The sequence below is a fragment of the Nycticebus coucang genome, chromosome 9, assembly GCF_027406575.1.
Source record: "Nycticebus coucang isolate mNycCou1 chromosome 9, mNycCou1.pri, whole genome shotgun sequence".
In the NCBI taxonomy this organism is placed as follows: domain Eukaryota; kingdom Metazoa; phylum Chordata; class Mammalia; order Primates; family Lorisidae; genus Nycticebus; species Nycticebus coucang.
The window spans coordinates 107,602,877-107,710,920 of record NC_069788.1 but is presented as its reverse complement, the minus strand read 5'-3'; the positions used below and the strand labels follow the sequence as shown (position 1 = coordinate 107,710,920).

Below are 108,044 nucleotides of genomic sequence, written 5' to 3'. Positions count from 1 at the left end.
CTTTTACTATCTGAGTTATCTCAAGAACTTTGTCTTCTACCTCTGAAATTCTTTCTTCTGCATGGTCTAACCTGTTGCTGATACTTTCCATTGCATCTTTAGTTCCCTAATTGACTGCTTCAGTTCCTTCAGCTCTGCTATATCCTTTCTATATTCTTCATATCGTTCATCTCTTATTTGATTCTGTTTTTGGATTTCCTTTTGGTTATTTTCCACTTTATTAGCAGTTTCCTTCATTGTTTCCATCATTTCTTCATTGTTTTCATCATGTGTATTCTAAATTCCCTTTCTGTCATTCCTAACATTTCCTTATAGGTGGAATCCTTTGCAGTAGCTACCTCATGGTCCCTTGGAGGGGTTGTTCTGGACTGGTTCTTCATGTTGCCAGGAGTTTTCTGCTGATTGTTCCTCATGAGTGATTTCTTTTATCTGCTTCCTTGCCTTAATTTTCCTTTCACTTCCTCTTGCTCTTTAATTTCCCGTGCCTGTGGACTAAGGTTTCGATGAGTCCTTTTGGTATAGGACCAGAAGGATGAGAAGGCTGAAGAGCAAGAAGGATGAAAGAAAGAAGGAAAGAACAAAAAGAAAACAGAGAAAGGAGAGGGGGTGGGTAAAAGGAATATTGACAAAAAGAAGAGAGGCACAGAAAGAGGGAGACAGAGCAATATAGGTGTACAGTAGGGTACTTTGACACAACCTTAAAAAAACCCCCAACCTCTGGGGGTGCCCGGTTGAGTGGTTCCCTTGAGGTCAGCAGCTCTTTGCTAATCTGATCAGACACAGTACCCCACCTCCACCAAGTAGAGAGGAAAGACAAAAATGCTATAAATCAAACCAAAACAAGCAAACAGAAAACTTTACGGGATAAAATTGGGTGAAAAACCTAATAATAGGGGTAGAAACACTAGCAAAAATGAAGTTCTAGTTATTGAAAAAGGCAGCAATGGGAAATTGTATTTAAACTAGAAAAATGGAGAAAGAAAAGAACAAATCTGTATGGAAAAGGTTGAAATTAAAAAACAAAACAACAACAACATCAAAATAAACAAAAAACAAACAAATAAACAAAACCCCCAAAACAAAGCAGTATATATATCTTGTTGAATATTATCTGGGCAACAGGTGGTCTTCTGGGGTAGGGTGTGAGATGTTTATCACAATGCTGATACAACTGGAGGCCTCCGCTGATTTCTCAAACCCCACAGGGTAGACACCCTAAATCTCTCTTCATCCCTCTGAAAAGGCACTTTAATTTTCTAAACTTGCTAAGCAGAAGCTTTCCCAGGAAAGTGCTTGTCACTGGAATCACTGCTGAAGTGGCTATCCAGTTACCCAGTGTGCCAAAACTGGTCTCACTCTGCCCCTGAGGGTTAGGGCTGTAAGGCAGCTCAGTCCCTGCCTTTAGGCTGCTCAGTTACTAGGTTACTAGCTTCCTCCCAATCTTTGCTCTGCAACCCTGAGGGCGGACCTTGCTGGGGCAGTTCTCTCTCAATGGCTCCCTACCATCCACAACCAAACACTTTTAGCTCTGTCCGGGTCAGCGGCTCAGTCTGGGGCCCTAGACAATGCCCAAAGTTCTCCGCACTCCTGCTCAAGCTCTCCCCAAGGCAGTTTGACTGAGTGCCAAGTCCAAAAACACCAAAACAGTTCACAGGTAAGGCCTTTCCGTTTTTCAGTCTCGCTGCTACTGGACTTACAGCTGTTGGCGGGATTGGACGGACTGAACACATGCGACCACTTGCCAGTTTTCCACTGTTTTTGTCCTCCTCTTGGGGTCCAGAAGTCTCTTGCTGACTCCCTGTATCCTCAAAGGGATGATTATAGGCAGATCCCACCAGCCAGAGATGCCTGGAGTCCTATCTCCTTAGACTCACCATGCCCAGATGCAAGGAAGCTGTTACTCGGCCACCATCTTGCTCTCCTCCTCGATTTATTATTATTATTTTTTAAGAGACAGGCTTTTGCTCACTACAGCCCTGAGCAGCAAGCAATCCTCTTGCTGTAGCACCCAGAGTAGCTGGGGCTACCAGGGTGTGCCACCATGCCTGGCTAATATTTTTGTTTTTTATAGAGATGGGATCTCACTATGTTGCCCAGCCTGGTTTCAAACTCCAAACACCTCAAATGATCCTCACACCTTGAGCCACTGCACCTGGCCCAGATCTTATTTATAACATGAGAACTTCCAAGAGTTTGGTAAAAGGTGAATTTCCTCCATTTTTTAATACTGCATATGATTTTTTTTTTTTTTTTGAGACAGAGTCTCACTATGTAGCTCTTGGTAGAGTGCCGTGGAGTCACAGCTCACACCAATCTCAAGCTCTTGGGTTTAAGCAATTCTCTTGCCTCAGCCTCCCAAACTGCATATGATTCTTTATGTGAAGTTTGCTATGCATAATTTAAAATATTTAAATTTATGTAAGTAATATGTGAATATATTCTTATAAAAATCAAACACAAAAGTATATAGACTAGAAAGTGGCTTCTATCACATCCCAATCTCTCTCCTCCGCACTATTATGTTTGGATGTATCTTTTCCCCCAGGATTTTACAGAGGTGTGCACCTACAGACTGATCTTGTTTAGTTTTTACATACTCACTTACATAGATTACATTGTATATATTTTGTGATTTTTGAATCACTAATCAATATATCTTGAGCCCTTTTCCTGTCAGTGCATTCTTGTGAAGGGATGAATAGTATTAATATTCCACAATGTCTATGAATCATAATTTAATAAATCATTTTGATATTTGGGCAGCACACGTAGCTCAGTGGGTAGGGTGCCAGCCATATACACCAAGGCTGTCAGGTTCTAACCTGGCCTGGGCTAGCTAAAACAACAATGACAACTGCAACAAAAACATAGTCAGGCATTGTGGGGGGAGCCTGTAGTCCCAGCTACTTGAGAGGCTGAGGCAAGAGACTCCTTAAGCCCAACAGTTTGGAGTTGCTGTGAGCTATGAGTTCACATTACTCTACCGAGAACGACAGCTTGAGACTCTATTTAAAAAAAAAACTTTTTGGTACTGATTAACATTTGGGTTGACCAGTACCCCAAGGATTTAAACTCTCAATTGTTTCTAGTTTTCCACTATCAGGAAGACTGTAGTGAACATCTCTCTCTCTTTTTTTTTTTTTTCAGACAGAGCCTCAAGCTGTCACCCTGGGTAGAGTGCCTTAGCATCACAGCTCACAGCAACCTCCAACTCCTGGGCTCAAGCGATTCTCCTGCCTCCGCTTCCCAAGTAGCTGTACTACAGGGGCCTGACACAACACCCGGCTATTTTTTTTTTTAATTTTTTTGAGACAGAGTCTCATTCCATCGCCCTTGGTAGAGTGCTGTGGCGTCACAGCTCACAGCAACCTTCAACTCTTGGGCTTAAGTGGTTTTCTTGCCTCAGCCTCCCAAGTAGCTGGGACTACAGGTGCCTGTCACAATGCCTGGCTATTTTTTGTTGCAGTTCCCACTGCTGTTTTAGCTGCCCAGGGCCAGGTTTGAACCTGCCACCCCCGGTATATGGAGCTGGTGCCCTACCTGCTGAGCCACAGGCGCTGGCCCCTGGCTATTCTTTGGTTGCAGCCATCATTGTTGTTCAGCAGGCTCAGGCTGTATTCGAACCCACCAGCTCAGGTGTATGTGGCTGGCGCCTTAGTGGCTTGAGCCATAGGTGCCAAGCTTTTTTTTTTTTTTTTAGACAGAATCTTACTTCGTTGCCCTGGGTAGAGTACCATGGCCTCATAGCTCACAGCAACTCAAACCGTTGGGCTCAAGGAATCCTCTTGCCTCAGCCTCCTGAGTAGCACTATAGGTGCCTGCCATAACGTTCAGCAAGTATTTCTGTTTTTAGTGGAGACGGGGGTCTCACTCTTGCTCAGGCTGGTCTCGAACTCCTGAGCTCAAGGGTTCCTCTCACCTCAACCTCTGAGTATTAGAATTACAGGCATTAGCCACGGCACCTTGCATGAACACCTTTTTACACATATGTTGTGTTCATGTTAATGTGTGTCTATAGGGAGGATACCTAGAAGTAGGATTATTAGATCAAAATTTATGTAAACATTGATAGCTTTCAAAGAGCTTTCCCAATTTACATTCTCATAGTAGTGTATGAATGTCATTTTCACATATCCACATCAACCCTCGATATTCATTCAACAATATATATTGAGTAACTATTACATGCCAGGCACTATTCTAGACACTAGGGCACATCTCTGTATTGTGGCACTTAGTCTAGTGGACAATTATTATAATTATTTTTATTTTTTTATTAAATCGTAACTGGGTACATTGATGCATTTATGGGGTTCAGTGTACTGATTTGATATACAATGTGAAATGCTTACATCGAACTGATTAACACATCTATCACCTCACTCACTAATTTGTGGTGAGACAATTATACTCTTTTGTTAATAGGGTTTTTTTGTTTTTTTTTTTTTGAGGCAGAGTCTCACTTTGTTGCCCTTGGTAGAATGCTGTTGTGTCACAGCTCACAGCAACCTCAAACTCTTGGGCTTAAGTGATTCTCTTGCCTCAGCCTCCCAAGTAGAGGGGACTACAGGTGCCTGCCATAACACCTGGCTATATTTTCTTAATAGTTTTGAAATGTACCATTGCATTATGCACATTAGGTGAGGTCCCCCCAAATACCCTCCCTCCTCCTGCCTCCCCTCCCCTCTCTTCTTCCCATCTACTTTCTGGACTGTAGTTATGTTTTACCATTCGTATGAAGGTGTAGGTGAATATATATTGATGTTATAGTAGTTTTGAGTACATTGGATACTCTTTTTCCCATTCTTGAGATACTTTACTAAGAAGAATATGTTCCAGCTCCATCCAGGTAAACATAAAAGATGTATAGTCTCCATCATTTTTTATGGCTGCCTAGTATTCCATGGTTTACATATACCACAATTTGTTAATCCATTCATGGGCTGATGGGCACTTGGGCTGTTTCCATGTCTTGGCAATTATGAATTTGGCTGCAATAAACATTCTGGTGCAAATGTCTTTGTTATAAATTATTATAATTATTATTTATAATATTTTCTTTTACTATTTTTTGAGGCAGTCTCACTTTACTGCCCTTGGTAGAGTGCTATGGTGTCATAGCTCACAGCAACCTCAGACTCTTGAGCTCAAGCAATTCTCTTGCCTCAGCCTCACGAGGCAACTATAGGTACCTCCTGGGAATATAGGAGCCTGCTACAATGCCCAGCTATTTTTTAGAGACAAGGTCTTGCTCTGGCTCAGGCTGGTTTCGAAACTGTGAGCTCAGGCAATCCACCCACCTCGGCCTCCCAGAGTGCTAGTATTACAGGTGTGAGCCACTGCACCCGGCCTATAATAATTTATTTAAATGCATTTCCTTATTTAATAAAAACATGCTGAGTGTTATGTCATAAATGCTATGAGAAAAATATGATAAGGAAAACTAGGAAGGGCAGTAGGATTGAAATTTTCAATAGGGCCTGGGCGCAGTGGTGCATGCCTATAATCCTAGCACTCTGGGAGATGGGTGGATTGCTTGACCTCACGAGTTCGAGGCTAGCCTGAGCAAAAATGACACCCTGTCTCTACTGAGACACGTCTCCACCTAACCCGAGGTGGGTGGATCGCTTGAGCTCATGAGTTCAAGACCAGCCTGACCAAAAGTGAGACCCCTGTCTCTACTAAAAATGCAAAAACTGAGGCAAGAGGAACACTTGAGCCCAAGTTGGAGGTTGCTGTGAGGTATGACACCATAGTACTCTACCTAGGGGGATGGCTTGAGACTCGTCTCAAAAAAATAAAAAAAAAGAAATTTTATTTTTATTTTTTTTTTTATTAAACCATAGCTGTGTACATTAGTATGATCGTGGGGCACCATACACTTGGTTCATAGATCGTTTGACACATTTTCATCACATTAGTTAACATAGCTTTTGTAGCATTTTCTTAGTTATTTTGCTAAGACCTTTACATTCCACATTTACTAGGATTCACATATACCCTTGTAAGATGCACGGCAGGTGTAATCCCACTAATCCCCCTCCTTCCCCCTCCCTCCCAAAGGATATTCTTTTTTTTGGCTGGGGTTGAATTTGAACCCACCACCTCTGGTGTATGGGGCCAGTGCCCTACCCCTTTGAGCCACAGGCGCCGCCCTAGAAATTTTAAATAGTATGGCCGAGAAGGCCTCACTGAGGTGGTATGAGAGCATAGACTTGAAGGAAGTAAGAGAGCTGAAATCTCTGGGAGAAGAGTTCCAGGCAAAGCAGAGAGCTCAGTAGGAAAGCTGCAAGGTAGGTTTGCTCAGAGGTAGAGTAAGGAGGCCAGGGTGGCTGGGAGAGAAGGGGTGAGAGGGAAATGGGGGACCTGATGGGGTAGGAATTTGTAGGCAAGTGATAAAACTTTAGATTGTGCCCAGAGTGAGGAGTGACTTACAGTTTTGAGCTCAAGAGTGACACAATCTGCCTTAGACGTTAACAGCCCCACTCTGACTGCTACGTAGAGAATACGATATGGGGGCAGGGGCCAAGCATGGAAAGAAGAGTTAGGATACTGTAATAATCCAGTTGGAGGGTGTCAGTGGCTTTGGCCAGGGCTGCAACAGTGACGTGATCAGATTCTGGATGCTTTAGCAGGGGTGTCCAACTTGTGGCCCATGGTCTCTTGCTGATTTTCTGAGGACTCCTGCTTATCTGTGGTGTCTGATATCATGAAAAGTATTCACGGACCTTTTTTGCTAATCAGCTTTTGCTTGTGTTTGTGTATTTAATGTGTGGCAGAGAAAAAAAAAGTTTGGACATCCCTGCAAGGGTAAAGCCAACATTTACTGTGAAATTAGAAGTAGGACTTGAGTGAATCAAGAGATTATTTCATTGATCTTACCAAATGAATGGGAACAAATGCACCTCTATTGCTTTAATTTGCACTTATTTCTGTCTACTATTGAAGCTGGCATCATTTTACATGTTTACTGGCTATCTGTATTGTCTGTTTTGAGACAGAGTCTCACTGTTGTCCTGAGTAGAGTGCCATGTGTCGTCATCATAGCTCAAAGCAACCTCCAGCTCAGGCTCGGGTGATTCGCTTGGCTCAGCCTCCCCAGTAGCTGGGACTATAGCGGCCCTCCACAATACCTGGCTAAGTTTTCTATTTTTAGTAGAAACGGGATCTTGTTCTTGCTCAGGCCGGTCTCCTGGTTCAGCCTCCCTGAGTGTGAGGATTACAGGTCTGAGCTACCTTATCCAGCCTATTTGTATTGTTTTCTTCTGGGAAGTTCTGGTTTTGCTTTGTTATTCCTTACTTTACTTTGGCTGATATTTGATTTCTTTACCCAAAATCCTGCCCACTGGGTAGCTTTGCTTACCGTTTATCCATACTCTGAGATTAATTTCTCATTTGAAAACTAAAGCATTCCAAAGCCGGCAGATAACACAAGTATTACTTGGTTATCTACTCCTTATAGATAACTTAGGCTCAAAAAAGTTCAGAGCCGGGTGCAGTGGTTCACAATTATTAACGCTAATGCAGTGTTTTTCAACCTTTTTTACTTCACAGCACACTTGAACCCATAGTTAAGCTTTCGTGGTACACTTAATTTATGTTATCGAAAAGAGTTAAGAAAAACTGTGCTCTGAACTTCTTTTGAAAATAATTAATGATCTTTAACATTTTCATGGCACACTAGTGTGCTGTGGTGTATCGGTTGAAAACCACTGTGCTAAGTGCTTTTGGAGGCTGAAGCAGGACTGCTTGAGGTTAGGAGTTCAAGACCAGACTGGGTAATAGAAAGACCTCATCCTCTGCCAAGAAACAGATTAGCTGGGCAGGGTGGCACACACCTGTAGTCCCAACTACCTAAGAGTCTTAGGCAGGAGGATTGCTTGAGCCCAGGAGTTGAAGGTTACAGTGAGCTATGATGATACCACTGTATTCCAGCCCTGGCAACAGAATGAGACTCTCTCAAAAAATTTTTTTTAATTGAGGCTCAGCTGAGTGACTTAGTTAAGGCAACACAGCTAAGTGCTGGAACTGTTCTTAAAATTTAGCTTTGGCAATAACCACTAAATTTCATTTTTCATCTAATGTGCCATCTTATTTTAGTAAAAACTCTGTCTTAACAGTAAAACTGAGAGGCCTGGGTGCGGTGGCTTATGCCTGTAATCCTAGCACTCTGGGAGGCCAAGGTGGGTGGATAGCTTCAGGTCAGGAGTTCGAGACCAGCCTGAGCAAGAGTGAGACCCCATCTCTACTAAAAATAGAAAAACTAGCTGGACATAGTGGCGGGTACCTGTAGTTCCAGCTATTCAGGAGGCTGAGGCAAGAGAATCGCTTGAGCCCAGGAGTCTGAGGTTGCTGTGAGCTAGGCTGAGGCCACGGCACTCTGCCCAGGGCAACAGAGTGAGACTCTGTCCCCTCAAAAAACAAAAACAAAACAAAACAAACAAAAAAGAGCACAAAGGCCTTCTTTGAGAGAGCAATTTATGCTGGCTATAGAAAATATGGAAAATGGCCAGGTGTGGTAGCTCACACCCGTAAATCTAGCACTCAGAGGCTTAGGCAGGTGGATTGCCTGAGCTCACAGGGTCAAGAACAGACTGAGCCAGAGCAAGACCCAGTCTCTAAAAATAGCCAGGCGTTGTGGTGGGTGCCTGTAGTCCCAGTTACTTGGGAGACTGAGACAAGAGAATCACCTGAGGCCAAGAGTTTGAGGTTGCTGTGAGCTATGATGCCACAGCACTCTACTGAGGGTAACAAAGTAAGACTGTCTCAAAAAAAAAAAAAAAAAAAAAATAAAAGAATCTCATAAACTTCCAGCCTTTTACACACACATACACATTTTTAAAACACTGGTAAACATTGTGCATACTCTTTTTGAGCTGGTTTTCTCAGCTAATGAGAATTTCTTCCAATTGTTAAATATTTCTCTAAAACATGATTTGTGGTGGCTATATAGTATTTTATTACATAAAATAATTTCATTAAACAAGACCCTTTGGTTAGACAACTTTTTTTTTTCTTGAGAGAGTCTCACTTGGTCATCCTCAGTAGAGTGATGTGGTGTCATAGTTCACAGCAACCTCCAACTCTTGGGTTCAGGTGATGCTCTTGCCTCAGCCTCCCAAGTAGGTGGGACTATAGGTACCCGCCACAATGCCTGGCTATTTTTTAGAAATAGGGTCTTGCTCTGGCTCATGCTGGTCTTGAACCTGTGAGTTCATGCAATCCATCTGCATTGGCCTCTCAAGTGCTGGGATTACAGGCATGAGCCACTGTGTCCGGCCTTGTTTTTTTCCCTTTTGAGTCTCACTCTGTTGCACAGGCTAGAGTCCTATGGCATCATAGCTCACAGCAACCTCAAATTCCTGGGCTCAGGAATTTGGGACTACAGGTACTTGCCACAACGCCTGGCTAGTTTTTCTGTTTTAGTAAGATGGGTCTCACTCTTGTTCAGGCTGGTCCAGAACTCCTGAACTCAAGTGATGCACCTGCCTCACTCAGTCTTTCAGAAGGCTTAGGATTACAGGTGTGAGCAATCATGCCACCTTGTTAGACAATGTTGTTGCTGCTCCTAGACCTGCATTATTAAGTCTCAGGTAGAGATAGACTTACCAGGTCAAAGAGTATCATCTTAATAAAAACACACTTATTATTTTCTTAAAAAGATGATTTAAATAGATTTTTAATGTGAAAAATCAGAAATATAGAAACGCACAAATAAAATAAATATCAACTGTAATACCACCATTATTCACATTCTGGTACAAACATTGTTCCGATTTTTCTTTATGTAAACATTCTATACAAAATTAGGTTACTATGCAGTTTTATAATTGGATTTTCTCACATAAATACAGTATGAGTACTTTCCTCTAACTATTCTTATAAAGTATGTTTTTGTTGTTTGTTTTTGAGGCAGAAGTCTCAACTCTGTCGCCCTGGGTAGAATGCTGTGTGGCATCATCATAGCTCGTAATAACCTCAAACTCCTGGGCTCAAGCGATCCTCTTGCCTCAGCCTCCTGAATAGCTGGGAGCCATAGTGTTTAGTAGAGAGGTCAGACTTGTCTCGAATTCCTGAGCTCAAGTGATCCTCTTGCCTTGGCTTCCCAGAATGTCAGGATTATAGGCGTGAGCCACCATGACTGGCCTTAAAATGTATTTTCCAGTAGGATACAAGCTCCACCAAGGTAAGTACTTTGTATAGTCAAAGAATAGTGCTCAATAATCATTTGTTGAAAAAAAAAAAAAAAAAGAATTTAATTAACTAAATCCTGTTGCTAGATACTGAGCTTATTTCAAATTTTTACTATTATAAGCATTCTTGTGCAGAAATCTTTCTGGATAGCTCTAATTTCCTTTTCCTTTTGGACCTATGTCTAGACACAAGAAATTACTTATTTTTATTTTATTTCTTTTGAAACAAGGTCTTACCCAGTCAAGAGTGCTGTGATGTCATCAGAGCTCACTACAACCTCAAAACTCCTGGGCTCAAGTGATCCTCCTGCCTCAGCCTCCCAACTAGCTGGGACTACAGGTGTGCACTGCCATACCTGGCTAATGATTACTTCCTTATTCAATTCCTAAAAGTGAAATTCAGTGGGTCAAAGAGTATATATTTGAAAACATAATTAGGAAGACCACATAACTTATCATCAAACCAGACCATTTCAGAGAGGAAAAGTTCCACATTACATGCCAAACTGTGCCTTAGAGGATAGAGCAATTCACATTCCTACTAGTAAAAAGTATTACTGTGTCAACTTCCCCACGCATTTGTGACCCCGTTTTTAACATTATCTCAGATCACACTGAGTATCTACTATAACATTATTTCTTCCTTTGGCATAAAATGATAAAAATTCCTAAATAACACCTTCCCCTTGGTCCTTATCTTGGTTTCAGGTTCTTTTCTAGGGTCCTTTCCAGGGGTCTGGGTTCCTTTCTAGGTGTTCACAGACTATCCTGTAAAGGAACAGGTCATGTCTTTTACGCTTTGCAGACTAAACAGTCTCTGTTGTAAAGGCTCAATTTTGTCATTACGCCATGAAAGTAGCTATAGATAATATGTAAATCAGTTAATGTGGCTGTGTTCCAATAAAACTTTATGATCTTTCTAAAATCTGAATATTATAATTTTCATGTGTTACAAAATGTTCTTTTGATTACCTCAGCCCTCCAACCCTTTAGAAATGTAAAAACTATTCTCAGGGCAGTATAAAAACAGGAGGTGGGTCATTGTTTACTGCCCTCTGACTTAAAAAATGTATGGAGACATTTAAACAAAAGGGATCACTCTCAGGTAAATGTAGAAAAACCACTGATTTTTCTTTTCTGGATTACATAATTTTCTGTAAAAGACCTTAAGTTAGAGTTGCATTATATATATATCTTCAACTGCATGTTATAAAAATAAATATAGCAACAGATAATTTCATTGTGCAAACAATTCTACTCACCATCCCACTCAGTGAGCACATATCCTAGAGGGGGGCAAAGAATGGGAGATAGGACTCTGCTATTCTATAGGATGGCCCCAGTTTCCACTTGCTTCTCACAGCATAAACATTTTGCTTCATGGAGTGTGAATCGCAATTCGGATATATATTTTTTGTATAACACTAACATAAGCTAACACCTTTAACTGATACTCAAAGAGCAACCATTTTAGGATCTTACTATGTCACCCTCAGTAGAGTGCTGTAACATCACAGCTCACAGCAACCTCAAACTCTTGGGCTTAAGTGATTCTCTTGCCTCAGTCTTCCAAGTAGCCAGGACTACAGGTGCCCCCCACAATGCTTGGCTATTTTTTTTTTTTTTTGGTTGTAGTTGTCATTGTTGTTTGGCAGGCCCAGGCTAGATTCGAACCTGCCAGCTCTGGTGTTTGTGGCTAGCGCTACAGGTGCTGAGCCAGAGCAATCGTTTTAATGGGAAGGGTGAACTGTCTCTGTTGGATTTATTTTACGGTAGTATGTTGGCTTCTGATGGGTTGTATTTAAAGTACACTGTAGAAAATTTGAGGGATTTTTCCCACTGGTAATTTTAATTATATAAAAATTCCCTATCATCTGCTAATTTTAGAACTTAGCTTACATATAAGGGGTGGATCCATATTAATTTGTATCCTTAAAAAGACACCTGCTATTACCATATGAATTCAATATTCGATGCCAGCAATTAAAAAGAAAGGCAGAACAGAAGAGAGATACAAATTCAGCAAGACATGTCGCAAGCAGCAATCAAAGTGGCTTCTAGCCAGTGCTCCACACAAGCAAGTAAATAAGGACTTTTTTTTTTTTTGAGACAGTCTCACTATGTAGTTCTCAGTAGAGTGCTGTGCCATCACAGCTCACAGCAATCTCCAACTCTTGGGCTTAAGCGATTCTCTTGCCTCAGCCTCCCAAGTAGCTGAGACTATAGGCGCCCACCACAACGCTTGGCTATTTTTTTGTTGCAGTTGTCAGTGTTATTTAGCTGGCTGGGGCAGAGTTTGAACCCACCAGCATTGGTGTATGTGGCCGGCACCTTAACCACTGAGTTATGGGAGCCACCCAATAAGGATGTTTCTAGAGCCCAAATAGTAATAAAACAATATTGCCACATCATGTTTCCAGAAAGGAGCATTAAATTACTCAAGAAGATTGCAGCTAACATTATCTTCATTTTTTAATCAAGGAAACCAAGGTCCATAGAAATATGAAGAACTTGGCTCAGGGTGTAGTGAGTCGAGTTGTTGGGAGGGTATAAAGACTAACACCAGGTGCCTCATGCGTTTTCCAAGCCCACCATCAGAGGAGACAGCAGTGATTGGCGTATCAAAGAATATTCTCTTTGGTGAAACAGCCACAAAGAATAGCAAGGGCAGGGCAGAAACAGCTGGAGGGTTAAATAGCATGAACAATATAGCAAAAAATAAATAAATAAAGGGAGAAATACTAATCCCGGGTACACTAACTTGCAAGGACAGATACAGATCTTTAATTTAAAATGGAGTAACTTTATTCATGGAAAAAAGAACAAGAAACCCCCCTCAGGACTTTTTTAGTTCAACTAAAACTGCATTAAAAAGCCAATAGAAGTTTGGGGATGAAAATGGACAGGTGGAGAAACTACTGTTCCCCTTTCCTTGAGTTTTTAGATTTTTTAGGCAGAGAGTTGTGATTATGTTCTTTCCTAGGGGAGAGGATTGCCAGTTCCACTCTGTTAATATGCATAGGATTCTAGAAGACGGAAGAATTTGATGGTAACTGTAGGAGTTGAGAAGAGATTAATGGCTGGTTCACAACTACCCCAAATCACCAGAAATGGGGGGCAGGAGTACTATGGTTGCCATTGATAAAATCTGAGGTATTTAAAGACTCTGCAGACACGGAAACTCACTTCTCCCGCCCTGAGAGGTAATGGTAGAGGCTGAGAAGGTTGTTGTAGAAGAACAATACCTTCCCGCGTTGAGTTTTCAAAACACGTAAGTAACATCTAAGTAGGACTGGACGAAGTCAAACACTTCTCTTAGTGAAGTGGTTCTGAAGACTTCAGAATGGGTTCCAAGGCAACAGTGTGATCAATGATTAGTTTTTCTGTCTGTTTTTGGCTTATCCTGGTGCAAAAATCCATGGCAATACAAAATATTACCTACTCAGTATTAATAGTGTGGTCATTTACTATAAGAACTGTATTAGTCAAGAATGGGATATCCAGGTCTCAGCTGTCAGGGTTGATCCTAGCCCGTTTTGCTGGGCTATTCTGGTCATCCAGATGGCAGACACCTTCGGTGGTGATATCTCTTTTTTTCTCCTCCATAGATTCCAAAGGGAAGTCCTGACCTGTGGCCAGGACCTGTCGGATAGTCATGTTAACACGAGCAGTTTTCAAGTAGCTGGCACACACCTGCCAGTCCTCCACAGAACAGGGCTCTATTACTGAATCTCTGGGGAGGACAGCTGGGAGAGGCATCTCTAGGCAGTGAGGCAGGGTTTCCCCCTCTGGATTTGGAAGGACCCGAGGGACTGCATGGTTCAAGAGGCGGCTGAAACCTGACATTATCATGATGTCACCACTGTGCATAAACATGGCTGTGGGGGCCTCCTCTCTTTTGAGACCTCCCAGGAGAAAGATGGCAGACTGTCCAAAGCTACAAAAAATAAGTTAAAAAAACAACAACACATGGAATAGTAAGTTTCTGTTATTAACAATAGTTTGGGAAGTCACTTCCCACTGCATTATTTCCTAATTTTAGCTGAATACTTATTGCTACTAAATTGTGTGTGTGTTTTTTTTTTTTTTTTAAATAGAGAAAAAGTCTCACTTTGTTGCTTGGGCTGAGGTGCAGTGGCATGATCATAGCTCACTGGAGCCTTGAACTCTGGTCTTAAGTGAAGTAATCTTCGCATCTCAGCTTCTGGAGGAGCTGGGACAACAGGCTTGCACCATCATGCCTGGCTAATTCTTCAATTTTTTTGTTTTTTTTTACATAGAGATGAGGTCCTGCTATGGTTGCCCAGGATAAAATCCCGTTTAAAAATTGTACTAGGATCCTTCTCTTCTGGCTGTGTCTATGAGTGACCAACCCATGATCTGTCACCTATTCTGACAGCCCACAGACATGCTACAAAATAAAATTTGATGCAGTTAAATAAGCAAATGAAGAATTTAGTTTTAACATTATCTTTAAGTCTTTCAATAAAACGAGTCTTTTACTATGTTTTTCATTCTTCCACTTTAAAGATAACATAATAAATAAGAGGCACTTTGTTGAGATACAGGTGCAGTCATGTGAATAAATTATGTTTATGAGGACAAGGAGAGTAAACTCCTCAGGCTTTAGTGTTTTGCTCTGTATTCTGCCTTCTATTCCAAAAAGATCATTTTGCTCTATAGCCTCCTTCTTGTCTATCCTCTCATCACAAAAGGCAGAATCCATGCATCTTAAACAGAAATAGTGACTGCAATCTGGTCACTGCTCTTAAAAAACTAAGCTAATTTTACTTGATGATTAATTGTCAAGATTCTCTGAAGTGAAAGGTTATAGAGTCCAATCATTTAAAAAAATTTATAGTTTTATTTGTTTGTTTTAGCTTAAAATGCATTACAGAAAAGAATTACATGATAAAAGTCAGTCAAAATCTCTGGAACTAACTTACCTGAATGACAGCAGGGGTTTGGAGTGATCTAGTTCAGATCTGTCTACGTGGATTCCCAGTGTGGAGTCTAAGCGGTAGTAATTCAGGATACCTGCTTCAGCTCGGAAACCCTGAAATCCACAGGCAGCAGCTACTTGCTCTGAGAGGAAAGCCAGGTCAGAAGGAAAAGGTGTATAATGATCTGCTGAGTATTTCTTTGGTAAAAGTAGAAAAAATAAGAAAAATAAACAATGATCTCAGGAATACAGGAAACTATGGCATAAGATTACCTACCACTTTAAAATCATCTAACTTAGAAAGTAATATTAACACTGCATTCATACTATACTTTCATTCTTGAGGCATCCAGTAATATAATAATGAACCGTTCAAAAATATCAAGCACTATACCATGCAGTGGTAAATTAGACAAATTCACACTGGAAGGAGTCTGTGCATAAAGGAATTACAATGCCACCTTTTAGTTAGTACATTTTAATCCCAAACAGGGTAATTCTTTTAGGGCAAAAAAGCAACTCAAAACTGTTGATGTCAAGAGTTACCTAAGAGCTGGGTGCGGTGGCTCATGCCTGTAATCCCAGCACTTGGGAGGTCGAGGCGGGTAAAGTGCCTGAACTCGCAGGTTTGAGACCAGCCTGAGCCAGAGCGAGACCTCGTCTCTAAAAATAGCCGGGCCTTGTGGCAGGAACCCATAGTCCCAGCTACTTGGGAGGCCGAGGCAAGAGAATCGCTTGAGCCCAGGAGTTTGAGGTTGCTGTGAGCTATGATGTCACAGCTTTCTACTGAAGGCGACAAAGTGACACTCTTTGTGCCAAAAAACAAACAAAAAAAAAAAAAACACAAAAAAGTACCTAAGGAAACATACTGACTAATATAAGGTAGGGTCCTACATAAGATCCTGGAACAGAAAAAGGATATTGGCTAAAAAGGATATTGGCTTCCTTAAGGAAATCTGAATTTCCTTAATTCCATAAGGAAGTCACTATTATAATAATGTATTACTACTGGCTAACTGAGACAAAGGAACCACGCTAATGTAAGATGTTAGTAATAAGGGGAACTGGGTAATTTCTCTGTACTATTGTCTCAAATTTTTAATAAATCTAAAACTATCCTAAAATAAAAAGTTAATTAAAAAAAGGCAAGTCAAATAGTATAACCAGTCTGGTGTTGGAGCACTCAGCTTGCAACATCTTTTGACATACTCGAAACACATGAATTAACTCTGACTTAGATGTGTATTATGGCAGAGGCAGGACCTTACAATGGACATAATTTTCAGCATTTATTTCCTAAACTGCCTGTTTCAAGCACCTATGGATCACAATTTTTTTTTTTTTTTTTAGCGTGCTATAGCATCATAGCTCACAGCAAACTTAAACTGTTGGGCCCAAGAGATTCTCTTGCCTCAGCCTCAAGTAGCTGGGACTATAGGTGACTGTTACAATGCCAGGGTATTTTTTAAAGATAAGGTCTTGCTCTTGCTCAGGCTGGTCTTGAACCCATGAATTCAGACAATCTACCTGCCTCAGCCTCCCACAGTGCTAGAATTACAGGCACAAGCCACCTCACTTGGCCTCCAAAAATATATTTTTCATAAAAAAAAAAACAAAGCAAAAAAATAAACCAAAGGCTGTAATATTCAGTCTCTATAAAATCTTTCTGCCTTCATGAAAATGACAAGGCTGCAGGTGTGATCAAGACTTTCACTTACTTTGCCATGCACCTAAGTCTGAGGACTATTTTGCCTATTTGTCTCCATAGAGGCGTGACTTTTGTCTTGTTACTCTTCTCTCTCCTTTCTCAGCTTTTCTAAATCAAGCTCAAATCTGGTCAGAAAATCCGTTTTGTCCCTTATCTCCACTAGCATCCTTATGTATTCTAGACAGAGCAACAGAGTTACATATAGGGCTGGACAGGTATGTATTTATTTTGACCAGAAGTGAACTTTAACTTCAGGTGTAAGGAAGACTTTTGTGGAAAGTCTTTGACAAAAGGAGTAGCCTCTTCAGTTGGAACTTTATTTTATTATTTTTTTTTTTTTTTGTGGTTTTTGGCCGGGGCTAGGTTTGAAACCGCCACCTCTGGCATATAGGACCGGCGCCCTACTCCTTGAGCCACAGGCGCCGCCCGGAACTTTTTTTTTTTTTTGAGACAGAGTCTTACTATGTTGCCCTTGGTAGAGTGCCATGGCATTACAGCTCACAGCAACCTCAAACTCTTCGGCTTAAGAGATTCCCTTGCTTCAGCGTCCCAAATAGCTGTGACTATAGATGCCTGCCACAATGCCCGCCTATTTTTTGTTGGAGTTGTTGTTGTTTAGCTGGCCCCAGGCCAGGTTCAAACCTACCACCCTTGGTGTATGTGCCTGGCGCTATAACCACTGTACTATGGGCACTGAGCCATCAGTTGGAACTTCTTTGTTTTTTCTCTTTTTACTGAAGTGCAAGAAAGAGTTCCTATTTAATTTCTCAAAACTGAAAGTGTAAAGAACTTCAAGGCTTCCTCTATTATTTTAAACTTTAGTCCTTCAGAAAATAAACTAGTTACGGCCGCTATTCTAGCTCTAAATAGTCTCTGCCATAATGAAATAATTATCCTTTTGGACGTTCAACACTGTCTAAACTATCTATGAACTACTCTTCTTTTTAAGTTCTCTTTCACTTTTCTCTGATTACTCATTCAGAGTTTTTGTAATTTTCACTGAACTCTTGGTTAAGGTCCTTGGGAATAATAGTATAAACAATAAAAATATTATCAAAAACCATATATAAATTTTAATATGTGAATGCATTTAACTATTTAGCACAGCCAGGCACTACTGTAATCACTTTACAGGCATTAATCACTTAATTCTCACAACGACCTTATGAAGTAGACACTATCATTTTAGAGGCAGGATTCAAATTCAGGCTATTTAACTTAAAGAAAATCACATGGCCATTTCCCAGAATACAAATATCTAGTTTTCTATTGAATATGGATGGCTGAAAGTAAGATTTACATCACAAATATTTTTTAAGTAACATCTGTCATTATTTGGAACAGTTAAAACATCTGTTGGTAAGTTGGGTCGACTGAAACTATGAAGCTTTTAGAAAGTAACTGGTTAGTAGGCAGTGGAGATGATCTACAATGTTTTATTCAGTTAATTCCTAGAATCAGTCCTTCTAGCTGGTGGCAAAAATCTAATTAAAATAAGAGAAATTATGTGCAGGTGACAAAGAAGACATTTTCTGACATACAGAGGACAGGAATGAAGACACTAGCTTAAGAAAATATGAAACTTGGTGGCACCGGTAGCTCAGTGGGTAGAGCACCCGCCACATACACTGATGCTAGCAGATTTGAACCTGGCCCAGGCCAGCTAAAACAACAACAGGCTTGGTGCCTGTTGCTCAGAGGGTAGGGCGCCAGCCACATACACCAAGGCTGGTGGGTTTGAACCCTGCCTGGCCCTGCCAAACAACAATGACAACTACAGCAAAAAAATAGCTGGGCGCTGTGGCGGGTGCCTGTAGTCCCAGTTACTTGGGAAGCTGAGGCAAGAGAATTGCTTAAGCCCAAGAATATAGACGTTGCTGTGAGCTGTAATGCCACAGCACTCTACCATGGGTGACATAGTGAGACTCTGTCTCAAAAAGAAAAAAGAAATAAAAATAAAACAACAACAACAAAAAATAGCAGGGCGTTGTGGCAGGTGCCTATAGTCCCAGCTACTTGGGAGGCTGAGGCAAGAGAATCACTTAAGCCCAGGAGCTAGAGGTTGCTGTGAGCTGACACACTATGGCACTCTACTGAGGGTGACATAGTGAGACTCTGAATCAAGAAGAGGAAAAAAAAAGAAAAAGAAAGAAAAGAAAATATGGAACTTAGGTGCAGTGGCTCACACCTGTAATTCTTGCACTCTGGGAGACTGAGATGAGTGGAGATGGGAGGCCAACTGCTGGAGGTCAGGAGCTCGAATCCAGCTGGAGCAAGAACAAGACCTTGTCTCTAAAAACCACCCTGGTGTTCTGGTAGGTGCCTGTACTCCCAGCTACTCTGGAGGCTGAGACAAAAAGATCACTGAGGAGGTTGCTATCAGCTATGATGTCATGGCACTCTACCAAGGGCAAGATAGTGAGCTCCTGCATCAAAATAAAAGAAAACATGAAACTCTTGACAACCGCAGGATATTCGTTCCCATCTCTCTCCTGCCTATATGTTATACAGCAGGTAAAGGTATTTAGATATTGAAAGTTCTTTTGTGAGTTGAAGACAGAGAACATTAGAAGTATATGGTGCTTCTTTTACTCCAGACAGATAGTATGTAGAAACTAAATGCTCAATAAGCTCTAGACAATAATGAAATAAAGATAAGTGAGCACTGCTCTTAAAAGCATTGTAAAGAAAAATTGGTATCTATACAACCTACTTCGAGAAAGCATTGATGACTTCTAGGGCAATAATATAACCTGAGGATATGTAAAGAAGAAATTGTCTTCTGATAAATTATTCATTCCTCTTAAAATACCTGAAGTTTTTTTTAAAAAGGAAATAAATGAAAGGGATCCTCCTACAAATGGATAATCTGGTACCTAAAAGGTTGGCCAGGAAGAAATCCATCTATGATGGTCTAAGAAGCACACAAAGGGAAAATAGAAGAATTAAGGAAATATGAATACCTTACTGTCCCAGTTATAATGGTAGCCCAGGGTCACCCAACGTAGTTTCTCTAGTAAACTTCGAGGCTGTCGCTTATTCACTTCTTTACACCTGCAGAGGTTGGCAACAAAAGAGGATTTATTCATCTAAAATGGCAACAATAACCCTTTCTATAGATCTTGAAGTCTAATTTTAGTATTCCATGGAATAGGCTGTTAGCCAAGACTCGACAGGGGAAATCAGAACAGATAAATGAGTTAACCAACAAGACAGTAACAGTAAAATTTCTAGTCCTTGGCTATAAATCCTTTATTGAACGTGATCAACTTTCAGTTTTAAGTCTCTAGTATCTCAATAACGATAAAACAAAAATGACCACAGATTTCTGTAAATGAGGAAAGGGACCAACAATAGTATGAGCAATCAAAAATATGGCCAATAGGCCAGGCGCGGTGGCTCACGCCTGTAATCTTAGCATTCTGGGAGGCCAATGTGGGTGGATTGCTTGAGCTCAGGAGTTCAAGACCAGCTCAGCAAGAGCGAGAACCCACCTCTAATAAAAATAAAAAATTGATTGCAGCCCAATTCATAATTGCTAAGTCATGGAAGAAGCCCAAGTGCCCAATGACCCACGAATGGAATAGCAAATTGTGGTACATGTATACCGTGGAATAGTATGCAGCCTTAAAGAAAGATGGAGACTTTACCTCTTTCATGTTTACATGGATAGAGCTGGAACATATTCTTCTTAGCAAAGTATCTCAGGAATGGAAGAAAAAGTATCCAATGTACTCAGCCCTACTATGAAGCTAATATATAGCTTTCATATATAGCTACAGCTATAACCCAACTATAGCACAAGAATATGGGGAAAGGGCCAAGGGAGGGGTTAGGAGGGGGGAGGTTAGGATGGAGGTAGGGTACCACACCTATGGTGCATCTTAGAATGGGTACAGGCGAGATAGAAAAGTCCGGGGTGGGAGACAAGATGGCGGACTGAAGCCAGCTTTCAACAAAGACTCCCGTCCAGAAGGAGAGTTAAGGGACAGGAATTTAGTAAGTATCCTGGTGGACTTGAGCCTCACCAAGAGAGAAGGCTGAAGAACGCACATCAACACCGCTGAGGCAAGTTGTGATCACAAGGACGCAAACAAAAGGTACAAAATCCACCACCAAGCGGACGGGAGTCCCCCTCCCCCATGAGACCGGCTCTAGAGCCCCACAATTGAACAAGCGGGCAGAAATTAAAGGCCCTCCCACTACACTCCACGGGAGAGACCTTCTAAAAACTGGACCTACCTCCCCTACTGGGGTGCCGTGGCGTTCTCCTGCCGGACATAGGGCTGAATAAAACTTTGGGAATCCTTTGCCGGCAACCCTGAATCCCCGGCGCTCCCCTCCCGCCCACTGAGGTCTGGAGGCCTGTCCCCCAGGACTTCGGATCCTTGGGTGATTTCTCAAGGGGAGTGGACAGTCCCCGAGTTGCGACTGGTCAGCATTGACTCTGAGGCGCGCCGAGTGAGGAGAGGGCACCGGGCTGAGGGGGAGTCACGCCTCGCGGCACTTCCCTGCGGTGCAGTGCAGCAACCCTCCCCGGGCATACGGGGCCCAAGACTGAATCAGACTCTGGCCTCCCCGCTGAGAGCTGAGAGCCCCTACTCTCACTCGGGGTCTGAGGGCCTATCCCCCAGGAGTTCGGCTCCTTGGGTGATTTCTTGAGGGGAGTGCACAGTGCCTGAGCTGCGTCAGGTCAGCGCTGACTCTGGGACACGTGAGCGAGGAGAGGGCACTCTGCTGAGGGGAAATCAAGCCTTGGCGGCACTTCCCTGCGGTGCAGTGCAGGAGCCCTCCCCGGACCCGTAGTATTGCGTGAAACTGAATGAAACTCTAGCTTCCCCCGCCCCACTCCCAATCGGGGTCTGGGGGCCCATCCCCCAAGAGTTCTGATTCCTGGGGGATCTCTTAAGGGGTGTGGACCCAGCACAAACTGCGGCTGCTCAGTGCTGACTCTGGGGCACGGGACAGAGGAGAAAAGGGTCGCCTGAGTGCCCACACCAGAGCAGCAGTTCCCTGGAGGTAGATCAACAGCCGTTTTTTCTTTAACGGCAGAACGCTCACTTCTGGATATTCTGAGGCCACACCCCCTGTCTCCCTGGGCAACCAGAGGAGGCCACCGGTGACACGGCTCACAAACCCGGAAGCCTCCAGGGCGGGGCCGACCCAGAGAGGTGTTCAGACGCAATTCTCCAGCAGCAAAGACGTTTGAACTCAAAACAGCCCGTCTCCTGTAGGCGACGACAGGAACAGAGACAGAACCTCACAAAGTTGTCTGTTCTGTTCTGTTAGCAGCATGCATCAGGGACGGGGCTAAGCCTGAGTGAACACCTCCTTCCCATCACCTGCATCAAACACTCAAAGATGTCAGGCCCCATCTCCTCCTGCTAGATAGCGGCAGTCTGCGGGGGCCTGGCAGACTTCCTTGCGATTCAAGCAGGTGCAAACCCCTGGAGTGTCTGTTCACTGCAGGCAACTGGGTTAGCCATCTGCAGAGACACCAGTGACTGGGTCCGACGGAGGGGCAAAGTGGGGAAGGAGACGTCAACCTTCCCAGACTGCTCTGTTTGCTGGGTGGCTCCTCCTGACTCCACGCTGCACTGGGGTGAGCTGTGTCAGAGGAGTCACCAGGCCCCTGTGATCCAGTTCCCAGAGACCTCTTGAACCCTTCCACCCGAGACAAGTGCCGATTGAGACAGTTGATTCGGACCTTTTGAACTGGGCTAACAGACTGAGGTCTCTTCAGGCGGTGCCCTGGGTGTGCGATTGTAGGAAGGTTTGATTCTCCTTTTCCAACTGGGGCCAGAGGTGGGCAGGCGGGGTGACTTAATTGCTGATTTTTCCACACAGCTGAGACTTCAAGCCAGAGTAGAAGTTGCAATAGGATCGAACAGAAACCAGCTGAAAACAAGACAGAACCACTTTGCTCCACCACACCAGACAGGGCCCCAGTTTCTCAGGCCACAACACTGTACGGGCCCTCGATAAAACCCCAGGGGAAAAACCAAAGGGAGTAAACCATGGGGCGGAATCAGCGGAAAAACTCTGGTAACATGAATAACCAGAATAGATCAACCCCCCCAAGAAAAGATACGGCAGATGTGATTGAAGATCCCATTCATAAACAACTGGCTGAGATGTCAGAAGTCGAATTCAGAATTTGGTTTGCAGACAAGATTAATAAAATGGAATTAGGAATTCGCGGAGAAATTCAAAAATTGTCTCAAGAATTTAACGAATTTAAAGACAAAACCACCAAAGACTTAGACACACTGAAACAAGAACTTACAGCACTAAAAGATATGAAAAATACAGTAGAATCCCTCAGTAACAGAATGGAGCAAGCAGAAGAAAGGATTTCTGACATTGAAGATAAAGTCTTCGAAAGCTCCCAATCTCTCAAAGAGGAAGAGAAATGGAGAGCAAAAACGGATCACTCACTCAGAGAGCTCTCAGATAATTCGAAAAAAAACAACATAAGGGTTATAGGAATTTCGGAGAATGATGAAGTGGCTGCCAAGGATACAGAGGCCCTTCTACATGAAATTATGAAAGAAAATTTTCCAGACATGCCTAGAGAATCTGAAATTCAGATAGCAGACAGCTTCAGAACCCCAGCACGATTCAACCCCAATAAGCCATCTCCCAGACATATCATAATTAGCTTCACTAAAGTTAACATGAAAGAGAAGATTCTCAAAGCAGCCGGGCGAAAGAAAACTATAACGTACAAAGGTAAGAATATTAGAATAACTGCAGATCTCTCTGCTGAAACTTTTCAAGCAAGAAGAGGCTGGTCATCAACTTTTAATCTCCAAAAGCAAAAAAACTTTCAACCCAGGATCTTGTATCCAGCTAAACTGAGTTTCATCTATGATGGAGAAATTAAATACTTCAATGACATTCATATGTTGAAAAAATTTGCCATAAGTAAACCAGCTCTTCAGGATGTTCTCAGACCTATCCTCCACAATGACCAACCCAATCCTATACCACAAAAGTAAACTCACTCAGAAACTTCGGATCAAACTCCAACTTCCACACTGGCGAAAGGATTAAAAATGTCCACTGGACCTTTGAAAAACTCGATACCCAAAATTCCACCAGACTTATCAATACTCTCCATCAATGTGAATGGCTTAAACTGTCCTCTAAAGAGGCATAGGTTAGCTGACTGGATACAAAAACTCAAGCCAGATATTTGTTGCATACAAGAGTCACATCTCAACTTAAAAGACAAATACAGACTCAGGGTGAAAGGATGGTCATCCATATTTCAGGCAAATGGTAATCAGAAAAAAGCAGGTGTTGCAATTTTATTTGCAGATACAGTAGACTTTAAACCATCAAAAGTAAGGAAGGACAAGAATGGTCACTTCATATTTGTTAAGGGTAATACTCAATATGACGAGATCTCAATTATTAATATCTATGCACCCAACCAGAATGCACCTCAATTTATAAGAGAAACTCTAACAGACATGAGTAACTTGATTTCCTCCAGCTCCATAATCGTTGGAGATTTCAACACTCCCTTGGCAGTGTTGGATCGATCCTCCAGAAAGAAGCTGAGCAAAGAAACCTTAGATTTAAACCTAACCATCCAATATTTAGATTTAGCAGACATCTACAGAACATTTCATCCCAACAAAACTGAATACACATACTTCTCATCAGCCCACGGAACTTACTCCAAAATTGATCACATTTTAGGTCACAAGTCTAACCTCAGTCAATTTAAAGGAATAGAAATTATTCCATGCATCTTCTCGGACCATCATGGAATAAGACTTGAATTGAGTAACAACAGGAATCTGCATACCCATACAAAAACATGGAAGTTAAATAACCTTATGCTGAATGATAGCTGGGTCAGAGATGAGATTAAGAAAGAAATCACCAATTTTTTGGAACAAAATGACAATGAAGACACAAGCTATCAGAACCTCTGGGACACTGCAAAGGCAGTTCTAAGAGGGAAATTTATAGCACTGCAAGCCTTCCTCAAGAGAACGGAAAGAGAGGAAGTTAACAACTTAATGGGACATCTCACACAACTGGAAAAGGAAGAACATTCCAACCCCAAACCCAGTAGAAGAAAAGAAATAACCAAAATTAGAGCAGAATTAAATGAAATTGAAAATAAAATAATAATACAACAGATCAATAAATCAAAAAGCTGGTTTTTTGAAAAGGTCAATAAAATAGATAAACCTCTGGCCAACCTAATCAGGAAAAAAAGAGTAAAATCTCTAATATCATCAATCAGAAACAACAAAGACGAAATAACCACAGACTCATCAGAAATCCAAAAAATCCTTAATGAATATTACAAGAAACTTTATTCTCAGAAATATGAAAATCTGAAGGAAATAGACCGATACTTGGAAGCACGCCACCTTCCAAGACTTAACCAGTATCAAGTGGAAATGTTGAACAGACCCATATCAAGTTCAGAAATAGCATCAACTATACAAAACCTCCCTAAAAAGAAAAGCCCGGGACCAGATGGTTTCACGTCAGAATTCTACCAAACCTTTAAAGAGGAATTAGTACCTATATTACTCAACCTGTTCCAAAATGTAGAAAAAGAAGGAAGACTACCCAACACGTTCTATGAAGCAAATATCACCCTGATCCCCAAACCAGGAAAAGACCCAACAAGAAAAGAAAATTATAGACCAATATCACTAATGAATATAGATGCAAAAATATTCAACAAGATCCTAACAAACAGAATCCAACAACACATCAAACAAATTATACATCATGACCAAGTTGGTTTTATCCCAGGGTCTCAAGGCTGGTTCAATATACGTAAATCTATAAATGTAATTCAGCACATAAACAAATTAAAAAACAAAGACCATATGATTCTCTCAATTGATGCAGAAAAAGCTTTTGATAATATCCAGCATCCCTTCATGATCAGAACACTCAAGAAAATTGGTCTAGAAGGGACTTTTCTTAAACTGATAGAGGCTATCTACAGCAAACCCACAGCCAATATCATATTGAATGGAGTTAAATTGGAATCATTTCCACTCAGATCAGGAACCAGACAAGGCTGCCCATTGTGTCCATTGCTTTTCAACATTGTAATGGAAGTTTTAGCCACCGCAATTAGGGAAGAAAAGGTGATCAAGGGTATCCATATAGGGTCAGAAGAGATCAAACTCTCGCTCTTCGCAGATGATATGATTGTGTATCTGGAAAACACTAGGGACTCTACTACAAAACTCCTAGAAGTGATCAAGGAATACAGCAGCGTCTCAGGTTACAAAATCAACATTCATAAATCGGTAGCCTTTATATATACCAACAACAGTCAAATTGAAAAAGCAGTTAAGACTCTATCCCATTCACAGTAGTGCCAAAGAAGATGAAATATTTGGGAATTTACCTAACAAAAGACGTGAAAGATCTCTATAAAGAGAACTATGAAACTCTAAGAAAAGAAATAGCTGAAAATGTTAACAAATGGAAAAACATACCATGCTCATGGCTAGGAAGAATCAACATTATCAAAATGTCCATACTACCCAAAGCAATATATAATTTCAACGCACTCCCTATTAAAGCTCCACTGTCATATTTTAAAGATCTTGAAAAAACATTACTTCGTTTTATATGGAATCAGAAAAAACCTCGAATAGCCAAGACATTACTCAGAAATAAAAACAAAACAGGAGGAATCACACTACCAGACCGCAGACTTTACTACAAATCGATAGTGATCAAAACAGCATGGTATTGGCACAAAAACAGAGAAGTAGATATCTGGAATAGAATAGAGAACCAAGAGATGAATCCAGCTACTTACCGCTATTTGATTTTTGACAAGCCAATTAAAAACATTCAGTGGGGAAAAGATACCCTATTTAACAAATGGTGCTGGGTGAACTGGCTGGCAACCTGCAGAAGACTGAAATTGGACCCACACCTTTCACCATTAACTAAGATAGACTCTCATTGGATTAAAGATTTAAACTTAAGACATGAAACTATAAAAATACTAGAGGAGAATGCAGGGAAAACCCTTGAAGAAATTGGTCTGGGTGAGTATTTCATGAGGAGAACCCCCCGGGCAATTGAAGCAGCTTCAAAAATACACTACTGGGACTTGATCAAACTAAAAAGCTTCTGCACAGCTAAGAACACAGTAAGCAGAGCAAGCAGACAGCCCTCAGAATGGGAGAAGATATTTGCAGGGTATAACCCTGACAAAGGTTTAATAACCAGAATCCACAGAGAACTCAAACGCATCAGCAAGAAAAAAACAAGGGATCCCATCGCAGGCTGGGCAAGGGATTTGAAGAGAAACTTCTCTGAAGAAGACAGGCGCACGGCCTTCAGACATATGAAAAAATGCTCATCATCTTTAATCATCAGAGAAATGCAAATGAAAACTACTTTGAGATATCATCTAACTCCAATGAGACTAGCCTATATCACAAAATCTCAAGACCAGAGATGTTGGCGTGGATGCGGAGAAAAGGGAACACTTCTGCACTGCTGGTGGGAATGCAAATTAATACATTCCTTTTGGAAAGATATATGGAGAACACTCAGAGATCTAAAAATAGATCTGCCATTCAATCCTGTAATTCCTCTGCTGGGCATATACCCAGAAGACCAAAAATCACAACATAACAAAGATATTTGTACCAGAATGTTTATTGCAGCCCAATTCATAATAGCTAAGTCATGGAAAAAGCCCAAGTGCCCATCGATCCATGAATGGATTAATAAATTGTGGTATATGTATACCATGGAATACTATGCAGCCTTAAAGAAAGATGGAGACTTTACCTCTTTCATGTTTACATGGATGGAGCTGGAACATATTCTTCTTAGTAAAGTATCCCAAGAATGGAAGAAAAAATACCCAATGTACACAGCCCTACTATGAAACTAATTTGGGACTCTCACATGAAAGCTATAACCCAGCTACAACTTAACAATAGGGGGAAGTGGGAAAGCGGGGGGGGGGGTGGGTAGAGGGAGGGGAATCGGTGGGATCACACCTGTGGTGCATATTACAGGGGTATTTGCGAAACTTGGTAAATGTAGAATGTAAATGTTTTGGCACAGTAACTGAGATAACGCCAGAAAGGCTATGTTAACCACTGTGATAAAAATGTGTCAAATGGTTTATGAAGTGAGTGTATGATGCCCCATAATCATATCATTGTATACAGTTATGATTTAATAAAAAAATTAAAAAAAAAAAAAAGAATGGGTACAGGCGAAACCTACTAAATGCAGAATACAAACGTCTACATACAATAACTAAGAAAATGCCATGAAGGCTATATTGAATACTTTGATGAGAATATTTCAGATTGTATATGAAACCAGCACATAGTACCCCTTGATTGCACTAATGTACACAGCTATGATTTAACAATAAAAAAAAAAAAGAATAAAAACAAATGAAAAATTGAGGGGGAGGCAAGATGGCTGACTGGAGCCAGCTTTCCACAGAGGCTCCTGTCCAGAAGGATAATTAAAGGAGAGAAGTTTAACAAGTAAGCTGATGGTTTGGAGCTGAGCCAAGAGAGAAGGCTGAATGCACATCAATCCTGCTGAGGCAAGCTGTGACCCCAAGGAAACAAACAATAGGTACAAAATCCATAGCCAAGTGGACGAGAGTCCCCTACCACCCCCACCCTCCCATGAGAACAGCTTGCAGTATACTCCAGATACAAACAAGCGAGCAGAGTTTAGATCTCCTTCTATTTTATCCCATGGGAGAGACCCTCTAAAAACTGGAACTCCTTCCCTAGAGAAGACATACAAATGTGCCATGGCACTCTCCCGCCAGGCATAAAACTGTATTTATTCTCTACCTGCAATTCTGAACTCCCAGCACTCCTTTCCACTCTCACCCCGAGGTCTGGAGGCCTGTCCCCCATGGAGTCCAGATTCTTGGGCATTTTCTAGAGAGGTGTGGACAGGGTGTGGGCTATTGCTAGTCTGTGCTGATTCTATGGTATGGGAGTAAGGAGAAGACGGTGAACTGAGGCTGAGGGAACCCTACGGGACAGGAGAAGGCAGTGCCCCGTGGCACAGAGCAGTAGCAGTGGCAGCGGGAACAATAGGGCTCACACACCTAGGGATATTTTGAAGAGATACTTCCTGCCTCTCTGGACAACCAGAGGAAACTGGGCAGCCACCGGCGGAACAGATCTGGGACAGAAACACAGGCCCCATGAGTAAAGGGTATGCCTGAGGTGCTACCTGCCTGGATGGAGTGCAGGAACTAGAATATGCGTGCACAGAGACGGCATACTCCCAGGGTGGAGCTGAGCCAGGACTGCTTTAGTGAGCCTAAGACAAACCTGACCCTCAGGGGATCATAGCTGAGACAAAAGCAGGCGGGAAACCGAAAGCTGAATGTGAGCTCTAACCAAGCTTGCCCCAACACAGACTGTAGCTGAGACAGACATCCCAGCTCTGGGCAGCGGTATAGACTGGGGCTGAGTCAGTTTCTGTGAACTCAAACAGCATCTGATCCACAGGGGAATATAGCTGGGACAGAAACAAATTCTGTGAAATTGTCCTGTTCTGTCAGCAACATCAATCAGGGGCGGGGCTGGAACTGAGTGAATGGACCCAGCCTCCAATAAGCACCCGGGGTTGTCAGGCCTCAGCTCCCCCTGGAGGATAGTGGCAGGGAGAGGTGGCCTGGCAGAGGAGACATAGATCTCTTTCTGACTCAGGCAGGTGCAAACCCCTGGAGCATCGGCTCATTGGAGGGAACTGGGTCACAGCCCTGTGGGGTTACCAGTGACTGAGTGTGACAGAGGTGCAAGGTGGGGAAGGAGGCATCAACCTTCCCAGACTAATTCATTTGCTAGGTGGGTCCTTCGGACCTCATGGAACACTGAAGCTGAGTCATACTTGAGCTGCCAGCAGACCCCTGCTATCTAGTTGCTGGAGACCTTTTGAACTCTCCCACCTGAGATGGGTGCTCATTGGGACAATTGAGTTGGACCTCTTGAACTGAGCCAATCATCCGAGGACTATCCAAAGTGGTACCCTGGGTGTGTGGTTGTGGGAAGGTTTGATTTTCCTTTTCCAGTTGTTGATGAGGTGTGTGTGTGTGTGTGTGTGTGTGTGTAACTTAATTGCTGGTATTTCTCCACAGCTGAGACGTCAACCCAGAGTAACTGATTCACTAGGGTAGGACAGAGACTAGTTGAAAACAAGACAGAGCCATTTAGCCCCACCACACCAAGCAGGTCCCCAGATTCTCAGGCCGTAGCACTGTACGGGTCCTTCACAAAGCTCTAGGGGAAAAGGTACAGACACTAGTTCCAGCTCTTGGGCAAAGGGCTGGTTAATCACTATTTCAGGAGCCCCCCAACCCAACTTCATTTTACCTGCTCATCTAGCCAAACACTGTAAAATAATCATAGGGCAGATTCAGTGGAAAAATTCCGGTAACATGAATAACCAGAGTAGATCAACTCCCCCAAGGAACAACATGACAGACACAACTGAAGATACCATTCATAAACAGATGGCTGAGATGTCAGAAATCAAATTCAGAATTTGGATTGCAAATAAGATTAATAGAATGGAGGTAAAGTTGGAATTAGAAATTCAAGGAGCATTTCAAAAGTTGTCTCAAGAATTCAATGAATTCAAAGACAAAAATCACCAAAGATTTTGACACATTGAGACAAAAATTTGCAGCCCTCAAAGATCTGAGAAATATAACAGAATCCCTCAGTAACAGAATGGAGCAGCAGAAGAAAGGATTTCTGACATTGAAGACAAAGCTTTTGAACACTCCTAAGCAGTCAAAGAGGAAGAGAAATGGAGAGCAAAAACAGATCATTCTCTGAGAGAGCTCTGGGATAATTTGAAGAAAACTAATATTCGCCTTATAGAAATTCCTGAAGGAAGCAAGGTGGCTTCAAAAGGTACAGAGGCTCTTCTTCATGAGATAATGAATGAGAACTTTCCAGACATGACAAGAGATTCTGAAATTCAGATAGCAGACAGTTTCAGAATCCCAGCACAACTCAACCCGAATAAGACATCTCCTAGATGCATTATAATGAAATTCACCAAAGTTAAAATGAAGGAGAAAATTCTGCATGCAGCCAGATGTAAGAAAACCATAACGTACAAGGGGAAGAAGATTAGAATGACTGCAGATCTCTCTGCTGAAACCTTTCAAGCTAGAAGAGGGTGGTCATCGACTTTTAATCTCCTAAAACAAAATAACTTTCAACCCAGGATCCTGTACCCAGCGAAACTGAGTTACATTTATGATGTAGAAATTAAATACTTTAATGACATTCACATGTTGAAGAAATTTGTCTAACTAAACCAGTTCTCCAAGATATTCTCAGACCTATCCTCCATAATGACCAGCGCAATCCTCCACCACAAAAGTAAACTCCACTCAGAAACTTTTGATCAAATTCCAACTTCCACAGTGGCAAAAGTATTAAAAATGTCCACTGGACTTTCAAAAAACTCAATACCCAAAATTCTACCAGGCTTATCAATATTTACAATTAATATGAATGGCTTAAACTGCCCTCTAAATAGGCACAGGTTGGCTGACTGGATACAAAAACTCAGGCCTGATATCTGCTCCATACAGGAATCTCATCTGACCTTAAAAGATAAATATAGACTCAGAGTGAAGGAATGGTCATCTATATTTCAGGCAAATGGAAATCAGAAAAAAGCAGGCATTGCAATTTTATTCACAGATGTAATAGGCTTTAAACCAACAAAAGTAAGGGAAGATAAGGATGGTCACTTCATATTTGTTAAGGGTAACACTCAACATTATGAGATTTCACTTATTAACATTTATGCACCCAACCAGAATTCGCCTCAATTTATGAGACAGACGCTAACAGACATGAGCAACTTGATTTCCTCCAGCTCCATAATAGTCAGAGATTTTAACACTCCTTTGGCAGTGTTGGATAGATCCTCCAAAAAGAAGCTAAGCAAAGAAATTTTAGACTTAAACACTCAACAGTTGGATTTAACAGACATCTACAGAACATTTCATCCTAACAAAACTGAATATAAATTCTTCTCATCAGCCCATGGAACATACTCCAAAATTGATCACATCTTAGGTCATAAGTCTAACCTCAGCAAAAAGAATAGAAATTATTTCTTGCATCTTCTCGGACAATCATGGAATAAAAGTTGAACCCAATAATAAGAGGAATCTGCACATTCACACAAAAACATGGAAACTAAATAACCTTATGATGAAGAACAGCTGGGTCGTACATGAGATTAAGAAGGAAATTAACAAATTTTTGTAACAAAACGACAATGAAGACACGAATTATCAGAACCTTTGGGATACCGCAAAGGCAGCCCTAAGAGAGAAATTTATAGCACTGCAAGCCTTCCTCAAAAGAATGAAAAGAGAGGAAGTTAACAACTTAATGGGACATCTCAAGCAACTGGAAAAGGAAGTACATTCCAATCCCAAACCCAGCAGAATTAAATGAAATTGAAAACAAAAAGATTATATAACAGATCAATAAATCAAACAGTTGGTTTTTAAAGAAGAAAAACCAATAAAATAGATAAACCTTTGGCTAACCTAACCAGGAAAAAAAAAAAGAGTAAAATCTCTAATTTCATCAAGCAGAAATGGTAAAGACAAAATAACAACAGACTCCTCAGAAATTAAAAAAATCCTTAATGAATATTACAAGAAACTCTATTCTCAGAAATACGGAAATCTGAAGGAAATAGACCAATACTTGGAAGCACGCCACCTTCCTAGACTTAAGACAGGACGAAGTGGAAATGTTGAACAGGCCTATATCAAGTTCTGAAATAGCATCAACTATACAAAATCTCCGTAAAAAGAAAAGCCCAGGACCAGTGGCTTCACATCAGAATTCTACCAAACCTTTAAAGAGGAACTAGTACCTATATTTACTCAACCTTTTTCAAATACAGAAAAAGAAGGAATACTACCCAGCACATTCTATGAAGCAAACATCACCTTGAACCCCAAACCAGGAAAAGACCCAACAAGAAAAGAAAAGTATAAACCAATATCACTAATGAATATAGATGCAAAAATATTCAACAAGATCCTAACAAACAGAATCCAGCAACACATCGAACAAATTATACACCATGACCAAGTGGGTTTTATCCCAAGGTCTCAAGGCTGGTTCAACATACGTAAATCTATAATTCATCACATAAACAAATTAAAAAACAAAGACCATATATATGATTCTCTCAATTTATGTAGAAAAAGCTTTTGATCCTTTCATGATCAGAACACTTAAGAAAACGGGTATAGAAGGGACATTTCTTAAACTGATAGAGCCCATCTACAGCAAACCCACAGCCAATATTGTATCGAATGGAGTTAAACTGAAATCATTTCCACTCACATCAGGAACCAAGCAAGGTTGCCCACTGTCTCCACTGCTTTTTAACACTGTAATGGAAGTCTTAGCCATTGCAATTAGGCAAAAAAAGGCGATCAAGGGTACCCACATAGGGTCACAAGAGATCAAACTTTCACTCTTTGCAGATAATTTGATTGTATATCTCAAAAACACCAGGGATTCTACTACAAAACTCTTAGAAGTGATCAAGGAATACAGCAGTGTCTTAGTTTACAAAATCAACACTCATAAATCCGTAGACTTTATATATACCAACAATAATCAAGCTGAAAAAACAATCAAGGGCTCTATTTTGTTCACAGTAGTGCCAAAGTAGATAAAATATTTGGGAGTTTACCTAACAAAGGATGTGAAAGATCTCTATAAAGAGAACTATGAAACTCTAAGAAAAGAAATAGTGGAAGAAATTAACAAATGGAAAAACTACCATGCTCATGGCTGGGAAGAATCAACATTGTTAAAATGTCCATACTACCCAAAGCGATATACAATTTTAATGCAATTTCTAGTAAAGATTCACTGTCATACTTTAAAGATCTCGAAAAAATAATACTTTGTTTTATATGGAATCAGAAAAAACCTCGAATAGCCAAGACATTACTCACTAATAAAAACAAAGGAGGAATCACACTACCAGACCTCAGACTATACTGTAAATTGATAGTGATCAAAACAGCATGGTACTGGCACAAAAACAGAGAGGTAGATGTAGCGAACAGAATAGAGAACCAAGAGATGAACCCAGCTACTTACCGCTATTTGATCTTTGACAAGCTTATTAAAAACATTCAGTGGGGAAAAGATTCCCTATTTAACAAGTGGTGCTGGGTGAACTGGCTGGCAACCTGCAGAAGACTGAAACTGGACCCATACCATTCACTATTAAGTAAGATAGACTCTCACTGGAGTAAAGATTTAAACTTAAGACATGAAACTATAAAAATACTAGAAGAAAGCGCAGGGAAAATACTTGAACAAATAGGCCTGGGCAAATATTTTATCAGGAGGATCCACTGCAACTACTGGGCAATTGAAGCAACACCAAAAATAGATTACTCGGACATGATCAAACTAAAAAGCTTCTGCACAGTCAAGAATACAGTAAGTAAAGCAAGCAGACAGCCCTCAGAATAGAAGATATTTGCAGATTATGTCTCTGACAAAGGTTTAATAACCAGAATCCACAGAGAACTCAAACATATTAGCAAGAAAAGAAGAAGTGATCCCATCTCAGGCTGGGCAAGGGACTTGAAGAGAAACTTCTCTGAAGACAGGTGCATGGCCTATAGACATATGAAAAAATGCTCATCATCCTTAATCATCAGAGAAATGTAAATCAAAACTATGTTGAGATATCATCTAACTCCAGTAAGATCAGCCCACATCACAAAATCCCCAAACCAGAGATTTTGGCGTGTATGTGGAGAAAAGGGAACACTTCTACACTGTTGGTGGGAATGCAAACTAATACGTTCCTTTTGGAAAGATGTTTGGAGAACACTTAGGGATCTAAAAATAGACCTGCCATTCGATCCTACAATTCCTCTACTAGGTATATATCCAGAAGACCAAAAATCACATTATAACAAAGATATCTGTACCAGAATGTTTACTGCAGCCCAATTCATAATTGCTAAGTCATGGAAGAAGCCCAAGTGTCCACTGACCCACGAATGGATTAATAAATTGTGGTATATGTATACCATGGAATATTATGCAGCATTAAAAAAAGATGGAGACTTAACCTCTTTCACGTTTACATGGATGGAGCTGGAACATATTCTTCTTAGCAAAGTATCTCAAGAATGGAAGAAAAAGTATCCAATGTATTCAGCCCTACTATGAACTCAATTATAGCCCAAGAATATGGGGAAAGAGGATAGGGAGGGGAGGGGGGAGAGGATGGGTGAGGGAGGGTGATCTCACACCTACGGTGCATCTTACAAGGATACATGTGAAATTATTAAATGTAGAACACAAATGTCTTAACACAATAACTAAGAAAATGACGTGAAGGCTACGTTAACCTGTTTGATGAAAATATTTCAAATTGTATATAAAACCACCACACTGTACCCCATGACTGCATTAATGTACACAGCTATGATTTAATTCAAAAGAAAAAAATGAAAAATTGAGGCAAGAGGAGTGTTTGAGCCCAAGAGTTTGAGGTTACTGTGAGCTATGATGCCACAGCATTCTACCCAGGGCGACAAGTAAGACCTCTGTCAAAAAAAAAAAAAAAAAAAAGCTAACAAAATATTTTCAGTTAGGTCTGCTAAAAGTAGGGTGTGATTGCTCATAGTTATTACTATCTCTATAATGATAGGAGCTTTCAGAATTGTAGGTTGGGGGAAAAAAGTTTAGAAAAATATAGTATACAGTACAATAAAAAATTACTGGTTTAACACTACTTCTTTAACTCTATATAATATAGCTTAGATAACTGAGGCTTAGATAACAATTAAGGCACCATGTAATTGATTTGGTTTCTGACATACCCTTGCTCAAACCACAGGAGGTTTCTGTAAAAGAAAGAGGTACCCTTTCTGCAATTACATCTTGTCTGATCAAATCTATGTGATTAACTACTCTTTTTCTAAAGAAGCAGCTTGTTTGGTTCACCTCTAAATATCCAAACATACAAGAATGTTAGTCCTAATCATTTCAGATAATTTCTATGTAATTTACATCATTAATCAATCAAAAATATTTTTCGGTCTAAAACCTATGGCTGTTAAAAAAATTAGATTCATTTAAGGAATTTATATTCTGCTAGGAGGTGACACATATAAGAATGAAAAGTTTAAGTGGATATGAAAGGAAAATTCAAGGCAGCATAAAGTCTTGTGCTGAACTGAATAACACAGACACTGGAGAGCTCAAAGTCAGCTGTTGAATCAGTTACGGCTTCATAGCAGAGTGGTGACTGAGCTCAGCACTGAAGAACAGCCAGCATTTAAATAGAGAAGGATACAATAGGCGATGAGGACACAAAGCATGAACAAAAGCAAAGGATTTATTAGAGACTCACACTGTTAGTGGCACTCACCTTAATGTCGAAGGAGAGTTTACAGAATAAAGGCTACCTGTCACAGAGTTTACATTCTAAGAGGAATAGCACAACATATACTTACATCAAGACCAGTAGATAAAAGGAATGGACAAACACTGATTTATTTAGGACAGGTGTACAGAAAAGAGACACAGAATACTTGACTGAAGGTGTGCTTACAAAGACAGTCCCTGGCAGGCATTTGGAAGTTGGATTTGGGGAGGGTTCATATCAGGATTTGGAGCCAGTAAGACTGGCTCACAGTACCTCAACTGTTTGCACAAAGATGTTTCTGATGAACACCTGTTTTCCTTCCCAGAGTATGGTATATTGGTATGTGACAGGCAGAGACTGGTTATGAGATAAGCCCCTAGTAAAATTCTGGATGTGGAGCTTCTTTGGTGCCTTTCAGATTTTGTCACAGCCCGTTATCCCATCTTGTGAGATGGAAGCTTGCACCTGGCCTTCCTTGGACTTTGCTCCATGTGCCTTTTCTCTTTGCTGGTTTTGCATTTTATACTTTCACTGTAATGAGTCTTTTTTTTTTTTTTTTTTTTTTTTGTAGAGACAGAGTCTCACTGTACCGCCCTCGGGCAGAGTGCCGTGGCGTCACACGGCTCACAGCAACCTCCAACTCCTGGGCTTTTTTTTTTTAATGTAGAGACAGAGTCTCACTTTATAGCCCTCGATAGAGTGCTGTGGCATCACACAGCTCACAGAAACCTCCAACTCCTGGGCTTCAGCGATTCTCTTGCCTCAGCCTCCCAAGTAGCTGGGACTATAGGCGCCCGCCACAACGCCCGGCTATTTTTTGGTTGCAGTTCAGCTGGGGCAGGGTTTGAACCCGCCACCCTCCATATATGGGGCTGGCGCCTTACCGACTGAGCCACAGGCGCTGCCCCACTGTAATGAGTCTTATCTGTGGGAACAACTATATGCTGAGTCCTGGAGTCCCAGCAAATCGTCAAACTTGAGTATAGTCTTATGATCTACCCCTAGACACAACAGGAGACAGACAACTAACAATCCAGGGTAAAAAATATGTAAGGTGCCAGGTGTGGTGGTTCATGCCTGTAAACCCAGCCCTTGGGAGGCCAAGATGGTGGACTGCCTGAACTCACGAGTTCGAGACCAGCCTGAGCAAGAGTGAGACCTGGTCTCTAAAAAAATAGCTAGGCGTTGTGGTGGGTGCCTATAGTCCCAGATACTTGGGAGACTGAAGCAAGAGGATGACTTGAACCCAAGAGTTGGAGGTTGCTGTAAGCTAAGACGCTACAGCGCTCTACTGAGGGTGACCAAGTGAGACTCTGCCTCAAAAAAAAAAAAAAAAAAAAGGTAAGGTTTGGCACTAACCACAACTAGCCAATCTAAATAATGATTATGTGAATAACAACCATGCAATATTTAGTATCTGTGTGTAAAAACTAATAATAATATAATACAGTTATTAACACAACTTGAATTCTATCAATGTTTATTCAGCTGAAAGTACAAATAAAAGCTCTCCCTAATGTTCTCTGTTCTATTTTAGTAGCCTAAGATAGAAATATAAATGAATGTAATCTCTAAGACAGAGGAAATTGCTGTTGAAGGAAAGAATAATGATTTTATGGATATTGGAGATATGTGTTTTCAAGGTGGGGAAAGAGGAAGATGTGGAGGTCAGTCCCAAACAGATAGTGCCTGAGTATGGCAAAGAGAAAAGCTGTAGAGAAAGCTTTTATAGAACCTATCTGTACCCCAATCAGTTTTTGCCCAGGGGTTCTCAAACTTCAATGTGCATCAGAATCATCGGCAGGGGTTCTCAAACTTTTTAAACAGGGGGCCAGTTCACTGTCCCTCAGACCGTTGGAGGGCCGGACTATAGTTTAAAAAAAAAAACACTATGAACAAATTCCTATGTGCACTGCACATATCTTATTTTGAAGTAAAAAAACAAAACAGGAACAAATACAATCACACCACCGCATGTGGCCTGCGGGCCATAGTTTAAGGACCCCTGAGGGTTTGTTAAAACTCATATGGATGGGTCCAGACCTACAAATTCTGATTCAGTAGACCTGAACTGGGCCTAAAAACATGCATTTCAAATAAGTTCTCAAATGATGCTAATACTGCTGGTCCATGGACCACATTTTGAGAACCACTATTCTGGCCAAAACTAAAAAAACAAAACAAAATACCCTGCATCTTTTTCCAGCTAAATAACAGATCATTTTACTCTTAGTGAAGAATCCATCCTGTTGTATCAAAACAAGACATCTGAAATAGTACAGATAATAATGCAGGTTTGGAAATAATTCAGAAGATGATAGTGTATTAGACAATTGATATGGCCCCAAGAAACTGCTTTTCCATCAAACAATTCAGTATAATATTCTCTATGAATGGGGCATACATTATAATTAACATAGGTTTACAGTGTTATTAAAATTATCAAAATTACAGCAATAAGAATGAATATAACTATCCTGTACTATACCTCTTGTAACTTAGTTCTTTTATTAAGAAATCAAAAAAACATCTCTTTCCTACTAGTGACATAGTTAAGTAACACTAAAAGAAAAGCTTTGAGCTTATAGCAGAGGACTAGTCCAAGGACATAACAGAAGCATTACTTTTAAAGGCATTAAGCCCAGTCCTCATCATGAAAAGAAAAAAGAACAGTTTACAAATTGCTTAAGGGGTGGTGCCTGTGGCTTAGTGAGTAGGGCGCCAGTCCCATATACAGAGGGTGGTGGGTTCAAACCCAGCTCTGGCCAAACTGCAACAAAAAAAAATAGCCGGGCATTGTGGCGGGCGCCTGTAGTCCCAGCTACTCGGGAGGCTGAGGCAAGAGAATTGCCTAAGCCCAGGAGTTGGAGGTTGTTGTGAGTTGTGACGCCACGGCATTCTACCAAGGGCGATAAAGTGAGACTCTGAGGGTGGCCCTATGGCTCAAAGGAGTAGGGCGCCAGTACCATATGCTGGAGGTGGCAGGTTCAAAACCCAGTCCTGGCCAAAAACTGCAAAAAAAAAAAAAAAAAAAAAAAGTGTAGAAATAGTTCACCTTTATGCCATGACAGCAAAGAAAGGAGAACTTCAGTTGATTTCTCTCTTTTTTTTTTTTTTTGAGACAGAGTCTCCTTTTTGTCACCCTTGGTAGAGTGCTGTGATGTCACAGCTCACAGCAACCTCATCATCTTGGGCTCAAGTGATTCTCTTGCCTCAGGCTCCCAAGTAGCCAGGACTACAGTCACCTGCCACAACGCCTGCCTATTTTTTTGGTTGCAGCTGCCACTGTTGTTTAGTGGGCCAGGGCTAGATTCGAACCCACCAGCTCAGGGGTATGTGGCTGGTGCCCTAGCCACATGAGCCACAGGCGCCGAGCTGGGCTGTTCTCTTTTAAAACCTGATTTGTCCAAAAGGAGGGCAAGGAGGATTGGGGCCAATGAAGCTCCCATATCCACCTTGAAGAATGCAGGAAATACAATGCACCTAATAAATCTTTATCTAATTATCCAAGAGAATGTTTTCAAGCAAACATGACTCTAATTATAAGGTTTTACTACAAAAAGAAACCTGGTCCATGGCTTAGTTCCTGTCACAGGCAAGTGTCTTACATAAGTGCTGGCATTTCTCTCAGCAATCATGTTCTAAAGCATTGCTTTCAACAACCCTAACTGGGTGGCAATGAACTCCTGTCCTGCTTAACTACTCTTTATATATGGTGGATAGTCTGGGTGCCACAACTGAGCACTGGTCTTGTCTTGTCTTTCTTATTTTTTTTGGAGACAGAGTCTCACAGCTCACACCAACTTCAAACTCTAGGGCTTAAGTGATTCTTCTGCCTCAGCCTCCCAATTAGCTGGAACCATAGGTGCCCACCACAATGCCCAGCTATTTTTTGGTTGCAGTTGTCATTATTGTTTAGCTGGCCTGGGCAGGGTTCAAACCCGCCAGCCTCGTTGTATGTAGCCAGCGCCGTAACCACTACACTACAGGCGCCAAGCCAAGCCTTGTCTTTTCTTTCTTGCCTGCAAGGGATATTAGTGAATCACCATGAAACTAATGACAGAATAAAGTCCGAAGGTTTATGATAAAAACCTTCAAAATACTACTGCAGATATATATATATATTTTTCAATTATTTTTAACTGGGAATTGTGTTTTTGATAACTTTTTTTTTCTTCTTTTGAGAGTTTCTGTCCTCTGAGTTGAGAGCCATGGCCTCAGCCTAGCTCATAGCAACCTCAAACACCTGGGCTCAAGTGATTCTCCTGGCTCAGCCTCCCAAGTAGCTGGGACTACAGGCGCCCACCACAATGCCCAATAGTTCTTCTACTTTTAGTAGAGATGGGGTCTCGTTCTTGCTCAGGCTGTTCTCCTGAGCTGAAGGCATTCTTGGGCCTTGGCCTCCTAGAGTGCGAGGATTATAGGTGTGAGCCACGGCCTTCTTCCTTTCCAATTCTCTCATTTCCAGTGAACCTGAACTTCAATCTCCTATCCCTGAGAAAACCCCCCCCCCTTTTTTTTTTCTTTTTTTTTGTAGAGACAGAGTTTCACTTTATGGCCCTCGGTAGAGTGCCGTGGCCTTACACAGCTCACAGCAACCTCCAACTCCTGGGCTTAAGCAATTCTCCTGCCTCAGCCTCCCAAGTAGCTGGGACTACAGGCGCCCGCCACAGCACCCAGCTATTTTTTGGTTGCAGTTTGGCCAGGACCGGGTTTGAACCCGCCACCCTCAGTATATGGGGCTGGCGCCTTACTGACTGAGCCACAGGCGCCGCCCAGAAACCCCTTTTTTCAGTGTTTAAGTGCTTCCAGATTTGTCTCCCTTCTCAACCTGAAACTACCAATCATTGTAAATGGACATCCAATGCCACCTTAAGTGCTAACGTTATTTTGCTACCTTTCAAATGTTTAGTTTATCTGAACTTCTAGCTTCTGTTCTATACCTTCACCGTTCACCTCAACCCTTTTTATTCCCCTCTAGGTCAATGAAAAAACAAAGGACTGATCAAATGATCCAGTAAACAATTTTTTTACTCCCCCACACCTCTGAACTTATTTAAATTTTTACTTCATCCTTCCTCCTGGTTTCAGAAGTGGTACTACTTCTTTTTACTAAGGGTATTCTCTACCCATAGCATATCCTATTTCCCTGGCCCAGCCTCTGAGGTTGCTATTAACAGTCTTTCTTCTCATATTTTCAAGTCTTCCTTTGCACTTATTTCTCTTGACCTACAAACATGTTCAACACTTCCACGTAGTTAAAAAAAAAAAAGAACAAAAAACATTTTCTCATCTCTACCTCTTGTTCAGGTGACCCTGCTCATACCCCACTCCACCTCTCTCTGCCTCCATCTTTCCTTTTCTTTACAATTAAACTTTTGAAAAAAACTCCACATTTGCCATCTTCACGCCTCTCACTGCAATCTAACTTATTGACACTACTCTACTGAAACTAGTTTCTTGGTTTCCCTTACATCACTTAATTGTCAAATACTGGGCCTATTTGATATGGTTGGCCTTTCCTCTTGGGACATTTTCCCGTCTCACCCTCTAATAGTATTTCACCTGTTTTTCCTCATATCCCTCTGGCTTTTTGGTGTCCTTTCCTGCCCTGTTTTCTTTATACTATGCTGATGCTTTCCCAGGCCAATGGCCCTTGTCTGTTTTCCACAAAAAGAAAAAAAAGGGATGGGAGAAATCACATCTACTCCTACCGTTCCACTGTGGCCTTTATGTGTAACTCCCTCATCTCATTTTTTTCCTCCCCCCTCTCTTGCCTTTACTGTGTTCCTAAGCTTAGTTCCATACTTCCAAAAGCATGGTGGACATTTCCACCTGGATACTCCACAGGCACTTCAACAACATGACCCAAACTACACTATGGACAGTCTCTGTTTATTCTTCTTACCCTTCAATCCATATTTCCATTAAAAGCCTTAGTAATGGCCGGGTAAGGTGGTTCACACCTGTAATCCCAGCACGCTGCTAGGCTGTGGCAGGTGGATTGCTTGAGCTTAGAAGTTTGGGCCCCGCCTGAGTAAGAAGGAGATCCCTGTCTCTACTAAAAATAGAAAAACAAGCTGGATATCGTGGTAGACGCCTGTAGTTCCAGCAACTCGGGAGGCTCAGGTAAGAGGATAGCTTGAGCCCAGGAGTTTGAGGTTGCTGTGAGGTATGATACCACAGCACTCTACCCAAAGCCAACGGTGACAGTCTATCTCAAAAAAACAAACAAACAAAAAAACCGGCCTCAGCATTACCCTCATAAGTCACAATATTTGAATTTGTTAGGTAGAGTCCCTCTTGTAGTTATGTCCTGCACCTAAAAGGTACGCCATATACCTTACATTGTGCCCATTCAGTAGGGAATGCTTAATTTTTAACTTCATTTCTCTCACTTTTCGTAATCTTTTAGTAACCAAGCTCTATTGACGATGTCTTTTCCAAGCCTTTACCATCTTCTGCACAAATTACTAAACTGAACTGTTAATTGTTTTTCACAACAACTGTATTTTCAGTCCATTTCCCCCACTGCCACAGTATTATTTTTCTAAAGTGAAATACTAAATTTCTACTATTTATAGAATGAAGTCCTCGTTCTTTATAATCTGTCTCTAACTAGCCTATCTAGTCTCTTCTGCGTTTCCCACAGTGTCCTATCCTCCATATTTCATAGCTGTGTCTCCAACCACAGTTTTCTTACTAAAATCCTCTTCTTTCCTATTCCACTCTCAACCTACCAGATTTTTCTAACTTGCTTTTTCACTCACAGTTCTAGCCCACTTCTTCAGGGAAGTCTTTCTCCCAGAAGAAAGACCATATTATACCCCCATAGCACCCTGCAACTTCCTGTATTCAAGTATACAGTATTTAAGTGTTATAAATCCCTCACTTAAGTACTTGGATTCCTTCTTTAACAGTCTGTCCCTCAAAGGCAATGATTTTATTCTCCTTCATATCTGTCCTGGCTCAGTGCCCATAGCTCATACACTGGGCACTGACGATGTACACTGGGGTTGGCAGGTACGAACCTGGCCTGGGCCTGCTAAACAACAATGACAACTGCAACAAAAAATAGCCAGGCATTGTAATGGGTGCCTATGGTCCCAGCTACTTGGGAGAGCTGAGGCAAGAGAATCACTTAAGCCCAAGAGTTAGAGGTGGCTGTGAGCTGTGATGCCACAGCACTCTACCCAGGGCGACAGCTTGAGACTGTCTCAAAAAAAAAAAAAAAAAAATCTGTCCTAGTAGAAACTATTTTCTAAAAAATAAATGTATGCCTTTTAATACATTAATGAAAATGAGGAAAGCTACTAGACAGGTTTTAAATGATCTTTTTAAAATTCAGTATTATGTTTTGTTTTTTTACATTTTTGCTACAGGTGCCTGCCACAATGCCCAGCTATTTTTAGAGACAGCCTCACTCTAGCTCAGGCTGGTCTTGAACCCATGAGTTCAGGCGATCTCCCTGCCTCGGCCTCCCAGAGCGCTGGGATTATAGGTGTGAGCCACCACATTGGGCTCTACTTTGTATTTTTGATCTTTATTATGCCAATCTAATTTCCCTGGGTCTACTAAAATGCTGCCTTTATTTATTGAAAGGCATTTTAGTATGGTTTATGTGTAATGTCAAATAAAGAATATTTAACACTTATTTTATAGATGATCTATAAGGTCACAATCCTAAAAGTCAGTATGTCAAGAAATGGCAAATTAAACTTCTGAATTATTTACTACCTAAAAAAAAAGAAAGGAAATAGCTGAGCGTTGTGGTGGGCGCATGTAGTCCCAGTTACTTGGGAGGCTGAGGCAAGAGAATTTCTTAAGCCCAAGAGTTGGAGGTTGCTGTGAGCTGTGACACCACGGCACTCCACCAAGGGCAACAAAATAAGACTCTGCTTCTAAAACAAAAAAGAAAGAAAAAAGCTTTCACATATAAAAAACTGATACAACTCTGGGAGGCCGAGGCAGGTGGATTGCCTGAGCTCAGGAGTTCAACACCAGCCTGAGCCAGAGAGATCTGTCTCTAAAAAACACCAGGCGTTGTGGCAGGCAACTATAGTCCCAGCTAATTGGGAGGCTGAGGTAAGAGAATCACTTAAGCCCAAGAGTTTGAGGTTGCTGTCAGCTGTGAAGCCACTGCACTCAACCAAGGGCAACAAAGTGAGATTGTACCTCAAAAAACAAAACAAACAAACAAAAAACCTGCTACAAAGTATTTCATAAGCTAACAGAGAATAAAGTTAGACCGCTTTATTTAAATTTATATATTCCCTTGCCCTATTATTTAAAAGTATATTTGAATAGATAACACATAAACAAAATTCCACTTTTTTATTTTTTTTTTGTAGTTTTTGGCTGGGGCCGCGTTTGAACCCACCACCTTCTGGTATATGGGGCCGGTGCCCTACTCCTTTGAGCTACAGGAGTCGCCCAATTCCACAAATTTTTAAATTTTTATTTGGTAACTACCTTGCACTGATGAATAAAAAAAAAAAAAATCAAACAAAAAAACAACACAACCAACAAAAAACCTGCAGTCCCAGCTACTTGGGAAATTAACGTAGGAAGATTGCTTGAGCCCAGGAGTTCAAAGCCAGCCTGGGCAGCATAGTGAGACCCTGTCTCTTAAAAAAAGAAAAGAGAAAAAAAAAAAAAAGGTAAGAGGCAGCAATGGAGGCTAGTGTGGCTAGAAAAGAACCAATGGAAAAGGAATGGTAGGAAATAAGGTTAGAACGGTATCTGGGGTCAGACTACCAAGGCTTGTAGGGGATGCTAAGGACTTTAGATATTATCTAAACGTGATGGTGTTATACAACAAAGACTTGGGCCTTTGTTCCTACCTGGCTCCTGCTGATAAGACCCATTATTTTTTCTTTTAAAACAATGCTACAAGAGAGATATTTGCAACTATTTTATTCTTGTATAAGAATCTCTAGTTAAATCATTCATTTGGAACAAAACATAGAATTGGGGTGCCCTAACTCTGAACAGTTCTATTTTTTGCTTCAAAGTTCAAATATTTCTTCTTCATTTTCTAAAGTTTCTTCTTTCCTGATCATAGAATTCTAGAAAGTTAAAATTAAAAGGATCTTAGAAGTCCTTTTGTTCAGTGGCTCTCAATGTCAGAGGACATTAGGGAAGCTGATTTTAATCAGACTCTGCAGGGGAATCTTTTATTTATTTATTTATTTATTTTTTTGAGACAGAGTCTCACTATGTTGCCCTCGGTGGAATGCTGTGGCATCACAGCTCACAGCAACCTCAAACTCTTGGGCTTAAGCAATTCTCTTGCCTCAGCATCCTGAGCAGCTGGGATTACAGGACACCCGCCACAACACGAGGCTATTTTTTGGTTGCAGTTGTCATTGTTGTTTACACGCCCAGGCCGGGCTTGAACCCACCAGCCTTGGTGTATGTGGTTGGCACCCTATTCCCTGAGCTATGGGCGCCAAGCCCTGGGGAATCTTTTTGAACAACAGATCTTCTCCCTTCCTGACAGACTCTGGGAAAGTAGGGAGAGATGCCATATACTGTCCACACAATTCTGAATGAGCACAATTCAACTACCATGAATGGCTTATCCAGTCTAATACCTTCATTTCCTATACGAGGAAACTGAAATACGTATCACATACTGACAGAACCAGAAGTAGGGCCCTAATTGATTTTCAATGCCGCCAGCACAACGTCTGAGGGTATCAATTTCTTCCAACCCCTGACAACATAAGGTATGACCACTGCATTTTTTATTTTTGCTAATTTATCATTTATTCATTTAAAAATGAATCTCAACATTGTTTGCAGGGTGATTTATTATAGAGATTCATCTGAGCTATCTTAGCAGATAGCTGGGATTTCTGCAGTCATATATCAGAAGGAAAAAAAATCAATTATTTGAAAACACAGGCTGGTTTAATAACAGTAAGTTCTCTTTGACTAATTTCACTCAATCATCACCTTCCTTTACTTTGCTTTCTGTTCCAAAGATGACACTACTAAAAGCTTAATATTGCTCCTGCCTATACCTTAACCTATAGACTAAGAAGGCTTTTAAAGGAAAACCAATGAAATTTAGTTCTCTTTTCCCCTTTCAACTTAAGAAAATCTATTCTCCCCTGTTAGAATCAACATGACAATTTCTGAAAATCTATTCTCCCCTGTTAGAATCAACATGACAATTTCTGAAAAATAGGCTCACTTAAGACCAAATAGAACACAAAAGTTGGTACAATAGTTTCAATAGGCAATGTTCTAAGGAATTCTCACATTATCCATTTAATCCTCACGCTATTCAATAACAAAAGGCCTGTTATGAGGCACAGAAAGGTTAAGAAATTTGCTCAAGGTTGCACAGCTATGAAGTGGCAGAGCCAGGATTTGAACAGAGGCAGTCTGACCCCATAACTGATTCTCTACATCATTAAACTCTATAATCTGGCCCTGACCCACCTTTCCCACATCATATTTTGCCAATCACACCCATGACTCTTAGGAAGTGTTTTCCACAAACTACCCTAAACCCAGCCACTTAAGTGACCATTCCCACTATATCTTTTAAACTATCCCTGTACGTGCCAAATTGTATGTAATTACCTGTTTATATGTCTCCTGTCTTCAACTGAACTATAAACTTCTTGAAGACAGGAACTGATTAACTGTTTTTAGATCTCTAACACTCAAGCACAGTATCTGACACATAGCAGAAACTCACTAGGCATCTGTTGAATAAACATATGAACGCACACATCCAGCATTCCTGTTTCCCAGAGCTTATTCTGTCTTAAATATTATATCTTTGTGCAGGCTGCTTTCTCAACCCAAAATAGCCTCCTTTCTTTTCTGACTGGCAAACCCTTAATCTCCCCATCCTCGATCATTTTTAAAGACCATTTCAAATGAGCAGAGGAAAAAATGAGGAAGATAAACCCAATTAAAAAAAAATTTTTTTCTTTGACCATCTACTTTGCCTCGAAAAATTATTTCTTCCTCTGTGCTCTCACGGTGTTTTATTTCTCCCTCAATACAAACATTAATCTTTAACATTATCTGTATTTTTCTGTACATCTCCCCAATGTGAACATTAATGACCTGATGACCCATTTGCTCAAGGTTGCATCTCACCCACCTCATTAGACTGTGCTGAGGGGCCTCAGCTTGTCACTCACACAGCAGGTGGGAGGTGGGCACAGCCCCAGCTTTGCTCAACTTGGAATTTTTAGTGGGCCTCAGAGACACTCTAGTGAGTGCTGGGAAGAGACTTTGTGGAGAGTTAGATAGCCATGTGTGCAGGGAGAGTTAGGGAGGAAGACTGAATGAAGTAGGGCTCCTGGGAGACGAAGGGCTGGGGAATGACAGGGATCTGTCCCTGAAGCCTGTAAGACAGAAAAGGGAGTCTAATTCCTGAGTTTTCCATTTCTCAGCACCTCCTGAGGCTTGGCCGCATCCCCACAGTGTTTTTCTTTCTTTCTTTCTTTTTTTTTTTTTTGAGACAGAATCTCACTATGTCGCCTTCGGTGGAGTGCTGTGGTGTCACAGCTCACAGCAACCTCAAATTCTTGGGCTTAAGCAATTCTCTTGCCTCAGCCTCCCAAGTAGCTGGAACTACAGGCACCCGCCACAATGCCTGGCTATGTTTTATTGCAGTTGTCATTGCTGTTTAGCTGGCCTGGGCCGGTTTCAAACCTGCCAGCCTTGGTGTATATAGCTGGTGCTGTAACCACTGTGCTATGGGCATCGAGCCCCCCACAGTGTTTTTCTAAACCCCATTATAATTTTTTTCTTTTTAAACAGGTCTATCTCTGTTCCCTGGGATAGAATGCAGTGGCAACATCATAGCTCATTACAACCCCAAATTACTGGGCTCAAATGATCCTCCTGCCTCAGCCTCGCAAATGGCTGGGACTACAGGTACACACAACACTGCCTAGGTAAGTTTTCTATTTCTTATAGAGATGGAGTCTTGCTATATTGCCCAGGTTAGTCTTAACTCCTGGCCTCAAGTGATCCTCCCACCTTTACCTCCCAAATTACTAGGATTATAGGTGTTAACCATTGCATCTGGCTTACTTTCCGAGCTCTGTTACAATTATTTCTGTAGACACTGAGTTTCTGCCAGAGTAAGCATTCTTGAGGACAGCAAAGGATATCTTTATGTTGATATCTCCAATGCCTAGCATCGCACCTGGCATTGGAGATATCAACAATATTGACCTTCAATAAATATCAGCGGTATGAATAAATGTTGAAACAACATGAAGGCACAAATATTAGTACTTCTCATGAGAAGCAACTGACCTATCATAAAACAGCTGGTAGCACTGACTATACCTGAAAGAGAAGTAAAGAGCTTTCATTGTAACTTTTTCCTTTCTTCAAAGAACTCCCTTTAGGTACAAAAAGAGAGGTTCAATGTCCATAGCTCAGAGGTTAGGGCACCGGCCATATACACTGGGCCTGGCAGGTTGTTTAACAGGGCCTGTTAAACAACAATGACAACTACAACAAACCAAAAAATAGCTGGGCATTGTGGCAGGCGCCTGTAGTTCCAAGTACTTGGGAGGCTGAGGCAAGAGAATCTAAGCTTAAGCCTAAGATTTTGAGATTGCTGTGAGCTGTGACGCCACCACACTTCACCAAGGGTGACACACTGAGACTCTAAAAAAAAAAAAAAAAAAAAAGAGACAAGTAGAAGCTGAATGAAAATGGATCATCTAATGATTAATGAGGATAAACTCAATATGTACACTATGATAAGCAAATCTTTAAAAAGGGATCTCAATTTAATCTAACTGCCAAAACATTTCCAAATGTTCCTTGGGAAAGAATAAAACTGAATTATATTTACTTGAAAATAATGAGGCAGGGAAAAACTGGCCACTTTCACTACATTATTACGCAATAGCTCCTTCAAAATCTGTGATGATCTTAGCTGAATATTAACACTTGATTCTGATTGATAAGACTTACCTCAGGAACTCTTTGCTCTGTTCCCACAGATCTTGGGTCTCTTCTCTAGCCATGTGTTTGTCCAGGTTACATACATTAGGTTTTTGGGAATAATACTTCAGGCACTGCTTCACCCAGTGCCACTGGTAACCAGGGAGGAAGGGATTTGAGATAAAAATAAATCCTATAAAAAGATGGGTGGAAAAAAAGGAGAGAGGAAAATTCTCCATCAGTTAGATCATTTCTTTTTGACATCCTTATATCCAACTATTCTGGTTTTTACTCCTTATATTCTTTTGGTTGTACTTTTTTTTTTTTTTTTTTTGAGACAGAGTCTCATTTTGTCACCCTTGGTAGAGTGCCACAGCATCATAGTTCAGAGCAACCCCAAACTCTTTGGCTTAAGTGATTCTCTTGCCTCAGCTTCCCCAGTAGCTGGGACTACAGGTGCCCACCACAATGCCAGGCTATTTTTAGAGGAGAGGTCTCGATCTTGTTCAGGTTTGTCTCAAATCTGTGAGCTCAGGCAACCCACCCACCTCAGCTTCCCAGAGTACTAGGATTACAGGGGTGAGCCAGGGCACCTAGTCATGATTTTTTATTTTCTTTAGTAAAAGGCAAAAGATTTATTCAGTCTAAAGAGAAACCAGAGTACTGGTTATGTTTTAAGTTAATGCAAAACTAAGTTGTTTTGTTTTTTTTGTAGAGACAGAGTCTCACTTTATCGCCCTTGGTAGTGCTGTGGCGTCACACAGCTCACAGCAACCTCCAACTCCTGGGCTTAGGCGATTCTCTTGCCTCAGCCTCCCGAGTAGCCGAGACTACCGGCGCCCGCCACAAACGCCCAACTATTTTTTTGTTGCCGTTTGGCTGGGGCCAGGTTTGAACCTGCCACCCTCAGTATATGGGGCCAGCGCCCTACTCACTGAGCCACAAGCACCGCCCTGCAAAGCTAAGTTTTGATGAATATTAGACATCCACTGTGACACAAATGTCTTTTGCTTTCTAAGTTATTCTCAAGAGAAATAAATATTCTACAAGGTTAACTGTCAGTTGTGTTACCCCAAAGCAAACTTTAGAACTGAAAGCACCAAAGTCCACCCTCTAATTTTTACCAGGTCTTGACATTTTAGAGTCATCTAAGACTTTATCTCCCTAGTTCATTTATTATAGGCACAGAAGGCTGAGACCTTATATTCAATTTAACTATAGTTTTGAAAATCATCATCTAATGAATGGCATGCTGGTTATTAATCTATTTTCTTTCAGTTTCAAATCCACTGTTACCCATTTGGGTTATAATATGGGGCTGAGACCCTGCCAACCTGTGCCTATAGGGGGCAGTAATGGTAGACCGGAAGGCAGAAGTTGGTTCTAATGTATTTTTTCCATAGTTTTATTATTATGTCCTTTCCTCACAAGTCTAAATCCCAGTTCCATGTGGTCCCTCTTCTAAGCTTCTAAATAACCCCATGCTCTTCTGTCAGTCATAGGGGTACAGCTGCTTCCTGCAATTACAACCTCTGAACTAGCTCAGTGTACCTTCTTTTTAGTCTTTTCAGCTTTTTCTAACATCTGACTAATTATTTTTTACATTATGTTATTTCAGTTAAAATAATTGGTGATATCTGAATCCTGACTGATAACAGGAAAGAAAAATTGTATTCAAGTCTTCTCAGTGTGTGTTAGAAAAACCTTTGTGACCTTGACAGCAACCTAACCTCACTTTTTTCCTCTGAAAAGATGAATAATAATATTTAACTGGAATCCTATGCAGTTGGAAAGACTCATTCATCTATCAAACATTCAACCAGCACACACTATGTACCAGTCATCATCTTAAGAATTAGAGATAAAGAAATAAAAAACTTGGGCAGTGCCTGTGGCTCAAAGGAGTAGGGCACTGGCCCCATATGCCAGAGGTGGCAGGTTCAAAGCCAGCCCTGGCCAAAAACTGCAAAAAAAAAAAAAGAAATGAAAAACTTTGGAGAAAGGACAGTGAAGATAGTCATATAGGTAACTTCTTTTTTTAAAGCCTAGCTATGAAAGAAAACAAAGGCTAAGGATGAGTAAGGAATTAAAGAGGAGAGTTTATGGCTTTAAGGATTGACATGCTTATAGATTGTGAAAAAAGAGCCGGCAGAGAAGAACTGGTTGGAAATAAAAAAGAAGAAAGGAGCAGAACAAGGTCTTGAAAGCTGCAAGACATAAGGAAGGTGAGATCAAGAGGGCAAACCACCTCTAAGACAGTGGTTCTCAACCTTCCTAATGTCACGAGCCTTTAATACAGTTCACGACCCACAGGTTGAGAACCGCTGCTCTAAGATTAGAGAATGAGAACATTTTCTTGTAAATTGGAGGCCACTAGAAGCTGAAGGGGTTTGTGCCTGATGGACTATTTTCCCAATCAGATAAATAAATAGCAAGGCCACCTCAGGAAGATGGAGCATGGTTGAGCAGGGTCCTGAGAAACAAGAAGGAATCAATGAAATTATACAAAAGGCAATCAGTCTATGTAAGTGTAATGTCCGCCATGTATGCAAAAGGAATACTAAGAACAGACAAACAGGCTAAAGTGTACTTAAGGATTTCTGAATCAAATGCTGGCTATAATCTGCAGGTGTTCAACTGCTGGCTGGACTCCGGATCTAGTATAGATCAGAGGTGAGCAACTTTAAGCTCTGAACATTATTTGATCTCTTTAGCACTCAACTCTGTCACTGTGGCAGGAAAGTAGCCATAGGACAGTAAGTAAATAAATAAGCATGGCTGTATTCCAATAAAACTGATTACAAAGACAGGTGGGGGGCTGTTTGTTAACTCTTAGTCTAGACTATTAACCAAGGCAGCACTACGTGTGACAATGTCCTTAGGGAGAATTACTTTGGATAACAGACAGTAAAGATACTGGGCTAAAGCTAAAACAAAAATAACTTTGTTATTACTAATTATGATGAAACTACTCTTCCTTTCTTCTCTTTGGCATATAACTTAGACACAGAATAATTATGAAATTTAATAACAGTGATTAATGATAAATGTTTATTCCCAAGTCATTAATTATGGTAGTTGTTAAAAACTGAATGTGTACCAAGTACCAGCCATTGTGAAAGCAACCTTATGCTAATCTCATTAATCTTCAATGATTCCATGAAAAAGTTATTAATCCAATTTTGCAAATAAGAGAACAGAAGTTCAGAGAGGTAACTCAGCTTCACTGATTCATCCCTCTCTCCTGGCTGACCTTGTGGCCAATAGCACACATTTGGGAAGTAACAACAAAGTTGAGTTTATGCCCATGAACGAGCAAAACTAATAAGCCCACATAGGCAACAAACGCATGTTCTTTGCATTATAAATACAAGGCTCTACTAATTGAAGGTCACAAAGATTTATACCTGTATTCTCTTCTAAAAATATTACAGTTTTTGCTCTATTTTCAGTTTATTTTATATATGATGTAAGTTATGAGTCTAAATTAATTTTTTTGCATGTGGATATCCAGTTGTCTTAGCATTTTGTTGAAAAGACTGTAATCTCCATTACTGAATCGTCAAAAATCAAGATCAATTAGGTACCAGAGGATGGGAAGGATAGTGGGAAGGAGGGGATAAAGTAGGGATAATTAATGGACACAAAAAATAGACAGAATGAACAATATTTAATAACACAACAAAGTGACTACAATCAATATTGAATTAGGGTATATTTCAAAATAACTAAAAGAGTGGAATTATAATGTTCCTAACACAAAGAAATGATAAATACCTGAGGTGATGAATATTCTATTTACCCTGATTTAATTAATTTAAGTTATATGACTATATTAAAACATCACATGTACCCTATAAAGGTATACAGCTATTTATGTATATTGTAGCTATTATTAGCTATTATTATTACCCATAATTTTTTTAAAAATCAAGGTCAATTCCACGAACCATTGCTATGGTTTAGATATGACTTTTTTATTCCCACCAAAATGCACGTTGACATTTGATCCCTAATGTGTTAGTGTTGGGAGGGAGGACCCATTAGGAGGTGTTTGGGTCACAGAGGCAGATCCCAGACGAATGGCTTAGTGCCATTCTTAAGGTAGTGAGTTCATTCTTGCTCTGGTCAGACTAGATTAGCTCTCACTTCCCCTCTGAGCTCTTCTGTCATGTTATAAAAGATGTGAAAGCTCTCGCTAGAAGCTAGGGCCATGTCCTTGAACTTCCCTAACTTGAGAACTGTAAGCTAAATAAAGCTCTTCCCTTTATAAACTGAAAATAAATAAATAAATAAATACTAGGCTCTAACTAACTACATGTCTGAACAGTATCATCAATGGTTCTCTCTTAGAATTTCAAAGAGATTTTAAAACACACATGGTTTAGCAGAAAAGAGTTTATTTTGCCAACAAATATATATATATAAAAAACCCAAATAACCTGAAGATTGCTCCACTGTAATATATCTTACTAAAAGCACTTAAATTCTATCTTTATATAGGCTCAGGGCCCATAGCTCAGTGGCTAGGGCGCCAGCCACATACACTGGAGCTGGTGGGTTCGAATCCAGCCTGGGCCCTCCAAACAGCAACACTTACAACCAAAAATTAGCCGGGTGTTGTGGCGGGCACCTGTAGTCCCAGCTACTTGTGAGGCTGAGGCAAGAGAATCACTTAAGCCCAGGAGTTGGAGGTTGCTGTGAGCTGTGATGCCACAGCACTCTACCCAGAGCAACAGCTTGAGGCTCTGTCTCAAAAAAAAAAAAAAAGATTCTTGCAGATGTAGAAAAAAATCTAAACAGCTTAGAGATATTCTCTGAGGATAGGCTAGTCATTGAAGTTAACTAATCCTGTTTTACATGTTAGTATGATCAACAGTATATATTCCACTAATGACCATAGTTACCTTTTGGCACCAAAGAAAACTAGTGGTGGATTTCATCATCCAGGTAGATTGTACACTGGTGCAGCAAGAGAGAGAAAATCCATAGTAAAAGGCTGGGTAACAAAGATGTTTAAAGGATCACTCTTAGAAATTCATCTTAATGGTTATCTAATTTACCCATTAATCTGATTCTTTATATGTCCTCTAAAGTATCTCCAAAAAGTAGAAAGGAGTCCCTACTTTTACATTTCATTTATCAGTAAGAGAAAGTGACAGAGCTGACACTATTTTGGAATAAAGCCTCCCTACAACCTACCATCTGCTATTACCATTACTTCATAAAATAAAGAATAATACCCCCTAAAAATTTCAGATTAAAAGAATACTTCTGATCTAGTCCCAGCCTGAATCGTGACAGGAAATTTAATACCACTTTAGGCAGTCCATTTCAGACAGCTGTATGTTGTCTTTCTTTTGTTGTATTAGGTTAAAAATCCGTCTCCCTTTAATTTTCTTTCTTTTTTTTTTTTTTTTTGAGACAGAGTTTTACTTTGTCACTCTCAGTAGAGTACTGTGGCATCATAGCTCACAGTAACCTTAAACTCTTGGGCTCAAGTGATTCTCTTGCCTCAGGCTCCCAAGTAGCTGGGACTACAGGCACCTGCCACAATGCCCGACTATTTTTAGAGATGGGATTTCACTCTTGCTCAGGCTGGTCTCGAACTGGTGAGCTCAGAGCAATCCACTCACCTTGGCCTCCACGAGTGCTAGGATTACAGGCATGAGCCACCATGCCTGCCTGCCTCCCTTTAATTTTCATTCATTGGTCTTGAGTTCTCACACCTAGAACAACCCCACAACTGTTTTTAATTCTTGATAAATACCTACAGCTTTGTAGTTAACATTTACCAAGCACTCACTATGTGCTGGGCACTGACCTAAATACTTTACACACACACACTCACATTTAATTCTCATAATAACCTTTTGAGTGGGTACTACTTTTATACACATTTTACATATGAAGAAATTGAGGCCAAGAGAAATTAAGAAACTTGCCCAAGGTCAGATAGTTAGATGGTAAAGCCAGGATATGAACCCAGGTACCCTGGCACCAGGACCTGTGCCTTAACCACTAGTTTGCACGGCTTTATATCCTTTCCCGTGCAGGACAACTTTTCAAATGTTTGATGCTGCCATGTTCCCCCCATGAGTCTTCTCTCCCCAGACTAAGTTTCCATACCCATTATCCTCTTCCAAAGGTTGTGGTATGCTCAGATTCCTTCAAAAGAAATAGAATCGGAAGTAAATATAAGCTTTTCCTTTTTTGAGAGAGTCTTGCTATGGAACTTTAAATTCTTGGGTTCAAGTAATCCTCCCTCCTGTCTCAGTCTTCTAAGTAACTGATGTTCATGCCACCACATCTAACGGAATGTTTTCTATTTTTGGTAGAGACGGGGTCTCTCTCTTGCTCATATTGGTCTCAAATTCCTGACACTGAGCAATCTTCCTGCCTCAGCTTCCCACAGTGCTAGGATTACAGACATGAGCCAACATGCCTGGCCTCAAATATAATCCTTTTGATCAACTCAGAGAAAAAGGAGACATTTATGTCCCACTACTTTAGACACTATACTTCCATTCAACACAGCTTACACTGGGAGGGAAGACAGAAGAAATTCTCTAAGGACATAATGAGGCTCTGATCCAAATGATGTGGCTTAGGCAAGAAATCCTAGAAAACCTCATAAGCAAGTATACTGTCTCTAAGGCCAGTGCCCCATTATGTACTTAGAGAATTTGGTTCTAAGTTCACAATATAGAATCAAAGTGGCATTGATGACTTCATAGTGTAAACAATCTGCTAAGAAAAAAAGGCTAAAAGCAGTCTCAACCTTCCTAATGCCGGGACCCTTTAATACAGTTCCTCATGTTGTGGTGACCCCCAACCATAAAATTATTTTCACTGCTACTTTATAACTGTAATTTTGCTACTGTTATGAATTGTAATGTAAATATCTGATATACAGGATGTATTTTCATTGTTACAAAGAGGTCACAACCCAGTTTTAGAACCGCTGGCTTAGAGCAACAGCAAGAGATGGCCTTGAAAACAGGTCCGAGAGCTGAAAGTTAAAGAGCAGCCTCCAAGAACAAAACCATCAGTGATACATGTTCTACATTTACTCAAACTCACGCACTAGGCCTTTTTTTTTATTTTTGAGACAGAGTTTTACTTTGTCACCCTTGGTAGAGTGCCGTAGTGTCACAGCTCATAGCAACCTCAAACTCTTGGGCTTAAACAATTCTCTTGCCTTAGCCTCCCAAGTAGATGGGACTACAGGTGCCTGCCACAGCACCCAGCTTTTTTTTCTTGTTGCAGTTGTCATTGTTCTTTAGCTGGTCTGGGCCAGGTTCAAACCCACCAGCATTGGTTATGTGGCTGGCGCCGTAACCACTGTGCTATGGGCGCTGAGCCAAGAGCATTAGGCCTTTTATAAAAAGTATTATAGCTGTTATGTCTTCTCATGTGATTAACAAATATTTCAGTGGTCACAATGTACTAGGAGCTGTAATATGAACAGTCCTGGCTCTCGGTACAACAAAAAAATTGCTTTTTAAAGATTCTCTCAGTTGGGCAGTGCCTGTGGCTCAGTGAGTAGGGCGCCAGCCCCATATACCAAGAGTGGTGGGTTCAAACTCAGCTCCGGCCAAACTGCAACAAAAAATAGCCAGATGCTGTGGTGGGTGCCTGTAATCCCAGCTACTTGGGAGGTTGAGGCAAGAAAATCGCCTAAGCCCAAGAGCTGGAGGTTGCTGTGACATCACAGCACTCTACTAGGGGTGATAAAGTGAGACTCTGTCTCTAAAAAATAAAAAATAAATAAAGATTTCGCTCACTTTTAACCTATACTAGAGATCAAAAAACTGCAATGTTAATTTTGTGTCTTTAGGGGCTAGGCAAGGTGGCTCACACCTGTAATCCTGCACTCTGAGAGGCTGAGGCAGGTGGATGGCTGAGCTCAGGAGTTCAAGACCAGCCTGAGTAAGAGTGAAAGTCCTTCTCTAAAAACAGCCGGGCCCTGTGGTGGGCACCTGTAGTCCCAGCTACTCAGGAGGCTGAGGCAAGAGGATTGCTTGAGCCCAAGAATTTGAGGATGCTGTGAGCTATGATGCCACAGCATTCTCCTGAGTGTGACAGAGTAAGACTGTTTCAAAAAGAAAAAACAAAACAAAAACAAACAAACAAAAAAACAGGACAGCAGATAAAGATTTGGCCCAATAAGGTATTTCAACATCCTCTAAATAGTTTATAGTAATTAATCTACGATAGCCTCATAAGCCTAGAAAAAATCTGCTAAGGGTTATATTCATATAACCCACTACTGAGTCTATTAGAACTTAGTTGGTTTTTTTTTTTTTTTTGCGGTTTTTGGCCGGGGCTGGGCTTGAACCCACCACCTCCGGCATATGGGGCCGGCACCCTACTCCTTGAGCCACAGGCACCGCCCAGTTGTTTGTTTTTTTTTTTTTTGAGACAGAGTGCTGCTCTGGCACCTTGGGTAGAGTGCAATGGTGTCATCATTGCTCACTGCAACTTCAAACTCCCGGGCGCAAGTGATGCTCCTGCCTCAGCCTCCTAGGGAGCTGGGACTATAGGTGCGCCTCATGACACTGGCTAATTTTTCTATTTTTACTAGAGATGGAGTCTTGCTCTTGCTCAGGCTGTTCTCAAATTCCTGGCCTCAAGCAGTCCTCCCACCAACGTCTCCCAAAGTACTAGTTTTTATTTATTTTTATTTTTTGAGACAGAGTCTTACTATGTCACCCTCTCTTGCCTCAGCCTCCCAAGTAGCTGGGTCTACAGGCGCCTGCCACAACGCCTGACTATTTTTTGGTTGTAGTTGTCATTGTTGTTTGGCAGGCCCAGGCTGGATTCGCACCCTCCAGCTCCAGTATATATGACTGGTGCCCTAGCCAGTGAGCTATAGGCGCCGAAGTCTGGAGTGCTAGGGTTACAGGCATGAATCACTGTGTCTGGCTCTATTAAGTCTTTTGATCTCATTCAGTATAAATCTTTTTTTAAATGTTCAGCCTTGACCAGGTATGGTGGTGCACACCTGTATTCCCAGCCACCAAAGAGGCTGAGGCAGGAAGATCAATTGAACCCAGTAATTTGAGGTTGCTGTGAGCTATGATAATGACCCTACACTCTAGCTAGGTGACACAGTGAGATTGTGTTTCAAAAAACAAAAACCCAAAACCAAATGAATGTTCAGGCTCAATAGCAACAAGTTTTAAGTTGCTATGCCATTTGAAATATGATTAGAGTGACAAATACGAATTATTCATATAACCCTTATATGACAATTTCTATATACTAATTATAATTTATCATTTAAAGCAGTTCTGCCAAAGTAGGTGTTCAATATCCTTATTTTATTTTTTTTTTGTAGAGGCAGAGTCTCACTTTATTGCCCTCAGTAGAGTGCATGGCGTCACACAGCTCACAGCAACCTCCAACTCCTGGGCTTAAGCGATTCTCTTGCCTCAGCCTCCCACGTAGCTGGGACTATAGGCATCTGCCACAACACCAGCTATTTTTTTTTTGTTGTTGCAGTTTGGCCGGGGCTGGGCTCGAACCCACGACCCTTGGCATATGGGGCCAGCGCCCTACCCACTGAGCCACAGGCGCCACCCTCAATATCCTTATTTTTATTTGCCATGCCACTTCTGCCCTATAAAGGCAGGCACTACTGATTCTTGTTCTATACTTTGGGAATGAACACTTTATGTAAGGCACAATTTAGAATGAGTTTGGAAGGGTGTGTTTAGTTTTTTCCTTTGTCTATTTACTTGCTCACAGCTCCTCCTCTGAAATCAGACACATGATTGAGTGATTTTGCCTTCTCTGAGGTCAGATGCACTTACCAGGATAGCCTTCAAGTCCATAAGCTTGCCATTTGCTGACGGGCTGAAGTCCTGCTCTACGTGCATTGTGCTCACTGACTGAGGACACACTTAGCTGAGATCTTACCACCTGGCAGGAAGGAAACAGAAGTTAGAAGGCTAAAACTATTTTGCAGGTCAGCCCTCCAAACACATTTCTGGTATGAGGCAAAGCTTAAGTCTGGGATACTAATCTTAGTTCTACCACTTACTCCATCTAGAAATTTCAGATGAGCCACTTAACTTCTTACAGCCTCATAAACACTAGAAAGTTACAAGAATTTAAGGTAAATTGTGATAAGAAAATTTAGGCAGGTTGATTTGGTCTTTAACACTACCTTTTCCTTGACACCACACCTTCAAAATGTCTCAAGTCAAAAAGCAATTTACTTCAGTTAGGGTAAACAATGCTTCTGGGCCATTTGTATACAGGTGGTATATAAGCAACACCATGCTGCAGAGGGTTAAGCAAATGAAGAGTGCTCTAAACAGAAAAAAAAAAAAGTTTCAATAAAACACTGAGAACTCTGCTTGTACAGTATTTGTTCTCATTTAAATGAAACTACTAGAACTTTTGCTTTTGTTAGTTACTCTGAAATGAATTTAGTATTTCATTCAGAAGCTGAAGTTTTCTTTGCACATAAAAATATCTTATGGATGGCTTATTACATTAAGAAACCCAACATGGGTTTAAAATAAAGACATTAAAAGGGAAAAAAAACTTACTCCTCCATAAATAAATGATCTGCTTTGCCTTAGAATGTATCAGATGTTCTCTTCCAAAGAGAAACAATCTTTTATCCTAACAATGACTCTAAATGCAAAGATTTCCAGACAAAATATCCAAAAGTGTCTGGTACATAACCAATCTACACAATAAAATGGCTGTCTCGAAGTCTGGATCAGCTATGTTTTCCAGGTACCTAGGAGCCAAAAAAAATGTTCTGACGTGATTTCTTATATAGACCATATTTAATACTGCACTATAGTTCAGCAACACCCTCGGAGGTGATGTTTGTGATGTTTCTTTCACATGCTAAACTGACCCAAGCCACTGAATTTAAAAAAAATTTTTTTTGCTTTCTCTTTGCCAATTAGTCATCACTTTCCTTACTCCTATCAGCTGTTTCATAATAGCAACTCCTCTTATTTGCTTTTAACCTACTTCAAGCTGGGGAACTAAACACCAGAGCTTTCATTTCCTCAACAGATGCTGTATTTACTGAATATTGACTGTTTTACACATGCAGTGTTCTATTCTCAGGTGGCTTACATTCTAAAAGCATGCCCACATTATGGTAAAACATATTTAAAACGAGCCAAATAAGGGTTCGAATGGTACTCCTGAGACAAGTATATTATTCTTGGGGGGCAGACTTTCCATGTTAGCTTGACAACTTTTTCTTTTTTGAGACAGAGTCTGACTTTGTTGCATAGGCTAGAATGCTGTGGTGTCAACCTAGCTCACAGTAATCTCAAAATCCTGGGTTCAAGCAATCCTCCTGCCTTAGCCTCCTGAGTAACTTTGACTACAGGCACCTGCCACAAAGCTCAATTAATTTGTTCTATTTTTAGTAGAAACGGGGTCTTGCTCTTTCTCAGGGTTGTATGAATTCCTGAGCTCAAGAGATTCTCCTTCCTCAACCTCCCAGAATGCTAGGATTGCAGGTGTGGGCTACCACACCAAACCTACTTTGACAACCTGAATGCCATTTTTGCTAATAAATGAAGCTGCTGAGAAGCTGAACTCTGACAAGCAAGGAGTTACTATAGCATTCCAATTTTATTTGGAATTGAGAGTTATTTATTTCTTTCTTTTGAGGCAGAGTCTCAAGCTGTTGCCCTGGATACAGTGGCATCGTAGTTCACAGCAACCTCCAACTCTTGGGCTCAAGTGATCCTCTTGCCTCAGTTTTTCTATTTTTAGTAGAGACGGGGTCTTGCTTTTGCTCAGGTTGATCTTGAACCTGCAAGTTCAAGCAATTCACCTGCCTCAGCCTCCCAGAGGGCTAGGATTACAGGCATGAGCCACCTCACCTAGCCAAGAGAGTTCTTTTTTCTTTTTTTTGCAGTTTTTGGCCAGGGCTAGGTTTGAACCAGCTACCTCTGGCATATGGGGCCGGTGCCCTACCCCGTTGAGCCACAGGCACCGCCCCAAGAGAGTTCTTATAAAGCTTGGAAAGAAATGCTTCATCTGGACATCAGGGGACACCAAGGGCAAATTAAGGGATTACATATATACTATGTTAAAGCGATTGAGAAGAAAATATATGTTGCACTGTGGTTGTGGTTCCCTCTGTGTCTCCTGCTCCCTATTTTTTCTTAATTTTTATGGGAAAAATATAAATAAGAAACACAGTTTGTCATTTCTTTTCTTTTTTTGCAGTGTTTGGCCGGGGCTGGGTTTTGAACCGGCCACCTCTGGCATATAGGGCCGGTGCCCTACTCGGTTGAGCCACAGGCGCCGCCCATTGTCATTTATTTCAATTCGAAGGGATTAACTCAGAATCCTTCCATGACCTTTCTCATTCTCTCTCTTTTTTGTGACAGAGTCTCATTCTGTTGCCTAGGCTAAAGTGCAGTGGCATCAGCCTAGCTCGCAGCAGCCTGAAAACTCCTGGGTTTAAGCGATCCTTCTGCCTCAGCCTCCTTGGTAGCTGGGGCTACAGGCATCCGCCTAATTTTTCTATTTTTAGTACAGACGGGGTATCTCATTCCTGAGCTCTACCTATCCTCCCGCTTCAGTCTCCCAAAGTCCGGAGATTCCAGCCACGAGCCACTGCGCAGGGCTCAAGACCTCTTTCTAAAAGGCCCAGAGAAGACCAGAATTAGTCTTTTATGCACAGTGGCTTCAAACGTCGCAATCCTGTAAGTGCTGGGATTTTTCAGTGGTTTTTTTTCAAGCTGCAACGCGGTACCTTAACGCCTACGAAGAACTTCTAAGCCTTAGAAGGGATTTTACATAAACCAAAGGGAAATGCAGGTAGACAATTAAAGGAAAGAATAAACACCAATCCTCAGGCGTGTCTGACTGAGGCAGCCGCCGGAAATGGCCGTATGAAGAAATCGGCAGCTCAGAGCTTTATTACTGAAGCGTAGTGAGCAGTTCGGCTCCGCGCCGGTTCAATAACAATCGGTTTGGAGGCGAAAAGAGGCGAGAAGGACTTGGCAGCCCCTCCAAGAAGCGAAGCGAGGAATAGGGAGACGCGCGCCGCTGCTCTCTCTGTACCTTGTGGGCATAAGGACCCATGCCGCGGGCTGTGTGGACCGTCGAGAAATCGATGACCCCTCCTAGATCTGCGGTGCCGGGCCGGCTTTGCCTGTAGAAGCGAAAAAGTTTCCGAAAGGCGTCCTCCCCAGGCTCTGTTGCCAGCGTCGCTACAGAGGCCACTGCCGCCGCCATCTTCCCCATCTCGCAGCCTGGACCCTCTGATCCGGAAGCAGCGTTCCTTGCTCCGGATCCGCTTGGTTCTTCCGGGGTCGCAACCCCAGTGCTGAGTGGCTTTCAGTTTAAAGATGGCGGCCTCGGCAGCGAGGGGTGTCACGGCCCTGCGTACGAGTATTAGTCGGCCCGTTGCTTTTGTTAGAAAAATTCCTTGGACTGCTGCATCGAGTGAGTGATGGAGTTGTGGGAGGAGCAGAATTTTTAGGTTCAAGCGATTTTCAGAACATGCTTTCTGCAGAGCATTTCAGTCAACGTGGTGGCTGGTTGAGGAGCCTGAGTTTGCTCTTTAGCAAGCCGGTGAGCAGAAGGAAATTTTCTCTGCAATTAACCCCAAAGGGCACGAATTCACGATCCCCTGCCTTTCGGAGTGTTTGTTGGAAAGGCTTACTTATTTAAACGTTTAAGATTTAGAAGTGATTATTTTGACTGCAGTGTGGTGGGTCAATTCAAGATGGCAAGATTGAAGGCGTGGAGAAAAGCTAAAAGGCAATTTCAGGAATTTGATTTAAAGGACAGCAGGGCAGCGGCACAATCATAGCTCATTGTAGCCTCAAACTCCTGGGCTCAAGCTGTCCTCCTGCCTCAGTTTCCTGAATGGCTGAGACTAAAGTGCTACCATGCCTGGCTAAACTTTTTTTTTTTTTTTTTTAGAGATGGGGGTCTTGCTATGTTTTGCAGGCTGGTATTGAACTCCTGGACTGTAGTGATCCTCCTGCTTTAGCTTCCCAAAGTTCTGGGATTACAGGCATGAGCTATCACACTTATCCTTATCTACTTTTAAGTTTGTTTTCCCTCCCTATACAGATGAGCTGAGAGAACACTTCGCACAGTTTGGCCATATACGAAGGTGCTTTGTACTTTTTGTGAGTATCATCTTAAAAAAGTATTAATGTTATCCTTTAACTCTTGATTTTTAATCAAAGCACATTAGCTTATATTAATATCTAATGGACTGAAGCTGTCTTTATTGATAGAATTATGGGTGATACTTATTAAAAATAAGCTTATTATAGGTATTTCTGTTAGTTTTTTATTGTCATGTAACGAATTAGCACAATGGTAATGGCTCAAACACACATATATTGTCTCATAGCTGGGCATATAGCCTACCGGGGGTTGCAGTGTGTCTCTTGAGAGGCTCAACTGGGAAAAGACTGCCTTCCAAGCTCCTTCAATTTAATGGCATTCATTTTTCAACCCTAGGACTGAAGTCTCTGTTTTCCTGCTGACTTATGGCTTTCAGCTGGGGACAACTCTCAACTCCTACCTGGTTTCTCTGTTTTACAGTGTGGCAGCTTGTTTCTTTAAAACCAGCAATGGAATTTCTCCAGTTAGTTTCATATATTAACATAATCACAGGGGTGACACCCTATCACAGTTGCCATATTACCCAATCAAGGGAGCAATAGCCCCATAACCTTTGCCATGTTCTTTTGATTAGAAGCAAGTCACATGTCTCACCTCAAGGGAGGGAATGCATGGATATCCTGGGACTCATCTTAAAATTCTGCCTACTACAGTATTCTGATAAGGACTTCAAATAGTAGAGAACAATTTTTATCATGGAACTAATTGGCAGAGAATTTGTTTTGTTCTTACTGAGTACCAGGTTTTTTTAGTATTTAAAATAGTTATTTTAATATGAATTATTTTTCCTTTCCTTTTCTCATGAAGAACAGTCAGCCTGTAAATTTGTTCTCTCTTATACTGAGCTTTATGGCTTTATCCTAAGTTTTTTTTCCTGTGGGCTTTCTAGAATTACTGGGCTTTTTTCCTGTGGGCTTTCTAGAATTATTGGGCTTTATCATTATTGGGTATGATAGTTGACATAGTTTACACACACTTCACTGAAACTACCCTTTTTTCCTCACAGCACTAAAAGGGCTATGGTAACTATCAATTTAAAAGGACTTAAATTCTCTCCCCTCACCCCCTTGGAGACAGTCTCACTCATTCGCCCTGGGGTTGAATGCCATGGTGTCATAGGTCACAGCAACCTCAAACTCTTGGGTTCAGGTGATTCTCTTGCCTCAACCTCTCGAGTAGCTGGGACTACAGGCTCCCACCACATGCCTGTCTATTTTTTAGAGATGGGGGTCTACTCTTGCTTAGGCTGGTCTCAAATTCCTAAGCTCAAGCAATCTGCTCGCCTCAACCTCCCGGGATTATAGGCGTGAGCCACTGTATCTGGCTGGGGACTTGAATTCTTAACCCTTGGTTTAATGTTAAATTCCAAAGATCTAACAGATTACTCATATCAAGTGCTGGTGAAGGTGTAGGGAAACTGGCACTTAAATTATTGAGAAGTTTAAAATTAACAATTTGTGGCTTGGCGCCCATAGCACAGTGGTTAGGTGTCAGCCACATAAAGCAAGGCTCGCAGGTTCAAACCCATTCTGGGCCAGCTGAGCAAAAATGACAACTGCAACAGAAAAATAGCCGAGCATTGTGGTGAGTGCCTGTATCCCAGCTACTTGGGAGCCTGAGGCAAGAGACTCACTTAAATCCAAGAGTTTGAGATTGCTGTGAGCTGTGAGGCCACGGCACACTACCTAGGACAACATAGTGAGACACTGTCTCAAAAACAAGTAAAAAATATTAAAAATTTGCATTTGCTTTGCTCTAGCAATTCCATGTCTAGGAATTTATCTTACAGATATGTGTGATTAAAATTATCCAAAGCAGTTTAATATCAAGTGGAAAAAACCTAAGTGTTCATTGGTGGGAATGATTGATGACGATGGAATTGTACAGTACGTAGTTAATGAAAGGAATGAGGCACATACATTATGGACATGAAAAATTTCTAGAATTTTAAAAAGTACAGTTTTTTAAAAGGCATTTAATTAATTAGGAACAGTCTATGTTGCCCAAGCTAGAATGCACTGGTGTCATCATAGCTCACAGCAATCTCAAATTCCTCTGTTAAAGCGATTCTCCTGCCTCAGTCTCCTGAGTAGCTGCGACTACAGGCCTCAGCTGTAGCATGGCCTGCACAAGATCGAGATCCATCTCTACTAAAAACAGAAAAATTAGGCTAATTTTTGGTAGAGACAGATCTTGATCTTGTGCAGGCCATTCTCAAACTCCTGACTTGACTCTATCCTCCCATCTTAGCCTCCCAGAGTGTTGGGATTATAGGTGTGAGCCTATACCTTGAAAAAATTTCTTAAAAAAAAGAAAGAAAAAGTTTCTTTTTTTTTTTAGTTGTAATCTTATATATAAGTAAAATAACTTAGGACCTAAAAGGAACAATTTTGATTTAAATAAAAGAAGGCTTTTTTTCTTTTTTTGAGACAGCCTCAAGCTATTGCCCTGGGCAGAGTGCTGTGGCATAACAGCTCACAGTAACCTCCAACTCCTGGGCTCAAGTGATTCTACGGTCTCCGCCTCCCAAGTAGCTGGAAGTACAGGTGCCTGCCACAACGCCTGGCCATTTTTTGGTTGTAGCCATCATTGTTGTTTGGCGGGCCCTGGCTGGATTCAAACCCGCCAGCTCAGGTGTATGTGGCTGGCTCCCTAGCTGCTTGAGCCACAGGCGCCGAGCCAGAAGGCTTTCCTTCTTAGTGAAACTAAATAAAATTCTACAGGAAAAAAATGAGTTTTCAGTTAAATTTATGGACTCAAGTTAGAAACCCTGGTTCCTATCTTAAGTACGTGTTACCCAAGTTTTACTAAATGTTTAATAACTTTCACTTGTGGAAATAGTCACACGGTGATAAATGAGTACTTTAGAAATTGTCATCTGTAAGAGGTAAGAGCGGATCGAGACATCCCCAGAAATTTCCTGCATTATGTTAGTTTCTAAACATTGGGGGTTTTGCACAGCATAACTTAGTAATAAGACTAATGAGAAATGGTCATCTACACTGAATAGATATCACAGCATCTGTCCTTTATTGCAGGCCTGGAGGGGTAGAGATGTACTAGAATCCCTTCCATTTGTGATGGATAGGTTGAATGAAAAGCACTCTGCCTTTTGTACAAGGGAAAGTAGCAAAATTATTTAAAGCAACCAGAAGTCTGGAACTAGATTAAAGATAATTGTCTTTCCCATTTTTTAAATGAGGAACATGTGATGATAATAGTGGTAGTGACAGTCTCAGAAATGAGCAGATAAAACAGGTTTTAAGGCTTTATTTTCTAGTTTATAGAAACAAGGTTAGAAATAAGAATAGGATCAAAATTTCCCTGGTTTAGCGCCTGTGGCTCAAGGAGTAGGGCGTCGGCCCCATATACTGAAGGTGGAGGGTTCAAACCCAGCCCTGGCCAAAAAACTGCAAAAGAAAAAAAAATTATTGTGATCAAAATTTCCCTGGTTTATTACTGTTTGTGTGGGTCGTCAGAATAACAAAGTCATTACCATGTCTTCTCTATTGGCACAAAAGCAGATGGAGAGTAAGTTTAACAGAGATTTAGCTCTGAGCATCTCAGGAGTAAACATGTACTAAGTCAAGGTTATTCACATTTGTTAATGTCAATCAGCTGATTTTGGCAGATGAAAAAGTTGGTAGTTTGGAGCTCATGGGAACTTTTAGGAGATCGTGACTAACCTTCCTGTATTTAAAATTCTTAGGACAAAGAGACTGGCTTTCACAGAGGTTTAGGTTGGGTTCAATTTTCTGCAGAGGAAGAACTTCAGAATGCACTACAACAGGAAAATCATATCATTGATGGAGTAAAGGTAAGTGTTTCTATACTATACGACGATGAGCTTTCTGTGTATCACATAGGTCAGAAGTGTGGAATGGCAGGGACTCTTAAAAGCTTTATAACCAACTGAAACTGCCTAAGATTGTTACAGAGTGGTGGAGATAGTGTCCAGTTTTAAAAGATCTGGAGAGGGAAGTACATAAAGACCATTTAATGGGTAGCAAGGTGTATGTAACACAGAACAGAGGAAACAGCAGTCTGCTTTTAAGTCAGGTAAATTGGTGATAAAAATCCTGGCTTTCCCACTTACTATGTGATCTTGGGCCAAATTGACATAACTTAATGGGAATTTAGGGAGTGTTACGAACAAGGAACATAGCAACTGCTTGAATTATTGGTACTGACTGCATAACAAAAAGGCAGTCTTAAAATGGTAATTTTAAATGTTTTTGCTGACATTGCTCCCTTACAATGCTTTTACAATGCTTATTTGACTTTTTTTCAGCTCCAGGTTCAAGCTAAAAGACCAAAAGTTTTGCCAGAGTACCAAACATCAGATGAAGAGAAAGATTAAGACTATTATACCTATAAATAAAGTTGACATAACTGAGAATTTTGTCTAAATGGTTTTATTTGAAACAATAGTTGTACCAAGCAAGAGCTTACATTCCCCACTCCAAATTAAAACAGAGCACAGTAGGGGGGGAAAGTCATTTGGCAGGACAGTTCCAATATGTGAATGTCCTTCTACTCATCATGGTTGGGGTAACTGTATTCATAAGCAGTTTGTACACAAAATATTAGCCCCATACTACTGTCACACAAAAGTGGTCTTAACTTTATATGTGGGGCAGTATGTTCTATAAATGCCGAAAGGCAGGAGAAGCACAAACACAACCCACTCTTTAAAAAAACTAATTCAAAGTAGATTTTTCTATTTCCCCCCTTTCTTCCATAATAAAAAGTAGTGCTGGGATCTGGCACCCAGATTTGGTTTTTATCCTGACCATTTACAAAGTGTTCCCCTTAAGAATTGCATCATTAGGGTTATGGATAATAGTTCATTTATTTTGAAGAGACATGTTTCTACTCCTTCCTCCTTTTCTTGCCTTCATGCTCATGTTCCTTGGGGCGGCTGCTATCTGAGGGTCTTTTAGAGCCACCATGCTGTTTAGCTTCTTCCAAAAACTTGTCCAAGCCGAAAGGATCTTCCTCAAACTGAACTGGTCCTTCTCTGCCTCTCTGCCTACGGTCTGAACCAGAAAACTCCTTGTCCGGAACAAATCTAGGGAAAAAGAGAAAGGACTATGAAATACTGTTTTCACTGGTAAACACTGAAAGTGAGTTTGAGTTGCCTGACTCGGTACCTGTTGGTCTTTATTCTGGCTTCTAGGTCATCACCATACATATCCTTGTCCAGATTTTTACTGGGCCTATAAATACTCTGGGCCATATCTTTACCACCTCTCCATGCTTGATCATAAACATTGTAAATTTCATCTTCTCCACCTGCAAACCCACTGTCCATGCCCTGTGGAAATAAGGATAAAAATTTAAAGATGCATACAATATTTTTATTAAAAGCTGAATCTGGTAACATTCCTAGGAAGAGTAAGCCCTTGCTCATTTATAGTTCACATTTTCAACAACATGAACTAAAGAATTTAAAAAGGTCTTCATTAAACTCATAAGGCTCATATATATAAACTTTTGTTTCTATCACCTTTGGGTCCTTACCCAGAGGCTTAGATTTGATATGGTTAAGTCATCACCAAGTTTAATTAGTCATCAGAATTGTGAAGTACTACTTTAAGGAGGAACTTGACAATTTCAATTTGTATAGACATGGTGGCAAAAAGATAAAAAATTGTAAAACACTGCAATGATGCCATTTACAGCAAAGAATAATGTTATACTCTTTAACTGCCTGCAGACATCACTATTAATAGCAATTATAATGTGCTCCATGTTAAGTCAACAAAACAATCGAAAAATAATTTTTGCATAATTTTTTTTCTTTCTTTTTTGAGACAGTCTCACTTATTACCCTTGGTAGAGTGTGGCGTCACAGCTCTCAGCAACCTCAACTCTTGGGCTCCAGTGATTCTCTTGCCTCAACCTCCCAAGTAGCTGGGACTACAGGTGCCTGCCACAGCATCTGGCTATTTTATGTTACAGTTGTTTAGCTGGCCCAGGCTGGGTTCAAACCCACCACTCTTGGTGTGGCTGGTGCTGTAACCACTGTGCTACGGGCGCCGAGCCTATGTGGAACTTTCATCCCTTTGCTTAGGCTGGTAAGTTGCCACTGAATAGTGGTTAAGAACAAAGCTTTGGAATAAGAAAGATGTCCAAGTTTGAATCTTTTCTTTTATATACTTTTTGTTATTTGGAAATAAATATTCCCCATAAATCTGTTATACTAACCCCTTAATCAAAAATTTAGATTTCTGTCTGTGTTTAAGCCAAGTCAAATAAAAGTTTATTTCCTTAGGCTTTTGCTAGTAGGTGGTGCTATCTTCATTTGTACAGTGTAATTTATAATTGGCTTAGATTCCATCTGGACTAGTTTACTATTTTATTGTTTGGGATTCATTGAGGGTACAAAGAATTTGTTACATTTCTTAGATAAAGTCCCTCTTATAATTGTGTCCTGTCCCCAAGAGGTGTGCCATACAACATGACACCCCCCCATTTGCCTCTCCTATCTCTGCTCCCTCATTCTCCTACCCCCCACTTTGTATTAGATCATCTACTGCCTTCATATTGGAATTGAGTACATTAGATTCTTGCTTCACCATTCTTGTAATGCTTTATAAGAATGTGTTCCACCAGGAGCATGGTATGTTCTTCCATTTGTTAATATCTTCTGCTATTCCTTTTCTTCCAAATTTGAAGTGATACCCCAGGCTTTGTTTTTATTACTAAGAATTGCCTTTTGGGGGCGGCACCTGTGGCTCAGTCAGTAAGGCGCCAGCCCCATATACCGAGGGTGGCGGGTTCAAACCCGGCCCCGGCTGAACTGCAACCAAAAAATAGCTGGGCGTTGTGGCAGGTGCCTGTAGTCCCAGCTACTCAGGAGGCTGAAGCAGGAGAATCGCTTAAGCCCAGGAGTTGGAGGTTGCTGTGAGCTGTGTGATGCCACGGCACTCTACCGAGGGCCATAAAGTGAGACTCTGTCTCTACAAAAGAAAAAAAAAAAAAAAAGAATTGCCTTGGGTATATGGGGTTTTTCTGGTTAATACAAAAGATGTAAAGTCTCTATCTTTTAATGGCTGAATAGTATTCCAAGGTATACATATACCCCAGCTTGTTAATGCATTCCTGGATTGGTGGGCATTTAGGTTGTTTCCACAATTTGGCAATTGTGAATTGAGCTGTGATAAACAGTCTAGTGCAAATGTCCTTATGATAAGATGCTTTCTTTTTTCTTCTGGGTAGTTAGTTGTCTAGTAATGGGATTGCAGGATCAAATGGGAGGTCTAATTTGAGTTCTTTTAGGATTCTTCATACTTCCTTCCAAAAAGGCTGTATTAGTTTGAAGTCCCACCAGCAATGTAAAAGTGTTGCCTTCTCTCCACATCCACACCAGCATCTCCAGCTGAGACTTTGTGATGTGGGCCACTCTCACTGAGGCCAGGTGAGATCTCAGGGTAGTTTTGATTTGCAGTTCTCTGATGATTAGGGACAATGAGCATTTTTTTCATATGTTTGGTTATCCATTCGTCTGTCTTCTTTAGAGAAGGTTCTATTCATGTCTCTTGCCCAGTGATATATGGGATTGTTGGTTCTTTTTTTGATTAATTTGGGTTCTCCGTAGATTCTAGTTATCAAGCTTTTGTTCAATTCATAATATGTAAATACCTTTCCCATTCTGTTGGTTGTCTGTTTGCTTTGGTTGTTTCCTTAGCTGTATGAAAGCTTTTCAGTTTAAGTAAGCCCCATTTGTTTATTTTTGTTGTTGCAATTCCCACAGAAGTATTCTTCATAAACTCTTTCCCCAGGCTAATATCTTTAAGTGTTTTCCCCATACTTTCTTGGAGGTTTTTTATTGTTTCATGCCTTAGATTTAAATTTTATCCATCTTGAATCAATTTTTGTAAGTGATGAGAGGTACAGGTCCAGTTAGTCTTTTACATGTGGTTATCCAGTTCTCCCAACACCATTTATTGAACAGAGATTCTTTCCCCCATTGTTATGTTGTTTGGTTTATCAAAGATCAGGTGGCTGTAAAAAGGTTAATTTAATCTCATGGTTTTCTATTTGGTTCCAAATGTCAATGTTTCTATTTTTGTGCCAATGCTATACTGTTTTGATCACTATGGCCTTGTAGTATAGCCTATAGTCTGTTAGGGTGGTACCCCTGGTTTTATTTTTATTAGTAAGAATTGCCTTTGGAGGGAGGGGGTGGGGCCTTGGTGTGTGTCACACTTTATGGGGGCAAGACATGATTGCAAGAGGGACTTTACCTAACAATTGTAATCAGTGTAACCTGGCTTATTGTACCCTCAATGAATCCCCAACAATAAAAAAAAAAAAAAAAAAAAAAAGAATTGCCTTTGGTATTGCCTATATTTCTCTGGTTCCATATAAAATGAAGAATTATTTTTTCCAAATCTTGAAAATATGATGATAGTATTTTAATGGGGATTGCATTGTATCTGCAGATTGCTTTGTGAAATGTAGACATTTGATAATGATGATTCTTCCCAGCCAGGAGCATGGTATGTTCTTCTATTTGTTAATATCTTTTACTATTTCTTTTCTTCCAAGTTTGAATCTTAATTCCATCAGTTACTAGCTAAATGTCTCTGCCTCAATTTCCTTATCTAAGCAATAGCATAGTATGATTTCATAGGATTTTTTTAAAAGATTAAGTGAGATAATACAAGTAAAAGACTGAGAACTATGCCAGGAATATAAAAATCACCTAATTATTATTTAAATGGGCTTACTCAAATGCTACCTTCAAATCTTCCTAAAAAATCAAAGTCATAATTAACTTTTCCCTACTAGAACTTCTACAGTCTTATGTTGTCTCACATATAACACACACACGTTTGTCTATTTGCCTTCTCCAGAAGACTGGATTCTTTGACGGCAAAGATGCATCTATTTTTTTTTTAATGTTTAGAAGTTTTAACTTTTATTTTTTTATTTCAGATTAATATGAAAGTATAAATGTTTAGGTTACCTAAAGGTAAAGTTCAAGTTGTAGTTGAGCCCTTCTCCCACGGGGCGTGCTGAGCACCTCACATTGTGCACATTAGGTGAGATTCTGCCAATCACCTTCCATCCTCCCCACTCTACTCCCCCGTTGGACTATACTTGCGTTTTTTTCTATATGCATCTATCTTTGATCTTACTGACTTATGTATAATTAGTAATCAATGTTACATGAATTAAAATAACAAAGGTATTTCTTCCAGGCCTAAAGTGTCCTAGTCAAGTTAATGACAACTGGCACTAGAGATCAGATTTGCTGACAATCAGTCTAGTACTTTAGTTTCACAGCTTCATTTTTAAAAAGATTTCTAAATTGTGTTTCTACAACATTAAAAAAAATCTGAATTCAATCAAAAAAATAATTTAAGAGTTACTTTTGTACACCATGGGATCTGTTTTAGAAACAAAAGACTTTACAACAGAACCTATAAAACCAAGTTTTATTACCTAATTTCTTTGATTTTCTCTTAGTGTCCCAAATTTTAGCCAACTTTCTTTTTTTTTTTTTTTTTTTTGTAGAGACAGAGTCTTACTTTTACTGCCCTCAGTAGAGTACTATGGCGTCACACGGCTCACAGCAACCTCCAGCTCTTGGGCTTACATGATTTTCTTGCCTCAGCCTCCCGAGCAGCTGGGACTACAGGCGCCCGCCACAACGCCTGGCTATTTTTTTGTTGCAGTTTGGCACCCACCACCCTCGGCATATGGGGCCGGCGCCCTACTCACTGAGCCACAGGCGCCACCCAGGCAACTGTTAAGCAGTCACAATCATAACTATTTCATCTTACTTGTGTCTTAAGTTACAACAAACTTCCATTTTTTTCTGTCATCATATTGGCAAACCTTAGGCTGATCCAAATCTCAGATAATTTTCTTTTCCCTAAGGATAGGTAGTGATAGCAACACACAAGATATGCTACTTCTAAACTCACTGTACCTTGGATTGGTTGAAGAGCCTTTGGTCATACTGAACTTCACTGGAAGTCCGAGGATTGGGCACACCAAGAGCAATGACTTCGCTGATATCCCGATTTTCATTTCTCTGCAGTTTTGACCTATTTTGAAATAAGAAATTACTAACTGAAAACGCTTTACAATACAAACTGAATATACTCAATTTACATTTGTAGTACAACCATTCTCAGAAGCAAAAGAAATGAACATGTCAATGTTCACATCTTGTGAATATTAGAAGAACCTCCATAGTTGACCACCTCCCTACATTGACCACCTCCTTAAGTTGATCTAATTTTCACAGACTGGACATGCGCCACAGGTATGTATTAGTACAATAGGCCTAGTTCCTTACGTTGACCACCTCCCTCCATATGACCACCACCAGTTATTTACAGTCCAGTGGGTGGTCAACTTGCATAGGTTCTACTATATATTCCTTCATAATGCACATAATCAGGTTGACAGCCCTTACAGAAATTCATATACATGATTAAAAAGGTAGATTTTCCTGGGTGGCGCCTGTGGCTCAGTGAGTAGGATGCTGGCCTAATATACTGAGGGTGGCGGGTCTGAACTCGGCCTGGCCAAACTGCAACAAAAAAATAGCCGGCTGTTGTGGTGGGCACCTGTAGTCCCAGCTACCTGGGAGGCTGAGGCAAGAGAATCACCTAAGCCCAAGAGCTGGAGGTTGCTGTGAGCTGTGACGCCACAGCACTCTACTAAGGGCAATAAAGTGAGACTTGTCTCTAGGAAAAAAAAAAAAGGTAGATTTTCCTGTTAGCTAACAAAAATACTCAAGAGACCCATTCTTGACATAAAATTGTTTTTTCTTTCTTTAAAAGACAGGGTCTTTTTCTGTCACCCAGAATTAAGTGCATTGGCACAATCACAGCTCACTGTAACCTCTAACTTTGGGGCTCAAGTAATTCTTCTGTGTTAGACTCCCCAGTAGACTACAGGCATGCACCACCACGTCCAGCTAATTTTTATCTTTTGTAGGGGTAGCATCTTGCTTTGTTGCCCACACTGGTCTTAAACTCCTGTCCTCAATCAATCCTGCCTTGGCTTCCCAAAGTGCTGGAGTTACAGGTGTGAGCCACTGTACCCAGCTTTTAATACAAGGAGTCACCTAACAACCATGGTGAGGTATAAAATTTTTATTGTCTATATTTGCTATTATTACAGAAGGATTTAGAGGTAAGGAAAATAGATGCAAATGAGATGTGTCATATGAATCATTTTCAATAGGTTAGAATCAGCTCTTTTACCTAATCATATTTAGTCATTTTCTTATTAGAATTTTGAAGAAAATGTCAAATACAAGATAATTCAGTATGATTTTTGATATTCAGATTAATTCCCCTGCTGTTTAACTATTATGAAATTTACATTCTAATGAAACTGTAATTGTAATCACTTATTTTACTAGAAGCTCAGACCCCAAAATGATTTCTATAGACAATTTGGTTTTTATCCAATCACAATTTTACAGCTTTTCTATGTTACCAATTCTCACTTTACTGGTTTAAAGGGCCCAATTTATCTGTAGAGCCATTTTAATTCTTACAACTTAGGAATTCCCAAACAAGAGTGTTTGTCATTAAACGCTTTCATACTTCATTCTTCTACACTGTACATTTACCCAAAACTCGTAAGAATTCTCTGCTGTGGCCAGGTTCAGTGGCTCAGGCTTGTAATCCTAGCACTCTGGGAGGCCAAGGAGGGAGGATCTCTTGAGCTCAGAAGAAGTGAGACCCCCATCTCTGTGAAAAACAGAAAAACTAGCTGGGCATTATGCCAGGGGCCTGTAGTCCCAGCTACTCAGGAGGCTGAGATAGGAGGACCACTTGAGCCCAGGAGTTTGAGGTTGTTGTGAGTTAGGCTGAGGCCACGGTACTCTAGCTTTGGCAACAGAGTGAGATTCTTGTCCCAAAAGAAAAAAGAAGATTATGCCAATTAAACAAAGAACATCACCAAGAGGAATCTTTTCTCATGTTTAAGATATGACTTAGAAAAAATAAATTATATCAGTTCACAGAATGATCAGGACATGGAAAACTGTCCATTTGAGAAGGAAAGGTTTTATATTTGTATTTAAATCTCACTCAGAATTCCACCTCCATATTACAGCATCTACTCAACTTTTCAGCAATTTTAGTCCTTAGCCTTTGGTGAATCATAAATTCTTCACTTCCTACTTTACTCTATGTCCCATATATGTATTTGGTTTGTTCCATAAAAGTTTGTATTTATAAAGAGTGCTGCATACATTCTCCCAAATCATTTTATCTGAAAGCTCTTTCTGAATGTTGAGTTAAATTACTTATGAGCTAATTTTCACTTCTTTCAAAATCTGTTCTTTTTCCCCCTTGTACTAGGCATAGTGCAGTGCATATAAAAGGATCTCAATAAGGTTTGAAAGCTTATTTCCTGTCTAGAGGAACAGGCACATAGCCAATTTGTCTTACCCTTTGAGTCAGGAAAGAACAGAGCAGACCAAAAGAGTCTCATTCACTACTTCCTTTTCATAAACATGATCTGAATTCCCTTTTCTATATCCTCATATTCGTTAATCCTAACTGATGCTGCAATATGATGGAAGAGAAGATTACTTCCAGGGAGGGCCACTTCTACTAGACAAAGTAATTAAGTGCAAGAAAACAATTAACGGGCGGCGCCTGTGGCTCAAAGGAGTAGGGTGCCGGCCCCATATGCCAGAGGTGGTGGGTTCAAACCCAGCCCCGGCCAAAAACTGCAAAAAAAAAAAAAAAAGAAAACAATTAACAATTAAGTGCTAATTTATTAAGTTATCAAACTTAAGAGGAAAAGGACAGAAGCAAAATTGATCTTAGTGGACTGAATCTATGCTCTTAAAAAGGTAAAAAAAAGAGGCCGGGTATGGTGGTTTATGCCTGTAATCCTAGCAGTCTGGGAGGCTGAGGCGGGGGGATTGCCTGAGCTTACAAGTTCAAGACCAGCTTGAGCCAGAGACCTGTCTCTAAAAGTAGCTTGTAGTCCCAGTTACTTGGGAGGCTGAGGTAAGAATTGGTTGAGCCCAAGAGCTTGAGGTTGCTGTGAGCTATGACAGCACAGCACTCTACTAAGGGCAACAAAATGAGATCTGTCTCAAAAAGAAAAAGAAAGAAAGAAAAGAAACAAAAGAAGTTCCTAGAGTCCCTAAATTTTTTATATACAGAGAGTACTTTGCATTTCCTTATAGCCGTAAGACTTAGTAAGCAGCTATGGTATTAACTTTAAGGCCACAAAGTCCCAGATTTGAGACTCCGTCTCAAAAAAAAAAAAAAGAGGTAGAAAAAGGCCCATTCTTCACAATTTGTATGTATCTCAAAGAGCACCTACCTCTTATCAGGAGCTGCCCTGGAAAGATTCCGGTCATGCTGTCTCTCTTTTCGTCTATCGTGCCGGATTTCATCCCTCTCACGTGCCTCTCCATCCTCTGTGTGTGTGGACACAGTCGAAAATTACTTTATCCATTAACATTTTGAATAAGAGAATAGTATTTAGACAAAAAAACTCCATGAACTTCTTTATAGTCACACTCCACCTTTTAAAATTTACTTGGAATTTAAATCTAATGAATAGTATTAGTTTAATTTTTGAATATCAATGCTAGAATCATCCATGTAGCTAAAGTTTGTAGGGGTAAAGTATACTGTTTTCAACTTCTGAAATGCAAAGTAGACTGATAGAGGAATAGAGATAGGTAGATATAGGATAAATTTTGCAATGTTTTTAATTTTAAATAAAATTCTTCTTGATACATAATAAATTGTACCTATTTATGGGCTACATGTGATATCTGACATATACATACAATATGTAATAATCAAATTAGTTTAATTGGGATATCCATTATCTCAAACATCTATCATTTCTTTGTGTCAGGAACATTCAAAATCTTTTTAAGCTAATTTTAAATAGTAAGTTATTGTTAATTGTAGTTAACTCTACTATACTACTGAGCACTAGAACGTATTCTTTCTAACAGAATGTTTATACCAAATCCATTACCTAACTTCTCTTCATCCTTCTCTTGCTCCCCCTTCCTTTCCCAGCCTCTGGAACCATCATTTTATCTTCTACTCCCATGAGATCAGCTTTTATTAGTTCTCACATATGAGTGAGAACATGTGATATTTGTCTTTCTGTGGCTAGCTTATTTCACTTAACATACTGTCCTTCAGTTCCATCCATATTGCTGCAAATGACAAATTTCTTTTTTATGGCTGAGTAATATTCCATCATACAGAGATAAAACACATTTTCTTTTTCCATTCCTCTGTTGATGGACATTTAGGTTGATTATCTCAGCTATTATGAAAAGTGCTGCAATAAACATGGGAGTACAAGTATCTCTATAGTGATTTCCTTTCTTTTGGATATATAGCCAGCAGTGGGACTACTGGATCATGTGATAGGATCTATTTTTAGTTTTTTGAGGAAACTCCATGCAATTTTCCATAGTGGCAGTACTAATTTACATTCCCAACAATAGTGCACTTGTACTCTGCTATCTCCAGATCCTTGCCAGTATCTATTGTTGTCTTCTGACAATAGCCGTCTTAAGGAGAGTGAGATTGGTATTTGTCATTATGGTCCTGATCTTTATTTCCCTGATTAGTGATGCTGAGTACTTCTTTTTATACTTGTTGACCATTTGTCTCCTTTTGAGAAATATATATTCAGATCATATGCCCATTTTCTTTCTTTCTTTTTGAGACACTCTGTCACCCTGGGTATAGAGTGTCGTGCTGTTATAGCTCATGGCAACCTCAAACTCATGGGCTCAAGTGATCCTCTTGCTTAAGCCTCCCCAGTACTTGGGACTATAGGCACCCACCACAACGCCCAGCTACTTTTTCTATTTTTAGTAGAGATGAGTTCTCACTCCTGCTCAGGCTAGTCTTGAACTCCTAAGCTCAAGCAATCCACCCACTTTGGCCTCCCAGAGTACTAGGATTGTACGCATGAGCCACCGCACCCAGTCTTCCAGTGTCATGTTAATAAAAGTAGTGAAAGCCCATGTCTTGTTCCAGATTTTAGAGGAAAATCTTTCAATTATCCTCTGTTCAATATATTAACTGTGAATTTCTCATATCTGGCCCTTATTATTTTGAGGTATGTTCCTTTTGTAACCAGTTTGAGAGTTTTTATCAGGAAGAGATGTTGAATTTTATCAATGCTTTTTTTAGCATCTACCGAACTATATGAAATTTGTTCTTGACTCTGTTAAATGTGATTTGTCACGTTTATTGATTTGTGTATATTGAACCATCCCCTCCTTGCATCCCTGGGATAAATCCCACTTGATCATGATCAATAATTTTTTTTTGGTATTGTTGAATTTGGTTTGCTAGCCTTTTGTTCAGGTGCTAGCAGGTTTGGTTCGCTAGCATTTTGTTACATCTCTGTTCAGCAATACTGGCCTGTAGTTGTGATTTTTGTCCTTGTCAGGTTTTGCTAAGAGGGTAATGTCAGCCTCAAAGAATGAGTTTGGAAGTATTCCCACATCTTCAATTTTTTAGAATAGTTTGGAATAGTCCTTCTTTAAATATCTGGTAGAATTCACCCTTCAGCAGTGAAGCTTTTCTTTCATGGGAGCATATTAGTTGTTAAAAAAATATTAACTGAATAATAGATGAGGCGGATATGATATGGTGGTCATTATGCAATTCTTTGACTTCTTCATATGTTTGAAAACTTTCTTAATGCCAGAAAAAAGAATTATGCATAAGTTTTCCCTTATATTTTCAAAGAATCTTTGAAATAAAGAATCTTTGTATTCCAGAGAGGCTGGCTATATCTTGATCTCTACTTAATTTATGTCTATCTTCACTTTCTCTACCTTCACCAGTCTGAGGAGATATAGTATAGTTAAGAGCATGAGCCCATGAGCCAACCTATCTGTATTCAAATCTTGTTTCTATGACAAATTAGCAATGTGACCTCATGCAAGTTACTTAATCACTCTAAGCCCTAGTTTCCTCTGTAAAAAAGTGATAATGACAGTACCGCTGCATAAGGTTGCTGTAGGAATTATGAAGTAATACATGTAAAGTCCTCAGAGAGGCACCTGGCATAAAAAAACCACTGAAATGTTAGTTTTGACTAATACCTGGCAACAAATTTTTCAAAATTTTAATTTCTCAAGAACTATTTTAGTTTTTTCTTATCAGTTTGGAGAGCTTACATACATTAAGTTTTACATCTACTTGCCTTCAGTGGCTAGGTATATAACAGGTAGGTATTTACATCTTGCCATATTAAGTCATTCATGCGTGCTTCAGGGAAGTGGATCACTACTATAGTCTTGGTTAATTCCCTATAGTTGAACTCTATACTTCTTTAACCAAGTGCCCACTTAACACCTCCATCTTATAACTTAACATATCATTAATTAAATTTCTCATCTTTCCTCTCAAACCTATTCTTCCCAACATTAGTAAAGAGCAACTTAATCCTTTCCAACTGCCAAGGACAAAAGTTCTGGAGATATCCTTGACCCTATTTTTCTTTCATACCACTACCTAATCCATAAGCAAATTTTGTTAGTGCTACTCAAAAATACATCTAGTATTTGACCATGTTTTCATCACCTCTAGATGAAAAGCCATTTTTCATTTGTTTATTGCAGTAGTCTCCAAATAGCTTCTCTATTTTTGCCCATGACCATGCTACGATCTTCTAATTTTCTTTTTTTTTTTTGAGACAGAGTCTCAAGCTGTCACCCTAGGTAGAGCGATATGGCTTCATAGCTCACAGCAACCTCCAACTTGGGCTCAAGCGATCCTCTTGCCTCAGTTTTACTATTTTTAGTAGAGACAGGGGTCTCACTTTTTGTTTAGGCTGGTCTCGAACCCATGAGCTTAAGCTATCTACCTGCCTCGGCTTCCCAGAGTGCTAAGATTACAGGCGTAAGCCACAGCGCTGGCCCCACAGTCTTCTATTTTTAACAAAGCAGCCAGAGTGATCTTTTAAACGTTTATGTTAGGGAAAATATTGGCCAAAAGAACAAAGTTTTACTTGTGCAGTATGAATGAGTTCTGGAGATCTTACGTACTATATGCTAATAATAGTTAACAATACTGCATTGTATACTTGACATTTTCTGGGAAAGCAGATCTTAAATATTATTTTTTTTTGCAGTTTTTGGCCGGGGCCAGGTTTGAACCCACCACCTCTGGTATATGGGGCCCACGCCCTACTCCTTTGAGCCACAGGCGCTGCCCAAGATCTTAATTATTCTTACAAAAAATTGAAAAAGTAACTTTATGAGCTTGAAATGTTAATTAGCATAATAGTGATAAACATTTCACCATGTACATTGTGTTGTGGCCAGACGCCGTGTAATCCTAACATTCTGGGAGGTACAAGCAGGTGGATTGCTTGAACTCAGGAGTTGACCAGTTTGAGCAAGAATAAAACCCTGTTTTTATTAAAAAAAAAAAAAAAATAGAAAAGAAAAATGAGCCAGTGTTGTGGCTCACACCTGTAGTCCCAGCTACACAGGAGGCTGAGGCAAGAGGATCGCTTGAGCCCAAGAGTCAAGAGAAGCGCTTGAGCCAAAGAGTTTGAGGTTGGTGTAAGTGATGATACCAGGCACTCTAGCCTACAACAGAGTAAGACTCTGTCTCAAAACAAAACATCACATTGTATACCTTAAACGTATACAATTTTTTATTTGCCAATTATATGCCAATAAAACTTGGGAAAATTTACATCAGATCACGTCACTCTACTACTCAAAACCCTTAAATCGCTTCCTTTGTCACTTAAAGTAAAAGCTATATCCTTATATTGGCTAAAAGGCCACACATGATCTGGCCACTTTTCCTACCTGCCCTAGCTACTCTGACATTGCATCTACTTTTTTCTTCCTTCTTCACTACAATCTAGCCATCCAGGCCTCCCGACTTCCTAAGCATACCAGACGTACTCCCAACCTAGGGCCTTTGTACTTGCTGATCCTTCTGGCTTTGTTATTCCCCCAGATAACCGCATGGCTTGCTTCCTCACTCCCAGTTTTTGTGGTAATGTTACCGTCCCAGAGTGAGGCTTACTCTGACCACCCACTACTTCTGGCACTTATATATCCCCTTTCCTTGTATTTTTCTCCACAGCAATCATTACCTTCTACTGTACTACATAAATAACTTTTTTTGTCTGTCTACATCCACTTGAATGTTGACTGATATATCCCATTCCCCTCACCATCTAGCAGAAAACCTGGTGTCTATTAGAGAACTTTACACAAAGTAGGTACTCAATGTGAACCGAATGAATGAATAATTATACTAAGCTAGGATTTATTAATGAAAGAAAAATCACTCACAAATTTTCCTGAGTTAGAAGTGGAATTCATCTTCCCACTCTAATTAAATAAATATAGCGGCACAGATTACTAACTAAAGCCAGAGAGAAAATACTAGCAGATTTAATGATTGGAAGTGCATTAGCCTACAAGACAGAAAAACTCTAGATTATTTTACTACATGAGGGAGCTGAATCAATTAGTTGGCATTCTCATTTCTCTAACCTCAAGAAAATTAAGAAAAAAATCAAGCCTATCATTTGAGTGACTGTGATTCTGTAAAGTATATCGCTTAGGTTAAAAACTTCTATTATAGTCGCATATTGAAGGGCTACCTTTAAATACATACTCTTATCTTCTGCTTCAGCTAGGTAAGACAGAAGTCACTCTCTATTCCTACATTATTTCTGAAACATCTAATTCTCTTACTACTTTTGTTTCCTTTAAAAAAAAAAAACAGATCTTCTGAAATTAGATACAGGCATATTATTCACAGCGTAAATTCAATTTGGTAATGAGAATGTCATACCTTTTTCCACATGGGTTTTGATCCCAGCTCTCCTCTCTCTGGCTTTCTGGGCCATTTCTCTAAGTTTCTCTTCATGTTTCTCCTTTTCTTTCTGGGCCATTTTTCTCTCTACTTGGGCACGCATTTCCACAGCTTCACGAGCCTGTTAGTAAAGTCAGACATTAAACAGGACAGTACCAATGGCTAAGTTAACTATCATCTAACTTCAGATTTGTTACTGCTGATTAAAATGAAGATTCTTCTCCACTAAAAACAATGTCTGGCTTGGAAGATACTACAAGGTCAGCATTTTTAACTCTGTGAATGTTTTAGTGGTTGAAATGATAGTGACCCCTGTCAATTTTCTAAGTAAAATGTTTCATTAATGCTTTCTGAAAAACAATCTAAAAGGCTGAGCAGGGCTGGGTGCAGTGGCTCATGCCTGTAATCCTAGCCCTCTGAGAGGCTGGGGTAGGTGGATTACAGGAGCTCAGGAGTTCTAAGACCAGTCTGAATAAGAGCGAGACTCCGTCTTTAAAGATAGCTGGGCGTAGGGCGGCGCCTATGGCTCAGTCTGTAGGGCGCCAGCCCCATATACCCGAGGGTGGCGGGTTCAAACCCAGCCCCGGCCAAACTGCAACCAAAAAATAGCCGGGCGTTGTGGCAGGCGCCTGTAGTCCCAGCTGCTCGGGAGGCTGAGGCAAGAGAATCGCTTAAGCCCAAGAGTTAGAGGTTGCTGTGAGCCGTGTGATGCCACAGCACTCTACCGAGGGCCATAGAGTGAGACTCTGTCTTTACAAAAAAAAAAAAATAGCTGGGCGCTGTGACAAATAACTTGTAACCCCAGCTGTCAGGGCCCAGGACTGGCCAGGTCTCGGGCCTGGCTTAACTAGGTTCTGGACGCGGACTGCTAAGTTACCTTGCTCAGGTCTCTTAGGTGCCTGAGGGGCTATCTACTTTAGCTGGAAAGAGAGAGAGAGACGTCTTAGAGAGAGTAAAGCAGTCTTTTTAGAAAGATAGATCTTAGTCTGTAGCAGAGCTTAGTGATATTCAGCAGAGAGATGCCGTGCTGGCGTTCTGTAGGCAGAGGAGACAGTCAGAGTAAATGAGTCTGTGCATGCTCCCGACTGCCTTCTCCTCCAGCCTAATATAAGGCTGATCCTGTGCCTCTCAACACCATAGGTGTAGAGACTGCCAATTCCACTGCTCTCATTTTGTGAGCTCTCATGCCTGTTAGGAGAGCTAAATCCCTCTCCATGCCCTTTCCATCAAGGTGTTCCATTATTGAGCTATACAGGTGTTTATAACTCTCACTCCTCCTACCCATAGGCTATATGGGCAACTACACCCAGCTACTTGGGAGGATGAGGCAAGCAGATCACTTGAGCCCAAGAGTTTGAGGTTGCAGTGAGCTATGACACTCTAGGGGTGTGAGACTCTGTATAAATAAATAAATAAATGGCTGAGCACAGTGTTTCACACCTGTAATCCTAGCACTTTGGGAGGCCGAGGCAAGAGGATTACCTGAGGCCAGGAGTTTTAGACCAACCTGAGCAATATCCAGAGACCAGTCTTTACAAAAAAATAAAAATAATTAGCAGGGAAGCTAAGACAGGAGGACTGCTTGAACCCACAAATTTGAGACTGCACTGAGCTATAGATGATGCTACTGCATGCTAGCTTGGGCAACGGGGAGAGACCCTGTCTCAAAAACAGACAAATCTAAAAGTCAAAATTAAGATGACAATAAAGCAATTTCCATTATCAATTTAACAGGCGCTGGTTAAATTTTGACGATCAATCAAGTCAACTCCATGTAAAACCTTAGCTTAAAATGTACTAGAATTTTTATAAAGTTATTGGCTGTGATAAAGACATGCTTTTCTATGTTCTAAATATATAGCATGATCTGTGTGAACTATACCATAATATATAATATTGATATTGGTCAAAACTATCAATGACATTTTATGTAGTATTCAATTCATTAGAATGTTGATCTGCTCTTCCAAATGCCCTTTTGTAGGGCATCTACATCTAAAATAGAGAAAAATTATGAAATCTAGAATAGTAGGAGCAATCTTCACAAAATTCCTAGCCTAGCCAACCATTTGAAAGGGGCAGCCCTGCAAAAATAACAGGAAAATACCTAATCTTGCAATATCCTAATATCAGTTAAAGATCTATCCTGAGTTCTCCAGCTAACAGACACCCTATTCTGTTTTGTACAACTTCTGGAAAGAGCTGAACAGATGTAAAAGAGATGTAAAGTTGCTTTTAACAATTTTTTTTTAATAAGAGTTTCTGAGTGAACAGCAGGGGTCCCTGCCCAAAACTTTATCTTGAAGGCAGTGTCACCAGTGTCTCCAGTGATAAAGCCTATCTCCAAGGAAAGGTAAGGAAACCAACTCCTGGACTTTGATAACCTGCCTCAGGTTATCAGTTTCATAGTACCCCGTTAATTTTGCTATAGCCATAAGCCTTCTCACCCCCTAAATTAAAAGCCAAAGTACCTGATTCTCATTGCCAACACCATCTCCTTCTCTTTCAGTGTTTCCACGTGGGAAAAATTAAATAAACAACTTCTTTCTAATCTTTGTCCGGATATATCTTTCTCAAAACCTATGTGCACTAGCTCTCCACCAGCCCAAACCCTAACATCATTATTTCAGCATGCTGTGAGGGGGGAACCAAATCACCACTGGTGGGTGTCTGTATAGGTCTACTTGCCAACTCTGGCACACATACAAAAGTGAGACTCTCTCTTGGTATTCAGTATTGTAGCTAAATTACCAGTTACCTTAAGTAACCAAGAATGGATTTTAAAAGTATCAAGAGCATTAAACAAGTAAATTATAACAGACCAACCTTCCGATCAGCAATATAGAGAGCTTCAGCCAGTTTGGCAAAATTTTCATTTATGTGTACCGTCTGTAGTCCTCGTCCATCAGCAGCTAGACGTTTGTCTAATGGAATTGTATAACCCTAGTGTGAAAGCAGAAGAAAACATCAGTCACAGAGTAGCCACAATACTCATTTAAAATTAAACTTACTTAGAAAATTATGTTCCAACTCCATCCAGGTAAACATAAAAGATGTAAACTCTCTATCTTTTTATGGCTGCATAATATTCCATGGTATACATATACCACAATTTGTTATCCATTCATGGGTTGATGGACATTTGGGCTACTTCCATGACTTGGCAATTATGAATAGGACTGCAATAAACATTCTGGTCCAAATGTCTTTGTTGTAAAATGATTTTTGTTCATCTGGGTAGATACCTAGTAATGGAGTTGAATAAAATCTCAAGAATGGAAAAAAAAAGCATCCAATGTACTCAATACTATTATGAAACCAATATATAATCACTTACACATTCATAGGAGTGATAAAACACAAATACAGTCCAGCAAGGAGGGAAGATGAGGGGAAGGGGGAGGGGGAGGGCAAGTGGCAGGAGGAAGGAGGACATTTGGTGGGATCTCGCCTCATGTGCACTCTGCAAAGGTACATTTCAAAACAAGTAAATTATAAAAGTGTTACCACAAAAAATAAGTGAGGTGATGTTTACATTAATCAGTCTGATTTAAGCATTCCACATTGTATATCAAATCATCACATTGTACACCATAAATGTATAGTTATGATTTAATAAAAATTAAGTTAAAAAAATTAAATTCAAATATATCCATTTTGAGAACCATTTAGTTGGAGAGTGTTTTTCTTACATCTTTCTCCACAATTATGCAAAACAACAACAGTTAACAATGAGTGCTTTGTGTGGTAGATTAAGCACTTTGCCCCTATGGTTTTATTTAACCTTCACAATAACACTATGAGGCTAGTAACATTATCGTGTCCACTTCACTGATGCTTAGGTAATATCCCCCAAGGTTAGAGAGTTAATAAGTAGATGAGCTAGGATTTAAACTCAGATTGTATGATATATCACACTTTAGAGCTCAAACTCTGCAAAAAGATTTCTCATGTTAGTAACTGTGAATTAAAACAATTACAAAGATAGAATAAATTACTATAATCTTAGTATCTACAGGTAGTTTAATCAATCTGGTGTACTGTCTTAACGACTTGTTAATTTCTTGAAACCCTTTAAATTTTAGAAAATAGAAAATAAGATAAAATTTACCAGTAAACTGAGATTCTACATTTTGAAATTTTGTATCCCATTTCAATAATACAAGAAATATGCTGGAACATCCACGGAACTTTTAGGCTTAGTTTAATTTCCCCAGGTTTCTGAGTAGACTCCCAAATGTTGACCTCTACTTTCTGGTCTCCTAACAAAATGAAGCGTTACAGACCAGCTCCAGACACTTAGTTGCATACATATTAAGCAACCCAAATTAGACTAGTTGCATACATATTAAGCAATCCAAATTAGACTAATCAACAACCTTTTAGTTTTTAGGTTGAGTACATAAATTCCTTTAGGGAAATTAAAGGGCCTTCCTCATTCATCAAAAATAAAATCACAAGGCAGGGCATGGTGGCTCATGCCAGTAATTCTTTGGGAAGCTCAGGTTGGAGGACTGCTTGAGGTCAAGGAGTACCAAACTAGCCTGAGCAACATAGAGGCTTTGACTGTACAAAAAATATAGACAAAATTAGCAGGGCATGAGTCATATGCCTGTAGACTCAGCTACTTGGGAGGCTGAGGCAAGAGGATCACTTAAACCCAGGAATTCAAGGTTGTAGTGAGCTGTGATGAAGCCACTGCATTTTAGCCCAAACAGCGGAGTCAGATTCTGTCTTAATCTATCAATCAGCGAAAATCATGACATGTGATTCGGGGAAAAGAGAGGAAATAGTGATTAGAAAATTTATTCCACATTTTATACATTCTTTTTTTTAATTAAATCATAGCTGTTTCTATTAATGCAATCATGGGGCACCATACCCTGGTTTTTATATACAATTTTACAATTTGACATATTTTCATCAGACTGATACAGTCTTCCTGGCATTTTCTTAGTTATTAAGACATTTGTATTCTACATTTAGTACATGTACCCTTGTAAGATGTATTGTAGGTGTGGTCCCACCAATTACCCTCCCTCCAGCCGTCCTCTTCCCTTCTCTCCCCTCCCTTTCCCCATATTCTTAGGTTATAATTTGGTTATAGTTTTCATACGAAAGCTATGAATTAGTTTCACAGTAGGGCTGAGTACATTGGATACTTTTTCTTCCATTCTTGAGATACTCTGCTAAGAGGAATATGTTCCAGCACCATCCATGTAAATATCCCACATTTTATACAGTCTTCAAAAACTCTTAGAAGCTGTGGAGATTAGCTGAGGTGTATAGGATTTAAAGAGCTTAAGCTTTCAATGTTATAAAGCACTGAAAATATTTAAATACTTACTCTGCTCTGTTCTTTTGTCAGATGATCATTAGACTGGTTTAATTTCTTTTAGAAATAATTTTTTTTTTTTTTGTAGAGACAGAGTCTCACTTTATGGCCCTCGGTAGAGTGCCGTGGCCTCACACAGCTCACAGCAACCTCCAATTCCTGGGCTTAAGTGATTCTCTTGCCTCAGCCTCCCGAGTAGCTGGGACTACAGGCGCCCGCCACAATGCCCGGCTATTTTTTGGTTGCAGTTTGGTGGGGGCGGGTTTGAACCCTCCACCCTCGGTATATGGGGCCGGCGCCTTACCGATTGAACCACAGGCGCCGCCCAGAAATAATTTTTAAGATACAAATTTCTTTTCTTTTTTTTTTTAAGACAGAGTCTCAAGCTGTAGCCCTGGGTAGAGTACCATGGCGTCACAACTCACAACTACCTCAAACCCCTGGTGTTAAGCAATCCTCTTGCCTCAGCTTCCCAAGTAGCTAGTACTACAGGCGCCCACCACAATGCCTGGGCTGGATTAGAACCCGCCAGCTCGGGTGTATGTGGCTGGCACCATAGCCGCTTGAGCTACAGGCACCGAGCCTAAATTTGAATATTCTAAAGAGTATCATCTTATATTGATATGGTACTTTATCCTATTACCTGCCTTTTTGTTTCTGATAGCTACAATTCACTAAAAAAAACTACATGGTATTCACGTGTCCGGCATACTAGTATTTCTATTACATTAAGAAAAGTCATATAAATTGGGTGTTCCCCCTTTTTTTTTTTTCTCTGATGCTGCACAGAGGGACTTTAATTCCAGCTGGAGACCTCTTGCCCGGCAAGGGTTCCTTCAAAGTAACAATGCTTCCCTGCCTGTGTGACTCGGATCCTCTGGCAGGGTGAGTTGTGACCAGACTGCTTTGTTCCCAACCAAATGGTTGGTGGGCATTCCTTTTTGAAACGATTCAACTAAGTGAGATACCATGGTTTCAAAAAGTTACACACGCTATAGTGTCTTCCAGTAGGTTATAATACTAAGATACTGATTTTATGACATCTTAATTACCTTTGCATTTTTCCAGTTAGAAATACAAGGAGGAATCTTCCACTCTTGTTGTTCTTTTACAGTCATCTGAATTGAGAGAAGAAAGAAAACATTTTCAGATTTACATTCTAGCTAAAAACCCAAGTAAAATATTTCTCTTCAAAGACAATACCATACATAGTGACATACACAGACTTAGTCAAAGGCCAAAATACCTTTTGTTTTGGTAGCACTCTATACACTATCTTTCCTTATCATGGATCCTAGACATGTGTGTGAAAAATGGAAAAATAATCTAGAAATAATTTTTGATAGCTATGAATGCTGGCTAGTATTTTTCCATATTTAAAGTGGTATGATTTATTTCAGATAAATTATTCTTTTGAGTAATAAAATATATCATAAAAAGCCACTCAATTATCAGAGACTTAATGTCCTCATGTATTCACTTCTTACAACATCCTTCATGTGAAACAGCAGACTCTGTTCATTGCAATAAAAGCAGGATTTAGGTTACTAATAACGAAATTTATAGCTAACATTCTATATACATTCTTATAAGCACTCTGGGACCTACACTTTATAATCACTACTGGGTCCCTATTTCAACTTGAGAAATAAAAAAAACTGTAACTCAGTGTGGTGAGTACACTAAATAGGTACCTAAATAGTCATAAAGAGATTATTTATAAAATCATGAGCAGAAAAAAAGATTTTAGACTATAACAAAGAATACCTTTCGGCTAGGAGAATGCATGACAGGTGCAGGAGGAGAAGGTGGTCCTCGAGGAATTTTCTTATTGATCCTGAAGGATAAATCAAAGCACAATCAGAGAGTGGTAAAGGCAGCCCTGAGTTACAAATATCAGATTCACACACAAGTTGCACTTATGAATGGATATTACAGGTACTAGGTAAATGTAACGGTTCTGACTTACATACAAATTCAACTTAAGAACAAACCTATAGAATGTGTCACAACCTGGGGACTGCCTGTATACGCTTTTCCTCTTTTAGTTATATCTCAAGTTTCCCCTCTTCATTTTTTTGTTGTGTAAATTCAAACATAGACAAAAATAGAGACTGCAAAGGAATGCCCATTTATGATACACCTATCACCCAGTTTTAATAAATAAGAAAATGTGTCCAGGGTGGCGCTTGTGGCTCAGTCAGTAGGGCGCCAGCCCCACATACCAAGGGTGGTGGGTTCGAACCTGACCCCAGCCAAACTGCAACAAAAATAGCCAGGGGTTGTGGCTGGCGTCTGTAGTCTCAGCTACTCGGGAAGCTGAGGCAAGAGAGTCCCCTAAGCCCAAGAGCTGGAGGTTGCTGTGAGCTGTGATGCCACAGCACTCTACCGAGGGCAACAAAATGAGACTGTCTCTAAAAAAAAAAAAAAAACAGAAAAGAAAAAGAAAAAAAAGAAAATATGTCCAACCCTGTTATCATTCATCTCACCTACACAGATTTATTATCATTTCACAGAGTATTATGCTTTTTTCCTTTTCAAAAAGCAGCTTTATTGGGCAGCGCCCGTGGCTCAGTCGGTAAGGCGCTGGCCCCATATACTGAGGGTGGCAGGTTCAAACCCAGCCCCGGTTGAACTGCAACCAAAAAATAGCTGGGCGTTATGGCAGGCGCCTGTAGTCCCAGCTACTCAGGAAGCTGAGGCAAGAGAATCACTTAAGCCCAGGAGTTGGAGGTTGCTGTGAGCTGTGTGAGACCACGGCACTCTACCGAGGGCCATGAAGTGAGACTCTGTCTCTACAAAAAAAAAAAAAAAAAAGTCAAATAAAAAGCAGCTTTATTAAGATACAAGTGATAGGAGCTGAAGTGGGTGAATTTCTTAAGCCTAGGAGATATCACTCTGATCAAGAACAAGACCCTATCTCTACTAAAAATCAGGAAAAAAAAGATACAATCGACATACAATTAACTATATATACTTTAACTATATGTATTTAAACTGTACAATTTGATTAAATTTTGACACAAGCATAAACCATCATCCCAATCAAGATGGTGAACATACCCATCACCCCTAAAAGTTTTCCTTTTTTTTTGCAGTTTTTGGCCAGGGCTGGGTTTGAACCCACCACCTCTGGCATATGGGGCCAGTGCCCTACCTCTTTGAGCCACAGGCACCACCCCACCCCTAAAAGTTTTCACATGCTCCTTGACTCTCTATCCTCTTATCCCTCCCATCTCCACCTTCTTCCCCAGAAGCAACCACTGACCAACTTCCTCACTACCGATTAGTTTGTATTTGCTAGCATTTTATATATATGGAATGACACTGTATATAACTGTTCTTGCCTAGTTTTCACTCATCATAATTATTTTGAGATTCATTCATATTATTGTGTGTATTTTTTGGTTTGTGTTTATTTCACATAGGGTCTCACTGTTACAACCCAGGGTGGACTCAAACTCCTAGGTTCAAGTGATCCTCCCACCTCATTCTGAGTAGCTAGGATTACAGGCATGTACTACCATGGCTAGCCATTGTCTGTTAATAGTTTATTCTTTCTTATTGCTCAAAAGTATTCCATGTAAGGATGTATCAGTTTGGATACATCCATTCCCTCATAAATGGACATTTGGGCCATGTTTTTCCTTTAACATCTTTTTTAACAATAGCGGTTCATTCTCATGAAGCCATCTACTTACTTGAATCTTGGAGGCTCCATTGGGTCTTTCTGCATTTCTACCATGCGAATAACCCTCTGTTTAGCTCCAGAATTGAAAGCTACTCCTTGTTGAGATGGTGTATATCTAAAGAAGGCAGAAGAAAACTAAAGGTATAACTAGTTCAAGCTTTCAGCAGGCATTTTCCTTCTATTACAACCCTAAGCTATACTATATTTTCAATTCCTTTCACAAAGTATCAATGGAAAATTACAAAATATTTAGGCAGAGAAGACAGAAACAGAGACAAACAAATTACGAATTATAAGCAAAATAGAAACTTGGAATGGTATTAGTTGGCAAATTATCCATCCCCATCTATTTTCCAACGTGGAAGGTGCAGTATTCAGTTTTACTGATAGTCTGGAAAACAGTACCTGTTGAGTAAGTCTGCATTTGAGGAAAACACACCTATAATACTATAATGTTGGCAGGTAACTTAGGCAGCAGTTTTTAATTAATTATAGGTTGCAAAACAAAGAAAGAATAACAACAGCAGACCTAACAGTTCTGAATTTTCCCTTATTATCCGTATGTGATTTATCTCCCCATGCAAACATTTAGTTGTGTGAAACCTCTTAAAATCTAAAAGTACTTTAAGGCTCAGTGTCCAAAGCACAGTGGTTAAGGTGCCAGCCACATACACTAAGAGTGTTGGGTTTGAGCCCAGCCTGGGCCAGCTGAACAACAATGATAACTGCAACAACAACAAAATAGCCGGGCGTTGTGGCGGGCGCCTGCAGTCCCAGCTATTTGGGAGGCTGAGGCAAGAGAATCACTTAAGCGCAAGAATTGGAGGTTGCAATAAAAAAAAAAAAAGAATTGGAGGTTGCTGTAAGCTGTGACACCATGGTACTCTACCAAGGGCGACATAGTGAGACTCTGTCTCAAAAAAAAAAGTATTTTAAGATGTCCACTTTAAGATGTCAGTGTCTATATTCTATTTTATATATATATATATATATTTTTTTTTTTTTTGGAGACAGTCTCATTATGTCACCCTCAGTAGAGTGCTGGGGCATCACAGCTCACAGCAACCTCAAACTCTTGGGCTTAAGCGATTCTCTTGCCTCAGCCTCCCAAGTAGCTAGGACTACAGGTGCCTACCATAATGCCCAGCTATTTTTTGGTTTTAGTTGTCAAATTTTAAATAATAATTATAGTTTGGATCATATACTCTAAGTAATCATTAATTTTCAAAAACAAAAAAAAAATATTATTTTGGCTTGGTGCCCATAGCTCAGTGGTTAGGGCACTGGACACATGCACTGGGGCTAGTGGGTTCGAACCTGGCCAGGGCCTGCTAAACAACATGACAACCACAACAACAACTTTCAACTGTCCACAGAGTTGACTGCCTTCAAGTCATTATTCAAAACAATGCAAGCATAACTGTTACTAAGTAGGATAGTAAAAGAAATCAGGACCCCTAATCCGAATCAAGTCTGAAATAAAACTAAGCCTTCTAGGCATGACTCATACCGGATATATTGAGCAGGAGCCAGTTTATCAGCTGCTCGAACTGGCATGGCTGCAGCAACCTTCTGTGATACAGATTTTTCTAAGGCTACCCTGGTCTTTTCTGTTATCTGAAATAAGAAACATCAGACTGAGTGGTTTGCAAGTCAATAAGAATGTAAAAAAGTCATCTAATATATCAATTCTCAGTTACCTCTTTAATAGCGTCTTCATCAGGTCTCTGTAAGTCTGGATCATCTGCATTCATAACCTCCTTTGGAACCAGGTCAGTGTATTTGCTATAAATGACCTAAAATGTTCAAACACAAACAGACTTTAAGAAAAGCAGAGAATGAAAAGAAGTAACCTCATTAAATCATTTCAGATGTCAACATGTCCTCTCTCAGCACATTTATAAATTTAGGACATTTAGATTTTGTCTTTTAGATTTTATAACCGAGTAAGCTTAAAATATATACACAAATTGCTACCCTAGTTATATTAATAATTTTCCTTGACCCCATGCATTTAAATTATTTGAGATGGTCTAATAAAGTCAGCATCCAAATAAACTGTGCCAACAAAATCTTATGCATCTTATGCCTGTTTTTGAGGCTCATCAGGACTTCAAATTAATGATGATATAAATTGCCTATAGCCCCATTATCTTGCATTACAAACTCTTCAGAATTTAAGTCAGGTTACCAAATAGTATCTGAATTCATTGGGCCTGGAAAATTTCACTGACTTCATCTCACTTATATTTCTCTTCTCTAGTATCAACTTATTCCTAGACTAAGAAAACGATCATGAGCCACAGTCAAAAACTCTGGAAAACTTTCTTCCATGAAAAGACAAAAAGTGGAAACAAAATAAGAAAAAAAAAATTTATTCTATATTTATATACAACTTATTTTATAACCATTATCCAAATTTACAACTGTTTATTATTTCAACTAAGTCTAACATGCTTTCCATTAGGCTGACGCTGATACGGGAGGCCCCTCCTCCCCAATGGAATATTACTTACTTTCTTATCCACTTATACTTCTCAAATATTTTCATAGAAAGTTACATAGCTGATTTTCAAGTAAAAAAAAGAAATGCTGGAAATTCAATAAATAATGATGCTTTGGTTAGAACTTGTTGACACGGCGGTGGCTCACACCTGTAATTTAGCACTCTGGGAGGCTGAGGCGAGTGGATTGCTTGAGCTCAGGAGTTTGAGACCAGCCTGAGCAAGTGGGAGATCCTGTCTCTACTAAAAATTGAAAAATCTAGTCAGGCCTAGTGACAGGTGCCTGTCTTCCCAGCTATTCACAAGGCTGAGGCAAGAGGATGGCTTGAGCCCAAGAATTTGAGGTTGGTATAGGACATGAAGATGCCATGGCTCTCTACTTAAAAAAAAAAAAAAAAAAAAAAAAAAAATCATTGACACAAAGCAAAGAACAACTTATGAATATGAAAGAAAATCAAATTCCTAGGTGCTGAGAGCCTTAAAAATTTCCTGTAGAAGAAAATTATTTACTAATTAATACAAGTCAAAGTCTTTTTTTTTTTTTTTTTGGAGTAGAGTGCTGTGGCATCACAGCTCACAGCCACCTTCAACTCCTGAGCTCAAGTGATTCTCCTGCCTCCGCCTCCCAAGCAGTTGGGACTACAGGCGCCCACCACAACACCTGGCTATTTTTTGGTTTCAGCCATCATTGTTGTTTGGTGGGCTGGGTTGGAACCTGCCAGCTCAGGTGTATGTAGCTAGTGCCTTAGTTGCTTGAGCCACAGGCGCCGAACCCAAGTCAAAGTCTTGTATTAATAATTGCATTCAATCATATGGCATTCTTTAAAACACTTCAAAGGAAATGCATGCTATTCCTAATTTCTCATTTCAAAAAACAGTAAAAAACACTTTACAACTTACATGACCTGACCTGATTTTTCTACATACTCAATCTCCCCTATAACTCTCTCACTCATTATGCTTCATTCACAATGGCACTTTTGTTTCTTGAACGTAATGTGCTTTTCCTCAATTCTGGGCCTTCACAGAGTGCTGTTCCCAGTTCTTCAAGTGAGTTCTCAATCTCTCTCTCAGATTAAAGTTCCAGCACTGGTGAGGTGCTGACTACTGCTAAAGTAGCAATCCCTTCTTACCCATTCTACTCCATAGTACTCTGTTTACTGTCTTCAAAGCTTTGTTCACAGTATGAAATTATTTATCTACTTTATTTAATCTGTCTCTTCTATTAAAATAATAGCTAACATTTATTGAACACTTTTAAAGCTATATATTAACTAACTTAACCTTTGTATGAACACTACAAGGTATACACAATGATTATACTCCTATTACTGATGAGAAATCTCTTTATTCATTGATGTATCCCCAGTGTCCACCTGTAACAGTGCCTGGTCTAAGGAGATATTCAATTTTTTTCTTTTTTTGAAACAAAGTCTTACGCTGTAACCCTGAGTGCTATGGCGTCACAGTGCACAGCAACTTCAAACTCTTGGGCTCAAGAGGTTCTCTTGCCTCAGCCTCCCGATTAGCTGGGACTACAGGCACCTGCCACAAAGCCTGGCTCAGTTAACATTTTTTATGTGAATTCTGGAGATGCTGTATTACATGCTAAAGGTGTTTTATATTTTAAGCCTTATGGAGCTTTCTCTATAGGCTATTGATTTCCCAGAAAAAAAAACAACCTCACAGCTATAAACTGAAATCTCTAGCTTGTTTTACTAGAATAAGAGGGATCGGGCGGCGCCTGTGGCTCAGTGAGAGGGCGCTGGCCCCATATGCCAAGGGTGGCGGGTTCAAACCCAGCCCCGGCCAAACTGCAACAAGAAAATAGCTGGGCGTTGTGGCGGGCGCCTATAGTCCCAGCTACTCGGGAGGCTGAGGCAGGAGAATCGCCTAAGCCCAGGAGTTGGAGGTTGCTGTGAGCTGTGTGACGCCACGGCACTCTACCGAGGGCCATAAAGTAAAACTCTGTCTCTACAAAAAAAAAAAAAAAAAAAAGAATAAGAGGGATCATATAAGAAAGTATAGGTGGGCGGCGCCTGTGGCTCAGTCGGTAAGGCGCCGGCCCCATATACAAAGGGTGACGGGTTCAAACCCGGCCCCGGCCAAACTGCAACCAAAAAAAATAGCCGGGTGTTGTGGCGGGTGCCTGTAGTCCCAGCTACTTGGGAGGCTGAGGCAAGAGAATCACTTAAGCCCAGGAGTTGGAGGTTGCTGTGAGCTGTGAGGCCACAGCACTCTACCGAAGGCCATAAAGTGAGACTCTGTCTCTACAAAAAAAAAAAAGAAAGTATAGGTAATCTAGCACAAAACACATACTATTCATATGTGATACTCATTTTAGAAGGGACCCTAAAGCTTATTCTAGTGAGAAGAGTGAGGCCCTGTACATTAATATTACACAGCTACTAACTGACCTTAGAAGTCTTATTTCCTTTCAGGATGAAAAAATAAATACCACTGTAAACTGAAAATTATATAACGCTCTAGATAAAAATATCAAGACTATGAAGGGTTAATCACTTTTACATTATAAAAACCTTTTACATTATAAAGGAATACGAAGTAAATGATTCCCTAGTAGTCATGTATGTTCAACATGAAGTCTCAATACTAATTTAGCATACAAGAGCCATTTGCTGCTTCTTACTTGAGTATTCCAAAGTTAATAACCCTTTAAATGAGCATCAATAAGAGTCTAACATCCCACAAGTCTGAGTGAAGGACATCTGAAGAACAAGATTCCTCCATGGCAATTAACTATAAAACCCCAAATTTTTATAGCCTGACAACTAAATGTGAAGCAACTCAGTACATCCCAGGAGGCAAAGGGCTTTGGGAGGGTTATCAAAAAAATACAATATACTCTTGAAGGTATCAGAAGCACAAATAATTTCTGTGAACAAGTACTAACTCTCATCTGTGAAATGATTATTATTGATTAATGATCATTGAAAACTGGCAAAAAATTTAACTAAAAAGATAAGCCCGCCAACATATTCATATTCATGATGCAAGATAGAAAGAAAAACACTGTATTTAGGCTTAGTTTGTAAAATCATACAAAAAGGTAGTAACATATAATTTATCATGGAGTCAGTTTAAAGTTGTTGGTGTTTCTTGGGGGGAGTGGCATAATCATAGTTCAATGAAGCCTTGATCTCCGGGGCTAAAGTTATCCTCCTGGCTCAGACTCCCAAGTAGCTAGGCCTATAGGCATTCCACCACATCCAGTTGCTTTTTTAAAATTTCTGTATAGGCAGAGTCTTGCTATGTTGCCTAGCCTGGTCTCAAGTGACCCTTCTGTCTTATATGTTTTTGCAGTTTTTGGCCGGGGCTGGGTTTGAACCCACCACCTCCAGTATAGGGGGCCAGCGCCCTACTCCTTTGAGCCACAGGCGACACTTGACCCTTCTGTCTTGGCCTCCCAAAGTGTTGAGGATATAGGCATGACCCATTCTGTTGGCTCCACTCGTCTTTGTATTCAAATTGATGAGGGAATCACCTGCTAAGGGTGAGACAGGATGGAAGAGTAGAATTAGGCATGGTGAGAGTACAAGGGAGCTGAGCTGAAACAGGAAATAAAATTTGCATGATTATGTAATTATTTCTCCCCAAAACTCAGCAGCCATGATTCAGGAGCAAAGGATAAGCTGTTAGTGTTATTTCGAGGGTAAAATGAAAAGTCTGGGGGAAAAGAGAGGCAGAAAATAGGTACTGAAGTCTCTCGAATATTTTCCCATCATTAATTCTATAGAGATCTTTTAATTCTATCTCGAGTATTTATTTATAAGAAAAACCAAAAAACCAAAAAACTAGGTCTTCTTAAAAATAGTTCCTTGGCCCTGAGTGTAGCTTCTCTGTGATGAGATTATTTTAAGCAAATTTTATTTTTGGTCTTTGGATTACTTTGTAAGCAGGGCCATCCTAAATCTGGATGGCAAATGCTAGCTTTGTACTTAATCTAGGGCAAAAGAAGTTTTGTAACTTATTATATTCAAATGAACTATTAAAGTAAGTATGTAAGTAGTCTGTCAGTACATGGAAAAATTATAATAGACCATAGGCAAAATTAAAAGTCGATTTTTTAGGGCTTTGGAATTGCAGATTTTAAAAAATTTGCCAGTATCTACTATAATTGTTTTTAAAATGCAAAACAAGTAAAAATACTTACTATACACAAGCTATCACAAACTCAAGAGAATTTCAAAGGAAAAATCATTGCTTGATTCTGAAGTTAGCTTAAAGTATACTGCAGTATACTTTTTTTTTTTTTTTTTGAGAGTCTGTGTTACTATCATCCTGGGTAGAGTGCTATGGCATCAGCCTAGTTCACAACAATCTCAAACTCTTGGGCTCAAATGATCCTCTTACTTCAGCCTTCTGAGTAGCTAGATTATAGGTGCTCACCACAATGCTGGGCTAGTTTTTCTATTTTTAGTAGAAATGGGTTCTCACTCTTGCTCAGGCTGGTCTCAAACTCCTGAGCTCAGGCAAATCGCCCACCGAGGCCTCCCAGAGTGCTAGGATTACAGGCATGAACCACCACTCTTGGTTTTCATTGCTTCTTTTAACATAAACCAATGGCAAGAGATTTGTCATTTTCACAAAATCAAAAGAAAAAAATTTCTTCAGAAAACATTTATCATTGAGAAAAATAAAATCAATAAGAGTATTACCTTGTCTTTTGACTGTCCTTGTCGGGCAATTGCATCATACTTAATCTTCCCTTCAGGATCCACCTGAATGGCCAAAGCATTTGACATTTTTTTCTTTCGTCCCATATCCAATGGATACTGGGCCACATGGATTTCTGGAAAAGCACCTCCATCTCCAAAATCCTACATATTTAAAAAAAGAGAAGAAAGAAAAAAAAGTACTATTTAGTAGTGATTTGAGATTCAAGATATATTCATCCATTCAACAAATAATTATTGAGTCCTTAGTATGCTAGATGCTGGAGAATCGGCAGAGGTCCCTGCCTGTTGTGGAGTTTACATTCTAGTATATGAAGATACAAAAACATACTCTTTTGGTTTGTGAAAAATAACATGAAGGCCATAGAGGGACTGGAAAGAGGTGCTACCTTCAACAGGGTGGTTGGGATAGCCTTTGTGATGAAGTAACATGAAAGCTGAAGTCTGAATGATGAGAAAGCAGTTATGGGAAGACCTGAGGAAAGCACTAAAAGCAAAGCAAATAGCAAGTGTGTTGCTAGCATGAGCTTGATATATTTTAGGATATGAGAGTTCAGTGGGGTTGATAGGTTCTTAAGAACAGTGAAGCTAACATGCTGGCTGCATGGGTAGACAAATACCAGACCATGAAGGGTCTCCTAGGCCATAGCAAGGAATCTGGATTTTACATACATAGCAGGAAGTAAGCAAAATCTTTAAAACAAGGCATAGATTTTCATTTTAGCATATATCTATGTTTTAGTGAGGAATAGATGAAGCTATACTTAGAGTGGAAATACAAAGAATATTTTCTTAGAATCAGATTTTATTAACATGTTATTTATTCAGTTATGTGAGAAACAAATAATAGAATAGGAAAAACCCCCAAATTAGTTTATCACTAGTTTCTAGTAGAAATTACATATAATTATTTAGGAGAGAACTAAGATTTCTTTTTTTTTTTGAGAACTAAGATTTCTAAAGCAGAAGAAGCTAAATAAAGTCTGTCAATAAAGTTTAATATTTTAAAAATGTATCTTATCAATAAGCCTAATTTTTAAAGTTTTAAAATATTTAATACCATTTGTTTAGTTCCTTTTAATTTAAAAAATGTGGCCAGGTATGGTGGCTCACATCTGCAATCCCAACACTCTGGGAGGCCAAGGCTGGTGGACTGCCTAAGCCAGAGCAAGATCCCATTTCTAAAAATACCTCCCATTATGGCAGGCTCCTGTAGTCCCAGCTACTCAGGAGGGTGAGGCTAGAGAACTGCTTAAGCCCAAGTGTTTGAAGTTGTTGTGAGCTGTAACACCCTGGTACTCTACCAAGGATGACAAAATGAGACTCTGTCTCAAAAAAAATAAATAAATAAAACAAAACAACAACAAAAAAACCAACAGTAATTCACATTTATGTCACTTAATCTTTATAGCTTTTATTTTCATATGGAAAAAATGAAGGTAATTTCCCCCAAGATCATAACAGCTAGCATATGCAGGAATTGAACCCCGATCTTTTGGCTCCAAAAAGCTTTGTGTTTTGTTTTTTTTTTTTATAACTTTTGAGTTTTGAAATTTAGCGATAAGATCTCCCTGTCTCCCAGGTTGAAGCACAATCACAGCTGTCTGCAACCTCCAACTCCTGGCTCAAAGAGTTCTTTTACATAACCTCCCGAGTAACACACACCAACACGCTAGGCTAATTTAAAAAAAAAAAAAAAAATTTATGTGTGTGTAAAGATGAGGTCTCTCTATATTGCCCACGCTGGTCTTAACTGATCCTCTCACCCTGGTCTTCCAAAGTGTTTGGGATTATAGGTGTAAGCCACTATATCTAGTCAGTTTTATATTTTCCTTTTTCTTTTTTTTTTTTTGACAGTCTCTCTGTCACCCTTCCTAGAGTGACATGGCGTCACAGCTCACAGCAACGTCCAACTCTTGGGCTTAAGTGATTCTTTTGCTTCAGCTTCCCAAGTAGCTGGGACCACAGGCACCTACCACAACGCCCGGCTATTTTTTGTTGTTGCAGTTGTCATTGTTGTTTAGCTGGCCTGGGCCAGGTTCGAACCTGCCAGCCATAACCACTGTGCTACGGGCACCAAGCCTGTATTTTCTCCTACTCTAAAACACCTTTGAGTTCAAAAAAGCCAAATTAGCATTACAAAGACACGATCAAAATACCTATTAAAATTAATCATTTTCATCATTTGATGAAGTTTGTGAAAATATCAACCTTTACAAGACTTTTTCAAGCAATATTCCATTACATTCAAGACAAATGAGTTCCTAGGTACCACATGCATATTTGCTAAAGAGCACTTTGAAATTTTTGAAAACCGGCTCTGTGCCTATAGCTCAGCAGCTAGGGCGCCAGCCACGTACACTGGAGCTGGCAGGTTAGAATTCAGCCCAGGCTTACCAAACAATGACAACTACAACCAAAAAATAGCTGGGTGTTGTGGCGGGTGCATGTAGTCCCAACTACGGGGGAGCCTGAGGCAAGAGAATCGCTTAAGCCTAAGAGTTTGAGGTTGCTGTGAGCTGTGACGCCACAGCACTCTACCCAGGGTGACAGCTTAAGACTCTGTCTCAAAAAAAAAAGAAAATTTTGAAAACCAACAGAACTGAAAGACATTTTCTTATAAATTAGGCAGAAATAGTTGATGCATTCCTAAGAAAAGTGCTTTCTGTACCCAGGCCATCAATCTGACACAAGCTCAGATCCGTTAGAGTTCTTCAACTATAATAAGCACTTCAGAACTGTAGATGTAGCATTATGTGGTCATTAAGCTTGCCAGAAAATCACAGCTTTTACTTTGAAAACTGGAACAAAATGCTTTCTTCCACAGAACATTCACTCCCCTCAAGAAGCATCCATGGTATTTCCAGATTAGCTGGCCGTTTTCATTTGATTTTTTAAATAAACTGTTCTATTCTACCAGGGTATATGAAACCTTTGATAGTCAAGTAAGATTTTTAAAAGCTAATAGCAACTAAATGTCATTATGCTGAAATGCAAAGATGAGATTCCCATTGTACATAAAATGATGCCTGTCACCCCCGTTTGCTGTAATCTATTGAAAAACTAAAGAATCTCTCAAAAGACTTTCAACTGCTCCACTAAATAATGTCAGTCACTACCTTTCTGCCCCAGATCAGACTCTTTGATGATCTTTTATTTTGCTGTTTCTCACAAATTACACTGTAAGAGACAACCAAAGTAGCAACAAAAATCTCTTAATAAATATAAAAAATTCCTTCTAGAATTCAGAAGGACCAAAGGTAAAACGAGGAGAAAAAAACAACAGAGATGGCTCGGCACCTGTGGCTCAAGCAGCTAAGGCGCCAGCCACATACACCTGAGCTGGTGGGTTCGAATCCAGCCCGGGCACGCCAAACAACAATGACGGCTACAACCAAAAAAATAGCCGGGCGTTGTGGCAGGCGCCTGCAATCCAGGGTACTTGGGAGGCAGAGGCAGGAGAATCGCTTGAGCCCAGGAGTTAGAGGTTGCTGTGAGCTGTGATGCCACAGCACTCTACCCAGGGTGACAGCTTGAGGCTCTGTCTCAAAAAAAACCAACAAACAAAAAAAAAACAGGGACTATGTTAGAACAAGATAAGATCTATTTGGATATTCCATCATAATAGGCTCTATAGTCTGATAGGCAGGGAAAAGACAAACATGGGAAAGGTCAAGAATACAAATGGCTTCTGGTAGAGTTCTAAGGAACAAGTTTCAATTTAACAAATACTATAGTCACCTCTCAGAAGCATATAAAAAAGGCAACAGCCCTTCAAATGTGTAAAGTAAACATCATAAGCACATAAAGATGAAATATAAGGGGCAGCACCTGTGGCTCAAGGAGTAGGGCGCTGGTCCCATATGCCAGAGGTGGCGGGTTCAAACCCAGCCCCGGCCAAAAACCACAAAAAAAAAAAAAAAAAAAAAAAGATGAAATATAAGAAAGTGAAAAAATAACTAAATGCAAAAGTATATGGTGTAACCACTTCAGATTTTTAACACGGCACAAACACTCTGTGGGACGTGGAGAAGGAAAATTTGCAGAAGTCAAAATGAATATTGGGAGAGGAAGAAGAAAAAGGGTTGATAAAAGTGGAAGAGGTCTTAAGAAGACAAAATACTTGGTCTCAAATGATTGTTTTTCTCTCTACATAAATGGTCAAGTATGGGAGTGCCACTCTGGAATTAGGTAGAGGAATATATATTAAACTGATGAGCAATTAAGATCGAGCAATTAAGAGAACAGGTGCTGCCAAGGAAGATTTTCCTCTGGGTATGAGATACAGATACAAAAGGATCATTCCAGATTCTTCCTGCTCCCTTACTGCTTCCAAAGCAACCAAATGTTGTCTCTTATAACTCTTAAAAATCTATCTAATTGGGCATGTATTAACATTTTCAAATTGAAGATAAGAAAACAGATGAAGAGAAAGCAATCAGCCAAGGAAGTGCTACTGGAGTTTTCCTAGGAGGAAGGAAGGTTGTCTCTACAGGGTTCTGTAGTATTACTGGGGGTGGGGGAGGGCAAACCCCTTATTTTTATCTTATTTTCTCATTTTTTTCTATATGCTATGTTCCTGGATTTATAAATTGTAAATGTTTGAGAGTTTGACATAAAAATAGACAAAATGGTACAATTCTCTAGTGATATATAAATAAGCAAAAAGAGTGATACATAATAAGCAAAAAGAAAAGATAATGAGGGTACCTTAAGAGTTCACAACTAGAATATCACAATGACATTCATAATCAGAGGTTTTAGAGTCTAAATTTATGTTACAGCATGCTATGATAAATGTCAGCACAATTTAAAAATACAAACTGAACATCAATATTTACCTCTAATAACCGAGGTATCCAGCCTTTCCGGTATCCGTATGGGGGAGGTTCTCTTCGGGAAGAGACCAGTGAGGTCTGCCGTGATCTCTGGGATCTTGCTTTTTCTTCAGCCTCAAGCTGGTCCTGAGACAGCTGAGTAGGTGCAGGTAAAAAGCTATAAGCAAAGATAATAAAAGTCAGAATTTTGAAAAAAACTCTTACATTTAATTTGATTACTGCACTCTGGCCATCAGAGATGATTTTTCCTACAACACTCTTTCCTTTGGGCAAAAAAGCAGACTTTTCAATGATTTATGGCAATATTCAGTATCAGTCATTTCCTCATGTGTGGAAAGAAGTGTTCAAAGATAACACATTTGACTAGGACAAAGGCAACTGATGTCCTCAGAATCAAAAGTTAACAGGTTATTTCACACAATAGATAAACGATTAAACTTTTATGCTTCTAGTTATTTCTCTTACAAAAAGAAAGCAAACATCCTGAATTACCCAGGAACCAACTATCTTAACATATGGCTTTCTACATTCCGTTGCTATTTTTATACTCCTTATTTTTAACTATTTATTCTTAAGCTTTCTTACTTTTAACTGTTTTAATGTCAATACTAAGGAACTAGGATTAAAATGGAAAGAAAACATGAGTTGCTTGTCTGAGTGCATTTTCCCAAGGGTATCTAGTTTAGAATGAATTTAAAATTTAAGAGGCTAAACAAGCAAAGGAGAAGCTGTGAAGATGTAACTTATTATCATTTAATCAAAGTAATCTTTCTACCATTTTTAACAATGTTTAAGTATTATTATGGTTATTGTGCTGACACCCCAAAGTATCAACACAAAATAACACAAAGGGATTCAATAGATGAATATAGTTAGTGGAAAAAATAATTCAGCTTCCTTTGTTATTCTTGGCTAGTAAGCATGTGAGTAAGCAGTTGGTGTTATTTATTCAAAAATATGTATTGATCAATTAGGTACAGGCACTATGTTAGGAAAACAATGAGACTGGAAAAAGTTTTTTTGAGACAGAGTCTCACTTTGTCACCCTTGATACATTAGCTCACAGCAACCTCCAACTTTCGGCTCAAGTGATTCTCTTGCCTCAGCCTCCTGAGTAGCTGGGACTATAGGTGCTTGCAGGAATGCCCAGCTATTTTTAGAGATGGGGTCTTGCTCAGGTCTCCAACCTGTGAGCTCAGGGCAATCCACCTGCCTCGGCTCCCAGAATGCTGGGATTACAGGTGTGAGCCACTACACCTGACCTGCATTTCTTTTTTTGTTTGTTTTTTGAGACAGAGTCTCACTATGTCACCCTCAGTACAGTGCTGTGGCGTCACAGCTCACAGCAACCTCAAACTCTTGGGCTTAAGGGATGCTCTTGCCTCAGCCTCCCGAGTAGCTGGGACTACAGGCACCCGCCACAACACCTGGCTATTTAGTTTTGGTTGCAGTTGTCACTGTTGTTTAACAGGCCCCGGCTGGGCTCAAACCCACCAGCTTGGGTGTATGTGGCCAGTGCCCTACTCACTGAGCTACAGGCGCTGAGCCTGCACTTCTGTTTTATTCATACATAGTCTTTCTGTCCTACCAGCTCTATGATAATAGAAAATGTAAAGATACAGGAGGAAAAAAACTCTCCATTTTTTCTATTTCACTCAACAATCAACACAACATGCACACTTCCGACACCAGATGTATGTAGGTTTCCTTCCACATAACAAGCAAATAATCAATTCTCCAATAGACATCAGCTAAGTGTCCTCCAATTCAATTGTCTCCACCTGGGAACAGCATCAGACCCCCCCCACACACACACACACAAGTTGAGGGCTTGCTCCAAAAGACTGCTGCCACTTCACATGCCAATCAATAGTAAGGCCAGTAAATTTGTGCCACTAACCAACTGAATACAAACCAAGGTCTTCTTGGTCTCTTCTTTGGGTTGATTAATTTGCTAGGATGGCTCACAGAACTCAGAGAAACACATTTACTGCCTTAATATAAAGGATGTTACAAAGGATACTGGTGAACATCATTTGGAAGCTATGGAAAGCGACATAGTCCCCAAGGCTGGCCATTTAAAGACTGAATTCTGCCACTGCAATCATAAGCATACAACACACATGACATCTCTAGAAATTTTTCCTCTGTGCGCATTTCAAATTCCACCTTTTCCACAAAGCCTTCCCTCATAACTCTACTCTACTAGTCACAGTTCTTCCCATCTGGAGGGGGCACTCAACTGTTTACTAAAGGAAATTCTCCAGGCCATATGGCTCATTCCACCTAATTCCTTTTGAGTTAAGGTTAGTACTACACAAATAAGCATTTTGTGCTGTTCTTTAATTTTGCATGCCTCCTATTCCAACTTCCCCGAAGTGGAAGACATCTTTCTGTACACACAACCCCTAGGACAGAGTAAGGCACCCCAAAGAATTTGAGTAAACAAAGATTCTCAAAATAATCTTCTGATTAAAACATTTTCAGGATTCATACTGTCATCAGCCAGGAAAAATACGCGTGAGAAGAACGAAGTTTGTTAAAGGGGCTCAAGTTAATCTCCTAAAACGATTACTTTCTTTACAATCTTCTTTACCACTAGACTTTTCCTGTTGAGTTCACGTGGAAAGTTTCTCTTTACTTAGATGGGGAAGCAAGGCTAGAGACTGGTGTGAGTTGCGGGACTTCTTGGAATCTCCCACTTAGAGCATCATTTTCTCAAAGGTGGGGAGCCCTTTACATAAGGTTACTAAGGCGACGCGCAACAGCAAAAATCTGAGGTGGTTCCATCCACGGAAGAAATTCTAAGATCCAAAGTTAAAGTGCGGAGCAGCGGCGCACATGAGCACACAGGGGCCACTACTGTGGCTCACTGGACATCTCCGTGCAGCTCCGGACCCCTTTTATTCAGGAATCCGGGTTTCGGGAAACAGAGCGGACAGCCAAGAGAGAGAGACCGCGGCAAGCAAACGGCCGGAAAGCCGCGCAGTCGCAGCCCGCGCGCTTCCCTCCGCCCAGACGCATCAGCCACTGCCCTCCACAGCCCACCGCGCACACCCACGCCGGGGCCGAAGGGAGCGCTCTTTACACCCTGCAGGATGCCTCGGCGAAAAACTGGCGCGACTCCGAGCGTCTGAGGCCACGCCTCAGCTTTCGGCCTCACTGAGGGGCAAAGTAAACCCGGGAAGCCGCTCAGCAAAGACCTCAGCTTTGACGAGGCCTCTTCGCCACTGCGGCCCGCGGGAAGGTCCAGCCATAGTCTTGGCCCGCGTCACTCTGAGCCCAGGGCTAGGTCACTGCCTGGAGAGTGTGAGCAGAAAAATGAAAGATTGCTACTCCCAGACCCTTCCGTATCGAGGACCCGAGTCAACAACCCACCTGGTGAGCGCCATCTTCTTCCGCTTCTTCCAGCGCGAGCGACAGCACCGCGGGGCGGGTCTTTCCCCGGCTACGAGGAGCGGAAAGGAAGGAGTGCGCAAGGCGCAGGCGCTATGACCGAACGGCCTTCTGGGATTTGTGGTTCTTTGAACTACAATCCGTTTCTATTCTAACCAGACCGATTTTATCAGGAGATAATCCGGTCAATTAAGAGCAGCTGCATAACTCCATCGACCATACCCTGTGACTGGATAAGGCGTTCATGGGCAAAATAACTAAGTTGATGGGAGATGCCTTTTATGCCGCTTTATTTCATTACCCTCTGAGTCCATTCCCTTAGAGGTGATACCAAATGCAAAGCCTTCCAGGGACAGCAACTTTCATTATTATTTTTTAAGACAGAGTGGTGGTGTCATAATTCACAGCAACCTCAGACTCTTGAGCTCAAGTGATTCTCTTGCCTCAGCCTCCTGAATAGCTGGGACTACAGGCGCCTGCCACAACGCCCAGCTATTTTTAGAGGGGGGGCTCACTCTAGCTCAGGCTGGTCTCGAACTCCTGAACTCGCGCGATCCGCCCTCCCAGAGTGCTGGGATTACAGGCGTGAACCACCGTGCCTGGCCTATTTTATTTTATTTTATTTTTTATTTTATTTGAGACTGAGTTTCGTTTTGTTGTCCAACGTAGAGTGCCATATCATCATAATGCACAGCAAACCTCAAACTCTTGGGCTCAAGCGATCCTCTTGCCTCAGCCTCCCAAGTAGCTGGGACTACAGGCGCCCGCCACAACCCCGGGCTAGTTTCAGAAACCAAGTCTGGCTTTTGCTCAGGCTGGTCTCCAACTCCCGAGCTCGAATGCTCCACCCAGCTCGCCTCCCACAGTGCTACTAGGATTACAGGTGTAAACCACCCCATCCGGCACCAGGCAGGGCAACTTTAAATGAAAGAGTAAGGTTCGGTGCCCATAGCACAGTGGTTGTAACACCAGCCACATACACCAGGGCTGGCGGGTTCAAACCCGACCCGGGCCAGCTAACCAACAATGACAACTGCAACAAAAACTAGCCGGGCGTTGTGGTGGGCGCCTGTAGTCCCAGCTACTCCGGAGGCTGAGGCAGAGAATCGCTTGAGCCCACGAATTTGAGGTTGCTGTGAGCTGGCACATAGCACTCTACTCAGGGCAACATAGTGAGACTCTGTCTCAAAAAAAAAAAAAAAAAAAAAAAAGCAAAGAAAGAAGGAGTAAGAGGGCCGGGCGAGGTGGCTCACGCCTGTAATTCTAGCACTCTGGGGGGCGTGTAAGTGGTTGGATTGCCTGAGTTCACGGGTTCAAGACCAGCTT

The 108,044-nt window shown here is 40.5% G+C and overlaps 3 protein-coding genes across 3 annotated transcripts; 1 reads left to right on the top strand and 2 right to left on the bottom strand.

The window, feature by feature from the left end:
• Window positions 1–9,132: 9,132 nt before the first annotated feature.
• ALKBH1 (alkB homolog 1, histone H2A dioxygenase) lies at window positions 9,133–62,518 on the bottom strand. Its single transcript, XM_053603036.1, has 6 exons — window positions 62,327–62,518; window positions 59,080–59,188; window positions 49,292–49,454; window positions 19,807–19,897; window positions 15,140–15,333; window positions 9,133–14,130 (listed from the first exon to the last, which is right to left on the bottom strand). The coding sequence occupies exons 1-6, from the start codon at window positions 62,507–62,509 to the stop codon at window positions 13,701–13,703; spliced, it is 1,170 nt and encodes a 389-aa protein (XP_053459011.1). The 5' UTR covers window positions 62,510–62,518; the 3' UTR covers window positions 9,133–13,700.
• Window positions 62,519–62,601: 83 nt separating this feature from the next.
• Window positions 62,602–67,808, top strand: SLIRP (SRA stem-loop interacting RNA binding protein). The gene is made up of 4 exons (XM_053601513.1): window positions 62,602–62,710; window positions 63,347–63,405; window positions 67,119–67,226; window positions 67,701–67,808. Exons 1-4 carry the CDS (start codon window positions 62,614–62,616, stop codon window positions 67,767–67,769), a joined length of 333 nt encoding a protein of 110 aa, XP_053457488.1. The 5' UTR covers window positions 62,602–62,613; the 3' UTR covers window positions 67,770–67,808.
• SNW1 (SNW domain containing 1) lies at window positions 67,809–106,775 on the bottom strand. Its single transcript, XM_053601512.1, has 14 exons — window positions 106,701–106,775; window positions 103,326–103,479; window positions 98,467–98,628; window positions 92,984–93,079; window positions 92,794–92,900; window positions 91,294–91,398; window positions 89,360–89,429; window positions 88,645–88,710; window positions 85,084–85,200; window positions 82,237–82,378; window positions 76,736–76,832; window positions 73,356–73,473; window positions 68,563–68,726; window positions 67,809–68,480 (listed from the first exon to the last, which is right to left on the bottom strand). The coding sequence occupies exons 1-14, from the start codon at window positions 106,712–106,714 to the stop codon at window positions 68,282–68,284; spliced, it is 1,611 nt and encodes a 536-aa protein (XP_053457487.1). The 5' UTR covers window positions 106,715–106,775; the 3' UTR covers window positions 67,809–68,281.
• Window positions 106,776–108,044: the final 1,269 nt, after the last annotated feature.

Bases quoted from the DNA above. Each gene is read 5' to 3' on its own strand.
- ALKBH1 (XM_053603036.1), bottom strand. From the start codon at position 62,509: ATGGGGAAGATGGCGGCGGCAGTGGCCTCTGTAGCGACGCTGGCAACA. The intron at 59,189-62,326 runs GTACAGAGAGAG...CCTTCCTGCCAG, and splicing joins TGGGTCCTTATGCCCACAAG to GTGGTAAGATCTCAGCTAAG. The intron at 15,334-19,806 runs GTATTCATATTT...CTTTTACCAAAG, and splicing joins ATTATAACTGGGACAGTAAG to AAATACTCAGCAGATCATTA.
- SLIRP (XM_053601513.1), top strand. From the start codon at position 62,614: ATGGCGGCCTCGGCAGCGAGGGGTGTCACGGCCCTGCGTACGAGTATT. The intron at 63,406-67,118 runs GTGAGTATCATC...TAAAATTCTTAG, and splicing joins GAAGGTGCTTTGTACTTTTT to GACAAAGAGACTGGCTTTCA. The intron at 67,227-67,700 runs GTAAGTGTTTCT...ACTTTTTTTCAG, and splicing joins ATATCATTGATGGAGTAAAG to CTCCAGGTTCAAGCTAAAAG.
- SNW1 (XM_053601512.1), bottom strand. The intron at 93,080-98,466 runs GTAATACTCTTA...TGAACATTTTAG, and splicing joins AAGGACAGTCAAAAGACAAG to GTCATTTATAGCAAATACAC. The intron at 68,727-73,355 runs GTACAGTGAGTT...TTATTTCCACAG, and splicing joins GGCTCTTCAACCAATCCAAG to GGCATGGACAGTGGGTTTGC.